The sequence below is a fragment of the Mercurialis annua genome, linkage group LG3 (genome assembly GCF_937616625.2).
Source record: "Mercurialis annua linkage group LG3, ddMerAnnu1.2, whole genome shotgun sequence".
NCBI lineage: Eukaryota > Viridiplantae > Streptophyta > Magnoliopsida > Malpighiales > Euphorbiaceae > Mercurialis > Mercurialis annua.
The window spans coordinates 74081773-74220687 of record NC_065572.1 but is presented as its reverse complement, the minus strand read 5'-3'; the positions used below and the strand labels follow the sequence as shown (position 1 = coordinate 74220687).

At 32.5% G+C, this 138915-nt stretch overlaps 18 protein-coding genes across 25 annotated transcripts in view; 8 read left to right on the top strand and 10 right to left on the bottom strand.

Moving 5' to 3' along the window:
- The window catches only part of LOC126673332 (magnesium-chelatase subunit ChlD, chloroplastic), a 6440-nt gene extending 772 nt beyond the window's left edge, over positions 1-5668 (bottom strand). The window contains exons 1-13 of the mRNA XM_050367430.2: positions 5340-5668; positions 5083-5261; positions 4801-4885; positions 4052-4368; positions 3835-3958; positions 3104-3196; positions 2338-2433; positions 1932-2069; positions 1609-1818; positions 1320-1475; positions 990-1097; positions 510-644; positions 38-199 (exon numbers count right to left, since the gene is read on the bottom strand). Coding sequence (XP_050223387.1) covers positions 38-199; positions 510-644; positions 990-1097; positions 1320-1475; positions 1609-1818; positions 1932-2069; positions 2338-2433; positions 3104-3196; positions 3835-3958; positions 4052-4368; positions 4801-4885; positions 5083-5261; positions 5340-5606 — 2070 coding nt within the window. The 5' untranslated portion in view covers positions 5607-5668. The remainder of the gene's footprint in view (positions 1-37; positions 200-509; positions 645-989; positions 1098-1319; positions 1476-1608; positions 1819-1931; positions 2070-2337; positions 2434-3103; positions 3197-3834; positions 3959-4051; positions 4369-4800; positions 4886-5082; positions 5262-5339) is intronic.
- A 658-nt stretch (positions 5669-6326) lies between these two features.
- On the bottom strand, positions 6327-15309 carry LOC126675296 (DDT domain-containing protein PTM). Its single transcript, XM_050369910.2, has 9 exons — positions 13300-15309; positions 12596-13210; positions 11072-12041; positions 10266-10554; positions 10031-10155; positions 8928-9388; positions 8303-8331; positions 7509-8147; positions 6327-7385 (listed from the first exon to the last, which is right to left on the bottom strand). Exons 1-9 carry the CDS (start codon positions 15024-15026, stop codon positions 6889-6891), a joined length of 5352 nt encoding a protein of 1783 aa, XP_050225867.1. The 5' UTR covers positions 15027-15309; the 3' UTR covers positions 6327-6888.
- A 5059-nt stretch (positions 15310-20368) lies between these two features.
- Positions 20369-22353, top strand: LOC126672002 (ubiquitin-conjugating enzyme E2 20). Its single transcript, XM_050365874.2, has 6 exons — positions 20369-20702; positions 20790-20817; positions 21399-21626; positions 21724-21787; positions 22002-22061; positions 22144-22353. Exons 1-6 carry the CDS (start codon positions 20581-20583, stop codon positions 22188-22190), a joined length of 549 nt encoding a protein of 182 aa, XP_050221831.1. The 5' UTR covers positions 20369-20580; the 3' UTR covers positions 22191-22353.
- Positions 22354-22843: 490 nt separating this feature from the next.
- On the bottom strand, positions 22844-26147 carry LOC126672001 (uncharacterized). Its single transcript, XM_050365873.2, has 7 exons — positions 25984-26147; positions 25763-25882; positions 24654-25142; positions 24137-24276; positions 23786-23906; positions 23264-23404; positions 22844-23111 (listed from the first exon to the last, which is right to left on the bottom strand). The coding sequence occupies exons 1-7, from the start codon at positions 26044-26046 to the stop codon at positions 23031-23033; spliced, it is 1155 nt and encodes a 384-aa protein (XP_050221830.1). The 5' UTR covers positions 26047-26147; the 3' UTR covers positions 22844-23030.
- Positions 26148-26880: 733 nt separating this feature from the next.
- LOC126672000 (hexokinase-3) lies at positions 26881-31031 on the bottom strand. The gene is made up of 9 exons (XM_050365872.2): positions 30524-31031; positions 29664-29814; positions 29375-29557; positions 29035-29109; positions 28136-28291; positions 27952-28050; positions 27738-27865; positions 27531-27612; positions 26881-27407 (listed from the first exon to the last, which is right to left on the bottom strand). The coding sequence occupies exons 1-9, from the start codon at positions 30793-30795 to the stop codon at positions 27024-27026; spliced, it is 1530 nt and encodes a 509-aa protein (XP_050221829.1). The 5' UTR covers positions 30796-31031; the 3' UTR covers positions 26881-27023.
- Positions 31032-45309: 14278 nt separating this feature from the next.
- Positions 45310-48453, top strand: LOC126675560 (protein ALP1-like). The gene is made up of 4 exons (XM_050370215.2): positions 45310-45656; positions 46937-47463; positions 47549-47774; positions 47864-48453. Exons 2-4 carry the CDS (start codon positions 46939-46941, stop codon positions 48310-48312), a joined length of 1200 nt encoding a protein of 399 aa, XP_050226172.1. The 5' UTR covers positions 45310-45656; positions 46937-46938; the 3' UTR covers positions 48313-48453.
- Positions 48454-51189: 2736 nt separating this feature from the next.
- On the top strand, positions 51190-56536 carry LOC126672050 (disease resistance protein RPV1-like). Its single transcript, XM_050365942.2, has 6 exons — positions 51190-51949; positions 52345-53437; positions 53625-53951; positions 54024-55276; positions 55390-55669; positions 55752-56536. The coding sequence occupies exons 1-6, from the start codon at positions 51468-51470 to the stop codon at positions 56397-56399; spliced, it is 4083 nt and encodes a 1360-aa protein (XP_050221899.1). The 5' UTR covers positions 51190-51467; the 3' UTR covers positions 56400-56536.
- Positions 56537-67474: 10938 nt separating this feature from the next.
- LOC126672052 (uncharacterized) lies at positions 67475-72256 on the top strand. 4 transcript variants are annotated; one of them, XM_050365947.2, is made up of 14 exons: positions 67478-67743; positions 67829-67926; positions 68013-68095; positions 68226-68352; positions 68549-68612; positions 68865-68962; positions 69064-69148; positions 69631-69754; positions 69898-69999; positions 70121-70185; positions 70361-70442; positions 70701-70780; positions 70879-71005; positions 71725-72256. In XM_050365947.2, the coding sequence occupies exons 1-13, from the start codon at positions 67541-67543 to the stop codon at positions 70934-70936; spliced, it is 1269 nt and encodes a 422-aa protein (XP_050221904.1). In that variant the 5' UTR covers positions 67478-67540; the 3' UTR covers positions 70937-71005; positions 71725-72256. The 4 variants fall into 4 exon arrangements, with proteins under 4 accessions (XP_050221905.1, XP_050221904.1, XP_050221902.1 ...); XM_050365945.2 differs by lacking the exon at positions 71725-72256 and adding an exon at positions 71107-71326 and having other exon boundaries at positions 67479-67743; XM_050365946.2 differs by lacking the exon at positions 71725-72256 and adding an exon at positions 71102-71326 and having other exon boundaries at positions 67479-67743.
- On the bottom strand, positions 71541-73400 carry LOC126672051 (cytochrome P450 CYP82D47-like). The gene is made up of 2 exons (XM_050365943.2): positions 72423-73400; positions 71541-72338 (listed from the first exon to the last, which is right to left on the bottom strand). The coding sequence occupies exons 1-2, from the start codon at positions 73374-73376 to the stop codon at positions 71715-71717; spliced, it is 1578 nt and encodes a 525-aa protein (XP_050221900.1). The 5' UTR covers positions 73377-73400; the 3' UTR covers positions 71541-71714.
- Positions 73401-81217: 7817 nt separating this feature from the next.
- On the bottom strand, positions 81218-87979 carry LOC126673179 (uncharacterized). The gene is made up of 11 exons (XM_050367187.2): positions 85767-87979; positions 85347-85586; positions 84755-84884; positions 84397-84549; positions 84046-84284; positions 83884-83953; positions 83068-83274; positions 82709-82944; positions 82412-82490; positions 82196-82333; positions 81218-81867 (listed from the first exon to the last, which is right to left on the bottom strand). The coding sequence occupies exons 1-11, from the start codon at positions 87653-87655 to the stop codon at positions 81703-81705; spliced, it is 3546 nt and encodes a 1181-aa protein (XP_050223144.1). The 5' UTR covers positions 87656-87979; the 3' UTR covers positions 81218-81702.
- Positions 87980-90746: 2767 nt separating this feature from the next.
- On the top strand, positions 90747-92406 carry LOC126674170 (glucan endo-1,3-beta-glucosidase-like). The gene is made up of 3 exons (XM_050368574.2): positions 90747-90868; positions 90968-91083; positions 91325-92406. Exons 1-3 carry the CDS (start codon positions 90747-90749, stop codon positions 92263-92265), a joined length of 1179 nt encoding a protein of 392 aa, XP_050224531.2. The 3' UTR covers positions 92266-92406.
- A 1466-nt stretch (positions 92407-93872) lies between these two features.
- Positions 93873-97523, top strand: LOC126672998 (uncharacterized). Its single transcript, XM_050366950.2, has 4 exons — positions 93873-94377; positions 94467-94601; positions 94856-97188; positions 97350-97523. Exons 2-4 carry the CDS (start codon positions 94493-94495, stop codon positions 97521-97523), a joined length of 2616 nt encoding a protein of 871 aa, XP_050222907.1. The 5' UTR covers positions 93873-94377; positions 94467-94492.
- LOC126674171 (E3 ubiquitin-protein ligase SINA-like 10) lies at positions 97181-98673 on the top strand. Its single transcript, XM_050368575.2, has 2 exons — positions 97181-97749; positions 97845-98673. The coding sequence occupies exons 1-2, from the start codon at positions 97660-97662 to the stop codon at positions 98499-98501; spliced, it is 747 nt and encodes a 248-aa protein (XP_050224532.1). The 5' UTR covers positions 97181-97659; the 3' UTR covers positions 98502-98673.
- Positions 98674-98967: 294 nt separating this feature from the next.
- Positions 98968-100543, bottom strand: LOC126674172 (uncharacterized). The gene is made up of 3 exons (XM_050368576.1): positions 100069-100543; positions 99911-99980; positions 98968-99696 (listed from the first exon to the last, which is right to left on the bottom strand). The coding sequence occupies exons 2-3, from the start codon at positions 99966-99968 to the stop codon at positions 99095-99097; spliced, it is 660 nt and encodes a 219-aa protein (XP_050224533.1). The 5' UTR covers positions 99969-99980; positions 100069-100543; the 3' UTR covers positions 98968-99094.
- A 3295-nt stretch (positions 100544-103838) lies between these two features.
- LOC126674903 (zinc finger CCCH domain-containing protein 55-like) lies at positions 103839-108195 on the bottom strand. 4 transcript variants are annotated; one of them, XR_008790354.1, is made up of 9 exons: positions 106982-108195; positions 106337-106519; positions 105537-105716; positions 105342-105451; positions 104984-105229; positions 104735-104894; positions 104389-104600; positions 104230-104283; positions 103839-104148 (listed from the first exon to the last, which is right to left on the bottom strand). XR_008790354.1 is itself a non-coding variant. In XM_056105165.1 (7 exons), exons 1-7 carry the CDS (start codon positions 107938-107940, stop codon positions 104405-104407), a joined length of 2034 nt encoding a protein of 677 aa, XP_055961140.1. In that variant the 5' UTR covers positions 107941-108195; the 3' UTR covers positions 104387-104404. The 4 variants fall into 4 exon arrangements, 1 of the variants encoding a protein (XP_055961140.1); XR_008790355.1 differs by having other exon boundaries at positions 104230-104287; positions 105342-105448; XR_008790353.1 differs by having other exon boundaries at positions 104230-104287; positions 106982-108194.
- Positions 108196-120959: 12764 nt separating this feature from the next.
- Positions 120960-124914, bottom strand: LOC126674902 (zinc finger CCCH domain-containing protein 53-like). 2 transcript variants are annotated; one of them, XM_050369444.2, is made up of 9 exons: positions 123406-124914; positions 123135-123320; positions 122853-123032; positions 122658-122761; positions 122311-122571; positions 122107-122236; positions 121720-121923; positions 121526-121607; positions 120960-121405 (listed from the first exon to the last, which is right to left on the bottom strand). In XM_050369444.2, exons 1-8 carry the CDS (start codon positions 124410-124412, stop codon positions 121574-121576), a joined length of 2106 nt encoding a protein of 701 aa, XP_050225401.1. In that variant the 5' UTR covers positions 124413-124914; the 3' UTR covers positions 120960-121405; positions 121526-121573. The 2 variants fall into 2 exon arrangements, with proteins under 2 accessions (XP_050225401.1, XP_050225399.1); XM_050369442.2 differs by having other exon boundaries at positions 122847-123032; positions 123406-124913.
- Positions 124915-130687: 5773 nt separating this feature from the next.
- Positions 130688-132946, top strand: LOC126674478 (RNA-binding protein Y14). The gene is made up of 4 exons (XM_050368924.2): positions 130688-131069; positions 131245-131381; positions 132066-132205; positions 132564-132946. The coding sequence occupies exons 1-4, from the start codon at positions 130784-130786 to the stop codon at positions 132607-132609; spliced, it is 609 nt and encodes a 202-aa protein (XP_050224881.1). The 5' UTR covers positions 130688-130783; the 3' UTR covers positions 132610-132946.
- A 433-nt stretch (positions 132947-133379) lies between these two features.
- LOC126674218 (uncharacterized) lies at positions 133380-138048 on the bottom strand. The gene is made up of 10 exons (XM_050368635.2): positions 137207-138048; positions 136978-137099; positions 136819-136881; positions 136611-136700; positions 136346-136511; positions 135935-136121; positions 134920-135749; positions 134202-134816; positions 133910-133975; positions 133380-133815 (listed from the first exon to the last, which is right to left on the bottom strand). The coding sequence occupies exons 1-10, from the start codon at positions 137747-137749 to the stop codon at positions 133708-133710; spliced, it is 2790 nt and encodes a 929-aa protein (XP_050224592.1). The 5' UTR covers positions 137750-138048; the 3' UTR covers positions 133380-133707.
- Between the last annotated feature and the right edge of the window lie 867 nt (positions 138049-138915).

Below are 138915 nucleotides of genomic sequence, written 5' to 3'. Positions count from 1 at the left end.
CCATTGTTTAGTATGCATAAAATGGCTCAAACTTTACCTTCAGTTCTTGCGTGGAAGGCCTCGGGGCATCAGAAGAAGCAGCAGCTTCAGGATCGTTGGACCTTTTCAGAGATATATTGGCTCTCCCATCAGTTATTGCAACAATCATTATACGCCCCACATCACCACTCTTTTCTGCATTTAGTCCAACCCTGACAGCCTGAGAAATTATAACTAGTAATAGTTAGACGTGAAAAATCAGGAATTAGACGGATGGCTACACAAATTAAGCAGCATCATGACAGAAATTAACGAGATACACGGTAGAACTAATTAACAGGCATATCATAAGTTCAGCCTCAGTTATCCTAAAAAAATATGTGGAAAGTTATTAGCAATACGTAACGCAAATGCTTGCTGAACTTTTATGCAAAAACTCAAATTGTGCACGCTCTTATAGGAAATTTAAATATTAGAAAAGTTATTTGGTAAAGATACAAGCAACTAAGCGGCAGGTTATTTCTACTTACAGTTGTGAGACCGTGAGCTAAGGGTGAACCACCACCACATGGAAGTCTTTCAAGACGGTTCCTTGCCATTGCAATTGATCTGGAAGGAGGTAAAAGGACTTCCGCAGCATCTCCACGGAAGGGAATGATAGCTACCTAATTCACATAACCATGAAATTTTGACAAACACAATTCAGACAACTTAATTAAAGTAGACCCTATTGCAATGCTCTATGCTTAAATCTTCAACCCATCTATTTTTTCCACAGGTTAAGAATTTGATGAGAATTGAGCCAAATTGTGATAGAAAATAAGATGAGCAAGTCTTAACAGAGCATATCACTAACTAGCATCCACATCATCACATAAAATTGACAAACTCTATGAAATTACTAGAAGAGCTTAACACATGAATTCTAAACTGTATTTTCTAGTCTGTTAATTAATATAATATCTCCAGAGTAACATGGCATAAATCTCAGAAAGTATTTCAGAAATTACCTGATCCCTGCTTGTATAACTCTCAGCTAGTAACTTAAGTGCAGCACCTTTTGCATTTTGCATTCGATTCAATGCCATACTTCCACTTGCATCAACTAGAAATATTACCTGTCATGAATATACTAAAAGTTAAAACACATGATAGAAGTTTACACAGTGCATTCAGTGGATGTCGTCTCTCCCTCAGACAGGTTTAGTTGAAATCTCTGAGGTTCTAACTTGCTAATTAAATTGAAAACAGAGGTTCTAAAATTATTTGAAAGACACCGGAGGAATACTCATATTGTGTTCAGAATTTCCAAAGAAAGTTAAAAGAGCATCTAGTGTTACCAGTGCTCCCGCTTTTCTTGCCATTCTTTTTGACCTCATGTCAGTTTTCTCAACATACACTTTCCTAGACTTTTGAGTGTCCTTCTCTCTCCGTAGTTTTTGATATGGTGCAGCTGCCCTAAGGGTTGCATCAACTGCTAATCTCTTCACAGGACCCTGATAAAGCATGGTGACAAGCTCAGAAAATATGGTTGCAGCAAAGAAATGAGTAGGAAAACATATAAAGATTAGCATGTAACAGAAAAGTACCACTAAGAAGTACACAGAGAAGAGTAGTATATTGACAAACCTTTGGGAGCATTGGTTTAATATATCGACCTCTGTCCTCTGAAAATATGACATTCTTTGCTCTCCCTGCCTTCCCTCGCCGTTTCTGCGCTTGTTGTGCAAAGAAGAGAAGTTTTTCATCCACCAAACCCCCTTCTGCATCAAATATAAATTCTTCAGGTAATTGTTCCTGCTCTTGTTCATTCTCTTCATCATTCTCTTCATCATCGTCCTAATAACAGGAATGAACATTCTCATCTTAATCAAGCTTACTCATTTTTTGATCAATTACATTTGACAAATCTACAAAATCTGTATTCCATAAAGTGAAAAGGCTTAAAACACCTCTTGATCTTCCTCCTCTTCTTTCTGGTCATCCCCAGAATCCTGATTTTGTGGAGGCGGAGGAGGTGGAGGCGGTTGGTTTTGCTGTTCTGGTGGATTCTCATTGATGATTGAACGGGGAAGAATAACCAGTTCCACCTGCAAAGAATGACATATTAGAACAGGTAGCCTATGCATACTTATTTATAAAACATATGGCAAGGTTTTTCTAAAATGCGAATCAAATTTTTACCCAAATAATATCAATCTTAAAAGCATCTATACGAAACCTTTTATTTTCTTTAGGCTTGGTTTCTTTCATGTTGTTTCCTTCTTGTCCTCTTTTATGGTAATTTATAGTATTATATATCCTTTTTAAGCATACAGTTCCTAAGCATGCACACTATATTCATGAGAAATACTCAACAGCTTTTTTCAGGTCATCTGCGTAAACTTTATCGCGTCCTTCAATAGCAGCCAAGCATTTTGCGACACGGGCAGCATACAGCTCAGCTCTGTGTCCCTGTCAGTTCCAAAAGATGGTTAATATCTACATCATCGAAGTTGTACATGGAAGTTGATCAAAGAAAAAGTACATAAAATCAATTAGACAATGTATGCAACAATATAGGCAAGTATCCTAAAAAAAAAACTCTGCCACCACATTGGCTAGTTATCATGTGCATTTTGTCTCATGGAATACCCCGTTTTTAAACTATGAACAGTTCCTACAAATATAATGACCTAGAAAGTAACTCCCTACTCTAAGCAGGTCTTTCCGCTAATCTAACGCATGAGACCAGTTAAAGGAATACATGCTAGCCATGTGAGTACACTGGCAATTGAATATATTCTGCCACAAACATAAGCTTAAGGAGCAATATCTGTAATACTGTATATGAGAAAATTTGCTTCACGGAATCTCAGGTGCAACTTTATTGGTCAATTTATATTATTTCAATATGTGGCACTAAGTTTTCAGTCTAGAGAAGGGTGGAGCGCCAACCCCCTTATCAGGTTCAGCGTAGAAATATCTGATTGTGCTTCTTTGCAAGTTTAAAGAGGTTGGTATTAGGGGGATGTATGTGAGCTTGCCTTGAAATTCTTGAAGAGTGCATAGGTTTGGAGGGATGAGAATTCAGTAACTAAAAATGGAAGCAAGAATACAATTGAGGAAAAAATTTAACCACAACCTGGCAACCACCTCGAATGGCTTCCAAAACAAGATATTTCAATTGCTCCCTGCCAATGGTGACATCCTTCAAATACTCTCTGGCCAAAATGATCTGCAGGACATGAGAATATCTAGATTCACACAACATGAAATTTCATCTTTTTACATCATAAAGCGCAATAACAATAATAAAAAAAAAAGATTAAATGTACATCAAGATAATAGCAAACCTGTCATTTCAGTAAAACAAAATGAATCACCTATCTTAGGAGTGTAAATGCTGTCTTCATATTTGAGACAACCTTACGGCTTTCTGAATTATAGAATCTTAAATCACTTGTCAACACTTTTGTAATTGTATCAACAGAGGCATTAAAAGAAAAGGTGGCACTAACATGTAACAGCTTAATATTCTGAAGAACAACGGAGAAAAACATGTCTTTAACATCTACAAAATTATAAATATTCAATTTTCTAAGGGTAGGTTCATAACCTGCTACTAAATGGGCTGTGATAATCCCAAACAAGATAGACCATGAGAGGTCTCTTTAATAATTAAAGTACTTTGTAGATAGATACTTGGTCAATCACTAAATATTAAATAATATTTTGAACCAAATGCCCAATAAGACATACACTCAAGCTATTATCCTGGTAGCATAAATTCTAAAGCTTTTATGATTACAAATTTACAAGTATCTATATACTCTTCAAATATATTAACAGAAGCTCTGCACTTTGCACGGTTACCTGGGTCTTAGCTGATTCCGTCTCTTCCTCAACCATTTTAAAGACTTCATTGCTATGTTCCTGAAATTGAGTAGCAATACTAACAGCTGCGACACGATCTTCGAAAGTCATAGGAAGATCTGCGCTGCAGAATGAATGTGTCATTAATGAAATGGGGAAAGAGCATAGCGACAAAGAAGTAAAGCACCAATTAATTTTTTAAAATAAAGGCATGTACCTCAAATTAATAGCAATACGATCTAGCAAGTGTTCCCGAACAGCACCTTCTTCTGGATTGTAAGTAGCAATCAAAAGGGGCTTGCAAGGGTGCTTATAGCTGATTCCCTCTCTTTCAATAATATTAACCCCTTCCGTCAATACATTAAGAAGCAAGTTACTAATACCCTCATCTAAAAGGTTGATTTCATCAACGTATAGAACACCTCTATGAGCTTCAGCTAGAAGGCCAGGCTGAAACACAGTAGTTCCCGTTTTTACAGACTCCTCAACATCAACAGATCCAATGAGTCTGTCCTCTGTGACTCCCAATGGAATCTGACATAAATTAATGAAGAGAGTAATGAATCGAACAATGTAGTGGGAATATTTATTTTAGAGGTATTGGCATATTAACTCCCAAGGTATGATGTTTGTAGCAATCTAATCTCATGGCTTAAAACATAACATATAAATCCTAACCTTTTGCGTATTTGCATTTTGTAGATTAAGCCAGTTTTCTCGCAATTTTGATCATATGAGGCATAGCGGAGTAGCAGGTCATGTACAACGTGGCACAGATGCACGAATGCCATGTATGATCAAAATTGCCGGAAAACGGACTTGGGCTATAAAATGCAAATACACAGAAGATTAGAATTTTATATGTAAGGTTTTAAACCATGAGATCAGATCGCTACAAACATCATAAGTTGGAATTTAAGATGCCAATACCTTTATTTAACTCCTTATAGTAAAAAACACTTGTACCTGAACAAAAGGAGATTTAACAACTTGAGTCTTAATAATACCATCAGAATCATATTCTACCCGCTCTGCTAAAAAATCTTCCCACCTTCAAAAAACATGATAAAATAATTAGATTTTAATTTATTTACTTTTTATGAAAAGGACTCACTCCTCCTAGCCAAAGTCTAGGATCACTGTCAAACTCCAAGATAATTCCCAATTTATAATGGGCAGTCCAACCACTCCATTTATTAAAAAGGGCATAGCCGGAATTGGAATCGGCTATAGTAAAAGCAAGCTTACTCTTCAGGTCGAGAAGGATCAGCATTAGAGATAGAACCAGCGACAACGTCAATCGGAGGCAAAATGGCGTGCAAGCCACGCGCCATGACAGTCTTAGCAGTTCCTCGTTTCCCACTAATAGCAATTCCTCCAACTTCACGATCAATAGCTCCGAGCAACAGCGCAGTTTTGATAGCATCCTAACATTTAACCACAAAAAAAATAAACCATCAATTGTAAATTTGAACTACGTAATTACAAGGATAGATAATGCTGACCTGGCCAATAACAGCAGCTAACGGAAAGTACTGCCGTCCAGAAGAAGAGGAGGAGGATGAGGTGCCTGGTTTTTTCTCAGTGGGAGAAGAAACGGCGCCGTTTGTAGACTGTAGAGTTGAAGAAGAAGCAATGACGCGTAAACGACGAGTGGCATAAGATTGTCGTTTTGGAGAGTTGGCAAAATGTAATTTGAAAGAGGGAATAGTAAGCATTGAGGATTGGAGAAATTTGGGAGTTGGAGTAGAAATAGTGGGAGAGAACGCCATTGCAAAGAGGAGGAGATGAGCTCTGCTCTTATCTATCTTTTAATCTGTTTCTTATTTGGAATTTCTTTAATTTGATTTTCATGACAAGGCCCACGCTTTGTGCTTGCTTTCTTGGGTAAAGGTTCAATTTGCCCCCTCTATTTTCCAAAAAGTTTAAATTAAAGCGAACATAATAACAGGGAGTGATTTTGCACCTTTTAAGAAAATACATATAATTAATGGACATTTTTAATTTAATTATGATTAATTCTTTTAATTTTATTCAGTTCGATTCTGTTTTTAATCTGAAAATTTAAAATCGGACTAACCAAATTATGTAAATGTATGATATTAACCAAATTCAATTATTCAATTAACCAAATAATCGACAAAGCCAAATATATTACTTGATTCAGCTACAATTCAATTTGTATACATTCTGATCATGATTTAGAGAATTTCTTTTTAAAAAAAATTCAGTTTTTATTGGTTTGGTTTGGTTTGATTTCAAATCAAACCGACCAACGCACACCAGTACATCATCCCCCTTCTTTTCTTTGAAGAGCTCAAGAGGAATGCAGGCTATGCAGCCATCCAAGTTTTCCATTTAGACCTAATAGTTAGCATTTTCTCACAATCAGGATTTGCAACAGCAAGTGGCTGAACCAAAATCAGCTTCAAATTTCCGCTCACGAAGTGGAAAGCATTCAAATCTGAACACAAGTGACAGACTATTCAAGATAGTTGAAGAAAACATATTTCCATAATTTGCCGCCTTTTCTATTCATATACAGAATCGCACAAAAATGAAATGGTGCAATACAAGCAATTCAATCAGACTATTGAAGTAACTATACCAATCCATGGTTAAATATCTGACCATTTCAGATGGTACCTAAATTAGAATTTTTGCAGCTATCAATTACTACATCCAAATCGGACATCAATCTGACCTATGGATGTTAAAAACGCCTGAATGCAAACACTAAGACAGTTCACTCGGTTATAAAATAACGCGTTAATTTCACGACCTCGCAATACTCACCTTTAGCAGACCGTGTCATAGGATGATCAAGCCTCTCCAGATTAGCTTTCGGGTGTGAACTTTCTGATATTGCATATCCAGCAATAAGGTCAGGTAATCTTCAGGGAGACAGGAATCAGTAAGAGACAGCAGCTCCAAGTTAACTCTGTATTTCTCGGTTTCAAATGAATCATCTCAGTGTATGTCATGAACTTTAACAGCATTAGAAGATTTACAGGTAATTCTAACCTTACAAATAACTCTAGCCTCTACAATTCTTCATTTCTCTAATTGAGGACTACCCATCAAACTCGGGACTTGATTTCCTCCCTCATCTAATAATTCAGCTGATTCCATAGATAATTGGGGATGCAACTCAATGGACTCAGATTCCATCACATCCACACCAATGCTGCATGAAGTGGGTTCCATCTGATCAATCTCATTGCCTATTTCCAACTTAGATTCAGGCACGAAACTCTTGTCATCCAATCCCTGGGGAGAATTATCAGCATGAAGTGAACCTTGATTGTCCTCATTTACATGGGATTCTTGCAATAAGTTTACCTCAGTTTGATATTTAACACCAGTTCCTTCCGCACAGAACTCATTTGCAACACTATTTTCAACCACGTCCATGCTAGATTCATGGTCTTTTGTTAACGATGCAAATGGGCAGACAGGGGGGGTATTGTTACGGCACATGTGGCACCTAAATCCTATAAGCTTGTTTATGTTCTCTGCATCCAGTCCAAGAGCATCTCCATGAAACCACCCTGCACAAGTCATATAAAAGGCAGAAGCAAACACATGCATTAGCAGCTAAAGACCATCAGTTAATAGATGTTCAGTAACTAAGTTACAGATAACAGAATTGTAATTTTAACATTGTTACCTACCTCCACACATCTCACAAGAAATATAATTCACAGTAGATGTATATCCTGCTTCAGAGCATAGACGGCATGTGGGTTGATCATAAATAACACTCTGAGAAGGGGCAACAAACCTTTTCTTCCTAAAATGCATCACACGTTCATCCTCTGGCTTTCTGGTCAACAGAAGACCATTAAGCCAGTAACTATGATAAGCCTGTGTCCTCTTCTTGCGCCATGAAGTAGCCTTTGTTGGTTGTTGACCTGTTACCTTTTTGGGTCGACCTCTACCCGGTTTACCCTTCTTTCGTCCTCTGGCCTTTTTGTTTTGCAAAGCATTTAATTTAGCTTTCCTAGGTGAACGACGCAAAGGTACTACAATAGTAACTTTCTTGTTTTTCTCTGATCTTAATGACCTTGAGTTCCTCAATGTTTTTTTACTATTTTTAGGATGCACTGAGCTAGTCCCTTCAGAGACCTTTTTCGACTTCTGATACTGATTTTTTGAGCTCCTATTTTTCTTTTTTGCCTTTTTAGCATCATTCTTCGCCGTCTCTGAGTCGACTTTCATGTAATTCCCATCAACGCAACGATGGCATGTATATTTGCATTGAGCAGATACGGAACCCATAGACTTCCTCACGTGCCTTTTATGGAAAGAACCTGAAAGTTGCATTAAATTCACAAAGATTTAATTTGACAAAGCATAGGGGAAAAGCCAGACACCATGTTAAGTTTATAACTTCGAATCCTGTTATAAATAAAAAGGACAAATCTGCAGCATAAATAATGGAATTCATTTGGGGATTGTTGATTACCCTGGCAATACTGACAGCAAACAGCTTCCCTGCATAACCATCATAAATAGAAATTGGATCAATAGTTAAAATAAAAAAATAAATTAAAAGAAATGAAAAGGACTATGAAACTTTCACAGCTAAGTATCTGGAATTCAAGGGAAAATAGCACCAATAAGAATTAAAAATGCAAGAGCGTTTAGAGCACATCATTTATGGAACTTCAAGTTAATGAAGTTTAAATGAAGCAAGATAAACAGCACTCTTGAATATGTTCAATAAGTAGGGCAAGTTTATAGTTGATTGCAAATATGATGTCTGACCCAAACTTATGCTAGTAATGTGATGCCTGGCACAAGTTATGCTAGTAATATGATGTCTAAACCAAGTTATGCTTGTAACATGATGTCCGACCTAAGAAAGCTTATTCCCATTTACAGCTATCATGAACTCTAATTCATTTTATACAATGCAGCAAAAATGCCAAAACCAAAAAACAATATAAATAATCCTACACAACACATTATAAATAAGTACACTGAAGTATTCAATTAATCAAATAAATTGTCTCCAAGATAAAGAAAGTGCTGAATATATCAGATACCTGATTGCCGAAGAGATAAAATAAAATGAATCTACAAGATACCTGATTGGAACATCTTTGTTGCAGTGCCTGCACTGATGGTACTCGGGTCTTTCTGCTTTTGCAAGAAGATACGAAAAACCTCTTTCCTTCAAGGGCTTCTTTGTTAATAGATCTGCATCAGAGAGTTTCCCAGAACTCATCTTACTAGATCTGCGGGCAATTCTTTTCTCTTCAAAACTTTTGAGAAGATGCAAGGGGACATAAGATTCATTCAACCAATATTTCTTTCTTTCACTGGCAGACTCTTCTACTGCAGATCCCTTTTTTATAACAATTTCAGGAATACATCTCCTCTTGCCAAAATCAAGAAGATACTTGGTTACTTCTGCTTCAACGGCCTTTCTGCGAATAATTGCTTTCTTGAACAACCTGATTGATTTCCTACAGTCCTTGTCCGCCATTGGAAGTGAAATAGTATTCAAAATTTCATCCCACTTGATGTTTGAATCAAACTCTCTAACCTGGAAGAATCACCATACAAGTATGATATAAAGATTCAACCAAGGAAGAGAAGCTGAAAATAGGCGAGTATGGCACAACTGGTTAGGTCCCATTTCTCACATGTATTTCATGGCAAGATAAAAGTATCTACTCGCCAGATTCAGCATCTTCATTTAAGTTTTCCTCATGTAATCACTGTAATTAAAGATAGCCTTGATTCTTTCGCTACTGATTATTCAGATTCAAATATATAGATATTTAAAAAAGAAAGATGCAGCTAGTCCATACAGAGAGTAGCACTATAGCGTATATACAGCAGCAGCACACAAAGCTAAATTTAACCAGCACAAAGCCTGACATCAATCCTAATGCAAGCTTGTATTTCAAATCAAAAACTTTTTAAAAATGAAGAATCATTTTATTGACTTAGCAATAATGCCTTCCCAGCCATGACATTGACATGGCAACAGTTCACTTACATCTCCATCTAGGAAGCCACATTAACAAATTTCACTTAGTTAATCTCTTAAATTGATATGACCAATAGATCTAGAAACTACATAACCTACCGAGAATCGTTTTCATCTTTCTTGGAATTTTCAAATACAGAAACATTTATTGCAAAAGTTAAACTAGAAAGCCTAAGAAACAAGAAATAATACCTGTAAGGCAAGTTGTTCTACAGTTGTTGATAACTCCACAGCAGCTCGCCAAGCAATGTATTTGCTCCTCTTTGCAAAATCTGAATTTTCAGGGTACACCACGCCTAATATCTTCTTACTTCCAGCTGCATAATTTCAAACTTCGAACAAATTCAGAATAATTACTCAGTTGGCTAAATGCAAGTATTACCAACTAAAAGATCTAAATAGAAGCAAGAGATGGATGAATGCAGACCTTGTCTGGCAGCCTTGGATACCAAAGAGCAGGGTACAGCCTTCCAACTGAATAAACGGCGTGAAACCCTACCACCCCTCCACCAAAGCATACTCAACCCACTGGAAGAATTGGAAGAAGGATTAGAATCACTTTCCGGGTACCTGGCCTTTTTCTTACCAATTCCGTTCTTTGAAGATGCTCGTGATGAAGCGATGATAATATGAGAAGCTGAACCAACTGTGGTGGAAACATCCACATGTTTCAACCACTCTGCAGAAAGTGCAAGACGGCTAATATTTGACTCCAACTGCACAGCTCCCAAAGTAAAATTAGTTAATACAAATGTACTAGACTAAAGTTTGTAGAGACATAACAAAGATAAGTACAATTTGGGAGTAACTTAAGGTATTCCAAATTGAGAGCAAGACAATCAGCCAAATTGCTGATAACCACACCAATGGATAAATAGATAAAATATAAGAAAGAAGAGCAGGGAGAATTCAACTTCGAGAAAAAATTACTTTTCCAAATAGAGATATAGAAGGCAAGTACTGTCCAAGATGCTTTAGATCTATTACTGTAGAAACTTTGATAAACTAACTGGACTAAATGGTTCGAGCCACCAAATATCTAGTGTTTACCAACAAAATGCATTACTAATCATCAGTTGAAAACCATTTAAACCTACATTGGTAAAGTAAAGTAGGATAAAACTTGAACAACAAGTTTTGTGTAGATCCTTGAGAAGATCTTTACAAGTTTGTAGGGTTAGAGTTCAAATGCTTAAGTTAAGGACGACCAACAACCAAAAGAAAGATTCTTACAGTGAGAAGTAAATGTTTTACGGACACAATATCAGATGCCTTGAGAATACTTTTACGCCAAAGCTTGCTATAATGTGGATTCAGCCAGGGACCTAATAGAAGCCCCTGCAACCTGTCTTCTATCACGAGAATGTGACCAACTATATCTATAAGATGGCCTATCTTGTTCCTTTTTGATTGAAGGCCAACCACCTCAGCTAGAGATCCTTTCCCAACAGGGGCCAAACTCATATTAAACAAGCAACCTGAGTCATCAGAAGAAGCCCTGCAAGAGAAGCACCACCCACAATTTTCTTTCTGGATATTAACACTTAAGCTAGGAATATTTGGCCAATGAAACTTGGCACAACTTTTTGACATAATCTTCATCTGCGCAGAAATTATCTCCTCAGCTGACATTATAATCACTTCAGTTTTTTTGTCTGATGGCTTGCGCATAAAATCTTCCGCAACTAATGAAGCTGTATGACCAAAACTGTAATAGTTCAAATAGCCAGTCCCCACCTTCCCTTGGGATGCATCCGCATTTGTTCCATTTAATGCAGTCAATGTACAGCCATCAGTTGATGATCCTATAACAATTTCTTTTTTTGGTGTCAAACAATCATCTCCCAATGGTTCAGTGGATTTATTAGAACAACTAGGCAGTTCTGTCTTAGAATTATGATTCTCTAGACTTGTTTGTATGGTTTCAGCTGATCCTTCAGAACTTAAACATGTTTGGCCCACAATGTGAATATCACCTGGAGCCTCTGAAGATGCCACCACAGATGGAAGCACACACATGTCATGATTCAGAGTATCCAGATTGCTTGCTCCATTTATATTGACAGGGATGTCCCAATGCTTAAGGAGTACCTCCAATATGCTTCCATATATCACCTCCGACGACCTCAGCACTTGAATAACGCCATTAAAATCATCTTTGTGGTAAAAACTAAATGAGGATTCAGGTTCGCATGAATCTGACCTGCAGGATCAACAATAAATGAGAAGTAAGAAACATCTGAAGCTAGTTAACATGTTGATACAGCAATTCAATAACAAGATGCCCATACAAATAAGCTGCAATCATACTATAGAAGTATAAATATGATAACCTTAAATCAAATGCTTACAATATGCAAGATCATGCTGACACAATACGGATACATAAATCAAAAGGATGTACATCGCAAAGGTTGGATATAAAGTATCAATCTAATCACACCGGCCCAAGAAAAAGGATAGGACAGATGTGCAATTCAGCCACAAAACTTCAGTTTGAACATGACTTCCATCTAAATCCAACCAACTTAACCAAAGAAAGGTAGTGCTGAAGTCCATTCAATGATGGTAGGTAGTCTATCTATAGGTGAAGTAAACTTAACACGATAATTAATTGGCTCTTAATTTTCTAGTAAGATACATTTTGACTGCATCCAACATAATGACTATGCAGTAATGCCAATAACAGTAACAATAGTACTGACAATGTAACAGACTAATAACTAACAATTATACAGATAAGCGGGACAAACTTACACCAATAAATAACCACAACTGCTAAAATATAGTCGCCCGCAAGGATCAGCCCCTAGTAGCTCTGCCCCTCGAAGTGATTTCCGAGTTTTCATCCAAGGCTTTTGCCGCTCTATGGCACACTCTGGGCAAAACCAGTCTCCCTCTGGCAAAGAGTCATTAACGACCCCGACACACTTCGAATGATAGGCAGCAGGACAGCCATCACAGCATATTAAGCTCCCATCCATCTTACAAAGACAACATTCATCACTGTTCCAATCACTGCTGTCATCAACTGCATCCTCAGTTAGAGCCGAGACAATTGATGCATCCATCCCGGACCTTCTTTTCCTCAAAGCCCCAGAATTTATATTTCTATCGAAGTCTACATCAGCATCAGCACCAGAAGATCTTCTAGCAAGCTCTGACCTAAAGGCATCTGCCTCAATTATAGTATCACACAAATATCTCAAAATTTCAATTTTCAGAGATACTGGCTGTTTATAGTAGTCAATTTTTAAAAACATCAAGAGGCTAGGATCGATCCCAGTTCCAAAATCTGAACCAAGAAATAGGAGGTACTCAGCCAAGAAGACAGGCCACGTAATCACATCCAAGAAACCCCAGTTAAGACTCCTACATCAATATTCAATTTAGATAACATTAATTACTTAACATGAATCCCAGAGACAGAAATGGCTGGCAGAAAGAAGCATAAAGTATACCTCAAGCAATTAGAAGCAGATTCAGAACCTTCATTAGAAAGATAGTCCATATGCTTTTTTAGAGCTTGCAAAATGCAAACATGAATGGAATCAAATAATGAACTAGAAGAGCTGCACCTAAGAGCTGCCACAAATTCCTCCAACTCAAAGGGACTTAAGAACAATAATGTACTAAATGATCTTAGACAAGCATAAACCGAGAAAAAGTCGACTACTGGGATACCAGCCAAATCCAATTTCCGAGAAGAAGGTGGCAATTGCACCTTTGCAGGAAAAGCCAGAGGCTCTTTGTCCCACTCATGGCGTAACTTCAAAGGTATCTCCTCCGTTAATGCACTAACTGCTGGAGACACTGAGAATTCATTTGCCACACTAAACGGTACAGGCAAGACATCATTATTTGCTAAACCTCGACGAGCACTCCTCCTTAACACTGTTCTCTCTGGTGTAGCATTCACATGATCTGAAAGTCTTCTATTCTTTCCACCAATCACTGTATATACACTTTCTATATCTCCTTGCTTCTCATCAGTTACAACATTGCAATCTTCTTTTATAAAATGAGTCTCTGCATTGATTGCTGTATCTGTTGTAGAATTCAAGGTACGGGGAGGCCTTCCCCTCCTGCGCTTACTTAGATTACCACTTCCTTCTTTGTCTAAACTTCTTACATCTTCCTGGTTCCCATTTATTATTTTAGCCTCTCTAACTACTACTGTTTCTGGAGTAGAATTCAAGTTATCTACATGAGTTAATGTCTTCCTCCTCCTCCCCCTCCTCTTCGGACCATCACCACTCTGGTCTTGATGAACACTTCCCACATCAGATTGTTTCTCATTGATTACTTCAGGAGAATCCTCCTTAAAAGTGTTAGCATCCTGCACATTCACACTGTCAACACCCCCAGAACCTTCAATAGAAACAGTACCCTTCTTCAAAATCCCTTTAGCAAGCTGTACAGACAAATCATCAGTGACATGAACTTCCTGAAGCATCCCATTAGCAATGAAACAAGCTCCATTAGCAATACCCTCCAACACTTCACTTGAACTAATCTCCTTAGCTAGCCGGCCACGTTCACCATTTGCCTCCTCCTCATCAATTTGCAAATTCAAATCAAACCCAATTTCCCTCTCCTTCAAATTAGCCCCTAAATCCTTACTCAAACTCTCATCAATATCACCATTCACTTCCAAATTCAAGTCAATACACTCTCTATTCTTCATCTTCATATCTCCACTAACATCACTACCATTTACACAACGAACACCTTCATCATTCAAATCAAATCCCTCATTCAAATTCAAATTAAACCCAGCATTCAAATCAAGCACCTCCTTCACTCCATTATCCACATCATTTCTCAAATTACCACTATAACCCTCAACTAATCCATCATTCAAATCAAAATTCCCATTACCTAGGGTTTCACCACCTAACAAAGAACCACAATTAGAATCAAAACCACCTTTACTCACCTTACTTAGGTCAACACGTCGCCGTTTCTTAGGCCTACCACGCCGACGCTCATGATCAGCCGGTTCTTCCGATTGTCGTAACAAAGAAGCAACTCCGGAGAAATCAAGCCGCTCAGAATCACCGTCCTCGTAAAGGATCTCGAAATAACCAGACGACACGTCGTACGATTGAACAATTCCCGAGACAACACCAACACCGCGCTCTTTAAACTCTTTCTTCACTAATTTGCCAATAAACTCCGTCTCCATCGCTGATCGGAGCTTAATTTAAAAAAATTGTTATAATAACAAATACATAAGTAAATAGGTCAGAAATGCAAATTGTATCAGATTTATGTTTTTTTTTAATTTAAATCTCTCTCTCCAATTTGCGGGGTTTTTTTTCAGGAACGGAGAGAAAGGTTTGGTTAGGTTGGTTGGGGTCGGGTCGGGTTGGGTCGGGTCCTTTTTCACAAGAAATGGTTTTAAACGTGCAGCAACAAGATGAATGAGAGAAGAGAAGCGCGACTTTTTTTTTATTTTGGAATTTGGAATTTTAATTTCTTGATTCGTGGAAAATGGGACTAAATTGGTCAATACTTTGAACTTTCTAAAATATCTTTGAAAGTTTGAAATTTCTCTTTAATAGTACAATTTAATTGAAATGGATTTTTATGTAAAAAAATTAATTATAATGAGATGATTCTCATGGAGAATATATGAAAATGATTTTTTATTATTTTATTTAATAATTTAAACAAAAGATTGTAAAATTATCTTCACGTATACAATGTTATTCTTTGAGGGTACAAATATTACGATGAAAATGTGGTTTACGAATTTAATTACGCAGCTTTTATTTAGAGACCATCTATGGAAAATAATAATTTCAACTTATTTGAGTTTTAAGTTAAATTAATAGTGAAACCAATATGAAGTTGATTTATTTTAATATTGGGATGAAAACATTTTAAATATAAAACTCTCAAATGATACTTCGAATCAAACAGAAATATAAATTAAATAAGTTGCAATGAGGTTAATTCTATAATAACAAAAAAAGTATGTTTATTTATATAGTTGGCTTCAGAATTTGAGTGAAAATTATGACATTGACAAAAAATTGATTAAACACAAATTAACCAAAGAAAATTACTATATTAGATAAGTTGCATTGAGATACTTAGACTCCCAAAATTCAGTGAAAATATAGGATCGACAAAAAAATCGACATAATTAACCAAATAATTTGTTTAAAGTTTTTCTTTAATTTTAATTTTTGGTCAATTAGTTTTAGCTAATAATAGTTTTTTTTATTTGATCCTAAAAATTACTCACTCAGTTTCTTTTTTTTCCTTTTCTGCATTTTAAATCTTAAATATTTATAATTTCATTTATTTTAATTGAATCAATGGCTATTTCAATTGAGAATTTGAGCTTTTATAACTTATTTATATTGGGCTGGATTTTAACTTCGTTGCCTATTCTGAACTCATTTTGGGTTTGAAGGAGGGCCATAACTACTAGAGACCCAATATAAAGTTATACTTGTGATCTTTTTTCTGAACCGTTTGGGCTTAAAAGGGGTCCTATAAATCGGGATATCTGGGCCCAAAACTCCTTGGTCTAAAATCTACAGCACCACCATTGCTGGAGAAGCCCCAATATTTTCTAAAAAATATATATTTTCACTCATATAAAACGTTTGAAAATTAAAAAACAAGAGAAAATTACAAAAGTGAGCTAAACACGCTCAATTATTACAAAAGTGCTAACCATTTTAATTATTTACATCAATGCTAATTTTAACTTTACAACTAATGTGTCAGTTTTCATATTTATTTCATCTAATGCTAACTCTCTCTCAAACTAACATGTGTCCTTCTCTATTCAAACTTTAAAATTAACTTTACCATTTTTTTTTTTTATTCCTTCTCTATTTTAAATCCAACGTGGCAATGCATATACACTTTATGAGACTTCATTCTATACTCACCATTTCATTTATTTCCTTATAAATTAATCTCTTAAAATAACAAATTTATATTAAAAAAATATTTAAAACTCCATTATATTCCGTTTTTTTATAAATAAAATTTCATTAATTTAATAGACTTCAAACTAGATACAGTCGACCCTCTAATAATTAATATACATGGTGGACCAAAAATTTATTAATTATTAAAATTATTAATTTATTAATTATTAAAATTATTAATTTATTAATTATTAATTTATTAATTTATTAATTATTAAAATTATTAAATTATTAATTATTAAAATTATTAATTTATTAATTATTAAAATTATTAATTTATTAACTATTAAAATTATTAATTTATTAATTATTAAAATTATTAAATTATTAAATTATTAAATTTGTATCTAACAAATTAAAAAAAAAATCTGTCATTTAATTTGCAAACCTAATATTTATATTATATTACAAAAACATCAACTAATAGAGTGTTTATCCCACGCAATGGTTGTGCCATGTCATATGTACAACAAGCCAATTAGCATTTGCGATAGAAAATCTTTTAATTATTATTTCAATTTTTAATCATTAAAAATTTTACATGGCTAACGCATAATTGATTTGTTGCATGAATAACATGGCATAACGGTTGTATTGGATGATTTTCCAACTAAACACACTTTACAATTTGGCTATTGACAAAAAATTAAGCTCACCTTGACCTTTTTAAAAAGCCAATAATAACTGATTAGCCATTGGTAGTTAGGTTTGTTGATTTAATCTAAATTTTACCGCATACTTAGATGGAGATTCTTACTGCATACTTCGAAACCTTGCCTAAATTATGTTTTGTATTAATTTTTTTAATTAAATAGAGTTTGTGAATGATTACATAATTTGTTTGTAAAGATATCTTAGTTTTTTTCCCTTATTGTGATAAAACTAGCCTTTGAGAGGTTTAGATTTGCAGTACCCTGCTTGAAATGCTTATGGCATCTGCTCTTATTTTTCACAAAACTTCCTTAAGAATAACCAAACATATGAAAAAGTATTTAGATATTAGGTAAAGGATGCATTTTAACTTTTCTTGTAAAAAAAGGATAGAAAAGTGCATTATCTAATTGTAAGTGTTTGTTGAATGGTATTGAGTCCAACTATAATTTTTTAGATTTTTGCTTTTTTTTATCTATGTTATACATATATTATACATAGCAGATACATATGTTATACATATCAGATACATGTTAGAAATAGTTCAAATACATTTATTTTTAAATATATATTAATTCATCAAACGTGTTTGATATGTTTCTTAAATGTATTTATTAGGTAAATTTGTAATATATAATTTATACATGATAAATATATCCTTGATATGCGACTTCTCGTCAATGGTGGTACCTCAATGCCTTCGAGATATATTTTCGGTACATCTCCTATACATTTCCGATACATCTTGGATACGTCATCAATACATATCAGAAACTCAAAGAATATTTAAATATATATTATATAAATATATGTCTTTTAGATGTATTTTTAGATACATCTTTCATATACAATTAAAACATAACAAATATATCCTTAATACGTATCATTGATAAATAATTTACACAATTTACAGAGCATATGACATGTTTTTTATTTTAATATATGTTATAGATAAATTTCAACTACTCGTAAGTTATATATTCAATGCGTTAAATCTATAACTCAAATAAGAATACTATACATATTCGACACATCTTTTATACATATCAGAAATAGTTTAGACCTATAATTTTTATTTTAATATATGTATTATGTGTGTATTTTGAAATGTAGTATTATCGATAGATCTCATTGTATATAATAGGGGTTGTAATTCAAGTGAGGATGTTTATACTGATCAAAGTTGAGTTAAAAAAATCACAACTTATTATTTTTATATTTCAATTAATAGTGAATAATAACATATCAAAATATTATTTATATAATTTGATGCGTAAATTTTATTAAAGCACGTGATATATATATATATATTTTAATTTAAAATATATTATACATGCACCTTAGAGACACATAAATAGTACATATTAATAATATATTTATTTATTTTTACTTTAGAAATATGAAAAAATAATAAACAGATATGTCCTTGATACATAACAGATACATAAGTGATACATGTTTGAATAGTTTGACAAAATGACGCGTGACTAACGCACGCAATCTGACGCGCGTGTCGGACGTAAGTCAGACGCGTTTCTGACGCGTTTTTGACCCATTCTGACGCGTTTTTGACCTTTTTTTTTATTTGTTTTGTGTGTGCCATGTGTTGCATTCTCATTGGGAAGGTATTAAATGTAAAGTTTCAATTTTTTGAGGTGCTCATGTAATATTTCAGCAAATTTAGCATTGTTGTTATTTTCTTCCTTTTTTTGTATAGTTTTGTAATTTTCTCAAAAAACAATGTCATAACAAATTTCGACATTTGAGAAGAAAAATTCATGACAATAAGTGAGTTGAGGTTGCTATTTTATGTCAAGGCTTCTGGTTGCTGTGTCTACATTGAGGCTGTTGTTTATGTTTTGTGTTAAGACCACTTCTATCTATTTTTTTTGGTTAATTTCATATAATATCACTATTTTTATACATTTTTATATTTTAATCACGTATTTTAAAAAATGTCAAACAAAATCATCTCCTTTTATTTTTTTGCAAATTTATTACAAATGAGAAAATCTGGTATCTTTTTTCTTGCAAATAAATATTATAATCTGACTAATACGCTAATTAACACAAAAAATACCTTCATCTTACTCTTTTCTTGCTGATTCTGGCTGTCGAGTCAACAAAGATACACAGAGTTTTCACATTTATGATGAATTTGCAAAAAATGAAAGGTGGTGATTTTATTTGTTACTTTTAAAGGACGTGATTAAATAAAAAAAACGTATAAAAGTAGTGATTTTATATAAAATTAACCATTTTCTTTATAAAATTAGAAATACAGTTTACATTAACTTATTGTCTAATTATATATGGATTTGGGCTCATTTATATAAGATTCTTGTAAAAAGAAAAACGCATACCAAAAGAACGATTTTAAATTGACCAAAAATGTCAGTCAAATATTTTCGAGGTGTTTCTAATGTGTTTTCTAAGTGTCCCCGCTATTTCAGCGGTAAAAAGTGTTGGAACACGTAACTTTCCGTGTCGGGTACGTGCCCTCACCGTATTCCCAATGTGTCATCCTAGATATGATATTCCAAAAAAAATTTAGTGCTTCATAAATAGAGAGTAAAAGAAAAAAATGATTTAATCTGAATTAGATAACCTGAAATTAATATTAGATGCACATTTCAAATTTTAAAGGAATTTATCTAACTTTCTAAAGAGATAAAGTACAAAAATAACTCTAATGTTTAATAAGTTTGAGAGCCGGATTGAACCGAATTAAAATTAAAAAGCACAAATACTCTTATTCCAAAAGTTCAAGGGTTTATTTGTATCTATTGCTAAAATCTTGAGTTCATGACAACTAATGTATATAGTTATTAAAAAATAATAGTCACGCGTATGTTAGCATAAACTAGCCGTTGGAGATCGCCGTCTGAAAAAGAAAATTAAACCATCTGTTCATTCATTATAACGTTCTAAAATCTTTTTGAATCCTAACCAAATTCCTTCTTTTTATAAGCCCAACAGAAACCCTAAAATTTTCAATCACACAAATTCAAGAGAGAAGAGAGAAACGACCAAACCAAAGCAATTCTCAGAGTTTCCTCTTCCTCTTTTAATTGATTTCATTACTTTTTCCCTTTAATTCAAATCAAAGAATTAGATTCGATTTTCAAAGAAACAATGGCGGCAATTAATGAGTACCAAGGCAACACTCCGGTGACCGCTCCTACTCCGGCAGGGAACGCATCGAAACAGTCTGTCCCCGTGGCTAAGTCCGTTGATACTCAATCCGTGCTTAAACGGTAAATTCTACACTTATGTCTGATTTCATTCTGTTGATTATTTTTGAATATTTGACTGACTTTTTGTATAAAATGTCTGAATAACAGGTTACAGTCTGAATTAATGGCATTGATGGTAAGTGTAATTATTCCCCCTTTTTAATTACTCCCCCTTTTGTAAAATTGAATTAATTTTGGTTGGTGAAGAACTAGGAGTAGTGGTCGGTTTGGTTCGGTTGGGAACCGAGCAAAACCGACCAACCAAAGTTTGAAAATATTTTGAACCGAACAGTGCTGAACCATAAAGTTCAATTTCATACGGTTCGGTTAAAACCAAATTGTTTTAATATTAAATATTAGTGTCTAATATAACTTCCATATATGTTTTTTAATATATTTATATGTTGTATAAAATTTATTAATTTATATATCAACAATTATAGAAAATAAAGACCAAAAAAATATATATAAATATATTAATATTTGTACTTTATGTTTTAGTTCGGTGTAATCGGTTTTTCACGGTATTTGTTGGTTTTAAAAATGCCCAAACTAGACGCAAGCCAAATACAAAACTTTACCTAACCTAGAAACTCTACCAAAGAGTTTTCACCGAATAACTGAACCACACAACAAATTTTGGTTCGGTTTCTACTGACCCCTAGTGAAAAGCTTGTTCTAGGTTTTAGTGATGTTAATTTGAATTAAAATGCACAGATGAGTGGGGAATCTGGAATTTCTGCGTTTCCGGAGGAAGACAACATATTCTGCTGGAAAGGAACAATTACAGGAAGCAAAGAGACAGTTTTTGAAGGGACTGAATACAGATTATCTCTGTCGTTCCCAAATGATTACCCTTTCAAATCTCCAAAGGTTAAATTTGAAACCAGTTGCTTCCATCCTAATGTTGATGTTTATGGCAACATTTGCTTAGACATTCTTCAGGTAATTCATCAAGTTAGTAGCACTGTAAAATACCCTTTATTTGTCCATGCTGTTGCCTATAATTTTGTGTAATCATTGAGTTGATTTAAATTTGTAGGATAAATGGTCATCAGCTTATGATGTCAGAACAATACTCTTATCCATCCAGAGTCTACTTGGAGGTAACAACTGACAACTTTTTCCCCACAAACATGAGTTCGAAAATACCGAATCGAACTGGTTTGGTTTGGTTTGGTTTGATATTATAAAAAAATGTACGGCTCGTTTTTGAATTAGTTAAGTTTTGATTTAGATGAACCGAAAACTCAACTCCTTGTAAGTTCGATTTGGTTCAAACGGAATGGGAATATGATTCTTGTTTTGTGTTATGTGCAGAACCAAATATAAGCTCACCTCTAAACACTCAAGCAGCTCAATTATGGTGTGATCAAGAAGGTACAAGTTTACTTTCACTATAAAACTCTTGTTTTAGTATTTTGCAATGATCTAAATATTGTTTTGTTTATTAATGTTGCAGAATATAGAAAAGTGGTGGAGAAGTTATATAAGCCTCCAAGTGCATGATTCTGAGAAGGGAATTGTAGTTTTTATTTCTTGTTCTTTTTTTACTGCTCCAGTGGATGTATTTTCTATTTTTTTAATGCTACAAATGGTCCTTCTCTTAAGAATTAAATTGATATCATTGTACTGATTCTTTTATAAAAGTTCATCTCTTTGCAATTTTAAAGTGCCGACTTCCGAGTATGAATAAGCTCTGGTCTACTTTCAATTTACAAACTAGTTGGCAACTTAGCATCAATTTACATAAGCTATTTTTTTAAATAATTTTGATTCGTCACAAAGCACAAACCCTTCAAAAATACTAATAATGATGGTAATAAATATTTAGATTTTTTAATTAGTATAGATAAAATCCTTCCAATCATAATAAAAACCTTCAAAACATGCTATAAGTAAAAAAAATTAATTAGTATGGATAAAGTACATAAACTTTTAGATTTTTCAATCATTAAACCTAATTATAATAGTAATAAACAGAGTCAAAAGATATCAAACAAATTAATTAGTATTGATTTAAGCGCATAAACATTTAGATTTTTCAGATCATTAAAAATAAGCAATAAATAAGAGTAAAAAGATATCAAAAAATAATTAAGAATTTCCATTAATTTTTAGCCAAATATGATTTTTCAAATTACTTCAATGGAAAAATAATATGCATCATGAACCACATTAAATAAAATTTAAAACCCACTAGAATATTTAAGCATCAAAGTAGAGGTGTGGATCCTATATCAAAGTAAAGAAAAAAATTAAATAGACAATGTGCTAACAAATCAACCATCTCATGGATGTTTGTAAAAACAGTGAAAATTCTACATATAATGCCTGAAGCATGGACAACTATTTTGGTAATGTAAGCTGCCTCAGGTTATACTTCCCCAACTCTTTGTACTTCTCAACCACGCCAATCAAGCATACAGTCTGACAATTCACAAACAAGACATTTTAGTGAAATTTCTGTACAATATTTAAGCTTCATCAAAAAGTGAGACAGATATGCAAAAAAAAAAAAGTTGAAGATTTTAGTGTCACAAATGAGTATAGTCTGAGGAACAATTAAGCTTGTTTATTACCTTAACAATTTCAACAATGATAGACTTGCCAGGATTGGTAAGATCGACTTTATGAGGTAAAGGAATGGATTTCGCAACCGCATTTATAATTTTCATCTTGTCAATGCCCGTGTTTGCGCGAGCTCCATAGAGTACCGCAAACTGCAAAGAATAAATTTAAATTGGCAAGGTGGGCAAAACTAGCAGCAGCTAAATAAATATTCATAAATGGCATATGCACGAAGTGAAGCCATCAATTACTCTAAAAATATAAAATGAAAGTTAAGAAAGGGCAGCGGTTGCTACGTTTTAGAAGGCATTCCTGCCATACCTTGTCCTTTTACCGACCTTTGAATTCCAACTAACAACTGTTAATCTCTATAATACACTATCTATTAATAGGCAGGTTAACAGGTCAATTAGTCCTATATTATTTTGGTCTACGAGACTTGGACAAGAACTCTGATAAAAGAGTTGGTGCTTTGTAATTTATTTATCATGAAAGCTAAAGAACAAAGGCATAGATTGTGTTTGATGAAGTACCTTTTGTGGGTTTTGTGTGTCAGCTGGAAAATGTTTTTCCACAATGGCTCCCATTGCTTTTGAGATTTCCTCTTCTGAAGGATAGCATGAAACTTCAACAGGTAAAACTCTTAATAGGAACCTATATTTGGAAAGAAGAAAGAGTTTTAGCACCCTGAAATAGTGCAGCACTATTCTCATAAAGACATAAACGTCAAGCGAGATATTTGATGCCAATATGGCAAATCACATGACTATTGAGTATTGAATCCCATAAATGTGAGCTAGTACAGAGAAAGCATAAAGATCCAGCCAGTACTGGTTCAAAACCATGCATTCATAAGCTACACGGAAAATCAGCAATTAACAAACCTTGACATGTGTTTCTTTGTTGATGCAGTTGATGTCATCATATGATGTACAATTTCTGTAGGAGAAGGGTCGTTTTCACTTTTGCGCATTTGGACAAAGACAACACCATTACAACCCGAATCAAGGCTCACAAAGCGCCTCTGCTCAAACATGACAAAATTAAAAAGTCGTATCAATTATGATGCAGTTATATACAGTCAAAACAGCAAGGTCGGACGCTATACTTCTCTAATATTCACAAAAACAACAGGAACTGCACATGAAGTCTAAAAAAAATACATAAGCTAAGTCCAAAAGGTCCTTAGAGTGATTCACCCTTAAGCAGATATCAGCTTTAAGTTAGTTGCGAGCTATAGGCTTGTTTGGGGTGAAGTACTAGTACTGCCAGATGCCTACAAAGTGGTCATCAGAATAACGCTTTGCAAACGATTTTGAAGAGCCAGAGCATGACATACAACTAAATGAACATTTCATAAAATACATGAAAGTCAATGGTGAAAGGAGGCAGTATACACACCTTACTTTTATCTCCAAGTTCTTTAAGTTCCTCTTCGATAAGCCTATCAATTGATTTCTTCTCCACCTTTTCATGGACAACATTTTTTGAAACAGACAATTCTACACATTGCTTCTTTGCTGAAGGCTCTTCGGCTTCATTAATTCGATGTTCACCGTCTTTAGCACCTACTTCAACGTCATTAGTGCTTTCTTCTGTTTGACTTTTATGGCAAGTCTTCTCCAAAATAGGAGAATCCGACTTTTCATCTGTTGGCTTATCATTCTCAGCATCATTGGCCGGATGAGCCTCTGAACTATTCTTTTCTACCTTGTCCTCCTTTTCATCTTCCTTTTCCTTTTCCTCCGGTTTTCCTTCCACGCAATTATCATCGTCTTCTTCTTCATCATCCGAATAAACAAAATTTATCTTTTTATTTAAGGGCTTATTAGGCAACTCGTTGAGTTTCACACTTGTGGAATCTTTTGAATAGACTAGCTCTTCATAAAACTGCAACAGAAACCGAAACTTCACCTCATTTGTAAGAGGAAGAGATAGTTTACTACTTTGAAAGTGCTTTCATGCTAAAATTTAGTACAGTATGAAAAGGGCATAAAATTTGCGAATGCCCAAGCCGAACGGTTTTTCGGTTGCAAGACAAGAACAAAACCGAGATGATTCATATACCAAAAAAAATGAAAGCACATGGGTAAAATGAGATTATTTATGAAAATTCCCTAAAATCACAGTGCAAATATGGCCTGTCAGTAAAGGCATGAAATCCAAATCAAAGCAATATTCACATTGTAGTCAAAATTACCAAAGATTTCCAATTCATCATTTTATAGTCAAAATTACCAAGTCTTTATAAAAATTTCAGCCAGAGATATACTCGGTCCGTCGGCCGAGTTTCACTAGAATTTTTTTACACATATAATTCAACCACAAAGAGTTTCTCTTAACAATTCCTTTCAAAACCTAGCTGAATCAAAATTCAAACAGGACAAAAGGATACACAGGTTACAAAGCTTAATTACAAAAACAAATAATGAGGCAAAGAAAAAAAAACCATTTTTCCAAAATATTAATAGTAAGGGATAAAAACAAAATTGGAAGAAAAAAAAACTTACAGAATCAATAACATTAATAGCTTCATGAGAAGCTTGACGTTCTCTACCACCGTCACAAGTAATGAAGAAGCCCTGAACTCCTGGGTGCAGTGGATACGACCCCTTCTTCTTCACTGGCTTCTGCAACACGCATAAAAACCTAATTTAAAACGGCTGCGTTTAATAAGCAATAGCTAACGGCAATAATGGACGAATTAAATGATAGAGTGATTGAAAGATACATTATGGGGAAGAAATTGCTTCCTTTTCTTGCTGTCGGGCTTCGGCTTGTTCTCAGTTGCCATTGTTAGTGTTGAGTGTGAGCAGGAAGAACGAATTTTGCTGCGTGGTTACGCAGAGTTCGGCGGGCACGATCGAATCGATGTTTGGGTTGGGCTAGGGTCTGATTCATAGTGAGTTTTAAAGGGTAAAATGTCAACTCGGTCCTCAACTTAAGACTCGGAGTCAAATAACACAATATTTCAGCCATTTTAATCGATTAAGAACAATACTCTCTTTAGAACAAAAATTGTAAAGTATAAACAAGTTTAGAGACCGGAATGATCCATTATTATCCTTAATTGACATAAAAAAAATCATCTTTACTTTACCTGATTTAGAGATTAATCTTTAAGTGATCAATATGACTGAGAGTTGGTCATTTGTCCTTAGTTGCAAATTCAAAGATCGAGTTGGAATGGCAGCCTCGACCCGAGCAGAAGTGCAATGCGTCTAAAATTTCGGAATCAGAAATGGATTAGAGTGTCATTCTGATCGCCTCTTTCATGATCTTTTCTATAGGTAAAAGTATTATGACTAGTCTAATTGAATTTTAATTTAGAAATCGGATTAACCTTTGCTCAAGCTTTAAACGTATTGGCCTATTAGGGGTAAGCTACCATGAAAATCAATATTTACATGGCAATTGACCCTTGGGTTTATTTTGTTTGAAAAGATCCAATTTTTGTCACTATCTGTCAAATTTGGGACCTGAAGCGTTTCAGACATCAAGCTCATTGTTCTTGAAAAAAATGTAATGAAAATTAGACTTCTTGAACAAAAACATAACTTAAGTACTCAATTCTTGATCAAGGAAGAAAATTTTCATTGCAACCTTAATATACAAGAGAATACGAAAGTGGAAAAAATAAAGAATGGGGACCAATATGGAAACATGATATTTTTAGAAACAACCCTTTTAATATATTGAAAAACAAAAGAAAATCTACATTTACAGGGGGCTATATGTATATATATTTATAAAAAATATATAATTTATATTTTACGGCTGATGTACCCTATCCACAGTGTAGGAAGAATATGAAGCGGCAAGAAGAGCTGCTCCGATGCCTGATCCATCTTCTGTGGCCTTCAGAATCACATGTTGGGCGACTTCTTCCCCAAGTAATTCATTGAAGGCTTCATGCAAGTACTCTCTGAACATTGTATAGCTTGTGTACAAACCACCTTCGATCGCCACCACCGTTCTTCTCATTTTTATGTCACTTCTTCCTCCTCGTCCGCTGGTGATGCCTCCTGTACCATCGCGCCCGATCTTCTTTAAGATTCCCACAATGCCAGCGGCTGCCAGACGGGCAGCCCTCCTCGTCACCACATCACATATTCTGACAACAAGCTTTCTGACCTTCAAAGGAGCTTCTGAGATCTAATACAAAGTAAGCAATTCCAATATGCATTCAAATCGTATTCAAATCATGGCAGTCATCTAACTTTTAACATATAATACAGCAAAACTGAATAAGCTATGCCTGTGATGCACTGAACCTACCCCGAAAGTTTCTTTCAAGATGTCAGCTACTTCCTTCAGATCAGGAGAGTCATCGTCGTGCATTTTAGCCATTAGAGGCGTTCTTCAGAGATAAAAAAAAAATTGACGAAGAATATCAGTCTATGCCATAATAGAAACAAAATTGGTAACAGGACTATGTAAAAGCAAGCGCGGGCAAGAGGGGGGGGGGGGGGGGTTCAAACATACTTCAAAATAAAGGGTGTCGACAATCTGGAAGACGGAGGTCCAAATATATCCGACTCTTGTGCCATTCTAAGAATCACTCTCCTAACAATGTCACCGAGATACATTCCTGATATCATTTTCTCAAAACCCTGCAGTGAAATCCATACAACATTGAGATGTTTCTTCATCAAAATTCATATGAAAAAGAAGGAAAAAAAAAACTAATTCTACGCACCTGATCATATGGATTAGGGCTTTCAGCGTCCAAATCAATATCATATGTTGTTCTTGGCAAATGGGATGACCAAAAATTTCCCCATTCCATGTTGACAGCCTAATTAAAAGATATGGAACAACGTGAGTAGACGAACATATCATTTTACAGATGAAATGTAGGAACAAGACATACGAAAGGATACCATGACTCCAGAAGCTGTAACCAGACCTTGACACTTAATAATAGCATCCGCTCGTTCTAGATAGCAAGCATTAGTACCAGTCCCAATTATTACTGCAGCAACAGTGTCAGCATCATGATAATGACCAAGAGCTAATGTTCCCACAGTATCATTTACCTGCTCAAAACAAAAATAAACTTGTATTTCTTCTCCCTTCTAGTTTGTTTCTTCTATTTGATACAGTAATTAATGTCAACAATATATCAAAGATGATATTTACCGACTCATATGACATCCTACATCTATTGTTCTGACCAAGACCACCACTACAAATATCTACAACTGACAGCCCTCTTCCTCTCCCTCCACTTACACAAGTCCCTCATAAATGGTCTCTCCTTACGTCTTTCTCTATTCACAAACTTGCCAGTTTTCTCGTATATATGCTTTTTACAAGAAATTTGTAATGTTATATTATTAATAAGATCATGGTGTGAATTTTTCAAAACATAAAATTAAAATGTAAATGTAAATGTAAATATGTAATATTCAATTATAAAAATAGATGTTAATATGATAATACATATACGCATTCAACCAAATTGATGATTTTTAACTTGAAGAAAAGCATAAATCCACTAAATTTGTTTTTGTTTAGATAAAATTAACAGCCAGCTCTGCCCCCCACAAGACTTTAATCCTGAGTCTATCCCTGAACCAAGTATATGATATATTTATCGTATAAGCCAGGTTCCGCAAGAGCAAACTAAAGCATACTAGGTGACTGAAAAAAAGAATCATAACTGAAACTACAAAGACATGCCACTTTTCATTTACCCTAACACTCGAAAGAAATAATAACTATGATAGTTGTTCAGTATTTTCGACGAATAGTGTTCCAAGAAAAACATAATGCTTACCAATACTGCAACCTGCATATCTAAACCGTTCCTGGTCAGTCCTGCTTGTAAACGTTCAACTACCTCTCTTCCAACCTAAATCATGCATGCAATACACTAGTAAGAATTTGCACCTTTGCTTATTAAGCAATAAAGAGAGAAAAATATGCCAAATAACAAGTTTACTGTGATCTGTTACAGCATGAAAAGAAGTGTACTAAATGCTATATAGAAAGCCATCGTTGGCTTTTCCCCTTCTCGTTAGTAAACCAGAAATTACCATTCATTTACAAACCAAAATTCTGTCCTAATATAAAGCACCTAAGCAATGATATTAATATCAGAATTTTATCCGACTAACCATGTCTTCAACATGATATCCTTTTGTCCACTTGATAAGGATCCCTGAACGGATGGACATTTGTTTCACCGGGAAAGAAAATGTAAATCCAAGTTCTCTTCTTCTAAGGGCAGAAAACTCGGAAACATTTTCTTCTTTTTCAGTGAACTGCTTTAACGTTGACGCAATATAGTCAAAGAGGTCCTGCAGGACAAAGAAGATATAAATTTAATCACTATAAACAAATATTTTAAATATTCTAGCCTTTATCCAACAAAGAAAAGCCGAAAAAGAGTACAGACTCAGTCACCTCGCTAGGGCTTGTCATCAAGTGCTGAGGAACAGGTTGACTTTCCACATCTTTTGACAATATCAATGACCTTTCACCTCCTAGCTGAAGCCGTAAGACCCTAAAATTAGTACCCCCAAGATCTAGTGCATAATATGTTCCTATCTCACTCCTGACAACAACATGAAAACTCAATTTTAGAAATATACTATGCAATTTTAGATAAATAAACATATAAAAAAAGACCGGACCGGATATCAAATGAAAAAGACTTAATCTAGAGATATGTGATCTCTATGCTGCATAGAAATGTTTGCTTTAATAACAAAACTTTCAGCTAATCACATCCTTTCCTTGCAAGAGAAGGGGTCCCAAACGCGATCAATTAGTATATACAGTATACGCTCGACATAAGCTTGTTAATGAAACGATATTTGGTAAACTTTAAGCTATAAGAACATAGTGCAGATTCTCTTCAAGGATTCTCAAGTCATCCACATAAAAAACAGTACCTAAAACATAAAATATTCCTTAAGCAGTTCTAACGCCATTAAATAGGAACAGAAAAGGAATATAAATAGAACCTACAAATTTCCATAAATCTTATGTTAAAGCTGAGCATGTATAGTAAAATTTCAATTAAACCCAATTTCAAAGAACAAGTCTTTGTCTCATCTAACACACTGGAATTTGGATTTGAAATGTGCACAAATGTAAACCAAAGACAAAACTCAACACAAACTTAAAATGTGCTGACACAAACACAACAGATACACAAAAATTCATCAAACAACATCAAAATCCACATTATCATCCAAAAACAAAACCAACCACAAATTCATCACCAACCAATAAACCAAAACAGGAATAAAAAAAACTACCCAGTAGGCAAATGGTCAACAAAAGTCAGCAACATTTTAAGCTTAGACCCTCCTTCAGAAGCCAAACCAGCATGCATCTCAACAGCCATAGCATCAACCACTTGCCTCAACCTCCCAATTGTTGTCTCACATGACTCTTCTAACTCACTCAGCACTCCCACAACTCTCCTCCACTTCCTCCTACTCCTCACTCTCCTCCCCACCACCACCCCCGCCACCGCACACGCCGCCACCGCCACCCCCACCGCCACTCCCACCACCACCTTTCCCATCACACAAACCTGTACACTCTCCTCATCTTTAAGGCTTCCACCTGACCTTTTGTAATACCCAGAAATCAAATGAGTGTTTTATAAGTACCCAATCAGCGGCGGTTGTAACTGACGTTTAGTCGCCGGAAAAAGATTCTGTCTTGCAGATGAAAGGTTTTTAAAGTTTGTGTTTTTTTTTTTGAGTTAAAGTAGAGAGAGAAAGTTAGTTAGAGAGAGAAAATAGAGTAAGTGTTGAAAATGTTAAGTAAAATGGTTACTTATATGTGAAGACTAAATGACAGATCTGCCCTTGTCAATGTTAGAAAATGACAGATTTGTTAGAGGATCTTTCATGATTTTTTACCGTTTATGAAAAGATTTTGAGGTTAATTAGAATTTTGACTCGTGCTTTTCTTTTATGAGGTCGGTCTATTAAATTGCCATTAAAATATGTTAAATATTACAATTTGTTTTAATTTAATTATGATGGTGTAAATGCAAGTGAATACAAAAAAATTAAAGTTGGTTAGTTTTGCTTTTGAAAGATAGTCTTTTTGATTGTTTTGACTCATTGACTAAGACATTTTCCAAATGAGGATTACTATTTATTTATTTGTGCTCCTTTTAATTTGTTTACTTATGGGACCAAACTTTATGTTAATTTAGAATGTGATTGTGACTTATAATCTATAACTACTCTATTTATAATAGTGGCTAGGGCATGTTTATTTTTTGTTCACACATATTATTATGCTATAGAATATATTGTGGTGATATTACCATCATATTAGTGGTGACCTATTTATTATCATTTATTTAGAGTGAATCTTTTTAGAGTAAGAATTAATAAAAATACAGTAAAAAGTTGCTTTTTAATTTAAATGATAATAAAATTGCTTTTTATCAAAAAGGAAAAATAAATCAAGATTAAATAAGAGTGATTTTATCAATGTAATTTTTTACTGTGTTTGTTAATTCTTGTTTTAAAAATAGCATAACCCTTTATTAATAGGTAGTCTGATTTATTTAGCTATAGAAGCAGCATGTAAAAAACTGACATGACCTAATTTATTTATAGTGTGTCTCAACGTGATCCATTTATTATGCTATTTTACACGTAAGTGATAATGCATTAATTTATAGACCAAGTTTGGAATTTGATAAATTTTATTAAAATAATCCAAATAGCAAATAGTAAATGCCAAACTTTAAAATAAAATACCATAAATAAAAATTATGATAATTATTACCTTACCTAACCAAAAAGGAAAAGAAGCAAAGAAGGGTAGAAAAGGAAAATGGAAAATAAGAGGGTTTTAGTAGAGAGGCGTAAATTGTAGGGGTTACCATAATTTCAAAGACAGCTTGCTTTGTACAGAGCCAAAAACAAAAACACTCCCAAAAGTAAAAATAAATAAAAAAAAGGCGATAAAACGGCGACGGTAGCTGCGTATCTGCCTGCCTTCCGTACAAGCCAGCTGTGTCCCCGCAAAAGCCAGCTGTGCTCACAAATAAAGCTACCACCACCACCACCCTCTCTGCCATCTCAATTCTATTTTTTCTATTAAACAATTTATTGGTAACTACAATTTGTTTCACACTACAATTCAAAAATGGCTTAATGGGATAATTTGGTACAATTTCTATTAGAAAAATTCACTTACTTGTTATATACTAGTACTAGTATAAAATAATTATTTAGTTACAATGGATATATATGTTTCATTTTTTATTTCAATAATTTAAACGTGTAAATTTTTCATTTAATGATGTTGCTAATAAAACATTACATGAGACCCGCTTTATAAGAATTAAATTGGACTAGTCGGTTTAACTAGTTCTACTCCAAATTAAAAATCAATTGAGTTTAGTTTTGCTTTAAATATCAAACCCCGGTTCACCTTATTTGAATAAAGAAAATCATAAAAAAATTATTTTATTAAATTGATTAAACTGCACTAACAGTTTGATCTTTTAACCAGCTAAAATGTACTTATTTGATATTTTTTTAATTATTTATAATAGTTAAATGTTTATCTAATATTTTAATTTTACATCTATAAATTTTATTTTATATAAAATATAAATAAATAAATATATTTATTTTTTATTTAACTCCTAAACTAGTTGAATCATAAATTAAGTCAGTCAGTTTAACCATTAATTCAATAATTTAAATTAACAGATTTTAAATTATTTATTTAAAATCAATTCTAAAATTAGAGCTATATGACGGAAAACAAACTTATTCAATATTTAGTTAAACAATGTTATATAAAAAAAATTAAACAAAATTCAAATTCTCACAAACTATAAAAATAATTATTAACTTTTTTATGAAGTAATTAATTTTACCCATTTCACTTATGAAAAATCACTTCATACTATTAGTAAATTTGTCGTTAAAATCAAATAAATCTCTTGACATATTAGATTCTATAACAAATTATAAAATCGTTCGTCAAACAAAAGAAAAAATGAAGGAAGCATATTGTGATTGGTGACTAATCCTGACCGTATAATATTCAGAAGTCGGTCCAGTAAATGATCTGAACCGTACAGTTTGATGAGCTGCTGGTAAAAAGAGTTGACTCACTCACTGGGCTTTGCTAATAGTAGGGTTGGCCACTGGTGTTTTGTCTTTGATTTTGACCACGTGCCTATATAGCTGTAATTTTTTGAGGCTCGGGTCCAGTATCTGCTGTGCGGGGGCCCACCAAATCATTTTTTTAACAAAAACATAAAAAGCCCACATAGATTGACGGTGGATATTTATTTTTTAAAATATAATCATAGGATATTTAATGACCATAAATGCACCAACTAATTTTGAAAAACTATTTGAATATATTTTTAATATCAATTTTAGTTTTTATAATCATATAGCTACATTTATCCCTAATTTATCAATACTTGACCATGTAGAGGTATATTAAATCAAAAAAATAATATTTTTTTAAAAAAACTAGTACTTCCTTTATCTTATAAAAAAATTACACTTTTACAATAATCATAAAAATAATTAATTATAGAAAATATTAAAAAATTCTTAAAATAATTTTTTATTCTTTTAAATAATTAACTATGAAATAATAATTAAAAGGGTAAAATCTCTATATATAATGTTTATGGTAAAATTGTAAAATATTTTTAATATTTGTATCAATAGTTAATATTAAAAATACTTACTTTTCTATTTTTATGGTATTATCCAAAATAATAATTTTTTTACTTTTACATATACAAAATAAAATAGTTAATGTATGTATTTATATAATTTATAAAAAATAAAAGTTAGCTGTGGATGTTGGATTTGGATATATATAAAATTAAATTGATCTAAACTGATCGTACAAAGATTATAAATCGAACCTTAAGAGTGCACTAATTATCTTATAAATTTAGATCTTTATCATTATTATAATATTTAGTAATATAAATTATTTTTGTAAAATTATAAAAAAAAAATACAGTTTTTTTGCATATTATTGGAAAAAATATATATCTGTCCCAGTGCAGGTGATTGGTCGGTGCTACTAAAGTGAAGTATCTTCAAAAAGAGGGACAAATTACATACACATACCTATTTGAATCCTCGAATATCTTCAAATAGCCAATTATGCTAAATCTAGAATAAGTTTGAGCAGGTTGGTCCTTCGTGGTTGAACCAACCAGAAGGCTTTTTGCATTGTATTGTTGCTTACTACCAATTAAGCTCAACGACAAGTCGACACCAATTTATTTATTTTGCATGTGTTGGAATATTCATCTTCGACAAGTCTGACTAGTTTCTTTTTAAAAAATTAAGGGTCTAATTTGGACCATTATATCTTTCTGGGTACCTTATTTTATTTAATTTCACATCGCATATTTTTTTAATGAACTTTTAAACGTTTATTCAAAAAAATCTCTGCTAATGTAGTGTTTAACGTGCCCAATTTTTTAAAGGTTTAATTGTTTACAATCATGAATTTTAATATGTTTTATAATTTTAAAATAAACTTTCAATCTTTACAATTTAAAGCATGAATTATCTTTTTTTTTTCTTTTTTTGCAATTTAAAACATGGAGCAATTTTTTGTTAAAAAATGTTGATAATGGCTACCGGAATATACATTGTTTTGGCGTCTATGTCAGCAACTTTCAACAGAAAATTGATCGTTGTTTCAAATTATGAAAATTTAAAAATTTGTGTCAGACACTACCAAAATTAAAAATTTGTATTAAAATTGCAAAACATGCTGAAGTTCGTGACTTATAAAGCAATTAGACCTTTTTTAACTGTAAAAGTTTAATTTGGAAACAAATAATTTTTTAGATAAATTCGGTCCATCACGTCATCCGTAAATTGAGTCAATCACATTATAACACATCATTAAATTAATGATGACACTATTATAATATCACCAATAAAAGCTACACGTATTTACTATGCTATTACCATTATTTTAATGACATGATATAATGTGATTGGTTTAGTTAATAGTTGACGCGATGGACCGAATTCATCTAAAAAATAATTTTATGCTAAACAATAGAATTGTACAGTTTTGCAAGTTAACTAAATCATTGAGGGTATTTGAAGTTTCTTTTCTTTTAGTACAATAATTTTATTTGATCAACAGTAACTTGTTGTTAATAAAACAATTTTTTATGAAAAAGAAGTTTGACATGTTAGTCACATGTATATATATTTGTATATTTAGATGAAAAAAGTTTTTAATTAGCACAATAATTCATTAATTACAATAACAATTTAAAGTTATCTGTGATTAGGATGACTGTTGCACCTGTTGCTATATCATTTAAGGAAGGGGACAAATTTAGAAGTCGTTAGATAGGATAGAGAATTGGCAAATTACATACTTATAAAGATAAAATTAAGATTGTGACAAATTAGTCTGTTTTATATGTTAACTTCTAGGGTTTTGATTCAACTATCAGCCATCTAAATACAGTTGAGCTAATGGAATATTCCGTGTGTTGATTCTCCTACTGGCCCTTTTAAAATCATATTAACATAATAATATTTTAAGAACTAACATGAGCAAACGATTTAGAATGAAAAGATGGAGCTTGAGCTTGCATAAAAAATAATAAAATTCGACGAGCTAGGCTTATGGACAGGTCTAGCTGATGTGTTGCAAAGCTAACGTGTTATTATGGTGCACGGCTAATGCAACGATGTATTTACCGACATGTTTATAGAAATAACACATATTGCTCTTTTACTAGAACCATACAAATGAAAAATTAAAAAAAAATGAGTAAAAAGAATTTAGTATGTATGTGTATTTAAAAAATATTGAACATATTTAACTTACTATTTTTTTTTTGATTTGTTATAAGAAGATTTTTAATGATGAGTATCTTCGACATTTAGACTTGACAATAGATAAAATAATAATTTTATATTAAAATAATTATTAATTTTACTTATGTCAGCTTATAGACATATCAACTTATTTGTTAAATCAATTAAAAAAAATTATATTAATTCAAGATGCTACATGGAAGATTTATGACCTATCTAATGATATGATAATAAAAAAATGCATATACTATGATCATAAACAACTTAATTACGGATATGAATTAAATAATTGCTCTGAAATTCACACAAATGTTTAGTTTTTAAAATAACTAGAATTAAAATATTTAAATTATCATAAAAATTGTCGAACAAACAAAAATTATAACAAATAAACTTGAATTATCATAGAAAATTTCAACAAATCAATAAAGTTGTGTGACATTGGATTCATTAAAAATCGAAACAAATGGCCCTACCGCAACAATAATAAAATTTGGTCAAACTCTAAAAAAATACCAAATCTTTGCGATATTTGTCAGTTATGACCAAATCTTTTAAAATTTGCAAATATAACCCATTTTGGCAAAAATATATTCTTTTTATAGCTAAGTTCGAATCAAACCAATTTTTTGCAACCATTACAAGAAATACTAAAATTAGCAGCAAAATAGTGCTAAAATCGTTACTGTTAACATATAGTAACAAAAAACGATTGTGGCATGTTACTGCTAATAAAACGTTGCCTTAAATAATTGGTAACAAAATTAGGAGAAATTCTTATGTAGACTCGGTCTACCACGTCATCCGTAGATTAACCTATCACATTATGACACGTCATTACAATGATGATAATCTTGTAAATTCGTTTTTTACTTATTTACACTTTTGAATAGTAATATTACAAAATTGCCATCATTTTAATGATGTGTCATAATGTGATAGGTTTGGTCTACGGATGACGTGGTAGACCGAGTCTACCTAAGAATTTCTCCAAAATTAGCTGTAAAATGCTGTTATAACTTAACTAATGGCAGCAACATTTAAGATTAATGCTGTAAAAAGTTTTTTAGCAGCCAAAAAAAAATTAGCTGCAAAAGAATTTGTTGTCAAATACAGAATTTCTTGTAGTGAACATGACAACCATGTATATAAGATTAAAATAGATTTAATCACACTGAAATATCAAACTTTTACATGTTGTATTATAATAAAAGGTTTAGTCATAACAAAAAATCAAACTGATTCAGAAATGACTGTAAAAGAATTATAATTTGTTAAAACTGATTATATTTGTAAATTTTAAAAGATTTGATCATAATTGACAAACGTAAATGTATGATATTTTTTAGGGTTTAGCCATAAAACTTTGATCAAATTCTAAAAGACATCAAAAGACAAACCAGTATAGTGATCTTTTGATTAAAAACCAAAAATTGCAGCTGCACCTATACTAAACAGTTGTGGCTGAGAATCATCGACCCTGAAGCTAGGGACAAATTTTTCGAGTTGGGTTTTAAGGAGTGGGTGCTGCGTAATCTACTGGGAAAGGATAATTTCAAAACAGGGGCAGATTGGAGATGTATTTTTGGAGTTTCGCTTTGGCGCATTTGGCTCTGGAGGAATAATTTCGTTCTTGGTAATAGAAGGGAAGCCATTAGTGTGGTGGTTACTGATATTTTTCAGAGAGTCAGCTATATTAAGCAGGCACAAGCAAATAGTCAATTCCTTTTAGGTATTCCTCGTGGAAGACAGGATATTCAAGTAGGATGGATTTCCCCTCCGTCTTCATGGTCCAAGGTTAACACTGATGGGGCTTATAACTCGATAACAGGAATAGCTAAAGCTGGTGGGATTATCAGAAATGACCTGGGGGGTTGGATAGCTAGTTTCTCTGCGACCTTGGGAGAAGGATCAGTTATGGAAGCGGAGCTGCGTGGTGTTTTTATTGGGTTGCAGCTTGCTTGGAGGTTGGGGCTTCAGAAAATTGAGCTAGAAGTTGACAGTAAGTCTGCTGTGGACATGATTGTGAAGCATGAAGGGGTCAATCAGTTTTCCAATATTGTTGGCGCTATCTGCGAGTTGCTGAACAGGAATTGGGACGTAAAAGTGAAGCATATTTATCGTGAAGCGAATTTCGCAGCGGACCACTTGGCATCAATGAGTGATGACTATATCATTGGCTGTTCTTTCCACGAGGACCCGCCCTCGAGCCTTCTGCCTTGGCTTAGGCACGATCGTTACGGCACTACGTATGATAGAAATATTAGTCTCTAGTTTTGTTTAGGCTTTGCCTCTTTCCCTTGTACAAAAAAAAACCAAAAATTGCCGTCACCTGATTGGCGGATTCGAATTTGTTTGTTTAATTTAATTTGTATAATACACATTATTTCTGACCACTTTTACAGCATGCCTGTACATGTATAGTCTTTCTTTATGTGTACAAACCCTTTTGTGGATTAAATAAGTAAAAATATATTCATTTTTTATTATTCTTTCCATCCAAATCCAATGATAATACTAAATTTTATCATGTGAAAAAAAGAAAAACGAGATTAAAGCAAAAACCTAATAATTTCCTTATAAAAGTACATAATGTCGTGTCCTTCTGTGAGTGGTTACTGGATTAAAAAAGTGCTTATGGATTATGAATAAATTAATGCCGACAATCGCATTTTAAACCAATAAAATTCCTAAATTAGGTCAAAGGCTAGCTGTGGCTGCTTCTTTTGTTACAATATTTTACAAATTGTACTTTACAAATATAGAAACAAAAATGATATGATCAAGCTTAGGTCATAGAGTTGTATAATCATGACTCGACAATAATTAAAAAAAGTATGAATTCGGGGATTCAAACCTTACTTATATCCATAATTGTTTAAAATTTGAGGTTATAATTTGTCTTTCATAAACAAAATATAAGATTCGAGTGAAAATTAATTTAAATATAAAAAATTTAAATTATTATCTCGTACTTGAAATCCGTTCAAAAAACTTCATATACCTTAAAAAAACAAATTATTAAAAAAATAAGACATGTCATGCCATTTTCATGTAAGCTATTTTAACCTTTTGACATTCATTAATCGTCAACTAGAAATTTCAATTCATTCATAAATAAAACCAACAAAAATGTAATTAGTTATTAAAAAATACCAACACAAGAATATACTTAATTAGAATTTCATTCATATTATAATGTATTATAATTTTATTTTTTTGTCCATAAATATAGTGATTAATATAATTTAAATAAGTATTTATCTCAAAATATATACCATAGTAACTAAATGTGGGGACATGTGGGGTGTTAGGAATCTTAGGATGTTTTTTTTGTCTTTAATTAACTTAATTTTAAAAATTAGTAACTAAGTAGAGACAAATGTTTAACAAACAATAATTAACAGTAATAACATTATACTTCTAAAAAAAGAATAATAACATTATTATTAATTACTTAGAGCATCTCCAAAGGACTCTCTAAAATTGTCAAAATCTTTATTTTAGAGAGTTTCATAACAAATTGGAAGTCCAATGGACTCTCTACTCTATAAATTTAGAGTAGAGAGTGAAAATGGCTCTCCACATGTAGAGAGCCATTTTCACTCTCTACTCTATTTTTTTAACGATAAGATTTTAAATTTCAAAAAGTTAGTTAGTTATTTTTATTTTAAAATATGATATTTGTAATTTATATTATTAATAAAAATGAAAACAAATTATATTATTAATAAAAACAATTTATATTATTAATAAAAATAAAAATAAAAATAAAAATAATTTATAGTATTAATATTTTATTATTATTTTAAAAAATAAAATAAGAAGTGAATTTAAAGAGTATTAAATTAATATTTAATATTTTTATTTTTATGTATAAAAATAAACTAAACAATCATTATTAGAGAGTCTATTAGAGTAGAATTAAAAATGTCACTCTCTATCTTTAAGATGCTCTTTATTTTATAGAAGATGCTCTTTAAAATAAAGAGCACCATTGGAGATGCTCTTACACATGACAATAGCTAATCCAATAAAAACCTTTTTTAAAATCATTTCGCTTATCCAATTTAAAATACTATATGTTTATGGTTTTGAATAAAAAAATACAATGTGTCAATTTTGTGTTATTTTAGCGTTTTTTTATTAATTATAAAAGGTGTAAAACAATTTGAAATTTATAAATTTTGATTGTTTATATCCAAAATCAATTGTTTTAATTCTTTTTGACTATTATTCCATATATTTTTTTGATAATTGCTATTCCAATTTTTTATTAACTGTTTTTCATTCATTTACCTTTTGCAACCAAATAAAACATTAAGTATGTAGAATAAAAATTGAAAAGTTAGAGATGCGTTGAATTGAAACTTGTCTACGCACTAAATTTGCCTTTTAGGTCAACCTTTTTCTTTTCTTTTTTTATCTTTTTGTAAAGAATCGAAACCTGCCACTCAATTATTCATTTGAAATGCCTCTTAGCAAATAGAATAGCAAGATTATTACGTTGTCAATCACTATAGGGGTTTGAACAGACTCCAGCTCCAGTTTTATCTCGAATGAGCATATTATTACATTTTTAAATTTGAGTTTGAGCTCGATCAATTTTTGAGCCATTTAAATTTAATTTTTATTTGAATTTTATAAAAGTAAAAAAAAATATTCCTAAATTTAAAGTTATAAAAAGTTGTACTATAATATTTTATAAAAAAGTTAATATAATAAAAAAATAATTTTCAAGAATATAAGAGACCAATTTAAGCTTGCGAGTATTTGTAACTAATATTCGAGCTCAGCTCGAGAAAGTCGAATTCGAGCTTGATTCTAATTTCTTAAGCTGATCTTGATTTTTTTTTTAATATTAACATTGACTTCACAAAGATGCATGAATTATTAGTAGTATACACTAATTGAAAATGACAGAAACACAAAATTTATTAAATGCGGACCAAAAGTGTATATTCGATTGCTGACATGTCTGTGGAGATATTAATGTCCAGTAGCATTTTCAAAATTCCAGTTGTTTCCAACATTTTGGCATTCATCATCTTTCCACATTATATATCGGCTTAATACATAGTTTGACCCCTGAACTTGTACCTTTTTACCCATCTAACCTCTAAATTTAACGTCTCACCTATCAAACCTCTGAACTTCTTAAATAATCCGATTTGACCCCTGAACTTGATAAATATGTAAATATTGAACCCTTCGTGCCCACTTGTCACTTGAAACATTCTAGAAGAAATTGTGTACGGAGGGGTTCAATATTTATGTATTTATCAAGTTCGGGGGTCAAATCGGATTATTTAACAAGTTCAGGGGTTCGATAGGTGAGACGTTAAGTTTGAGGGTTAGATGGGTAAAAGAGTACAAGTTCAGAGGTCAAACTATGTATTAAGTCTTATATATCCCTCTCATATGTATGCTGCATTTGTATTCACATTAAATAATTTTAAAAGAAATCAATGAGCTAATGCTACAGTGGCATATGTCATTATACAAATTCTGTTAAAGTTATGAGATCAATAATTTTTATGAGCGTTAAAAATAGCAAACAAAAGAAAAAAAGATAAAATTAAGAAAAATAAAAAATAATCGGAGACTATCCACGACGGAACAGCTAAAATGAGCGGTTGGAAATGGATTTATTAATTTAAGCGTAACTCAGGCCATCTATGTCTAAAGCAAAAAAAATAAAATGCATCTAAATTATAAAGCAAACGAAAAAAAAAAGAATCTCAACAAATAACTTGCATATATTTCGATTGTGACCATTCTTGAATCATGCATTTACATTTTGCACTATCACATCCTTTATTTTGCACCATCACATTCTTTAAATGAACTGTTTTAGCCAATTTATTTTAGTTAAATTCGATTTATAATTTTGATTAGTTTAATTAATTAATAATTAAAATAATTCTGATTTATTTTTAGTTAATTTTGATTAATGAAATCATTCTAGTTAGAAATAAGAGTTTTAAAAATTCAGTTATATTTAGGTATTTTTAAATTACAACGAGGTTAATTTGGATATAAATTGACTAATGAATAATGATATCGAGAGATTTTTAAGTAGACTCAGTCTATCACGTCATTCATGAACTAGCCTATCACATTTTGACACGTCATTAAAATAGTGACACTATCATAATTTTGTTTATTATGTTTTTTACACCTTCGAATAGTAATATTACGATAGTGCCACTATTTTAATGACGTGTCATAATGTGGCAGGTTTAATCTACGAATGACGTAGTAGACTGAGTTTATATAAGAATTTCTCTAATGAACAAGGTGTTGAGGTGACACTCATTTATTGATTAAAATGACTTCCACCTCAGCAAATTACACCAATGGGCATCTCAACACCGTGCATAAAATTAATGTATTTTTATAACATTAATTCTCTATATATATATATATGTGTGTGTGTAACATAATTTTTATTTTTTTAGGTGTTAGAAAAAATGGAATAGTTTTAATAATGTGACCATAATTTAAGAGTATTATTCAACCATGGTTTTTGTTTCTACAGCGTGTTTATGGTACGTACTAGCGCGTACAATTGGAGCCTAAAGTCACTGTCAACGCACGTTGATTACAATCACCGTCGTGTCGGTACAAGGTTGCCAGCTAGACGAGATCATTTTGGGCTGTGAGCATGACACGTGTCTACCACCTCATATAAACAACGTTCATCTAAACGATAGCCTTTTTTTCTTCCTTCCCCATATTGCCCTCCTAGTAACTGTACAATAGTTCATTCGGCATTGCCACATCGGATTAGACATCATGCGGTCACGTGATAATTAATACACGTCATCAATCGCGTAAATGTTCGTATATAACCCGCTTATACAACAATTTTCGTGTGAGTGTATTCAAAAGTTTGTGATACATGTTACTAGATTTTTGGTTATAGAATGTGCACGTAGCGGCAGAACAAGGACTCCAACTAAGAAGTGTCGAAATTTTTACGTTGTACTATTTAAAAATATCAAACGGCTGTAAAAACGATATAGTTGTATTAATTTGCAGTTATATGGGCAATTACAAAGAAAAACCGCTCTTAACACATTTATGGGCGGTTTTTAAGGACGGTTATAATCGCCCTTAAAAAATACCTAAAAATCTGTTTTTTTATTATTTCCCGAACAAGCCGACCCTCCTCAACCCTCCCTAGTTCCACCCCGCATGCACGTGCCACGTGGAATGACAATGATGACCAAAAGAATGCATCAGTAATGAATTTTTTTAAGAGTATTGTTTGATGTTCAATTCAGCTAGCAATAGTCTTTAGATTAAATTTAAATTTGGATACAGAATTATAATTTTAATGACATTAGAAGGTTTTCCAAGTGATTTTCAATTAAATTAATTATATGTTGAAAAATTGATTTTTTTTTATCATTTACACTAAATTATATCTTACATTTTAGAGGAAATTACATCATACACTTAAAAAAATAAAAATAATTACACTTATATTTAGCTGACTTTTTATTTGGGACAACGTGTACTTGTTTAGTCAAAAGCAATAAACATATTATTTTTTTGAGCAAATTATTCAGAGACCTCTGAAATATACTATAATTAACAGTCTGATACCCCTTATTTTAAAAGTCTATTTAATGGTCACTCGGTTTTAATTTCGTCAACTGAGAGATCCTTTTGTCAATTTGAGAGACCAAATCGTTTAACGTATTGAAACTCGGGTACTAAATCGTTTAAAAATGAGGGAGCAAATCGTTTAATAAAATTTAAAGTGAGGGACGAAATAGTGGGGTACCAAGTCGTTTGAAAATGAGTGTCGAAATTAACGGAGGGACTTAATAGTTAACAGAATTAAAACTGAGGGACTATTAAGTAGACTTTTGAAACAAGTGGTATCAAACTGTTAATTATGATATATTTCAGGGATCTTAGCGTAATTTGCTCCTTTTTTTTTCAAAGAAGTGTTTAAAACATTTAGGTGAACAAAATATTTACTTAGGTTAAGGTCGTTTATATTTTTGAATTTATTGTTTAATTTTTAGGGTGTAATGTTTAGATCGGTGATGGCCAGTTGGTTTAGAATCGATTTATGGATAATATCTTAACAAGTATTTTCATTTTTTAAGTATTTTGCAATTTTATTGGTCAAATGAGTTTTTTTAGAAAAAGTCAATTGTATTTTTGAAACTTATGTTTATTATTTCAAATATTTATCAGAAACATCTATATTTTATGTACACACACGAATTAAAATTGACTTGATATTTTTTTTAATGATAAGTTTCTACTGAAAAAAATTACAATTCAGACATTAAAATAAAATAAAAAAAATCAAAATATAATGATTAAAATAAAATAAAATAAATAAAAATAATTTAAACTAATGAATTATACGGGGAACAAAACATTAAACAAAAAAAAAATTAAAACAGACAAAAAATAGTTAAATTATTACAAAAATTTAAAGGAATGCATTATAATGCAAAAGGAAAAAAGGGGGAAAAACATAAAATGGTGAATCACATGGGATGTACTTGGTCCAATTTGAATTTGGATTATATAAAAAAAATGTTGGGTTTAAATATCAAATGAGTCAAAAAGTATAGAAGCAGGAGGAAGAATATGCCAAGTCGGGGCACATGCATTACATAAAAAAAGATGGAGAAGAAGATAAAATATGCTCAATTTCTATATCCTTTCTTTTGCTGTATTTTTATTTGAGCTCAGCAGACGCATTTCGGGGGAAATTATAAGAAATGGCCCCGGCCCATATTATGGTAAAAATGGACTCCACAAAAATGGATTTTAGGGTCCAGCCCATATCTCCCGTTTTCATAAAATGGAATATTATTAGTATTTAGCCTTAGATCTTTCATAGGCCGAACTTGGATAGGGCTTGGTGGGCTTTGCTATTTATCTGATTCAATTCGATTATTCGACAGTATAAAATTAACGAAAAAATTAAATAGAAATTTGAATTTGATGAAATTTTTCCTTTTAAAATTCAAAATTCAAATGATACTCTACTAAACTAAAACAAATTGATCTTTTAAAATAAGAGTGAGTTTAACAGGAGATTCAAATCTATAAGTAGATCTATAAAAGAAGTGTGAATGCGACCAATTAAATATGAAAATTAAAATAATTTAAATGTTTTAATATATAATTAGGCCGAATCTACCAAAGGCCCTGTTTGGTTCATGGAATGGAATGGAATAGACTAGGAATAGAATATGTATTCCCTATTCTTTGCTTTGGTTCAAAAGTTAAATGAGGAATAGATATTCTGTGGAATACCAATTCCATGGTTTATGTGGAATATTCATTCCCCCCAAAAATCAAAGAATTGCTATTCTTTAGACCTAAAAATATGTCATTTACAATTTTACCCTCAAAATATAGACAGAAAAAAACTTGAAATCCCGATAAGAAAAAAGAGGATCTGTTTCTATTCGTTTTTTTTGTCATCGTTCTCTGTTATTCATGTTAATTTCTCTGGTCTCTGGTTCATCTTCTTCGTTCATACAAAGAAACTGAAGCTTTTATCAAGTTGTAGATCTGAGTTAAGGTAAAAATAATTTAGTCTTATTTTTTCAAATTTTTTTGATCTAAGTTGAGGCTGTTTACAATGATTTAGTTTGTTAATTATTTTTCCGATTAGTGGGTTCTACTCAATTTGTTTGGTGTACGTTAGCAATAATCATGTTGAAAATTGAGTTTTACATTGTTAATTTATGTATATAATTATTTGAATAAGTTTTTATGGATTTACTGGATATGCATGTTAAGTGTTTGATGATATGTCTAAGAGAAGTAAATTTTAATAAAATTCAGTAGTATGATATGATTTTGGTATTGCTCTGTTATGATATGAAATCGGTAGCTTAGTTTAATGACTTATATTTTAGTTTTCAGTTGTTCTGTCATTGATTTTGTTGCTCTGTTATGTTCAAGGTATTTGTTCATAAGAAAGTTTGGGCGAATTGAAGTATCAATGGTCACCAATGCTTGGTTTTATGAAACTTTTTCTTACTAGTATATCTCTTTGTAGAAAATTACATGTGTGTGTTCATTAGGCTTAATCTACCTCGCATTAATTTGCCGCAAGTTACAGTTAAGTATTGCCTTTTGTTTTATCAAAGCTTAATGACCATTCTTGGGATTTGTTGGTATTGCAATTGGTTTTTAATCTGTCTAATAAATTGCTATAAATTGGTTAGATCAATTCAATAGTTTGCAGGAACTAATTAAGAGAAATTATTTTAAAATGTTTATTCTTATGTTTAAGACTGGCAAGTCTGAGATTTGCATTACCTCTTTGCAGTGTAATTAGTTAAAACTATCAATTTAGAATAACACTTGTATAGAACAATTAAATTTGTCTATTGAAATTTAGGAACTCTCTGCTTACGGTTTGATTCCCTTCTCTTACTTATTGTACAAAAAAATAGAAACACTTGTTTATTACTTCGTACCTGCTTAAATGAGGTGGGTGCATATATTGTTTAGTTTAGTGCAATTCATTATTAGTTCACATCATTTTCTATTCCTTGTTATATAAGTTGGTATTAGCTAATGTAGTTTGATTATGAGAATTTTTTGAATTTGAAATGTATCTCACATTTATGCTGAACGTATGTATGCATGTATGAAGAATAATTAAAAAATATTACATGCTTCTGCTACTGTACTTCATTGCATTCTGTATTATTCATATTATCTTATGTTTTTGCTACTACTAAAGTTTAATATGACTTTTAGTAAATGTGAATTGACGAACTCTTTGTTATCAAAGAGAAGGCATGTGTAGTGATGAATAATTTTCTAATTTACTGCTCTTTTTTGCAGTAATGTCTCGATTGAGTTTGCTTCGTAATAAAGAAAAGAGAAAGAAAACTGTTGCTATTTTAACTGTATGGCTGCAAATGAATGTAATTGCAAATTGGTTTTTAACCATGGCAGGTGTAGCTTTGTCTAGTCATAGGATCAAACCTAAAGTTACTTATGAAGTAAGTTCGTATCTAAAACGAGAATATATTAGAAGACTTGTTCATAATAAGGACACTACTTGCACTAGTGAATTAAGGATGAATAGAAGAGCATTTTATAAATTATGTGAGATGTTAGAAAATATTGGAGGCTTGAAACCAACAAGATTTATGCTTGTGGATGAGCAAGTAGGGCTGTTTTTGCACATCCTTTCACATCATCAAAAAAATAGAACTATCCTCACTAACTTTCAAAGGTCAGGAGAGACTGTAAGTCGATGTTTTCACAAGGTGTTGGATGCCACTATGCGTTTGCAAGGTCATTTATTTAAAAAACCCAAGCCTGTTCTTGAAAATTGTGACGATGAACGATGGAAGTGGTTTAAGGTAGATACTACTATTCATTTTATATATTCTTATGTGTTTAGAGATTTATATAAATTTTAATGTAGATAATTTTTTTTATTTTAAGAATTGTCTTGGAGCCTTGGATGGGACATATATAAAAATTAAAGTGCTAGCGGTGGATAGAAATAGATATCGATCGCGTAAAGGAGATATTGCCACAAATGTTTTAGGAGCATGTACATCAGACATGCAATTTACTTATGTCCTTCCTGGTTGGGAAGGATCAGCGGCTGATGGCAGAGTACTTCGAGATGCTATAAGTAGGAGAAATGGACTTAAAGTACCACATGGTAAGATTTTGATAAAATTGAATATAATAATTATATATATTACATAGCATGCAAGTATTTTTGGATTGATATAAAATATTTGGTTTTAGGTTGCTACTACTTAGTTGATGCCGGATATGCAAATAGTGAGGGATTTCTTGCACCATTTAGGGGACAAAGATATCATTTAAGTGAGTGGCGTGAAGGTCGTTATGCAAGAAGTGCGGAAGAATTCTACAATATGAAACACTCGGCTGCTCGTAATGTTATTGAGCGTTGTTTTGGAGTACTTAAACTGCGGTGGGGTATTCTTAGATGCGCATCTCACTATCCAGCAAGAACTCATAATCGGATCATCATTGCTTGTTGCTTGCTTCATAATTTCATTAGGATGGAGCATGAATTTGATCCATTTGAGGCTGAAATTAATGAGACAAGTGATAATAATGTCATAGAAGATGATCCAATTATTGCAATTGAACCATCCGAGGCTTGGACAACAATGAGAATGGAGTTGGCTAATGAAATGTTTAATACATGGAAAGCTTCAAGGAATTAAGATTGTTGCTTGCTTCTTTAGTTTGTTAATTCTTTGTAGTTAGAAAGAATAGGTTGGAACTAATGTTACACAAAAACTTCTGGATACTTTACTTATTTATAATCTGTTATTATATAAAATATGGTTTCTGTTTCATCTCTACTTTATGTTCATATTTTCTGTTCATTTTTTTTTCAGCTCTACTTTAGTTTGCAGGTCCTACTTATGTTGGAATGAAGAACTATTTTATATGTATTGAATTAAACTTGTAGTGATTATATTGAAATGCTTTTCTTGGAATTTGATTGTGTGGAAAAACGCTGCAGTAAATTAGAATTAATTTAGGTAGTTTTTTTACATTTTTGCATTGCTATTGCATTGTTTGCCTGCCTTAACTGTATACAAGTGTGAAAAACTGTAATTTTTCTTGTTTTTCATAGATCACGTGCTGCTACTCTTATATTACTTGAGGACTTTGCTTAGTGGAAGATACCCCAAACACATAATCCTCTTGTTAATTATGGCTTAGGGGCTTAGATTTTCCACAATTTGCATATATCATTTTGTAATATAGGATAAAATGAGTTGAGTTTGGGCTGTATGTATTGGTTTTATTCATTTTATTCATTTTGTAATATCAATTTGCGTTTTATTGGTTTTTTGTTTAATGCCTTTCCATTTTAAAGAGAACGCTAGAAAACAACTCAAAAATTTAATTGATTTTGTAGAAGATATATAATATATATATAGCTACTGATTATAATCTGATGAATTTTTTTTTATTACAGAGTCATCCGAAAGCTGCACCTTTTATGACAAGGAGTCTATGGTATTTTGAGGAGTTCTCAATGATTTATGGAAAGGATCGTGCAACGGGAAAAAATGCTCAAGGAGTTGAAGACATACTTGAAGAGATTCAAGCTATAGGAGAGACCGGTGGAGGTGATAATGAAGTTGGAAGTGAGGCACATGGCACTAGTGAAGCTTCTGTTATAGGAACGAATGAAGGTAATGGTAGGAGTGACAATGCTTCATCAAAGAAACAAAAATTGAAAGGTAGTTCTGCAGAATCATTCACCGCCGAATCAATCATGAATGCAGCCATCTTGTTGAGTAAAGAAATGAAAGAGATTGGAAAGGAGATTAGCAAAAGCCTAGGAGTCGAGTTAACTATTCAAGAAAAAGCCGAACAATTGTTTGGGGTATTGAATGATATTGAAGGATTAACGCTAAGTGAGAAATTTGCTGCTTTAAGAAAAATTCCGAGGGATCCTACCCAAATGTTGGTGTTTTTCAGTATTCCAGTTGAGCACAAACTTCTATGGGTGAAAGAATTTCTTGCGGATGCTTCCTTTTAATTGAATTTCTTGCTGATCAACCCTTCTTATTGGAAATATGTAAGTTTCTCTCGGAATAATTGTTTGGTTATTGCAATTTTTTTAAATGTTCTATTTCTATATGATCTGATTTTGTTTTTAATAGGGGATATGTGCAATCCAACAGTGCAAGCGTAACAATGGAAGGTTTCCGATGCTTGCCATTATTTTAGTTACATTGAACCTATACTTTGAGGAAACATTATATAGAGAGTTTTTTTTTGTTTGTGAGTCAGTATGTGATTGTTCCGGCAAAAATTGATGAAGTTATCGGTGGAGCATTTCCGATATTTTTAATGTTTTGATTGTGAGGTTGCTCTATTTTCAATATTTTTATCGTATGGTTAGTGTTGCAAAACGAGAAATGTTAATTGCAAGTTGTATGATTTTGTTTCAAAACTACCTAATGCTGCGGTGATAAGATATTAGAAGTCCCATGAATTTGATTTTTAAATTGTGTTATTATCTCACAAATAGTTTTGATTTTAACCAGTATATAAAAATTTAGGGGTTGTTTAGTTATTAAAAATAATTTACATTTTCAATTTTTTATTTTCAATTTTATCTCCATTTTCTAATCTTTTGTTTTATAATCTAAAAATAAAAAGGTAAAAAGTACAAGTATCATGTTGAAATTAATATAATTGAAAGATATTATTTGCGAATTAATGTTAAAAGTTCATTATATTATTTAATCAAATAATTTTAGAAAAAAAATAGCTGACACTTACTAATTTTATTTTAATTGGTTCTTGAAAAAATGGAAAATCTCTTTAACTAAACATGGTGTTAATGATTATATTAGTTTTGGATATTATCGTCATTTACAAATAGACATACTTATTCCACATGTTATTTTTGATGAACCAAATCATGGAATAGGAATAAGAATAGTTATTCTACATCATGAACCAAATCAAGGAATTGAATTAGCATTCTATTTCAAGGTATTCTATTCCAAAGGAATAATCATTCTATTCTTAAGGTATTCTATTCCATGAACCAAACATGGCCAAAGATGTAAGTAAACTTAAAACATTTTAATCTATTTTTCTCTAATTTTATATTTTTGAACATTTAATATTAAATTTATGAATATTTCATGTACATGGGTAACAATGCCCCAGAACACAAAGATGGCAGTTTTCCATGATTTGACTTTTTGTCAATAATACTCGACAAGTCTCCTTCAGAATCGTCCACTAGCCATCCAAGCACTTAAAAAAATCTGCTTCTCTGATTTGATTTTTTCTTGCTGTGTGATGGATTATAGTGCATAAAATTCTATCTTTTTATTATATTCCAAATTGCACATAAAAAACAGCATTGCTGTCTCGAGATGAATTTACCAGCTCATATATATTAGTTTAAAAAAATATGAAAAAACTAGGTCCATTGCTTCAAGTGGGATGTAATCAAGTCGAGTTGAGTTGAAACAGAATAAGTTCGAAATCTATTCGACTTTAAATTCTAAAAACCAATACTCTATTCGAACTCAGTCGAGTTTTAATTTAGGATTTCAACTTTAAAGCGGGTAAAAAGAGTAAATTAACTAAAGCTATTTGGTTTGTAAACGTATCGAGTCAAATATTTTAATGCTCAAACTCAACTCGATATATAATTATAACTCGAGTAGCTCTAACTCGATATTAATCGAATCATTTTCAAGTCAATTCTGAAAAGTTCGCGAGTTCGCTCGACTCAGTCGCTCAGCTACACCCTTAGTTTCAACGTTTTCTTGCTATTAATCAAATCCTTTTCTCACTGATCAAATCCCCATTTTTTTTCTTGCGCCTGCACATGGCTTCTACAGTTGAAAATTCATTTCCTTCTTCTCCAGTTCATTACCATGTTTTCTTGAGCTTCACGAAAGAAGAAACCCGTAAATCTTTCGCAACACGTCTCTTCAAAGATCTGGAACGCAAAGGACTCATCTGCTTCAAAGATAATCGAAAATCTGACATAGCGAAATCAATTCCATCCGAGTTTTTGACAGCCATTGAATGTTCAACATTTGCAGTTGTTATCATATCAGAGAATTACGTTTCTTCAAGCTGGTGTTTGGATGAGCTTGTGAAGATCATCGAATGTAAGGAATTAAAGGGTCAATCTGTTTTTCCAATTTTCTTTAATGTGGATCCATTACAGGTCAAAGATCAAACTGGTTTCATTGCAGAAGCATTTGCTGAGTATGAAAATGATTGTTCCGTGTTGGACAAGGTACCGAAATGGAGAGAAGCACTCACTAGATTGGCCTTTGAGGGCTGGAATTCTAGAGACTGGTAATTCATTTGTGCTAGTAATTCTAATTCTAAAAGATATGCTTGGAAATGATAATTCAATAAAGGTTTATTTCGCCCAAAACGTAAAAGATCAAAAGAGTTTAAATTCACGGTTTGGATAAAATACACACAACTTGTTAATTTTGAGTAAGATTAAGTTTTTTTATCTAAAATTGCGAACTTAGACTCTTTTGATATGTTGTGTTAAGTTGGATTGGTAAAATAAACCTTTCTTGCCTCTTAATTTGTAGAGTTTGGAGTTATAGAAGTCTTTCTAGAAAAGGAAACGAAATGCTAAAACATAAGACTCGAAAATTTTCCTTATAAACAAGTTAATTTGTTTTCAGACTTTTCTATCATTTCAAGTACTTAATAATCTGCATCATATTTTCTAGGCCTGATGATCACAAGCTAACTGAGGATGTCTCTAACGCCATTTTGAAGAAATGGAATCAAAAATCCTCAATTAATTCTAATGGACTAGTCGGAATTGATTATCGCGTTCATCAAATTCAATCGTTACTAGATTTGAAGTCCACCAATGTTCTGTTTTTAGGAATTTGGGGTATGGGTGGTATTGGTAAGACTACCACTGCCAGATTTTTGTTTAATCAAATCTCAAATGACTTTGATGCTGCTTATTTTGTTGCAAATGTCAGAGAACAATCAGAGAAACGTACTGTTGTTCGCTTACGAAATGAAATTATTTCAAACATTTTAGAAGATGAGAATTTACAATTAGGAATGCATAGTGTACTGCCAAGATTCATTTTGAATCGACTGCGACGAAAAAGAGTTCTCATTGTTCTTGATGATGTTAGTAGTGAAGAACAACTGCCAATTTTATCTGAGAATCATAATTGGTTTGGTTCAGGGAGTAGAGTAATTATAACAAGCAGAGATAAACAAGTTCTTGTCAATACAGCCGACGAAATTTACGAAGTTCAAGGACTAAATTACTATGAAGCTCTTCAGCTTTTTAGCCTCAAAGTTTTCAGAAAAAATCATCCTACTGAAGATTATATAGAGTTGTCAAAAAGAGTTGTGAATTCTACTAAAGGTGTTCCTTTAGCTCTCAATGTTTTGGGTTCTTTCTTGTCTAACAAGCAATCAGAAGAATGGACAAGAACATTAGAGAAACTAGAAGAATCTTCTAATTTGGAAATTCAGCAAGTTTTGAGAATAAGTTATGATGAACTGGATTGGGTTGATAAGGATATATTTCTTGACATAGCTTGTTTCTTTAAAGGATCTGATGTGGATTCTGTTACAAGTATTCTTAATGCTTGTGATTTTTTTCCAAGCACAGGAATAAGTCGGCTTGTCGATAAGAGTCTGATAGCTATAGTCGATAACAAGTTGGATATGCATGATTTGTTTCAAGAAATGGGTCGTGATATTGTTCGGCAAGAATCTGGTGAAAATCCTGGCAAAAATTCCAGATTGTGGACAGCTGAAAGTATCCATCATGTCTTGACAGAGAATAAGGTAAAAACTATACTTACTGTAAGTCTATCTTGCACGGAAACGGAAACTCTGGAATAGAATAGCTTCAAAATATAAAGTTCCAGAGTTTCAGAAACTTTTTCATTAACGGAAACGAAATGCAGAATCATAGGATTTAATATTCTCTTGATCATGATCATTTAACCTTTTTTATTCTCTCTACTGTTAGGGGACCATTGCTACTGAAGGCATATTCTTGGACATTTCCGAAATTGAAAAAATAAACCTAAGTCCTATAGCCTTTTCAAGAATGTACAATTTGAGGTTGCTCAAATTCTATCATAACAGCTACTTGTCATGGAAAAATCCTACTGGCTTTATATCGCAACCGACTGCAGACTCATGTGATGGTCTTAAATCTCTTCCTAATAAGCTATGTTTTCTCCATTGGCACGGATATCCTTGGAAATCATTGCCATCTAATTTTTTGATGGAGAATCTCGTCGAACTTAACATGCCGTTTAGTCAAGTTAAAGAACTCTGGAATGGACTCAAGGTATGCTCTATTTTCTCCCTGAGAAATTGGAAACATGTTGAATTACTTATGTCTATTTCACTTTTGTCACAGAATCTTCAGAAGTTAAAGCTGCTTGATCTTCACAACTCGGAATACCTGACAAGTCTTCCAGATCTTTCTTCAGCTTTGAACCTGGAAAAGATAATTCTTGATAACTGCACAAGTTTGGTTGAGGTTTCATCTTCGATTCAATGCCTCAACAGGCTTATTTATCTGAGTCTATCTAATTGCAAAATGCTGCAGAGTCTTCCAAGCCTGAGTAATTTAAAATCTCTTAGGACCCTTAATCTTTCAACCTGCTCAAGTCTGAAGAAGTTTCCTGAAGTTTCAGAGGATATAGAAGAACTGCGTTTAGATGGGACAGGATTGGAAGAGTGGCCCACCTCTATTCCATTGCTTGACAAGCTTACATTCTTATCTACTGATCATTGTGAAGATCTTAAGACTCTTCCAAGCATGATTCATTTGAATTCTCTGGATAATCTCGATCTCTCTTGGTGCTCGAATCTCGAATATTTTCCAGACATTGTGGGGAAGAATATCAAGTACTTGAATGTAGGACACACTGCAATAGAAGAATTGCCATCTTCACTAGGGTCACTCAGTTCCCTTGTCAAATTGAACCTGAAAGAAACAAATATAACAAAATTGCCTTCAACAATTGGAAATCTGTCTTCACTTATTGAGTTGAATCTCAAAGAGTGTCCAATAAATGAACTGCCAGCATCAATTGGGCGTCTTTCTTCACTGGTGAAACTGAATTTGGCAGTTTCAGGTATTGAAGAGCTGCCCTCGTCGTTCGGAGAACTCTCTTCTCTTGTTGAACTAAATCTTGAGAAAAGTTCATTAACAGCACTGCCTCCATCAATTGGATGCCTAACTTCGCTTGTTAAGTTGAATCTGGCAGTTACAGAAATAACAGAATTACCTGAATCAATTGGAGGTCTCTCTTCTCTTATTGAATTGAATTTGAGTCAATGTCCTAATCTGAAGAGTCTTCCAAGCAGCATTGGTGAGCTGAAATGCCTCGAAAAGCTTTATGTTTGCGGTATCAGAAAACTTAGGAGTATTCCAAGCAGCATTAGTAATCTGAAACTCCTGCAAGATCTTTATCTTAATCACTGCACAAAACTCAGCAAATTGCCCTCTTTATCTGGTTTTGGCTCGTTAAGAGATCTCGTCCTGAGCTACACAGGAATAGTGAAACTGCCACGAAGCCTAGGCGAGCTATCATATTTGCAGGTTCTACTTCTGAAGGGAAACAATTTCATCAGAATACCTGCAAGTATTAAACATCTTTCATGGTATTCCACGCGAACTTGTCGAGTCCTATGTTTTAGCGTTTCATTTTCATTTCTAGTAAAAAGTATTGTCTCGTTGTTTTGTGTTTTAATATTTCTGTTTCTGTGCAACATAGGTTGGAAGTCATTGATGTCTCCTACTGCAAGAGACTCAAGGCCTTACCGGAGCTTCCTCAACGTATAAGAATTATAGTAGCACTTAATTGTATATCTCTGAAGACAGTTTCGAATCCATTCATTCAATTTCAAGAATCACAAGAACATTCTCCTGATGACAAATATGGATTCACATTTGCTAATTGTGTGAGCTTGGAGAAAAATGCGCGTAACTACATCGTCGAAAATGTACAGCTCAAAATCAACCATTTAGCAACTGCATTACTTGAACTTTTCACTGTAAGCATCTCTTATTATACTCAGAAACACCAACTCTTTATGGATTGAAATTCTAACTCATTAATCTTCTCTGATTTTACAGAGTGATGAAGAAATTCTGGTTTCGCCGGTTGTTTGTTTCCCAGGAATTGAAATTCCTCAATGGTTCTGTTATCAAACGACAGGGGATTCAATAACCACTCTGTTGCCTCCAAATTGGTATGACAACAGAATAGTGGGGTTCACATTTTGTGCTGTAATAGAACTGGAGAATCATCAGTATCAAGATGGTTTCACTTTTCAATGCAATTGTGACATTGAAGATGAATATGGTGGCAAACTTGCATTCACCTCCAAGGAGATAGGAGAATGGGGGAACGAGTTCAAGTTTGAGTCGGATCATGTTTTCATTTGGAACACGAGCTGTATTGATATTTTTGAAGACGAAAGGTACGAGATGCTCAAGAAGAACTCTTGCACTGCCAGATTCGAGTTCAAATCGTACACTCAGGACGAGTATAAGGTATTACTGCCTGGTTCAAACAGCTTCAGAGTGAAAAATTGCGGGTTTAATCCAGTCTATGCAAAAGATAAGAAGAAGCAACTGGATCAAATAGATCAAGCCAGCAGTTCTTATGATCCAATGCAGATTTGTCCAAAAGATCTGGAATTTGGAGAACAAGTAACGGATTTTCATACTAACAAGAAAATGAGGAGTGAAGACTACTGTTATAATCAGATCAAGAATTAGCAGAATGAACAAGTGAAACTTTAAACATTAAAAATCACAAAAAATACTGATGTTTAGATCAAAACCATAGCAATCAAATACTTTTCATTGTACTAAACATAATTCTATGAAAATCTCTAAAGAAAAATCAACAATTACATGATTGAGTATATAAACTACCATATGCATAAAGATCTAAACTTTCTTCTGTTTCTTTCTGGATCGTTCGAGCCGCTCTTCTTCTTGTATCAGACGAAGTTGTTCTTGATCCTCCTTCCTTGCAAGCTTTGTACTTCTTCTATCTTCCTTCTCAATGTCCTTGAAGTTGGATTCCTCGACCGAATCAGAATCATCTCGACCCATAAATCTTTTCGTATTAAACATTTTCCTTATCATGCTCATAGCTTTTTCAGCCTCCTGATCAGGACATACCTCTCTAGAAGCAGCCCTTTCCTTCAATTGCAATGCAGATGAATTTGTCTGCTTCACTCCTAGGGTTTTACTTTTAAGAACAACTTTAACCGGTTTTCGTATGAGTTTAGATTCTTGTACTGCATTTTTCTTCAATTTTGGAATCTGAGTCTTATATTTCTCATCAGGTTTCTTCACAGGCAAGCTTTTCGGCAAGTTTGAAGCCACCAATTTGAAATTTGCTTTAGTAACAGGACCAGTACAAGGAACTTCCGTAGCTTTTTTCGGCACGACCGCAGTGACGACAGGAAAAACAGGTTCGTAATCAGGAAATAGAAAAGCATAATCTCTTGATTCTCTAATCATTTGCTTCTTGTCGCAAACGATTTTCGCCTTGGAATCTTTAGAAGAAGGGTTCGTCTTCGTTCTGATATCTTCTTTGAGAACATTCCTTACTCCCAAATATTGCTTGGGATCATTAGAAGAAGAGTTCCTCTTCTTTCTGAATTGTTCTTTCAGAACGTTCCTTATCTTCAAATATTGCTGCTCTTTCATGGCTACCATGTTGAACTGTTTCTTGCGAGTCAAGAAAGAAAAACAAAGACGAAAGAATTTGATTTGATATCTGTATGAGTGAAAAAAAATTGATTACGTGGTTAATGTATTTATAGCACTTTAATTTGATTTCCTTTTGAGATTGTGATTTAGATACGAATTAATTACTATGAGGAGTCATTAGTCTAAGTTGGTTTGACTGTGTTTCCTTCTTTACTTGGGGATCTTCTAGTTCGGATAAGAAAATAACGGGCCTGAAGAATCCGAATCTGTTACCTTAATTTTTTTATAATAAAAAATTAAAAAAATTCAATAAATTATACTCCCTCCGTCCCAGTTTATTTGTCCACTATTCTATATTTAGATGTCCCAAAATGATTGTCACATTTATATTATATACACATATTTTCCTCTTTTACCCTTAATATAAATGAATATAATTTATAGAATATTGGCATTTAATGTTATTATTATTATTATTGTATTGACTATTCTTCTTTTCTAATATAGTAATTCTAAATTAACTCAAGAATCAAAAAGGGTACAAAAGGAAAAATTGTTAGTAATTAAAGTTCTCTTAATATGTATGAAATTAGAAAGTGGGCAAATAAAATGGGACGGAGGGAGTATAAAACTGCATTACCATAATTTTTTAAGAGATGATAACTAATAATCTCATAAGGTTTCGTCTGAAATATTTCTTTTTTCATAAGTTTTAAGATAAATACCATTTCTCCTCTTACATTTAATTTTTCTTTAAATAAAATTCTCATTTATTAAGAGTTTTAGTTAGCTTAGGGGAAAAACAAATATTTTTTAAAATTAATGGTGAAAGTAATATTGCAGACGAAACATCCCGGAGATAATAGTAATTATTCCAATTTTTAATATTTGTATTATCTAAGTGTTTATTTTTTTATGATAATGTGTTTAATTTTTTTAATTAAAGGCCTAATATCCCAAAAAAACCTCGACTTTTTAGCTCATTTTTTTTATTTCATCCCGATATTGTAAAATTGCCAATTTTATCCAAATTTACACCTTTTTCATTTTATATTTTATCCATAAATATTAAATTGATCTATTTTTCACTAAAAAGTAATATTGAGATGGTAGGAGATGGTCAAAATGTAAAAAAATATTTTTATTATGAAAATTCTGTACAAAGCTAAGGGATGAATTGAGTGTTTTTTCGATGATGCGGCGTGTGAAGTTGGGTGCAAATAAAATTTTTCTCTCACATGGAATATAAATGACCTGGAAAATCATTTTTTTACGATTTATTGAGTAGAGTGACCATTTTATTACGTTTTAAAGTTCAATAACTATTTTATACATCGTTTTTCAAAATAGAGTGACCCCGAAAATTAATAATCCTCAAAACCTAAGAATATTTTAATCTATTTGCTAATTATGTTTACATTTGAAAGAATGTAAGTCATAATTTTCCTCTAAAAAGACAAGTCTACTAGTGCATAAAAACATAATAATTTACAAAATTGATTTACAAAGTTTTCACAATTTGAAGTGGAAGCTATGGGTAATTGGCGATGGAAGCGGCCATGTAAAGAAGCCTGCTTAGGGATGGCAATGGGGCGGGGTGGGGGTGGGAAAGCTATCCCCATCCCCGTCCCCATTTATTTGATGGGGTTTAATTCATCCCCATCCCCATACCCGTGGATTTTCCATCCCCATGGGGATTCCCACATCCCCGTCTAATTCTAATATAAATATTTAAATATTTTTATTATTTTTATGAAACATTTAAGAAAAAAATATGAGCTGTTCAATACTAATAATAATAAAAAATTATAAATTAAATTATCCAAAAATTAATTAATCGTCTAAAATATTCAACAATTTTAAATTTAAAAATAATATAATTAAAATAAAATAAAAAATCGTTAAAAATCATTACTTAATATTCTGATAATTAAATAAAATTATTAAAAATTATGGCTAATATATTAAAAAGTATATAAAACTAAATCGGGTCCCCATGGGGACGGGGATGGGGATCCCTATGGGGTGGGGGCTACACTCCCCGTCCGCTCCCCATCCTCGTGGATGGAGAATAATCTTCACCCATCCCCGTACCCATGGGGACAATTGGTGGGGATTCCCCGCCCCATTAGGGGCGGGTCCCCATGGGGATCAGGGAATCCCCTCCCCATTGCCATCCCTAAGCCTGCTTTCGTTTCGGCTTATTTTCACCCGCAGTCCTTGATTTTTGAGCTTTTTATCGCGAACATCTCTAAAATAATTTATAAATTTTGTTATTTTATGTATAAATTATTTTAATTTAATTACTTTATCGATAAATTATTTTAATTTAATTACTTTATTGATAAATTATTTTAATTTAATATTATTTAAAATTATTTAGGAATAGATATTTATATTATCAATAATGTGTCACACAACAATCCACATACTATAATTGAAAGTCGAAAATGCGAATTAGAGTAAATTTGGCGATTTTACAGTATTGGGGTGCTATTAAAAATATAATTAAAGGTTAATAATTTTTGGGACATTTTGCTTAAATTAAATTACATAATTAATTATTATATAAATTGATCGATTAAATTTTAAATAACTCGACATATACAATAACTTATAAACATTATTAATATATTGAAAATCTTCTAATTTTTATGACCAGTTAATTTTTAAATTTTATTAGTTTAAACTTTAATTTAATAATTTTTTATGAATAATTTCATTGATTTAAAATTAATTAAGTTTTAAAAATATTATTTCATAATTTATAAATATGAATAATATATATTAAAACTCTTAAAATTTCATGACCTATAAGCATCAACAAAAAATCTTCAAATTTCATAACAATACAACTCTTAAATTCTATAAATTTCATTTATTATTACCTAAATAAATATAGAAACTTTCATATTTTATAACATAATTATTAATAAAAGAATAAAAATTTAAATATGATTGTTTTAATTTTCACTTATGTAATATTATCTTAAATATATGTAATGTAAAATTAAGATGCAATTTTAAATCAAATATATCAATTTAATGCAATTAAATTATAGTAAAATCTTTTTAAAAAATCTACCATTTCTATAACATATGTAAAATTAAATTATTCAGTTTCTTCACATATATTAAATTTTATAATTTTTTATAAATTATTATATAATTTAAAATATTAGATCAAATTTTTAAAAAATTCTAATTCATAATTTATATGTATAATAACTGACAGATCAAATTTTAGTTTTCGTCCCTAAATGTAAAAAGAGATCTTGCAAATGTATTTTTTTCTATGTCTGATATCATAAATTTTACATTATCATCCAACATTAAGATTATTTTTTGAAGAACATACAATCATAACACATTATATTTAAAAATTAGAATGCATAAAATGATTGTGCATGCTTAATAAGGAATTTGCAGACCCATCTGTAAGCAATAAGCAAATTTAAAATGCAGTTATTGTAGTAGATCCATATCTTGTAATTATTATTGTCGCCAATAATATAAATTTTTAATGGTAGCACAACTATTAGCTACCATATTTAACGCAAGGAGCATAGAAAAAGGAAAACAGTAAAAGAATCGACTGAATCATCAAACTATAAAGTTAATATTCATAGTCACATATGTAACAATGGAGTAAAAATAAAGAAAAAAATGTACCATTTTTAAGACATTGATGTGCATATGTTCGCTAATATTATGATAAAAAAAATATACACCCTTTCATGATGGTTATCGAAAATGCCCCGTAAATTTTTACCATTTATATATACCTAGTCGTATCTATCCACTTTTATAAACGTACTAAAATTAAAAATACAGTCAAAAATTTGGCTTAAAAAAATAGCTAACTATTGATATTTAGAAATAGAACTATTGATATAAATAAATGATTAGAAAATGAGGAATCTGTCCGTTGAGATATATAAGTAGTACAATGAAATTGAAAAACATATTGAAAAAGAAATGTGGGATTTGTTTGGATCAAAATTATTGAGAGAGACACTTGATTGTTGAAACTAAAAATAATAAACGACGTGATAAGGCCCATCTAGGGATAGCAATGGAGGAGATTCTCCGATCCCCACGGGAATCCGCCCCCTAATAAGCGGAAAATTCCCGTTAATTACTCCCATGAATACGGAAATAAGGGAAGTTTTTTCCTCATTCACGGGAACAGGGAGGGGACAGCGAGCATAGTCCCTACCCTATGGAGATTCCCATCCCCGTCCCCATGAGGACTCAATATACAATACATGTATTTTTATTTTTATTTTCATATATAATTTATATTAATATAATTTTACAGCAAAAATATAATATCATTTATAATTATATAATAAGTATTTAGTTATAACTTTTTAAAATTTAAAGAATTAAAAATTTCTTTTTGTGCTTAAAATGAAAAATAAAAATATTTTCTACAATTAAAAATATAGTTTTTTTTAAGTAATGACTTAGGGTAATTTTTAATGACACCAAATATAAACAATACACTTTAATTTTTAACATAAAAGCCAAAAATAAAATAAAAAAACCCGTCATATTTCAAAAATTAAACGGGATTGGGGATACCTATGAATATGGATTCATCCTTATCAATTAAATTGGGACGGGGATGGAGATTCCCCATTAAAGCGGTGATGGGAATGGCATCTCCGTTCCCATCTCGCCCCATTGTTTCCCTTCCCAGCTTGTGAACGAACGATGGTTAATTAGCATATATTTCAATTTTATACTTAATCAATTTAGTCATACATTTATTGATTAACTATGTTTTAAACCCCAGTTATAAAAAAACTATGTTTTAAATTCTATGCTCTCTCTCCTCTAGGGTTTATATTATTATTATTATTATTATTATTATTATTATTATTGTGATTTATCTTTATATAATGAGATTTTCATTTTCTAATTGAATAAAAATACCATGAAAAAAGGTAACGCGTTGGTCGGTAAATCTAATTGAACAAAGTTCAACTGCTTATAAGCAAAACAAACGAGATCAGAAAGTGGACTTAATATCATTAATAAAACCATCTACTGAAACATTTATAAAACACCTATTATCGTCATTTTAAAAAAATAAAACTAAACTTTGCGGTCTTCCTCGTCACTCGGCATATCACTTCCTAACCACCATCCTAGACCTCCTAAGAAAAACATGATGCAAGGAACTCCGATCCGAACGAGAGGTAGAGCCGATGCTAAATGTAGGGAGGCATAATCAGTCGCCTGGAATAAAAAACTAAACGTGCCCACATCGTCGACAACCTGAGATATCTAGAGGCGTGAAAAAACTAGAACTGTCAACGAGAACCCAACTAAGTAAATGTATGAAAAATCATGAAATATCGCTATATCACAATTCAAGATGAAAATGATAATATCAGCAGCCCCTCGAATATAATCCTTGTGACGTTCTCTAGCCCATCTCCACCGGCGAAGAGAGTCGGCACAAAGTATATGTGATATAAAATCATGACGAGGATACTAATTAAGAAAAACCATACTTGCAATAAAATGTGCCAAAACGACCCCAAAATATGCTGCCTTGTATTCATAGTGATCATCGTATCGTAATATGAAAAGAGAAAGTATAAAGGTAGGGGCAGAGCCACACAGGGGCGACCTGCGGCGGCCGCCCCAATCGGCCAGAGAATAGAAGGGGGGGGGGGGGGGGCATTTCCCCCACCACACCCGCCCCATCGCGGTGGCGGCGCTGTGCTGAAGTAACCTAAATTAAATTTGAATTTCTAAGGAATAATTTAGGTTATAACTTTTTTGTAGTGAGTCAAACAGACGTCGTTTTGGCTCATCTGGCTATGTTTTTTTTTTTATAATAGACAAAGCCAAAACTGTAATACCTTGTAATTTTATGATGAATGAATAAACATTCATGTAAGACCAAATACGCGTGTAGGTGAATATTTGGCAAAGATATGGATCAAAGTAGAAGAAATAAAAATATCAATATGCATCTCTAAACGAAAAAATTAAGAATTTCAGACAAGACTTCGAAATCAAAATGTCGAAATTTGGAATTTCCGACATAATATATAGATTTAAGTGTTAAAAGTGTATTTGTATATATAAACTTAATGGTTAAGTTTTTTTTTTTAGAAAAATTTAATGGTTAAGTTAAGTGGATATAATTATTTAAGGATATATGTCCACTTCGGTCTGGATAATTTAATGGTTAAGTTAAGTGAATAATTCACTACTGGAAATCTGCCATTTAGCGACGGATTTGTCCGTCGCTAAAGTGACTTTAGCGACGGATGGTCGCTAAATCATTTAGCTACGGAAAGAAAAAATTTAGCGACGGATTTAAAAAATTTAGCGACGGATTTATATCCGTCACTAATTTTTTTTTAAAAAAAATTTTAAAAAAATTAATATTTTTAATTAAAGCTAAAAATAAAATATCTATAGCCACACTCACCCGAGATAGGTCACATATCATCATCCTCCCACAATTTTTGCTAATTTCCCAATAAGTCACCCATCCTTCCATTGCTATCAACCAAACCTCTTTAACATTGTAGTTTCTCTGCGCGTAACTCCGTCTTAGCTAACTCAGATTCTTGATATATATCTATATATATTATATTTAAATATAACTAAAAGGAACGAATATTTACTCCCGCAATTAACTGTCGCATTATAAAATAATTATTTTTTCATACTAATTATTTTTTAAATAAATAATTAATAAATTATTTTTTTAATAATCATTTTAAATAAAGATAAAAAATTGTTCTTTTACACTTTACTACCGCATTCTAATATAATCCTTTTTTATTAAATAATAATTTTTTAATAAATAATAATTTTTTATAAATAATAATTTTTCTAATAAATAATAATTCTTTATACATAATTACTTTTTTTATAAATAATTATTTTTTAACAAAATAAAATTTTTATTAAATAAATAATTATTTTTTTAATAGAATTAATACTTTTAGCGACGGATTGTGTAATCCGTCGCTAAAAGTAGGATTTTTAAATCCGTCGTTAAAAGTGAAAAAAAAAATTGGCAACCTATTGCGCCCCGTGTAGACTTTAAACTAGCAGATGCAAAATTATTTTTGTTTTTGAGAGATGAACCCTCCTCTTTCCGTTACTAACAACAATGGCAGCGGAGCTAGTTCGTGCTGCTAGAACTGAAAGCAAGAGGAAGCAAGAGAGGCTTAGGTAAGATACTTTCTCCCTTCTTCCTGTTTTAAATTTAACATAATTTAAACCTGTCAAAATCATTTTAGTGCTTGTGAACTAATTTCGTATTCAGCATCTAAGATATGTAAAACTTTACTGATGCATTTAGAACTTAAAAGAAATCATTGAAGTGAAAAGCCGGCCTTCACTATGGAACAGCCTAAAGCCTGATTGCAAAAGAGTGCCTTGGTAATCTATTGTTTGGTTTCCAGGACATATTCCCAGGCATGCTTGCATTGCTAGGATTGCTTTGATGGGCAGGATGCAAACCAGAGACAAGCTTCTTAAGCGAAAAATCATTAACCTAAAGAAAAAATTGTTATGTCAGATAATATATTTTAAAAGTTTACTCCTGAAGCCTTAAAGTCAATCCTTGAAAATCCGGTAGCTCGTGAAGGTTTAGCTTCTCTATACGACAGGGTTTGATCTGCAATGTGCCCTGCAATAGATTGAGTGCACCACTGTCTAGCTCTTCAGAACCAAGAAAACCATCCAGAAGTTTACTGACCTGGTTCTCAACCTTACATAACATCATATTTAATCAACTAAGTTTATTCTCATGTAAAATGAACTAAATTATCCATTATAGCTTTACTAATATGTAATCGACTAAGTTTTTATTCTGTTTATCTTTTATCATGATGCAAAGAAAATCGACGACGCTTTCGATCTAATCCAGACCTTCGTCCATGTGAAATTGCTAAATTATTGGTCACTATAGGGTTTAGTACTAGTGTACAGTGTTATCTAAGAGGCTGAAATTTTCAAAATCATAAAGCTCAATTGATCAAAATAACTACAAAAACACAAAATTAACAGTAATTAATCAAAATTACTACAAAAACACAAAATTAACAGTAATTAATCAAAATTACTACAAAAACACAAATATTGTTCATTGTACGAACATAATTCTAGGAAACTATCTCTAAACAAAAATTAATAATTACATGATTGAGTATTTAATAAACTACCATATACATAAAGATCTAAACTTTCTTCTGTTTCTTTCTGGATCGTTCGAGCCGCTCTTCTTCTTGTATCAGACGAAGTTGTTCTTGATCCTCCTTCCTTGCAAGCTTTGCACTTCTTTTATTCTCCTTCTCAATGTCCTTGAAGTTGGATTCCATGACCGAATCAGAATCATCACGACCCATAAACCTTTTCGTATTAAACATTTTTCTTATCATGCTCATAGCCTTGTTAGTCTCCTGATCAGGATATTCCTCTCTAGAGACAGCCCTTTCCTTCAATGGCAGTGCAGGCCTTGAATTTGTCTGCTTCACTCCTAGGGTTTTACTTTTAAGAACAACTTTCACCGGTTTTCGTATGAGTTTAGGTTCTTGTACCGTATTTTTCTTCAATCCTGGCATCTGAGTCTTATGTTTCTCATCAGGTTTCTTCACAGGCAAGCTTTTCGGCATGTTTGAAGCCACCGACTTGGAATTTGCTTTATTAACAGGACCAGTACAAGGAACTTCCGTAGCTTTTTTCACAGGAAAAACAGGTTCGAAATCAGGAAATAGAAAAGAATAATCTCTTGATTCTCTAATCGTTTGCTTCTTGTCGCAAACGATTTTCGCCTTGGAATCTTTAGCAGAAGAAGGGTTCGTCTTCTTTCTGATATCTTCTTGGAGATTCCTTATTCCCAAATATTGCTTCGAATCAATTGAAGAAGCGTTCCTCTTCTTTCTGAATTGCTCTTTCAGAACGTTCCTGATTTTCAAATATTGCTTCTCTTTCATGGCTACCATCACGAACTGTTTCTTGCGAGTCAAGAAAGAAAAACAAAGACGAGAGAAATAGATTTGGATATCTGTAGGATTGAAAAAGAATGATTATGTGAGTAATGTATTTATAGCACTTTTTATTTCCTTTTCAGATTGGGATTAAGATATCGATTACAATCAGTATTCTTAGTTTAAGTTGGTTTGACTGTGTTTCTTTTGTTACTTGGAGGATCTTCTATGAGAGAATATTTGGCCAGTGGGCCTGAAGAATTCGGATGTGTTACGGATGCTAAAGTTTTGGGTAATTTTCCGTTATACTTCCTAAACTTTTATCTCTTTCTCACAAAAGTGCTTCCTTTTCAACATATAGCCTTAAAATTCATAATTTTTACATAGTACCACCAAATATGATCCATCATTTTTTTTAATGGAAATACTGACATGAGTTCAAATATTCAGAAAAATGAATATCACAAAATATCAAAAAAGTATACGTCAATAATATTTAATAAAAAATCATTGTAACTTTTCCATTTTTAAATATCAGATGTATTATAGGCATCTAAGTTAGTATTGTTTTCATATAAAAGTTGTGAGTATTTTAGAATTAATTACTTACAGAATCACCATTTTAAAACTAATTAAATTGTAATTTTATCACAACCATTGAAGCTTTTAATTTTATTCATCACTTTTTATTTCTTTTTTTTTATAATTTTATCACCGTTCGCCAATTCGATATTTATAACTAATGTGGCGATTAGAGGATGCTGTGGTACCATTAGGCATTTATCAAAAGTAGTTTTTTTAAATGAATATGTCACAACTCACAAGATACAATTAATATAAAAATTTATAATTTTTAATAAAATAATGTTGGTGATTTTTAAATAATGATATCAAAAGATGATAAATGAAATAGACAATTTTTAAAAATTATGACGGAATTACAATTTAATGTAAATACGGTGATTTTATATGTAACTAAACTTTCTTTTATACCGCCATTTAAAAATTAGAGATTTATGATTATAAATTAAAATAAAAAGTTTTTATTGAGAAGGCACAAAAGTTAGGTACTTTAGTTAAATATTACCCTAAAGCTATGAAAAAAAATACGGTTTCTAAAATTTGCCACGTCATACTTAGCGATAATGTAGTTACAGATAAGGTAAGGAATAATAGTAGAACTGCAGAGTTTGAGAGTAACTCAGTTCAACTCGGAGCAAAATGGCGGGAGCTGCGTTTCAGTTAATGAGCAGAAACGTATTGATTGCATCTGCTAAAGAGACTAACACAGTTCAACTCCCGGAGAAGACGAGAAACTCTAGGGTTTTGGTATTAGGTGGAACGGGTCGGGTTGGTGGATCCACCGCCATTGCTCTTTCCAAGCTCTGTCCCGACCTTCAAATTATCATCGCCGGTCGAAACAAGTAATTAAATCGACCTAATATTTGAATAATTCTGATTTATTTTTATATAGTGAGATTATTATTTCTAATTGAATTGAAATATCAGGGAGAAAGGCGACGCGTTGGTCGCTAAATTAGGGAGTAATTCTGATTTCGCTCGTGTTGATATTGACAATGCCGAATCACTGAAATCTGCTTTAACTGGTAATTTTCTTGTTGTAGTTTCTATAACTTTATTTTAATTATTTTTTACTGTTCAATTTTTTATCTGTTTTAATTTGTTTTTGCAGGTGTGGATGTCGTGGTTCATGCGGCAGGGCCTTTTCAACAGGCTAAGAAATGTAGTGTGCTTGAAGCTGCCATAGAGACCAAGGTGAGCTAAGGTAAATATGTTTTCGCATTTCAACTTTATTAATTTTTATTCGGATTTTTATTAAGATTATGCGGATTTTTTTATTGATGTATCGTCTCAGGATTGTCTAACTTTTTTTGTTTCTTAACAGACAGCGTACGTCGATATATGTGATGATACAAACTATTCCGTGCGTGCTAAATCTTATAAGGATAGAGCTATTGCTGCTAATATTCCTGCTATCATAACCAGTGGAATCTATCCAGGAGTCAGCAATAGTAAGACCTTGGTATTCTTGTTATATTGTCGAAATTAAAGTCGGAATAGGATTTTACATTAACACTATGGCTATCTATTTGAGTTCCTAGTGCGTAAAATTGGCAGCCTATTGCGCTCCATATAGACTTTAAACTAGCAAATGCAAAATCATTTTCGTTTTTGAGAGATGAACCCTCCTTTTTCTGTTACTAACAGTAATGGCAGCGGAGCTAGTTCGTGCTGCTAGAACTGAAAGCAAGGGGAAGCCAGAGAGGCTTAGGTAATCATTCTCCCTTCTTCCTGTCTTAAATTTAACATAGTTTAAACCCGTCAAAACCCCAAAGTTCTCATAATTCCAAGGATTCTTTATAGTTTAGCCTTCAATTGATACTTTTCACAAATGGCAATTATAAGTAATGCTAATCTTGTCTCCTAAATCCTAATTGCTGGATATCTCACACGTTTTTGAATTCTTCTATTTCTGCTTTTTACTTGACTTTATCTGACGTTATTTTGACTTTACTCTTCTCAGGTTCTATTACTACACAGCAGGGACTGGAGGTGCTGGTCCAACTATATTAGCCACTAGTTTCTTGCTTCTTGGAGAGGAGGTTATTGCATATAACAAAGGTCGGTTCCTAGAGCATTTTAGAAATTGACATGTCCCTTTGCGTTTGAATCATTCAATCTTATACACGACAGTGCACCTGCGGAATTTTACATCTAATCAGGAGAAAAGATCAAACTAAAGCCATATAGTGGGATGGTCAACATTGATTTTGGAAAGGGGATTGGAAAGAGAGATGTTTATTTGTTGTAAGTTCTCTTTGAACGAGTTTATCATGTTGTAGTAAAAAAATTCATGATTATGTTTGTAGTCACCGATTCATGTAGAGACAGGTTCACACTAATCACAAACTCGCAATGCTGAACTTACTAGACCATCATATTGCTCGATTATTTTAGTGATTGTTAAATGTTAACTAATTTCATATTTACCATTTAAGAAATACATAACTTATTTAGCCCTCTTTAAGAAGCCAATGAAGAGAAAAGCTGGCCTTCTTTATATTTAAATTTTAGTAGATTTTTTTTTCCTGTGTCCTTATTTGGCGTCATAACAAGTTAGATGAAATGAATGAATTCTGTTCTAAATAAAAAAATATCTGGCCTTTTTTCAACTTTCAAGGTATCATTTGTAGTTTTGTAGCTTTCAATGATTGAAAACTTGCTCTGTGATTTTCTCTGGGTTTTGATTGCTTGCATAAGCGTTCTTATCAATACGTCTTCAATTTCAGAAATTTGCCAGAAGTGAGAAGTGCTTATGAAGTTCTACAAATACCAAGTGTCAGTGCTCGATTTGGCACTGCGCCTTTTTTCTGGAATTGGGGAATGGAAATCATGACTAATCTTTTCCCTCCGGTATGCTGTCATATTGATGAGAGTTTGTCGTGTCTAGCCAAGTTGTGTTTTGTTTGTTTTGTGTCTCTTTTTCTCTGCTAATTATCTATTCGAGTCAATGAAAACAGTAATCAGAAAATTTTGATTAAATCTTGTACATGCAGGAAGTTTTGCAGGACAGAAACAAAGTCCAACAGCTAGTTCAATTGTTTGATCCAGTAGTTCGAGCTGTTGATGGGATAGCTGGAGAGAAAGTATCGATGAGGGTAAAACAATACATTATCCGGGTTATTGCTAATAGTTCATATGCAATTACTTGTTGGCAGCTTTGACAATTTGCCAACTAAATGTCTTACCTCATTGTTAACCTTTCCACACTTTTGGCAGGTTGATTTGGAGTGCTCAGATGGTCGCCATACAATCAGCGTATTTAGTCACAATAAGCTCTCTGTGTAAAACTACATTTTCCATTTCTTCAGTTTACATTCAATAAAACCCTGCCATTAGAATATGCCTGAAAAAACAAATGCTTTGTTGCGCTTAGATGCCAAGTTTGAGAAGTCTTAAATATACATGTATTGACTGCTTGAATCTATAAATGACATATTTAAAGTTCTTCTCTTTCAGATCTGTGGGATATTCAACAGCTGCTTTTGTTCTTGCAGTCCTCGAGGGAAGCACCCAGCCTGGGGTCTGGTTTCCAGAAGAGGTAACTATGAGCTGAACGATTACCACCTATGTTGCACAGAAATTCGTCGACTCTTAAGTTTCTGCATTTCATTTCCATTTTCGGATTTGTTTTTGAGACTCTAAAACTTTATATTTATAATATATTCTTATAAAAATTTCCATTTCACCATTTGCCATTTTAACATTTTCTATTTCAGTATTTCCGTTTCTGTGCAACATATATTACCGCATCTAAGTTTTAAATTTATCCATTAATTTTGTCAAAAACTCTATATAGCCTGAAGGAATTGCGATTGAAGTGAGGGAAGTTCTTCTCCGTCGAGCTGCAGAAGGAACAATCAACTTTGTAATGAATAAGTAAAGATCCTGACCCAAATACTTCTTACTTGTAGTTATCTCAAGCTTTTCATTTATTTATTTTTATTCCATACTTGATCTATACCTTCTGTGAATAGGCCACCATGGATGGTAGAAACAAACCCCAAGGAGATTGGATTCGGCATATACGGGTGAAATTTTGTCAAAAGGCTAGCAAGTTCATTTCAATTTTTCCTCAGCCTCTTGCTGCACTACTTTTTTGAGGTAAAAATATTTACGAACGATATCTCTTAATTCGCATGAGATAGCTTTAAACAGAAACAAAAAAATACAAAATTGCTGACTAATTTTATGCTGTAGCTTAGGTGGTGGAAGTCTGGAACTGAGATTATTGTCTGGATCTAGAGGATTTCATTTAGTAATAGCAGTGTTTAAAAAGAGCTATGTTGTAACTTTTTATGTAACTAAAGCAATTCCACATTCATTCTTATATGCTATGTTTATCAATCGAATTGATGCCAACTAGATGATAAGAAGAGATGTATTCATTTTATACATAAATTAAAAAAAAATTAATTAGTATTATTTTTTCTCAGTTTATCCCTATTAAAATATGGTATTGTAAATTGGATTTAGAAATACAGTCATTAATATTAAAAAGAGAATGATGGGTGAAAGAGGAAAATTAATAGAAATTGGTACAAAAAACTTGATGTGGACATATTAAATAAGACAGAGAAAAATATGATATGTCCTTTTTAAATGAGACATAGAGAGTATAAAATTCTAAAAACATGCTTTGTTACTAACGAACCAAATTTAACATGTCAACACTTATTTTTATAATAAGTGTATTGATCATCACTGAGGTGTATGATTTTGATATGAAACTATCAAAATTAAATAACCAATACAATTTTTTTTTTCTTGAGATGTGCTGCAAATCAAAGCTAACAAGTAAATCACATTTAATTTACTGATAGAGATGAGATCCATGGCGTGGATTGATGAGGATTTCAAGTGGGGTCGCTCTAATATTAGTCATTCCAAGACTTGCCGTCATATCAATCGGCTCACCCGTCGGCGACGAAAAATCAAGACCATGAAGCAACGTAGCTAATGTCAATTGCAAGATCTGAAGTGCAAAAGATATTCCGGGACACATTCTTCTACCACTACCAAATGGTAAAAACTCAAAGTTTTGTCCTCTCACGTCAAAATCTTTATGACTTGTAAGAAATCTTTCTGGCCGATATTCTAAAGGACTCGGCCACATTTTTGGATCGCGGTGAATCTTCCAAAGATTAGTAAACAGTCTTGTGCCTTTTGGAACATCGTAACCAGCTATGGTGCAGTCTTCCATGGATTCATGTGGCAGTGAAAGCGGTGCAGCCGGATATAAACGCAGAGTTTCTTTAACTATTGCTTTGAGATAAACCAAATTGTTAATATCGGATTCACGTACTTGCCTGTCTCTGCCGATATGAATATCAAGCTCATCTTGAGCTTTTCTCATGACATGAGGATTATTAACTAATAACGATAAGCCCCACATCAAAGTAACAGATGATGTGTCTGCTGCTGCCAAAATAAGAGCCTGAAATGAAAACCAATTTTCTTACATTAATTCACATCTTAAGAAATTAGAGAAAGTGTTTACAAGAAAAATAAACTAACTTACCAGGCACGTTGCTTTGTTAATCGTATCAGAATCGCGACCGAGATTTGCTTCTGCTTCCTCATCGATAAGATCAAGCATCAGATCCATGAAATCCTCTTTTCTTGGACCGCAAGCTTTTTTTTCTTTATGCTCCTTGAGCCACTCTTCAGCAATAATATCTAGTTTGTTTGCAGTATCCTTCATAGCCTTTTCATACCCGCCAATATCGAACCACCTCAAAAACGGCAAGGCATCAGCTGCCACAAACCTTCCGGACAAATGAAAAAAATCCCTCAACGCTTGTTTCCATTCTTCGTCGCTCTGTTCATTCGTAGTCACATACCCGACAGATTTCCCGACAATAATGTTAAGAATTACGTTTAACGTTATATCACCAAACCATCTTCTCATCTCCACCAAAACCTTATCATTATTCGAGCGTTTATCCTTGTCCCATGCTTTGTACAGCTCTTTCAAAGCAGTTCTCATCTCGGATTCTCGTACATCTTTCGTCATTTCTATTCGGTGGTTAGACAGGAGCTCAAGTATGGCAATCTTGCGCGTTTGACGCCAGTAATTTCCGTACGGGCTGAACCCTATCATGGCACGATCGTAAGCCAAAACCTCCATAGCAAGAATTTTTGGACGATCCGCGAAGGCTCTATCATTGGTGGTGAAACATTCTTTTGCAGTTTCCCGATTGCTTATAACTAGGGTTTTATGTACGCCCATCTTTATGCTAAAGATCGGACCGTATTTATCAGCCATGTTTGCTAGCACCACGTGCGGTGGTTGCGGACCTCCTAGGAGATGAAGATGGCCGAGTAGCGGCCACGCACCACCAGCTTCTGGAGCTGCTTTTCTTTTCTTAAGGAACATGTTTCGTGAAAGCCAAAGAAATGAAGTAATCAACAAGGCAACAGTAAGGGAAACAGCCGCCATAGTATTTGATGGAAAGGAAATAATGTTTTCCATTGCTTCTCATTAGAGCAATGCGAATAGTAGTATTAAGTTTTGAGAATTTATAGATATAAATTGTGTAATTTTTGCAGTTTCATGTAAAAAATCATGCATCATTGATAATTTCACACTTATTATAAAACTAAGTGGTTACATGTGTATTAATCTTACCTCATAATTTGTTTCAATCATTATATTTATATTCTTATATCTCAATTTGAGATAGATATCAATAAAAAAAATCTCCATTTTTAATTATATACAATCAAATACTTTATAATTAATTCTTATCTATATCTTCATTAATATGACAGCATATATTAAAAAATATAAAATTTTGAAAACATAAAAATTAAAACTTTTTTTTATGAATATTATGTATATTAAAACCATAAAAAGTGGCAAAAATCTAAATTTAAAGCTTTCGTACAAGAAGTGACACGCTTAAGGCGGCACACTATAGGCTACGACTTTAAGAAAAGACAAAAGCATCACGATCCTGAGAAAAAGATACAAGCGGGATTCCTAAATAAATCTAATCCCGTATATATTAATTAGAACTATATTAATTAGAGGTAAGTATAGTAAAATTCTTTTATAAATTAACGTATTGATCTAAAAAAATTATATTTCCCAATATGTATATTTATTTTAAAAATCCTTATCATTTTTTTGACCCTGAAAGTATTAATTTTACCAATATAATATACGTAAGCAATTCTATTGAGCTTTGAAATATTCTCCAATTAATTTACTTGGTACATCTAAATTATTTGATGCACATACTGACATAAGTATATACATGCAAATATTATATTGTTTTATGCATCTAATAAAAATATATATTTTATTTTTATTTGCTAACTTTTATCGTTTTATATAAAACAGTTATATATTTGGTTCCATAGTAACAGATTATATTCTCTGGATTTTCTAGGAAATAATATAAAACCTGTATCAATATATAATTCCTAAATGCATATCCCACGCTCAATTTTTGGCGTATTTTACGTTCAATTTTGTCAGTATTCCAAAAGAAAAATATGTCCACGATCGGATATCAGTATTATATGGCCTATTCTCTCTGTTCCAACAGAATTGTCCACGTTGAAAGAAAAAATTTGTCCTAAAACTCTTGTCCACTTTCAAAAAATAACTAACTTTTACACTCAATTTTCCTTTATTATCCCTATTTAAAATTCATTAATGAGTAAATTAAAAATAAATTGCAAGTGAATCCTATATTAAATAGGGGTATCATAAGAAAAATAAAATAAAAATTATAAAACTAATAAACAATAATTACTTTTCTTAAACTGTGTGATAAAGGTAAAGTGGACAACTCTATTGAAACGGAAAAAGTATATATCATTCCACGTTCAATTTTGTCATCCCACTAACCTTTTAAATTTTAATTTTTTTATTCTCATATAGTTAAATATATTTAGTGCAATTACTAATGATTGAGTGTTCCCATACGACTATTGCGGCACGTCATTTTTACAATAAATTTTACGATAGAATTTTTTTTAATTATTATTTATTTTTATTGCCATTCAATTTTCCACATAGCTAACGCACTATCAATTTATTGCACAAATATAATTGCACAATGATTATATTGTATAATTATCCCTAATGATCACATGCACTCACCAACATCTCCTTGAGTGGCGAAGTCATTAAGAGAAAATGGTGGTCAATTTTAGAAAAAAATTACATGAAAATATCTTACTGATGGTCTATATCATAATTATTTTTACTATATTAACCATTTCATTTTTAAAATTTATATTGATTTATAAAATTTGTCACTTTTTAAAGTAATTTCTAACTTCGTGGACATATTTTTAAAAACCAGAGAAGAGCTACTTAATTAAATCCCACGGTTTCCTCTAGAGGACCCTTTACTTGTAAATTGCATTCTGTAACTAACTAACTTACCCATTTAAAATCCATATCTAATATAACCATTTTTACCAATCAAAAATGCACAATCATTTGAAAATTTTAATTGAATTATATAGAAATTAAATAAAAAATATCTCAATTATGGTCCTTTTTAGTGGATTTGGAGGAGTTTCATAAGAACAGAGTTACTCTTTGATGCAATTGGTTATTTTTATTTGAGTAAATAACAAAACTATTCAAAAAACATAAGAAAATAACAAAAATGCTAACTTTGCTGAAATATTACATGAGCACCTCAAAAAACTAAAACTTTACCTTTAATACCCACCCAATGAAAATGCAACACATGGCACACACAAAACAAATAAAAAAAGGTCAAAACGCGTCAGAATAGGTCAAAAACGCGTCAGAAACGCGTCTGACATGCGTCTGACACGCGCGTCAGAATTGTGGGTCAGTCAAGCGTCAGTTTTCCAAAACTATTCAAACATGTATCATTTATGTATCTGCTATGTATCGGATATGTATCAAGGATATATCTGATTATTATTTTTTCTATTTCTAAAACAAAAATAAATAAATAAATAAATTATTAATATGTATTATTTATGTGTCTTTAAGATGTATGTATAATATATTTTAAATTAAAAGATATATATATCACGTGCTTTAATTAAAATTCACGCATCAAATAATATCAATAACATTTTGATATGTTACTATTCACTATAAATTGAAGCATGAAAATAATAAGTTATGATTTTTTTTAACTCGACTTTTATCAATATAAACATCTTTATATACATGTGATATACAAAAAAAAGAACTAATAACAATATTTATTCCTTCATCAAATTCATCGCCATTGATAAAAATACTATATATATTATTAATACGTATTATTTATGTGTCTCAAAACTATATTATTAATATGCATTATTTATGTATCTCAAAAACTATTTAAACGGACACAATTTACTTCATGACTCTTTTCATTTGCCAACTCTAATACATTACAACCACTACTATCCACGATATATCAGAGATCTATCGATAATTTATCATAGATCTTTCGAATATGTACAAAAGATGTGTCAAATATGTATAGTATTTGTATTTGAGTTACATATTTAACACATTGAATATATAACTTACGAGTAGTTGAAATTTATCTATAACATATATTAAAATAAAAAATATGTCACATGATCTATAAATAGTATAAATTATTTATCAATGATACGTGTTAGGGATATATTTATCATGTTTTAATTATATATGAAAGATGCATCTAAAAATGCATCTTAAAACATATATATTTATGTAATATATATTTAAATATTCTTTGAACTGTTTCTGATATGTATTGATGATGTATTTGAGATGTATCGAAAATGTATAGGAGATGTACCGAAAATGTATCTTGCAGGCATTGAGGTACCACCATTAACGAGAAGACGCATATTAAGGATATATTTATCATGTATAAATTCTACATTAACAATTTATCTAATAAATACATCTAAAAACATGTCAAACACGTTTGATGAATTAATATATATTTAAAAATAAATGTATTTGAGTTGTTTCTGACATGTATTTGATATGTATAACATATGTATCTGATATGTATAGCATATATATCTGAAATGTATTGAAGATGTATCTCGAAGACAGTCACATACTATTAATAAAACTTATTGAAAAAGTATATCTCAAATACATCTATGAAACACATTTGATACAAAATCTTTTTCTTTTTTTGAATCTTATAATTATTTAAAATAGCAATATAAAAAACAATTTATTCACATCTTAAATACATAAATAATACATCTCAAATACATAAATAATACATATAAAATATAATTTTAATAATACATCTATTTATTATGCATCAAATTAGGATGAGTTTTTCTAGTAACAAGAAATTAGCATAAGTGAATAGATTCCAACTCTTAAAATCTATATAGCACTGATACATATATTGTCCACGTCGTGCTTTGTATTTTTCAGTTGCTTCTCCTCAATAATTCCTAATTGCTTTTACTCTGTTCACATCATAACATCAAAAAACGTGTTCTCCAAATCACCAAACATTACAATAATTGATAAGAGATAAAAAAAAAGCACAAATCTAAGAAATAAGAGCTGAACTCAGTACTATTCAACAAACACTTACAATTATCAAATCAAATGTAATCAACATTTGAACAATAGATTTCTACTTAGTTTACAGCAATACATGTGTTTGTTGAGTAAAATGATATTTAATTCATTTATCATAGCAAATTAATGGAGCAATCTCCTGTGAAAAAATAACAAAGTTACAATATCCCTTTGTCATTCATGATTGTCATCTATGGCAATCCATTAACTTCTCGCTAAAGATATTGTTGAAATCATAAACTGCAAATAAAAATAAACACGTGAGAGAAGTTAATAAACAATAATATACTAATAGATATCACACAATGCATAAAAAATAAACATCTTTTAAATAATATAAAGATATTTATAGTAATTTGAGAAGTAGTTGCCCATCATCATCACTTAATTAAGAAAAAGCTGATAAAAAATTAAAGATGTACAACTAAATCTAAATGATTATTTAAATAAGATGCACAATTTTTATTGATGGCAAAACTGAAAAAACCTTTGCACTAAAATGATATAAAACTATAATCTTAAGGGCATTTTCATAACTTTTTCCAACTCCTCAAATAACTCAGTATTCACACTCACCATTACCATCTTCATCATTAATCTCACCAGCTCTTCCTCTGTAACTCAACACAACCCAGAAATATTTTATCTCTAGACCTTTAAAAAACTAACAATGATGGAAAAATAGTAAATTTTAATACCCAAAAACCCAACCTGTACTTTGCTAATGATTTTGATAGTAATTGTTACTCCTTATTTTTCTACATGGTCTACCCATTTTATAAAAAATAATTTAAACGTTAAGCAAAAAAAAAAATATTGTTCGAAGTTAAAAATTAAGGATAAAAAGAAAAAGAAGTTGATCTAAATAAATTTGAAATTACAAATGTGCATGTCAATGAAAGTAAGAAAAAAAATTGAAATTTGAAGGTTAAAATAATTATATTTAATAAAAGAGAGAAAGAAAATAAAAGAATTAATGAAAATTGGAATGGAGAAGAAGACAACAAATTATACATGTGTTGTTTTTTTATTTATTTTTTCAATTAAGTTGCCCACATGTAAGGAAAGGAAGAAGTATGTATGTAGTGTAAATAATCACCGTTGTTAGTTCAGTGATGTAAACAAAAATTTAGCATTAATGAAAATAAATAGGTTGCTTAGCATATTTGTAATAAAAGCCCGCATATAGCCCACATATGTAATTTTCTCTTTTTATTTTGTTTTAATCAAATTATGTTACACATAAGCAGTTAACAATCCTTTTTAACATAGTTTAACGAAAGAGTTTATTTATATCATTTTAAAAATTTAGAAGGATTACTCGTCCCATTTTAAAAGTTAAAGAGCTTAATTGTACCTAAATATAATTAAAGGGCTAATCTATATTTTTTTGAAAAATTACAGAGATTTTTTATACCTTATGCCTATTATACATTTACAAATGTTTGATCCTTCAATGACGTATTATAGAGAACAAGAAAGACAAATAATGAAAACTCCTCGTCAGAGTTATCGAATTAACACACTAATTAGCAGCTTGTGCATTGTATCCGGATAACAACCGACCTAGACATATAATTTTAAAAAATCCATTTATAACTAAATTATTTTTAATTTATTAATAAAATAAAATCTAAACAATGATCTAAAAGCAGTAATATGACACTGAATAGATATTATAAAAAATAGAATATTTTTCATATATTAATCTTAAATAATTCAAATATGTTGTAATGTATGCCTTAAAAAAGCGTCAGCGCGTGTCGGTGTGTCAAAAATATTTTAAAATGTATCTTTTATATATCATAAATGTATTAAGGACATATTTATTATCAGTTTGTCATATTTTTTAAAACAGATTCGAAAAGAGGTTCAAAATGGATACTGTAGGTTTTGTTTTATTATGATTTAGTTAGTGAAAAGAGTTAATTTGATTGTTAATAAATAGATTTTGATAATATTTTGAATTATGAATGCTTGTTCTCTAGTTATTGAGGAATTCTTGAAATTTGTCGTTAATTGAATTTTTTTTTTTTTTGAAAACGTCGTTAATTAAAATTTTATTATTGGAAACCATTGCTAATTGAAACTTGGGTTAATTACATATAAAATTATGATATTTACATCAATTTTTAAAAATAACATGACCTTTAGAACGTGTCAATCAAATACACCACCTTTCATTTCTTTTCAAAAATAACATCCGCAATTTTTAGTGGCAATTTTGCTGATGTTGTATGACACGTGTGGCAGACTCATCGAATGTCCAAGTCAGTAAAATTTCACCGAAAAATATGCTCATGATGAAATTAAAACGAAATGAAAGGTGGTGATTGTGATTGACACGTTTTAAAAGTTACGTTACTTTTGAAACTTAGAACAAATGTCATGATTTTATATGTAATTAACTCTTAAAATATTATTAAATATTTTTCTTCTCTATATCTATGATGTATTGGTAGTGTATTTATGATATATCGGCGATGTACTTATGATGTATCGGTGATGTATTTATAATGTATAGTTCATTTTGAAAGTTATTTTATTAGAAATAATCATTCTGAATTAAAGACTGATTCTAAAAATTATAATCAATAGTGTGTCATTCCATTAAAATTACCCTAAATTCATAAATTCTATTGGGCGGAGGGTAATTGATTTTGATCATCACTAAACTTTTCAGTTTTTTCATTTCAGCCACTAAACTATTTTTTTTCTTTTTGATCATTGAACTTTCATTTTTTTTCATTTTAATATTTCCGACAAAAATGCTTAGCTGGCAGCCGGAAATTGACATGTGACAACTAGAAAAATTTATCACATATACATAATTTCACTTTGAAAATGAGTTAGGTCAAACTATGCATATATGGCAAGTTTTCAAGTAAAAAAATTAATTTCGGCTTCCACCTAAGTATTTTTGGCCGGAAAAAACCAAAATGAAAAAAATTGAAAGTCCAGTGATTAAAAAGAAAAATAATAATTTAGTGACTGAAATAAAAAAAATTAAAAATTTAATGACCTTCAAAATCAATTACCATTGGGCTGATATGTTAGTAAAGAAGAAAAAGAATCAGAGTGGGGTTTAACATTATAATTTCCTCAAATTCATTTAAACTTGAAGGAGTCAAGTTTGCGATTTACAACATTCATTATAAAATGAACGACGTAGATTAATTTTGTTAAAATTGTAATTTTTTGATTTACAGCATTTATTTGATAATGATTGGTGTAGATTTATTGAAATCGACCCTTTAAATTTCAGTCAGTGACTTAACAGGTAAGGTTAAAATGTAAAATAATTTATAAAAGTGGATCATCAAAATTAAAACAGAAAAAGATAAAAAATGTAAAGATTTTATCATCATGGCATTAAAGAAAACAAGTACCGCATTTGTAATTTTTGTGAAATTTCTCAAATTTTAATAATGTTAATGCACAATTATAAAACATAATGAGATAAATGTATGTTCTTGTATAAGTGCAAGCAACTCGTTCCACATCTACTCAGCATCAATGATTCGATAATGTTCTCTTATGTCTCACAAGTATAGCTCTCTTCCATCGGAATTAATATATGCTTGTTTTACCCTAAAAGAAAGTAGAAAGGGAAAAAATAAAATATAAACCATTTTTTTTTAATAATTTAGTTCAATAATTTCAATTGTTTTAAAAGATAAAAATTTAATTGACTAAAAACAAAATTTTAAGAATTTTAAAATATATAAATATATATTTTTGTAAGTACGCGCTGATAATAATTACTCTAACAGACATGATTGAAATACATTATAATTTTGAAACAATAAATAATTAACTCTTAATTGCAATGTTGATTTCTTTTTCTTTTTTATATGTACATATTGCCGGTAAATTTACACACCTCAAAACAGTCGGCAACAACTTTTGTTTCTCCTATTCTCGTGAAAAATACAAACTTTTTCCTAAAACAAAAAACTCTCAAATTCACAAATTTTATCCAAACTTACAAATCATCTGTCGAAGCAACTTCTTTTTCTCCACATTTTGACTGAGAAAACCGAGCTGAACTGAACCAGTACCTCTATCTGCATTCGGGTAATGCCACGACTTTTAACAGTAGCTGCCAAGCTCTATACACATGCAGCTCCAAATGTATTGCTGCACTGATCGTCCATTACTTTCACCGAAAATTCTCATCACAAATTGTTGATTATTTATCTGAAATCTGGAGATTGTTATTGATATCTGTATTTAATCAACTGAGCCTTGAATCAGCGTATTATCTACCATGCGAACTCCAAACCTCTCTCCATTGCCTTCTAGTGCCACTTCTTTCAAACTGATGGCTCTGGCTCTGCACATCAGCATATGTTCTTACTGAGCTGCTTGCGTTGTGTTTCTTTGAAGCATTCCTCATCTCTTCTTCCAGATCATACTGTTGACGCTGCAAAGAGATAGCAATTCACCAAAAACAATAAAACATTAACTCAAAGTACCAAACAAGTCAATTCAGTTAGATTTTTAGGTTCTGTTTGGTTTGTACTGAAAGTGAATTAGACAAATCCAACCAAGCATAATGTTTTTGCACACTTCTACCCGATAGTCATGGCTTCATCTCCATCTAAATGTTCAGTTAAACAGGCTGCTGCTAACTCCTAATGATTAAAACTTGTATTTTGAAACCACGGGCCATCACAACCATGTCCATAAAAGCAAATACAAAATAAGAATAAAAACCATAGTAGAATTTATTAAAGTAGGATGTTAGAGACCTTAGTCGGGTCCGAAAGTACTGCATATGCCTCCCCGATTATTTTGAAAAGTCGGTCAGCATGCTTGTGGACTTCCTCTCCAATCTCCTTCCAGAGCCAATCATCTCCATTCTCAATTTTTGCCAGGGACTGACCAGCCTATTTCGACAGCCAAGTATCAGTTAGACTAACCACACTAAGACATTGATAAAAAATAAAATTTTAAAATTGAGAGACCTTGTCAGGATGATGCCTAAGTGCAGCTTTCCGATATGCCTTCTTAACTTCTGATGCTGAAGCAGAAGGTTCAACTCCCCTGCCAACATCAAGTGAATTTTTATATATTTTCAGCCACAAGTTGTAATTGGTCGTACCCACTAACAGCTATTTAGCAACCATTGCAGCCATATAAAATAACATTTTCAAATAAAATATAGCACCACACATCGCGTGAATAGACCCCTCACATGCAAATGCACAATTCTAAGTCATATTCGATAAACGAAATTCCCAAATAATAAAGAAACGACTTACAAAATAAGGTACATATCCAGAGTAATCTCCTTTCTTGCCATTTCTTCAATTGTTGAAAGACGCTCGCGAGCTTGTCTTAGATCATTTACCAGGTTCCCCATTCTATCAGAAGATACATGATGATTGGTCTTCTCCTCTACTTGCTTAGTAAGAACATCTACAAGTCGCTGAAGATCACCAGCAGCTTGCCCATAATCCCTAATCATCTCATACAAACCAGCTCTTCTGGAAATTGCCTATTAAATATAAACATTAAAAATGTAATCTTCAATATAATACTTATTTAAATAGATAGTTAAAAAGAGAAAAAGGTTGCTGGACCATCAAAGCAGACATGAAGACATCAGTTCAGAAAAAACCTTCATATAATTTCCATCAAGAGCTATTGCCAGGCTGCAGTCGGCAATAGCATCAGTAATTTGGCCCAATGCTTTGTATGCAGCAGCTCGATTGCAATAACAAACAGCTGCAAAAGGCCGTGACTCGACATTGCATGACAAGGCAGCAGTATAGTGTTCGATAGCTTCTGAATGCTTTCCAGCTTGGAATGCCCCATTTCCTGCAGCCTGCAAGTGAGAGTAACAAATGCATTCATATAAAAACTTCCAATAACACCATAAAAATTTCTCATGCTTCTGCTAAAGCAGTTTATGGATATTTGGAATGACCAATCTCTGCTCTGGATAAGCAAGTGTGAACATAAAGAGACCAGCATATATATATATGCATTTCTTTTCAATTAATTAATACCCTATGTTTCTTAATAAACCAATAAAATCCATTATAAGTTCGGATCCCTTAAATTGCAGAAGTTAAGCCGCAAGATGAGAATAAGCTTTATCATCATTGAAACAGTGCAGCTTAAACATAATATTAATCTACCAAATAAATTATGTGATGAAGATTTACAAGCAATAAATTTTTCTTAAGGTCTCAGTTTCCATTATACAGGCACTTCAAACTTGATATGGTCAACTGCATTTCAAATACATAATCATGGATCAACAAATATGATGTACAAAATAGAAAAAGCTAAATGTCTGATAGTTATTTGAACTCTATGATGGAGATTATGTTCCAATTCCTTCAAAAATAAATCCCATAATATTCATCCATGCTTATTCAAAATACAATTACTCTGCATATGTATTTCCACTTGGAAAAGTAGTGTTTACCTTATGGCGCAAAAGTTCTCGTACAGTGGCAGCTAAGGGTATTAATGATTCTATCTTCTTGTTACCCTTCCTGGACAAACCAACAAAGAATAACAAAAGAAAAAAATCATATCAGAGCACAAAATTAAAGAAAGTTTCATATGGACAAGAAGTGCAGTTTACCTCTTTGCGATCAGTTTCTCTTGCTTTTCTAGTGAGCCAATAGCCTCCTCCAGCTTTCCAAGATAGAAGTAGGATTTCAAAATCAGGTGGCACCGCCAAAGATAAAAGGAGGAGTCTTTCATAAGTTCAGTACTATCCAAATCTGCTGAGTCATAAATGGCGTCTAGTAGAGGAGAATTTTTTTCAGCAGAATCAAAAGTATGATCACACAGCTGAATTACCTCCTCATATTTCCGCAGCTGAAAGGAAATAGCAAACTAACACAGTTCATACTATATTTTAATACTCAGTTAGATTCTTAGATAGTCAACAGACTCCATGCAAAGAAATTCTCTTAGGACAAACACAAACCAGGAAAAGGGATGTTGCTTTCATTTCAAGTAATTTTTCTGCATATGGGCTTATAATCAACCCGTCTGCAATTAATTCCAAAGCACTTCCTGCATTAGTAGGCGTTTTCCTTTGCAAAAGTTCTGCAGAATGTTGCAAGCATTCAGATACTTTCTGCCAGTCAAGAAAAAATCTGATCAGCTACAAACCAAATGGAAAATCACAAAAACTTCTATGAATTTGAAGTTAAAAAATGTAAACCATTTATCATTCTGGCCAGTTTAAGATTTAGGTGGATTCTCTTTTTGCCTGTTAATGCATTACAAAGGACCATTTACGATGTCATACTTCCGTAGGACAGGAGAAAAAGGAAGACTACCTGTGCCTTCTGAAGTCCATCTGAGGCTTCTCCGGCAACTTTTCTGTCCATACATATATCGCCTCCTGATTGCAAACACTTCTTGAAATACTCTGATGCATCTTCGACTTCCCCCAGAGCCAGGTAACAACTGATCATAAGAAACGATAATGAGCCACTATAGAACACGACCTAGATGGAACTAGCACAATACTTCAACTCAACCAATTCAATGTTAACAAAATGAAAAGGACAGAAAAAAATCGAGCACGAGAACAGAGAGAGGTATAGCTTAGCATTAATGAACAACATGTCAATAAGGCAACTCAATAGAGCTAACATAATTAAATTAGATGAGAAAAAGACACATAATACAACACTGTATATCAAGAAAAAAAAGGTGACTAAAAAAGAGTGACAGTGCCGCATTAAGAGTCCAAATCTGGTAAACCTGTGTTGATTGATTTTGCTTCACATATAAATTTATTTTCATTCAATAAGTTAAAACTCCGTTACTAAAAGAACTTGTCTGTAAAGGAGTGTAGTAAAAGTAAACAAGCAATTTATCAAAGCAAAAACATACATAGATCAGAAAGATAATTTAGAATCTTACTTGGCAGCCCTAATTTGCACCTTGAGAAAGTTGGGATCAATCTCAGCAGCCATCTTACAATCTTGTAGTGCATCTCTGATTTTTCCAAGAGACATACGTGTAGCGGAACGGTTGCTATAGCATAACATCAGCGCCCTGAGAGAGCTTTTAGATGTCTCACTTTTAGAAACACAATTTATCCCTTTTGTGTAACAATCCTCGGCTTTAGACAAATCCCCCTGTGTATATGCTTGGTTTCCCCTAACACAGCAGGCTCAAAGAAATAAGGAATCCAAAGTTCACAGAACAATAAGCACACTGGAAATTACGTAATCAAACAAGCAGCAAAGTCCAAATGTAAGGAGGCAAGATAATAAGAAAAAGTTGATTCAAATCATACATTTATACAAACAAATAAGAAGCTAATTTCATTATTATTACCTTAATCGCCACTTCTCACATGCTTCTTGAGCTGCAACAGATGTCGCAGAATTTGTAGCAGACTCTTGCTTATGTCCTCTAAGCTCCTCAGCATTTTCTCCAGCCAAGCGAATTGGATCGGATGGGCCCAATTTCTTACCCAATGGTGTCAACAGAGGCAAAGAAGCTCCAACAGATGATGTAAACTGAGAAAAAGAAGATGCAGATGGAACTTTTGCATTTAGGGGAAAATGATGGGGATCATGACCAATTTTAGTCCAACTCTTCTTTTGGTGCTGGTGATTTGATGATGCTTGAGAAGAAGCAGCAGCAAAGGTGAAACCTGAACCACCCGTATCTTCTAAATTTCCATGAGAACTAGACTGAGAGATGAAATCAATATCTTGCCTCTCTGAGTGAGTACTCGAACAGGCATCAGTTTCTGCTGAAGTAACCACATTATCATTGATAAAGTCTATTTCCTCATTCGCAGATTTAAAGCTTTCTGTGTCAGCCCCGGATATGGAATCTTCTGGAGGATTTTCAGCACCTATGCATTTATCAAAATCGTCTGCTTTTCCATCTCTAGAACTTGATTCCTCCTCATTTATATCCATTTGTTGTGTGGCAGCAATTAACTCTTCATCTATGGCATTATTGGAATCAGTTGCTGGATTTTGGTTATCAAGACCAAAAGACTCCTCTGAAGCCACTGAAGTTTCTCTAGAAAATTGAGTATCAGATAAAATCTCCTGATATGGGGAAATATCCATTGGCGAATAAGATTCAGAAGGCTCTGGATTTTCTCGAGATACGCTTTCCCTTGAAACAAAATCTGGTCCAGGCCATAGATGGACTGTGGTAGGTTGTTTTAACTTCCCCATTTTTTTCTTCAATTTCGTGTCTTTAAACTTCGCAGTGATTTCCACTTTCTGATTTACTCCAGAGAACAAATTTCCCTTTGGATTTGGTGTCTTGAACTCAACAGAGGGCGATCCAACACCATCTTGTTTGCCTGTAAAAACAAATTCATCTCTATTCTCCACTCTACCTGTCGACGGGAATCCAAAAACACATCCAGCAGATGATGCTCCTGCAACTGCACTCGGTTGTGCATCACCTTTTGATTGATTTAAATTAACTTGACTCGTAAACTCCGTGGGAATTGCATTAGCAAAATCATTGAACTTTGCTGTATCATCACTCCTATATCCAGTTTCGGCATCCTTTTTAAATACTCTAGAAGATGAAAACCCAACGTTTGTTTGACCAGAAGATTCATCCATTGCATTTCCAATGTTCAACTTCCGTTCCATCTCACTCGAGATTGCATTTTCCAATCTCTCACTAAATTCATCTCTAACCTTTACACCACTAACCGTCTCTTTGATATTCAATTTCCTATTCAGCTCATCCAGTAGCTTAGATTCCAAATTCAATTTATTTTCATCAATATTCAAATTCTTCATGTTATCATCAATACTAGAAATCTTTCCATTACCATGATGACTACCAAACACAAAATCACGCTTATCACTCGCATTCAAATTACGATTCGTGAAAACCCGACCGCCTCTGCTTCCAATGCTCACGTTTTTCATCTGTTCAATAACCTCGTTTTCCACTGGATTACCAACATTACTTCCTCCAAAAACAAATGCCTCACCTCCACTATTACCACCAACACCATCATGTAGCTCATCAGACCCTAAAACGGGTTGAAACGGGTTAAACCCGGAGCTAGCCCACTTATCAAATGTGGATTGCAAATTCTGAGAATTCGAATTCGATTGTTTTCTAACTTTAACAAATCTAGGTTTAGACAGAGGCTTAGGGATTGAACGGGAATTAAAATTCAAGTTTTGAGCATTCAAATTTGAATTTGAATCACCAAAATTTGAAGGGTTCATTGAGATTTAGAAATGAAACTATTGATATAAATAAATGAGAGAAGTTGAGGAATCTGACCGTTGAGATAAATATTATTACTAGGGGTTTGAATCGGAGATCCTCCTCCGGTGTCTAGCAACGCCGGCGGCGACATGTTAAGGTGGGAACAGTCATTAAATCAGACGGTGGAGAAAAAGTAAGGCGTGATCAAGAATCAGACGGTAGTTACTGAGGGAAATGATTGGGCATTGAATTTGAATGGATGAAATGCATAATTAATTAAATTAAAATTAAAAAATAAGTGTAGGGTTTGTTTTGGATCAAAATTATTGAGAGAGACACTTAATTATTGAAACTAAGATTTAAGGCAATTTCATCCTTCAGTTTATAAGTGATTCCCAATTAGGACATATTTTAATTTTATGATAAATGTAGTCATAAATTGTGTGTGTGTTTTTTATCAAATTTCCCATTTTAGTATACTAATTAAACGTAGGTGAGCTCCACGCAGTATCAAAATAAGATAAATTAATAAAAACGATACAAATTTAAGATCAAATTGACTGTAAAATTAAAATCAGTGCTAATTAATCTTACCTTACAAGTTGAGGAAAATTATCTTAGGTCAATAATAAATGACTTTAGTATCAATTTTCCCTTTCGACTTGTAAGTAACGAGCATTTAGTTTATTAATTAATTCTTTTAACAAATTAATCTTAAAATTGGTGGTGGTTATGGTCAATTTACTCCATTTTTATAAATTAGCTTATAAATTAAAAAGATAAATTGTTAATTTAGCGGACAATTAACTCATAAGTTGAGAGGAAAAATTATAAAAATGGGATTAATCGACTATAACTATTTAAAATTAACTTGTTTATAAAATTAATTTATATATTAATTATTTATTATTATAAATTTAGGGGGAAAACTATACTTAAGTTGATAATAAATAGAAAATAAAGATTAATGTGTTGCTTTATTTAGAAGGAAGTAGTGAAAGAGAAAGATAAGGGATAAAATTATAGAAATGCGTCACTGTTTCACGAGCTACTTTCAGTGACGGTTCTCTTTTTCCCTTTCTCAAGTGTTCAATTTTCTTTTGTTCTTTTTCAAATTTTCTTTTATTTTTTTAGTTTTAAAATTTTATTTTCCTTATAACTTTTAGCCGTTACAATTATTTTGGACCATCCAACGTAACTTTTTTCACCTTTTCTAATGACAAACTTCGAAAAAAAAACATCTGAAATTTCTTTTAGTATAAAAAAACAAATATGGAAAACTTAATGTTTGTTACTATCTGCTTTTTAAAAATTTATTTTTAGAACATTATCTATTTTAAATCTATAAATGATTTAACAAAAAAATCCAAACTTCTGTAAATAAAGTGGAGTTAACTAGGATACTAAATATATGCACAACTTAGAATAATTAATGGATTTTTTTTATTAATTAGATAATTATTAGATTGTCATTTAAAATGAAAAGAAATGTTAAATTATTTTTAATAGATATAGTATGTATTTGCTATCAATTTAATATAAATGAAAATAAAATAATTATTGCATATATATGATTATATCATATAATATATATTATATTAAAAAAATTCATGTATGTGCTATTAGAATTTAGAACTCGTAAATAATACAAGTTTAACAGATAAACATCTTTTACTACGTATCGAGGTTTCGAATTTGACGTGGACCACTGCAACCATTGAATTTCAGCTAAATTTTAAAAATAGTTACAATGAATCAAATGTAAAGTTATTTACAATATTTATGAGTTTGTAATTTTCTTAAAAAGAAAAATAAATTTGGGTCTCAAATTTAATTTTAGTTATCACAATTATTTTTTAATTAAATTAACTGATAGAATTAATATTCATCAAAAAAACTGATAGAATTAACTGATAAAGAAAATAACAGATTTGATCACTGTCTAGGAATAACAAAAAATTTAATACTAATAGTTAAGAAAGTGGATTAATTTGATATAATTCTAGTATGAAACTAATAGCAGTTATTTCCCAAAAAAAACACTAGACTTATTGGGCTAGTTTAAACTTAGTTACAAACTCCAAATATTTTCAGATTGAAGTTGAATTTCTCGTATGAAGCCCAGCCCATTGAAATTTCCACTTTCTTGGAGGGCTGAACAAACATCATACTAAACCATTAATCTGAACTAAATTAAATTTAAATTATTTTGATTTTAAAATAGCTATGTTCAAAACAAATTTGGTTAAAATAGTTAAAAATAATTATTTGATTGTGAATAATTATAAAGTGTAATTTATAAATTTGGTCTGTTTTTTTTATCATTATTTACCCTAAACAACCGGAGAATCAAACTTAAATTAGTACTTTTTAATCAATATATATGATATGTGTGCTTGTATAATTAATTTAGTAATATTAAAAATTTATATGTAAATATAAATTTTTATATTTATATATAGATATGCCGATAATACATATAAATGTATACATGTATAAATTAAATTATATTAATTTAATTACCAAATAAGTTTTATATATATATATATATATCTATACTATATATATATATATATTAAACACACTAAACCGAATCAAATTAATACAATAATAAATTTCAATTAACCAAATTGACATTTTACATAAATATTTAGTATTATGTTATTTTTGAAAATATAGTTCCGTTTTAAATTTTATCAAACTAAACCGAACTAAACTGAACCATCCCTAACTGAAAGAAAGTCCTATTATTTTCTTGACACATCACAGTTTAAAGTCAGTTTTTTAACCTCTTGACTTGTTGACAAAGAGTCGTAGCAGTCTTGCCAGCTGAATCTAAGTCAATCTTACCAATTATTCTAACCCACATTGCACGAAATAGGTTTAGATTAACTGTTGTAATTCTTAAATTCTTGGACTCTTACATTAGATGTTTACTAGTTCACCATGTAGAATTGTGAACCATCCATTTATCGTGTGACACGTGGCGTAATTAATATGAACAACCAATCATTTAATAGTCTTATGTTTTAAATAAAAAAACCTCTAATTAATAGGCCATTAAATGATTGGTTGTTCATATTAATTACGCCACGTGTCATACGATAAATGGATGGTTCACAATCCTACGTGGTGAACTTGGTTCACACAAGTATTTCTCGTTTACAAGCCATGAACTTGAGAATTTTCAAGATAGAAAATATGAAAATAGAGCCAAAACTTGTAGAAAAGTATTACACCAATTGATGAATATCTACTGATTTAATTCATTAATTTCTGCGTATTGACTGGGCACAGATCAACAGTCAGTTCCATGAATGCTAATTCAGTTTCATTTCTTCTATATATGGAGACTCAGCAATTCAGAAAATTTCATATCAAACACTTTCAATGGCTCCTCTCTTTCTATTTCTTGGACTTCTCATTCATCTGCTTGGAGCAATAGGTAACTTTATCATATGCTGAGTCGGTTCATGTTCGTATAATTATATTAAAACTCGGAAATAATTTTCCGAATCCTATGTTTTTCGTGTTTCTTTTATTGATTCGGAAACGCTTTTATACTCTTGAACCTTGTATTTATGAGTTATCTTGTACAACAAGTTATTTCGCTGTGTTTTTATGTTTTCTGTTTCAGCATTTCTGTTTCCGTACTTCATTAGTTTATTGGATCATTTTTGTTGCAGATGCGCAATCTATAGGCGCATGTTACGGAAAAAACGGCAACAACTTACCTTCTGAGACAGAAGTTATATCTCTTGTTCAAGCAAACAACATAAAAAGAATAAGAATTTATGATCCAGATCAACCAACTCTCCAAGCTCTTAGAGGATCAAACATTGAACTCATCCTCGGAGTCCCAAACGACCAGCTTCAATCCCTCGCGGACGCCTCCGCAGCAAACACTTGGGTTCAAAGCAACGTCGTTGCGTTTTCACCCGATGTCAGAATCCGCTACATTGCTGTCGGAAACGAAGTACCTCCCGGAGATTCAAACGCTCCATTCGTTCTGCCAGCAATGCAGAACATTCAGAACGCAATCGTATCAGCAAATTTACAAGGCCAAATCAAAGTCTCTACATCAATCGACTTAACTTTGATAGAAAATTCGTCTCCTCCATCGAACACAATTTTCACCGCAAACGCGAATTCATACATAAAACCGATCGTTGATTTCCTGACAGCAAACGGATCACCACTTCTTGTAAACGTGTACACTTATTTCAGCTTGACAGATCCGAACGTCAGTCTTGAATTTGCGCTTTTTACTTCGCCAGGAGTTGTCGTGACAGACAATCAATATCAGTATCAGAATCTGTTTGATGCATTGGTGGATTCCGTTTACGCTGCTCTTGAGAAAGTCGGCGGTGGGGGTTTGCGGATTGTGGTGTCGGAAAGCGGGTGGCCTTCGGAAGGTGGAAATGCCGCGACAGCGGATAATGCTGGAGTTTATTACAGGAATTTGGTTAATCATGTAACGAAAGGGACCCCGAGGAAGTCAGGAGAGGCTATAGAGACGTATTTGTTCGCGATGTTTGATGAAAACCTGAAGGATGCTGGAATTGAGCAACATTTTGGTTTGTTTCTTCCAAGTCAACAGCCTAAATATCAGATTAGTTTTGGTTGATTGAAGAACTAATAATTACTAGTAGTTTGAATGTATTATTATTTTGCCTAAGGTTCAAACGTTAATAAGCATGTACTCATATGTACTATCTATTTTTAAAATAAAAGGATTGTATAAATTCCATAGGAAATGAATTCGAAACTTTTGTCCTTCTATAATCAACTTTAAATTTAGATATAATTATTTATTAATCTTAAAATTGTCCTGATTCAACAATTTTAATTTTAGATACTACACAAAACTTTGATTAGAATTCCTTGGATTTTTCAGCTAACAAAGCATAGTAATCATCTCTCAAATTGTTGTAATTCACAGTTAACTTCTTAAATTGTTCCTTTTTCTCCTCAGAGATTTGCTTGCTCTCACTCTTCTCCAAATGAACCTTCGCACATTCTATTTGCCTCTTTAGTTCTTCAATCTTTTTCTCCTTCTCATCAACCTGTTTCTGTAGCATTTCCAATTCCGACATTTTCCTGCCTACATTTTCGAATCTTCATTAAATTCTCAAATTATTAAAAAGACGCGGCAAATTGTACTGTAATTCATCTAGGTAGCACGGACACGGGAAATTTTGGACAAACAGTGTTATTTTAAGATTTTTTATGTAAAATGTGAGTTTCGTGTCCAAAACGACAAGTGCCCGAAACGGTTAAGTGTCTGAAACGCTTTCAAAACGGGACACGTTAATTGAATGAAGTGTCTATGCTACCTACTAATTCACCATCATTGAAACTAAATTATATGTGTAACATTAATTTTTTTTTATTTAAAAAAAATAGTACCTGAAGATTTGTTAGAAGAGCCAGTGTTAGTTTCCATTGCAGTGGGCACACACAGCTAGCTTCAGCTTCCTAAGAAGGTAATAATTGTAGAGTTTATTTGATTAAATAAAAGAAGTATATTATAAAATTAAATTTTTATAGAAGATCTGATATTGATGAGCATGTAGGGTATGTAACTATGTATATAACGTGCTGAAAGGGGACTCTCTGCAGGACACAATACCCTACAGAGTCCTCCATTTGGAATAATAGAAGCAACAAATGTAACAGAAGCACAAGGCAGACACAGTTGTAAATAAAGAAGAAAAAGAAAATACATGCATGCCATACTTTTACAAAAAGAACGATTCAAGTAACTCATCAACTAGGTAGCACGAACACTTTATTTTCCCGTTTCAAAAACGTGTCGAAAACTTAACATTCAGACAAGAAATTTTATTTTTAACATAAGAATTCTTAAAATAACACAGTTCCACCGTGTCTGTGTTCGTGCTACCCAGCTCATCAAAAATTAAAAGAAACTAACCTTTGACGATCTGTGGTTTCTTCTTGTTTCTGCTTCAGTTTTTGTAAAAAAAAAATGAGATATCAATGAGAGCATAAAGAAAAAGAATTGAAGAACCAGCATTATATATGCAAAAATCATGCATGAAGGTGCCAAAAATGCAAGAATCGTGACGAACAGACAGTGGCGGAACTACCCTTTGGCTTGGGTAGGCTTCAGCCAGGGCTGAAATATATAAATTATTGTAAAAGCAACTAATGAATAGCTATATTAGCCCAGTGGTTAGCTTAATTTGCCTTTTATCTGCCTTTAAGGGCTAATAATCATGGACGGTCCTCGACCTTTGCACTAAGCTTCCCTAAACCCCCTCACCTTTCAAAAACTTCACTAAACCCCCTGACCTTTATGGCGGCGCCATTCACGGCCCTTCTGAAAAAAAAAAACACAAAATCGCGGCGCCGCCAACGATTTAATCGTTTGCATGCGTTTTCCTCGCCACCTGTCGACCCACGTGACCTGTCCTCTGTCAGTTGCAACAGTCCCTCTCTCTGACATGCCGGTTGACTTTTCAAATTTTAAAATCAAAAAAAAAATTAACCGCTCGGTAACTTTTATCTCTCTTTCATCTTCTTTCTGACATACTCTTTCATCCTTCTCTTCTCTTCCCTTTTTTCTTCTGAAACTCATTCTCTTCCCTTTTTTCTTCTGAAACTCTCATTTTCACACCGCCATTGTCTCGTCGATTGCCTGTTCATCTTCCGTGCTTTCTGTGTTTTTGCATTGTGAAGAAGAAAAAATAACGAAGGAACAAAACATAAATTTAGAGTGAGAAAGATTGATTTTTACTCTTGTTATCTGGTTCATGTGGTTTAGGGTTTGATTAACGTGGTGTATTTACGCTCTCTGTGTGACAGGTTTTTATAGTGAAAGAATTACAAAAATGAGAAAGAAAGGAAAAGGAAAATCAAAGGAAAGAGAACGAACGGGACCACCTGGAACTGCTGGATGGGGTTTAATGGATGAGAGCGATAGTGACGAAGTGGTGGAAGGTATGTAGGACCACATAGTACTTTGGTTTCTGTAAATGTTTGTTATTCTATGCTTTGATTTATTAGCCGCTTTTGGACATAGGACTACAAGTTGCTTTATGTTTGTTTACTGCTGTAGGACCACTAGTTGGTTTGATTTGTTTAATCTTTGTACGAGTTGTTTATTGTTTTCACGTTTCTGTTGGTTGGCATTTACTATTATTTTTGTGTTGCTTGATGGTTGTTGGTGTGTTTAAATATTTGTCTGTTTGCAGTGTCACCAGGTTTTGAATTTTTTCAAATCAACCTTCACATTAATGGGTCATTGGGGGAATGGGGTTACCATGATGGGGAAGTGTCCACCGGCGTTTATTCTGTGTCTGGTATGACTATGAAGAAATTAGATAGATGGATGAAAAGAGAAAAAGTTGAGGGCTTAGTTGATTATTACTGGAAAGAAAAAGACAAGGAATTTCATGATTGGATTAGACCGATAAATCACGACGATGATGCTATGGAAATGGCAAGTGCTGGGAAGAGGGACGGAGAAGTGGATGTCTATGTTAGGAAACTGACCGTTAAAGACATTGAGGCTTTAGTCCCTCCGCCCCCCTCGCCCCCACATGTTGTAATTGAGGAGATACCAAATCCCAAAGATTTAGCTTATGTGTATCCCACTCCCGTGAAAAAAGTAAGGGGTAAACCATTGGCTACCAAGGCTGGTGGGAGTAAACCACTGGGTACCAAGGCTGTTGGTGAAGGTCCTTCAGAAAGTGGGGGGTCATGGATGAGTCCATATGTAAGTGAATATGTAAGTGAAGGGGCTTCTATGGTCCAGGGAAATACGCAGGCTCAGGGGAATGAAGGGGCAGATTTTTTGGGACAAACTGACACTGGGAATGATGAGGTTGCTGGTGAGCGGGCAAATGAAGAGGCAAGCGTTCAGATGACTGATGAAGATTGCCATGATAAGGGGGATGGGGCTGCTGAAGATTGCCAACTTATTGGAGCTGAGGCTGGGGCTGTGGATGGGGCTGAAGCTGATGCTGGGGCTATGGATGGGGCTGAGGCTGAGGCTATGGATGGGGCTGAGGCTGAGGATATGGATGTGGCTATGGATTTGGCTGAGGCTGAGGCTGGGGCTGCTGAAGATTGGCAAGTGAATGGGGTTGAGGCTGGGGCTAGTGAACAGCATGGGCCACAAGAGGAAGAAGTTCCAATTCAGGGGCCACATGAGGAAGCTCAGGATTTGGGGGCTGACGATGGGCCGCACATGGATGAGGTTGAGGGGCTGCATGATAAGGGTCCTACTCAACAAACTCAAGATGTGGACTTCGACAATTTCTTCCAGACCCAACATCAGCCCCCTTTTGAGGGTTTATTTGAGGACCAGAACAGGGAAATACCGCAAAGGCAAAGTGAAGACCAGCCACCGATGCCCACTGAAGAAGAGCTTCATCATTCACATGAATGGGTTGAAGTTGAAGATTGGGATGATGATCTAGATGAGTACATTGTGGATCCTGATTATGACATCTTGGATGGTGATGAAGATTTGACTACCGAGTTGAGGTCAAACGGTCAGTTGCCTGAAGAGAATGAAGAGAATGAACAGGATGAAGAGAACGAAGAGAATATTGGTGCTTCGCAGAACAGGGCTGGTGGGAGACCCAAAGGTAAAGCCCAATTTGAGTCTGGTGGTGTTGACAGAACAATTCACCAGGACACTGTGGGTGGTGATTCAGAGTACGTAGAGTCTGATGGAAATAGATCTATTTCAGATTCAGAAGAAGAGGGGGGGGAGGATTTTAATGTGTTTGATGAAGACCACGACCATGAGGGTCCAACTTTCTCTATTGGAATGTTGTTCACTGACAGGGAGCAGTTTAAGAAGGCCTGCCGTGAGTGGGGGATACACCACAGGTACCAACTGCACTTCCCTGTAAATGAGATAACAAGGGTGAGGGCAAAGTGCTACTCAAAGAGCAAATGTAAGTTCTACGTGTTTGCCTCAAAGCTGCACCTCAAAGATCCCAATGACAACACATTCCGAGTGAAGACCCTTGATCTGCGCCATACATGTCCTAAAGTGAGCAAAAACTTCCACCTGACTAGTGCAGTCCTCGCCGACAAGTACTTAGAAGAATTTAGAAACGATCCTGAATATAAGTCTGAAGTGTTTGTGAAGAAGATTCAGACGGACCTAAAACAATCAATAAGCATTCAGCAGGCAAGAAGAGCAAGAAGGGCAGCATTGGACAAATTGGAGGGTGATGAAGACCGGCAATATGAGAAGCTGTATGACTATAAGAGGGAGGTTTTGAGAACCAACCCAGGCAGCACGGTGGAGTTTAAAGAAGCAAGGGGGAAGTTCCAGGGAATGTATGTATGTTTTGATGGGTTGAAGCAGGCCTTCGTGAATGGGATGAGACAGATTGTCTGTCTGGATGGGTGCTGGTTGAAGGGTAAATACGGTGGTCAACTTCTTTCTGCAACAGGGATTGATCCAAACGACTGTATGTACCCCTTAGCATATGCCTGGGTTAAAACGGAGAACACGGAGACCTGGATGTGGTTTATTGACAATGGCTTGTGTTTGTGCAGTGTTGTTAGTAAACTGCGTTCCAATAATTTTTTGTATTATCTTAAACTCATTTAATTTGCTTGTTGGGAAAACTTTGTGTGATTCAAAAATTTAAATTACAGTACTGTCGTTGATTACATAATTTAAGTGCAGGTGCTGTCTTTCATAATTAAATATAAGTTCAGGTGCTGTCTTTCATAATTGGTCGAAATGTCAAGGGCTATATTAGACTTCACAGAGAAATAAACCGCCAAAAAAATGAAAACTTAATGGCAAAGATTAGCAATGGGTTTTCCAAGAAACCCTTTCATTACACCCGTTCCATCAGTTGTATTGTTCCAATGCAGCCTCTTCGTTAACCACAACCACTAACACAAAGGGCATGTAAAGAAATTGAAGAGTCATGATGGTAACTTATTTAAATAGGCAACCACAGCAACTGATTCAACCATTTCAGATTACACAAATTGTTCTTATTCTCAGAAAAACCAGAAGATGTCCGATAATATTGTTGTGTCTTCACTTAATATGGAACTCATGGATTGCCCAATATGCTGTGAACCCTTAACAACTCCAATTATTCAGGTTTTTACCCATTTATTTATCTTTACCGTTTACTGTTATTTATTTCTGTAATTGTATTGTTTAATAATTGTATTTTTTTCTGTAACTAAATTTAGTGTGAAAATGGGCATGCAACATGCAACTCATGCTCGGAGAAGACTCAGAAGTGCCATTCTTGCACCCTGCCTATCAGAAGAATGAGGAACCGGATTCTTGAAGATGTTGCTGACTCTTTGAGAGTTTGTTGCTCGTTCAAGAATTATGGATGCCCAGCAACTGTGAGGTACCCCGAAAAGAGCAACCACGAAAAGTTCTGTTCTTTCATAGAGTGCTCATGCCCCATTGAAGTTTGCAATGTTAAGGGAACCTCTGAAATGATTTATGCTCACTGTAAAGTGATGCATAAAGATTTTGTGAAGCCGTTTGTTTTTGGTCGTAAATTCCCTGTTTCTGTTCGGCTGAATGATAATTTCTTTATTCTCCAAGAGGAAAACACAGACATTGTGTTTGTTCTGAACAACACAACGTGTTCTTATGGGAATATTCTTACAATCTGTTGTCTTGCACCGTCACAAGCTGGATGCTGCCCCTATGAAATTGAAGTGAATGCCAACTCAAGTCACAAGTTTCACAGTACTACCCAGAACATTCAAGGCACCGGCAATTACTATCGTTCTTTTTCAGGGTTCCTTCTTGATAGTGACCACGAATTTTTTGCTGACGGTATGATCAAGATGGAGTTTTGTGTTTATCGCGCACCGGAGCTTGCTTAAGAGGATGACCTGTTTATGTAGTCTTGTTTATGTATTTTTTGGTTAATTTTGGTGAAGATGGATATTTTTGTTCTTGTTTTTGTTCTTGTTCAGGGTTAATTTTGGTGAAGATGGATGTTAATGTAATTTTTTTCTAAACGTTCTGAAATGTTTGAATATTTAATGAAGTCAATTATTAATCTTACTTTTATGCTTGTTTATATGTCTTTACGAATTATATTTTACATGTTCTGTAAGTAGTGTAAGTAATGTATGTTCTATATGTTTTATGTATATTTTTTTGTCCAGCGTAACAAATATCAGGGTCCACTACTCAATCCATTTTAAAAAGTCAGGGACCTTATGTGAACAAAAGTATAAGAATGAAAGACAGTGGTCATGCATGAACCATACGTATTTCATTTCTCTAAAAATAAATTTATAAAATTTCCAACATATAAGTGTCTTTGAATAAGATAACAACATATCAGGAAATAATAAACAATGCTAAATTATGAAATAGCACATATAAAAAACATATAAGTGTTTTAAAATAAAATAACAACAATATCCGGAAATACAAAACAACGCTACATTTATTTGTTCTTTCGTTTTTATTTGTTCTTCTGTTTTTTGCTGCACCCTTCTTCTGGACCTTCAGCCACATCAGATGGGCCTTCAGCAGCAGCAATCTCCACTTCCAAGGCTTCTACTTGGCCCTCATCTTCAGTGCCGTACCACTCTAGCAACAATAATTCATCACCTGGACCTTCTTCAACTCCCGCGGCATCTTCAACTGCCTCCACTGGACCATCTTCAACTGGCTCAAATGGACCATCTTCTTCAATTTCTTTCAATTCTAACTTGGGTCCACTCTCAGGCACCAAATTATGCACATCATCAGAGGTTAAATATCGAACGTAGACATCAACCACACCTTCTTTTAGTGCAGCCCTTGCCATCTCCTCAACATCTCTATCATGTTCAAGAGGTTTTATCCCTCGATGATAGTCCAACTCTGGCTGCCTCCAATAATACATAACCAGCCCCTTCACTCCAATTTTTTTGGCCCACAAATCAAGCCTATTCAGTGACAGTTGGGAAATGTCAAAACATCTTGCACACACGTCGCCCCACAAATAACCACCTTCTCCAAATTCTCCATCATAGTGCAGAACAATTTCCAGGATCTGAGAATCCACTTCCACAGTACGGGCTGTTCAAACAAACAATATGGAGACATTCATTCACAGACATTATGCAAAACAAATCAACAAATTTTACAACCAACTTGAGAATAACTCCCCCCAAAAAACATACCCATAAACCTAAAAATTTACAATAAACCTAAAATCACAATTTCAAGTACCCAAAAACACATACCCAAAAACCAACAAAATTACCCTAAACACTAAAATTAAAATTCGAACCTGGCCGTTTCTTCCCTTTCGTCTCATCACTGCCGAAGAAGATCTTTTCTTTTCCCATTATCTTCTTAGCCTGTTTTACCATATAAAGATATCAATACCAAAAAAGTGTGCACATGACACTAACTTTACAAAAATTGATCAACCATTTTTTTTCATACCCGGATTTGTTCTTCCTCGAAATGCAACGCAGGCGAACTACAGAACGAGAGAAAATGAAGAGCAACCAAACGACGATGACAAACGTCTAGGTCAGAGGAGATGGGAAATAGAAAAAGACTGATTTCAAAAACAAATATAATGAAGAAGAAAGAGTATGTCAGAAAGAAGATGAAAGAGAGAGAAAATTTACCGAGCGGTTAATTTTTTTTTTGATTTTAAAATTTGAAAAGTCAACCGACATGTCAGAGGGAGGGACTGTTGCAACTGACAGTGGACAAGTCACGTGGGTCGACAGGTGGCGAGGAAAACGCATGCAAACGATTAAATCGTTGGCGGCGCCGCGATTTTGTGTTTTTTTTTTTCAGAAGGGCCGTGAATGGCGCCGCCATAAAGGTCAGGGGGTTTAGTGAAGTTTTTGAAAGGTGAGGGGGTTTAGGGAAGCTTAGTGCAAAGGTCGAGGACCGTCCATGATTATTAGCCGCCTTTAAGCCTCACAAGTTCGACTCCTTGTGTTTGCTTTTCCCTGATTTTTTACTATATTAGTTTTAAATGCTTTATTCAAAATAATGATTATTCACTCTTTAATTATAAAAAAAATTAATAAGAATCTATTTCACGTTTTTACTTTAATATCAAAAATTAAACTAGTTTATTTTTATAACTTTACACACAAAAATCTATTGAAGTGTGAAATAATCCAAATTTAATAAAATTATAAATACTTTAATTTTAAACTACAAATTTTCTTTTATTTTAATAAAAAAATTAAATGCTTTATTCCAAGTAATAATTTTTCATACTTTGTAGTTATAAAAAAAATTAATAAGAATTTATTTCATCTTTCTAATTTAGTATCAAAGATTACACTAGTTTACATTTATATTTTTACACAAAAAATTATTAATGTGTAAAATAATTCAAACTTAATAAATTATAAATATTTTAATTTAAAACTACAAACTTAAATTTTTAATGTTTTAATTTTAAATTGGAGTGGTGAAATAATTTTTTATTGAAACATGTGTATATTTAAAAACGAAGGGCGTTATAATGAATTTACAAAATTTAAAAGATGAGTTAGTATATTTCACTGAACCACAAAGAATTTTCAGCAATTTTCTTAGATTATTTAGCCCGGGCTGGAAAATATTTCTGGTTCCGCCACTGCGAACAGAGGAACTTTCTTTTGATGGAAACAAAATCCCATCCGTAGATTGTGTTGCAGAGATTTGCTGGACCATTGATGTGAAACTCTACTCTACTGTGAAGGGCTCAAGAATCAGAATATTTTTGCCTCTATTTCACAACAACAAATTGGCATTCACAGACGTACCTTTATCTGCTTTGACCATATCAGGAAAGTTAAATTGCTATGTCTGATCATGGAACGTGTCACCACATTTGAACAATAAACAAACTAGATGTGAACTATACAAGCACTCAAAATTCTCATGTTGCATATATATTTTGTTGATTTTTGTAAGGATGATGCGACGCAACAGTTGCGCTATTACATCTTATTATGTTTCACGTTCCGGGATTTGATAGTGATATTAGGCTTCGGCTCAGGGGAGTGAGTCCTCGTCATATAAAAAAAAAGGAATTACATCTTATTTTTTAATAAAAAAATGAATGAAATAGAAATCATTGGATTAGTGTGATAGATTAAGTTGGGCTTGCAAATACAGAGCAGCGTTTTGGATCTCTGGCTGGGTTCATCATTTCATTCCTTTTATCAATCCATGTCTAACTTGGACTTGGCCCTTAAAATTTGTGAATTATTACCAATTCAATTGATAAGTAGTGAGCACAACTGTGTGACACCCCTTCCCACATCGGAAAAAAAATTTAGAATTTTATTAATTTATAAAAAAAATCGTACATGAAACTGTTAAAATCAATTGTTGATTTTTGAGTCTCGCTGATGAGTTGGGCAAAAAGTAAAAGTGTTTTGATTTCACCGGACTTTACAGAATAAATTCAACAGTTGAGTCATGAGTGGTCTTTTTACAAGTCAATGATTATTTATAATATTTGAATGAACATTCAATTATTTTTTATTTATTTTTATCACTAAATAGCCTCACACTAATATTTCATTGGTTTGTTGGACGAATAATACAAACATAAACGTTGCAATGAATAATTATCTAGCCTTACAATCTCCCATTCAAATCAATTCAAACAAGAACATGGTTCTAAATTATTATTTTGTAGGACCCCAAAAATTAATCAAGACAGCGAGCCATGTTCATTGATGAAGCTTTTCGTATAGCCTTGGAGGAATTTGGGAAGAATATTATTTTCGCGTTATTTTAATCAATTCGAGTAATTAAATTGAGTCAAAATATCCATAATAATCATTTTAGATGTTTTAGGAAATTACAATCACGAGTTCACTAAGGTCCCTATCATACTTAATCACATTTAGAATCCAACAAAATAAGATAAATTAGACAGAACAATTAGCATGCAAGTACAAAAAAAGAGCAATAGGATTGTACCAAAGTGGCCTTTAATATAAGAAACAAGTAAATGCAAGCAATCTTAAATTATCTGCATAAAACATCCAAATCAACCTGTCTAAGTTTCAAACATAGTGGTCCCGAAATTAATATTACAAAAAAAATCCAAAAACTATCCTCGAAAACGACTGAAAATTAGCAAACATAAATATACAATCATGAAAACTTAATTAGGTTTGATATTTTTTGTAGCAAGGAAGTCATCACTGATGGCATCCCCAACAAAACTCCATTTTAGAGCAAGTGTTGCACCAAAATGATATAAATACACCAAAACACAAAACATCATGGAGTTGCTTCAGTGTATCACTATATATATATAGACAGTGAACGGAGCAACGATTTCTATATTAGAAGGGCCAAATCGCAATACGCACTACATATAGGGAGATAAAAGCGACGTCGTATTGGAAATATAGGGACAAAAAACATCGTACTTCCTGTTGGAGGAGATTGCCTAACTAGAAAAGCTCTAAATGCAGCATCATAATAGAACTTAGGGATAATTCCCATGAGTTTAAGTCGGAAATACTATTTCCTCCACAATTTTGAAAATCACTAAACATCACAATTTGCCCCCTTCACTTTAATGTTGTATATAACCAAAACCCTTACAAAGGGTATTTTTAGTTAAAGACAACTAAAATTGTTAAAAGAAAAATAGTAATTTTTTAAATTTGATGGGGAAACAGTAATTCTGACCAACACTAAAGGGGTTAATAGTAATAAACAAGAACAAAAATAGTAATTTTTAAATCTTTTGAAGTGTATGCAATCCAAGTAACAAATGGTGCACATGCACAAGTAGCAGAAAAACAAAACAAAACAGAAAAAGAGAAACAGAGCATCAACATAATTAAAAAAATATAGGAAAGATTTGAATAATATAAGGGGTGAAAGGGAAAGGAGTGTTGGTACACATCTTTATATAATGTCAGCACCCCATGTGACACCAATGCATGTGGACCTCAACCATATAATATGAGACAAAAGAGTCCTCTAAAAGTATATATTATATGCCTTTGATCATATCAACCATATTATTATTATTTTTACTTTTTCACTTTGCCTGTTTGATTGATGATCATCATTCCAAAGTAAGTGGGGTCATCATCATCAATCAAACATTTTCACAACCCACCTCACTGCACCAACAAATTAACTTCATTAAGCAAAACTATCTTTGAAAGTAACAATAATAATCATAATTTTTCATCACCTCATTTTTCTTATAAGAGAAAGGATGGTAAAATATTGCAAAGATGTATACTTCACATTGTAATAAGAGTCATTTTCTTTAGTTCTAATTCAGTTTGTGGTCCAGCACACACCCCTACAAAAGAGCAAAAGGTAAAAACAGTAAAAAAGGAGAGAATCCCTACTCAAATTAGTTCATCTGTCTACTATGTATGTAATGTGCTTTTGCTGTTACTAGTATCGTATTGATGACGGCGGTGGCAATCTTGTTCACATATTTTCTACACATCTACCCTTTGGTGCATGTATATTTTCGCTATACATCTACAGAAGCTTCCTCGTATGTGCTCTACTTTTCTGCATGCAGAAACAAAATAATTGTATTTGCTTGTTGCAGGTCCGTATTGAAAACAATTAAGAAAAGCGATAATCTCTTACCCTAGCAACTTCGATCTGCTTAGCCAAACTAACTTTTTTATTACCTACATAAGACTAGCTTCACATCCAACAAAAAGAAAAGAAAAATGTTAACCATCTACTTTGAAAATACTGGCGGAAAGAATCATAGAGAAATAATAAACAAAAGAAGATAAGCACCTGCACATTTTAAACACTATTTAGGAGGCGGCGAGTCATCAGACGAAGTTGTATGCACTGATGCAGTGATTTCAGAAGATGAAGCGTTAGTGACGTCGGTACCTTTTTTAGCTTCAACCAAACATGGATGGAAGCTGCCTAGATTTCCTAATGATTTTGTAGGAGAAGCAAAAGGGCTTTCAGGAAGAGCATGCTCTGCGATGCCTCCAGCGCTAAAAAAATAAGGACACCAAAAAATATTAAAAGAGAAGTAAAAAAGGAAAAAATTCATTAGCAATGAAATAACATTCACTTTATGCATGTGGGGCGGTACAAATCCTTTTCAGAAATTATTAGAATTCCATACCGTTCATTGGCCTCACATCCTTCTGGACTGCTGGCCTCCAACTTGCCATTGACTGTATCTTTACACTGAATAGAATATCCTTCACGCTGATGGTTCCATTGAGCAACAGCGATACTAGACACCATGTTGGTGGAAGGGCTGTCTTCCTTGTCAGTGGCAACTGGCAAAAGAATGAAAAAAAAAACAGGTCTTACATTGACATGCTTAAAAGATCAACTTACATAAAATAAATACCACAGATTTACCAACCTTCTAAAACATCCTGATTATTGACATCGGAAGAGAGACTCATATTGAGATCAGCAGCAGCACGAGCCAGCATTGGTGCACCAGCAGATAAACTACGCTGGTGATGGTGAACAAAGTCTCCTCTCAAGTCTGGCAGCTGCAAATTAATCAACCTTCTCCCTTGGAGTTCAATTGCTTGCTGCAGCTCAGCCTGCTGCTCAAACTTTCTCCTAACCATCTCCTGTGAATTGTAGAGCATTCTAGCTCCTGCAGCCAGAGGAGGGTAAATAAATAATGGCAATACAAACAAAGATGAACAGTTCCATGCAAGTGAAACAAATATAAACGGGCAAATGAATGCTCATTTGCTTTTACTTACCAAAGTTCAGATCATATAGCTCTCTAGGATCAATGCCAGAAGGGCTAGAACAGGGTGAAAAATTACCCCTATCCATCAGCTGGTGCTGCAGATGTTGTTGCCTCCTACTGCTGATCCATGAACAAGCACAAAACAATGCCATGAGGGACAAGAAGGAAGAACATAACAGTAAAGAGAAGATTTCATATCTCATACTTGTTTGCGACTTTTCCTTTTTCCTTGTATGGCTTAACAAGCACACGAGAATCACATATAAAATGAGGATTGCCTCTTGACAAAATATGCTTCACAGTATCTGAGTGAACAAACGTCACAAACCCAAACATCCGCTTCTGCTGGTATGGAATTCTGACATCTTGAACTGGTCCAAAAGTACTTCAAAAAAAAGTGAAGAAACTATCTCAATAAGTGCCTCTAATGAAACTGCAAGCAACACTTTTAGATGCGCCGTCAAGTAATAAGTAGCTTATACCATAGTGATTTCACACAAAATGATGAAACTCTGATTCTTACTCTAATCAAACTATATCGCCAAACTTTAGAAAGTCAGCTATATAATGCTCATCTCAGAAGTAAAATAATTTAAAGAACTAAGAAAATGAAAGAAAAAAAATAAAGATCCCAATGCCTAAATGACACATTCTTGAGATTCAAGTACAGCATACACCAAAAAAGAGGGTGTGTGCTGCTTCCTCTCACGAAGTACCAATAAAATCTAAACAGAGAATGCAGGTTGCAGCCTCCCATCCTAAGATGCCCCCATAAGAACAATTAGCAGAATTACCACGACACTACAGATAAGAGTTTTTGAGTTCCACGATCTAATTAATATGGGGGAAAAATGAAACTCTAATTTACAATGGCATCCAGCAGTATTTCATCAACAGCCAAGGGAATGCACTGAAGCGTTAAGGGACTGGAGAATCAAATTTTAGCCTAGACATGGCTTTTCATTTTGCAAAGAGATCAACCAGCACCTTAAAGCAGTTAATTACCTAAAATAATTTGACACGTCTTCGTCTTTGAAAGTGCTGTCAGCTGGGAATGTCAAGTAGATCTGCCGAGAAGCTGAGGTTGCCTTGTCTTCCATTGCCATCGCCAAAAAATCATTCCTTTCAGGACGGAACTGGCCAAACTTGTGAAATTCATCACCCATCATTGCTGAGGCTGCCCCAATTCTGAAATACATTGAAGTCCCAGATTCTCCCATCAGCAATAGAAAAGAAAAATTCATATCCAAAGCCAGAACCCAAAGAGAGGGCCATACGTAATAACATCATTACGCACATATCATAATAAACTAAATCTACATACAATCTAAGATCATGCAATGAAAAAGGCACCGACAGCTAACCAAAACAAGCAACTACTAAGAGTGATATTAAACGATAGAAAAGAATATCCATATGTTCCAAAACAAGTAAGAAGGTAATATACATGAAAACATAAAGCTAAATGACTCAAACAAGAAAATTGCAGACCAAAATATACATATATCCACAAGTTGAAACCAACAAATGCATGTCAAAACCGAAATGCAAGATGTATAATAGCACATTAGAGCCTTGACCGAGATGGTGATTTTCATCAAACTTCAAAGACAACAAATCTAAACACAAACTAGGTAATCTCCAGTATACCTCTGAGGGTCACTATCATGTTGCAAAAGAAAGTTCATATACTTGCCGCAAGCCAATCTACGCTGCTGTTGTACAGCCTTCATCCTCATTAAATCCTCCTGTTGCCGCATATAAATCCCCTCCATTTCCCTAGGAGAACCCACAAGAACACCACCACTCCCATTAATCTCACCAAATCCATCACCACCGCCACCAAACCCCCCATGTTCAAACTTACAATTCTCACCATTTTTACAAAACCCTCTAGCATAATACAAACAAGGCCTATGCCCAAGTTCAAAACCGCCATCTTCCCCACTAAAATAAGCATCACTCTCCGAAAATCTCCTCCTATGAAGATGAGCATCCACATTACTCCCCCCAAAACCACCCAATTGAGCCCTAGGATCACCAAAGTCCTCACCTTTCGAAGGCAAGTCGTCAAGAAAAGAAAAATACTCATCCAACTGATACTCATTAAGCAAATCACCACGGTTTCGACTAACATCAACACTCCCATTATCATTCGCAGAGTTAGATACTAAAGCAGACCCAGACCTTATATTATCATAAGACAAAAAAGGACTAGACTTTGGACTAATTGAACTAACTGAACTAATTGAACTAACCCCATTACTACCCAAACCAGGACCAGGCCATGAATGTACAAAAGGAGAGCCCCCAACTCGAGGGGATGGCACAGAAGACTGAGTTGAAAACGGGTTGTGAGAAAGCCCGGGTCTTGAGATGGGATTTAAAGGAGAAGGCGGTGCAGATAAGGTGTTCGATGAAAGTCCTAAGTGAGCTTTGGCTTTAATAATCACGCTATGTAAAAGGGCTTCTGAACCAAAAGCTAGAGAACATAAATCATTCTCGTTTAGGTCTTGTATGAGAATGTAACCCATGATTTTTGAGACGTTTTCTGGGTCTATGGTCTTGATCTTGGACATAAGTATGTTGGTTGCTTCATAAGTATCCATGGTTTTTTTTTTCTTGTTCCTCTATGTTTTGGTTTCTCAAGAAACAAACAGAAACATAGACAAGAAGAGAGTGAGAGTGAGTGAGACACTGTTTAACACAAACACAAACTAAAACAAACACAGACAAAAACAAACACAAACACAACACTGTAATAAACTTGAAGAAAAAAAGATTAGGGTTAAGAGAGGGAAATTAGGAGAGTGATTAGAGTCTCCCGTGTCCTTGTTTCTGGGTACTCTTTTTTTTTTTTTTAAGTCCTTTCTATTCATCACTAATGGTGGTTGCTGGTCCACAGTCCCACTCCATTTTATTTATTTTTTCAAAAATTGAAATATTTTTGACTTTGTATTAAAAGGAAAAAAAATGGATTAAGAAAAAACACACGCACACCTGAAAATTAAATTCTCTTTTTCTAATAACTTTCTTTTTTCTACAAGAAAGTTAAAGCGCCTCTTGTGAAATTTTCTTGCCAGCTATGGTTTCTTTTTCTATTGATTGTCTATATATGTGAACAAAATAAATAATATTGTAATATATTAATTGAAATGATATTTTTTAATTACTTGGATTTTATTAATTTTAATAATATAGTACTGTTAAGGCAAAATTCATTCGAGGGCTCTGTACTTTTTCATTTTTTTTCATAAATTTTTTTAAAAGATCTCTAGTCAATTTATTTAATTATTATTTTTATGCTCTTGAATGGGATTGGAAAAAAAATTGTAAATGAAAAGTCCCGAAAGAAAATAAATAAAAATATGAAAGCTAAAAAATAGATATATAGATAGATTAGAATAAAATATTTTTATAATGAACCCTTCTGAATTTAAATAATAAAATTCAGGGACTTAGGTATGAATTTTGTATATTATTAATTTATTATAAATAATGACGTGTCGGAACAAAATTATAGAAAAAATTGATTTTATTATGCAAGAACACACTATATGTGGCTACTATATGAAAAATATGAAATTTAATTTGTTGGAGTTAAATAATTTTGGATTGTTATGAATTTGTCTTGTTTCATTAATATGGAAATGATTTGGAAGAAAATCCAAGTCAAATACTCTCCCCATATAATTAAAAAAATATTGTTGAAAATGACATTGGTAATGACAAATTGATAATGTTGGAAGAATAACAGCATAAGATGAAATCTAATAAGCTTTTCTATACTAATTTAGGTAGGATTAATTTCTCAAATGTTACTATTGTAATTCCCTTTTACGTGCAATCTTTATTGAGTTTATAGAAATGTTAAATTTATATACTGCTCGATTGAATATAAAATAATTTTAGAATATTTTCTTCGTTCATATTTATGGTTAATTTCTATTTTATAGAATGGTTAAATTTTGAAATGTATACTACTATCTATTTATCTATTAAACTATTAATTTTATAAAATCTATAAATTTTGTAATAAAATATTTTAATTTTGTTTCTTCTAGTTTTCAATTATGGAAAAATGGTTGATTAAAGGTTGTAAATGTTGGGAAGCAGCAGAGGTTCTTGAGTTGGAAGAAAAGGTAAAAAAAAGACGTAATGAAAGGTCAAGTCTATGAAATATGACATTTCCTATGCCATTTTTGCAACGCACAGTAAAGTCAATTCAAAGAAAATGAAAGTAGACCAACAGCAAACAATTAAAACAGGACGACATGCTCAATACCCCATTAATAAGACAATTTTTTAAGCTGGTTTTTTTGGCCTAAAAATATGTATCGGAAAATATCTTATTAAGAAGATGGGGAATATGGTAAATTTAATGATTAGTTTAAACGAAATTATGTGTTAATATTTAAAGAGCTGACCCGGTAATATACTGAGTTTGATTTTGAAATGGATATCAGAATAATCAATCAATTACAAAATGTAATTAATATTATAAAATTATGGGGGACAAGCAAATAGTTGAATGATTATTGGTTAAAGATGATTATGAATTAAGGTTCTTTAGCAAAAAATAAAAAAGCAAAAAACACAATTTAAAGTGGGTCGAAGTAAACACAATTTAGAATAAGTCGGAATAAACTCACTTCTATGAAAACGGCTCCCCTCAAATCCAAAATCATTTCATTTCCCTCAAATATATCCAGATGGATGACACATAGGTAAATTTTAGTTTAATGTAGTAATATTTTTATCATTTTACTTATGTGTCATCCATCTCAATGGACTTGAGGAAAACAAAAAAAAATTTGGACTTGAAAAGAGTCAATCCCGACTTCTACATTCTCTTTGATCCAAAAATTTTGAAAATGAATTTTTTAATATTTCGTGTTAAGTTGAATGGGTGAATTAATCATTTATTTATATATTTAGTTTATATAGTGGCGGAGGTCCCTGCGGTTGTATCTTTTTTTTTAACAGAGATATACAAAGAAACATACTACACTACTACACTATTACAATATAAACTATACATATATTACCATTTACAATTATATGCAAATCCGTCATACACGTCATCCACACCGTGTTACGTTGAATGCATCGCCTTAACGAGCTCGCCAACTTGATGAAATGATGCCGCATCCGCTGCTTCTGACGCTGCTCCAATACCTTCAATAATTCTTCAAATGTGTGCTCCCTCTTGTTCACATGAGGGATGAAACCCAAGATCTCTTGATTTTAAGCCTCACTTCTTAGCTAATTGTGCTAGAAGGTCATTGGCCTGCGGTTATCACTAGTATTTTCTCTGTTTTTTAGTATTATATTGTCTAGTACATTTTTTTTGAACAAAAGATCACTTTACCCCCTCAACTTGGCACAAAGTATGAAAAACGTCCAAAGTAGGAAAACCGGATCACTTTTACCCTGAACTTGGCAAAACCAGTACAAAAACACCCCTATGCTGACGTGGCACCTTAAATGGAGAGTGGAGTTCTAATTAATCATTATTTATTCTAATTAATTATAATTAAATATTAACTAATCATAATTCAACCCTAATTAACATAGGGGCTTTTTTTAAACTTTTTCCAAAAAAAGTTCAAATTTTTTTTACAGCTAGGAGCTGATGCTCCTCTTTTCCGAGGAGGAGCAGCAGCTCCGCTCCTTGCCTGAGGAGCGATTCGCTCCTCAGGCGAGGAGCATATCTGCTCCTCGCCAAAACGAGCAGCGGATCCGCTCCTCGTTTTGACGAGGAAGACGATGAACAGACCCATCTGGGTCTGTTCATCCTCTTCATTTGAAGAAAATGAACAGACCCAGATGGGTATATTCATCGTTTTAATGAACAATTAATTTGTTCATCAAATGATGAACAGATCCATCGTGGGTCTGTTCATCTTTTGATGAGCATTTTTGTTCATCAATTGATGAACAGACCCACGATCGGTTTGTTCATCAATTTGATGAACAAAAATTATTCATCAAATCTTTGATGAACAAAAATTGTTCATCAAATCTTTGATGAACAGACCCATGGGTCGTTCATCAAGACCCATGAGTCTTTTAGAATTTAATTTTTTTAAAAAAAAATTTAAAGTTTTAATATTTTTGTTAAAAATTTCATTTGGAAGTTAATTTGTTAGATATATAAAATTTGGGGGTTAATTTGTCATATAAAATTTTAAATTAAAGGGATTAAATTGTTTTTTTTAAAATTATTAGGTATTAATTTAAAATGTTTAAAAAGAATTAGGACTATTTTAAACTTTTTTCTATCAAAGACCACCTTAAAAAACCGAAACCACTTTGAAAACCGGAGAGTGTATCTCACTCTCTTAAATGAGAGTGGGGAGGGGGGGTTTTGTACCAAATTTGACAAGTTCAGGATAAAAGTGACCCCATTTTGCTAATTTTGGCGTTTTTGATATTTTGCGCCAAGTTCAAGGGGTAAAGTGATCTTTTGTTCATATTTTTTTTGTTTTTAATTGTATCTACAGCTAGTAAATCTATATAGGCAAGATTGTTTTCTTGCAGTACGTAATTGAAATTATTTGATAAATGTACTAAATACTTAAAAGTTATGCAAGTGATGACGAGGAAAGTGATGACCCACACAAACAAAAGAAAGAAACAATAAGTTAGCAAATTATATAGACATTGACTATGTTGTTTCAAATATATAATTATGTTATGTTGGTATCCAATAAATTGATACTGTTTAATACACATTGTGATTATTTATTCATTTTCCAGAGTTTTAAAGATGTAAAAAAAATTTGGTATCTGAATCGATATTGTCATCAATCTATAATTTAACCAATTCAATTATATAAGCACATTTAAAAGAATTATTTAAAATTTAACCTCATAAGTAAAATTATAATTAATAAATATAGAGTGTACTCGTTAGTCGAATATATATAATATTAAATCGGAGACCGATAGGCTCACCGGTTCGAATTTTAAAACACTCTTCAGCTTGAGAGTGCACCATTTGGTGTACTATGAAGCTGACTATTTTCCTCCATGGACAGACTACTGAAATGTACTACTAATAAATATCACAAATCACCATTTTCCTAATAATAGGGTGAGGGAAAAAAATTATTATTTTTTTTTTTTTTGGTGTGATTAAATGTCTGCCGTTGGATGTGTAATTGAGGGTGTGATAATAAAGATTAAAGCATTCAATTTAGAGGTCAAAGTCTATCACATCAGCAGCAGCAGCTTGTGTCTGTGCATGTCCTTTCCTTTGAAGATTTTCTTAGAGGGCAGCACTGCCAGATAGGGCTTTTTACGTCATTTCAACTCTTATCTTATGGAATATTTTCCCATTTTTAAGTTATAGGTAAACCTCTACAGCCCACCCAGGCCCGCCCAGTTTGAGCCAATCCATCCCATATTAGGGAGCGCATTCGGTTCAAAACCCAATAAAACTTTTATTTTTCAAAAGTTGAACTCAATTTATAAAAATATACTATTTTTTTATAAAAAGATTGTTTGGTTTCATTTTTTCATTTTGATCTATAACAAAATCAAATTAATTCTATAATATTATCAAACAGAATTAAATTGAATTCGATCTTTTTATTTGGTTCGAGATTTGTGAAACTTCTTATTATATCATAAATGTGTTTGATTTTAATTTTTTTACTAAAATGTGAAATAAAGCAATATGATTGAAATTCAATTTATGTGTTTAAATTGGATAGTCAAACCATATTCAAATTATTATTTAGATTTTTTTATAAAAGACTACACTTAGCCAAATTTGTCAGAATTTTCTATTTTATTAATCATTACAATATTATAATTTTGATAAATTTGAAATAGTTTAAATTTAATTAAAAAAAATAATGTTTTTATACAATATTTTGATAGTTTTTATTAGTATTTAGGACAATAAAATCAATCATACTATATACTGAATTATTGGAACCGAATCTTCATATTGAATCATATGAAAATATATATTAAAAAAATGAATCAAATTGATAAGATCATATCGTATTTCTTTTTGAGTATTATAATTGTAATTTTATTTTTTAAGTACGATTTTAAGAAAATTGTCAATGTGTGCTCTTTCGGACCGTGAACAACCCTAGGCAGCCATATTAGATAACGAAACCGGACTTATATGAATATGGAATGAAATGAATAAGTAAATTAAAACTATTTTTTGTTATAGAAACTCTTAATTTCAGATTTGGAGTCAATGATTAGCAATTACGAACTGCAGTTCAAAAGATTCCATACTGAAAAGGAAAAGAATAAGAGTGGCATAAAGCAGCATTATTTGTTCAACTTCAATTCACAAATCTAACAAAAACAACAAAATCATTACCCACATGATTCCCCATAATCATTGCAGCCACAGCAGAATTTCCCCAGCCAGCAAAAACACATGCTCGCATCACTTTTCAATTCTATCACAATCCTCTCTATTATATATATATTCCTTTAATTTTTGTCTAGCTAATAGCAAGGATCAATGAAAATTAGTATTATGAAAGTTTTGAGTTAGAATTTTCATGGTCGTTTATTTAGATGCGAAGGTCTATTCATCTAACTGCACTTTAAAGGTCGCAGATTAAACTCTAATTTTATATTCTATTACTTCGACTGGTTTAAAATCTTACAATGCATGCTCAATAACCGCTCAATATTGAACACTCTTCGTAGGGAAGTGCTCAAAACACATTGAGCGGTTGGACTTTATCAACCGCTCAATGTGAACCATCTTTCCATTTATAAATAAATTTGAATATATAAACTGATTGTGGTAGATGAGTGCAATAATAATATAACCGTTTAATTACAGTTGCACTCGTTTTTTTATTTCTTTTATAAATACCAAATGTGGCTATTTTTATTTAGTTAATTTCTATTTATATCTAACTTTTTGAATGCTATTCCCTCAAGAAATCCATTATTTTCATACATGTATATCTAAAAAATAATAATTCTTTATATATCTGTGTAGTTGTTTTATTCGTAAATTAATGATTTATATATTTTCTTTTCAATAATATGTTATTTATTACTATTTATCGATTACTCCATTTATTATTATAATATGATATTATTTAAAAATATAAACTATATTATTTTTAATAATTTATAATATATCATTGGAAAATTAATTTCTACTAAATGTGTAATATACACATATAATACATGAATATAATAGTATATATTTTTTACAAAAATAGTATGCAGTTTGGTGTGCGTCTCTATCATTTTTACTTTTTAAAATCTAACCAATATAAGAGATTGTATAATAAAGATGAGTTAATATAACTGATGTTACATAATGATCGTATTTTAAAATAATTAAACGGTTGTAATTGCTCTAATATCTAATGACTTATTCTATGTTTGCAAAACAAACTATTATCTGTATAATTATTAAAGTTATTATATAATATTTGACAATTGATAACAAGTCTTTTAATAAATTTATATTCAAGAAAATATTTTGATCATCGGATACTATATACTTTGAAATTCGCTCTTTTAAGGGTGAAACGTTAAACACTAAACCAGACAATAAATTGCAGTTTAGATAGTGCGTTGGTGGATAGATTTTAGTTAGAATCGTGAAATCGATTCCTTTATAAAGTTTAAAATTTATTCATATCCAATGATCTAAACAACTAGATTCAAGCAATGTTTTTTTTATAAAGTTTAATCTCTTATTAATATTTTTAGTTCTAGTCATTCACTGTTGATGCTTAGTATATATAGAAAAATTATTCTATATAAAATACAACTGTTGTTTCATGTCATTATTCATGTAACAAACCAAATAATACATTAGACATGTGAAATATTTAATGATAAAAAATAAAAAATAATTAAAATTATTCTTTATCGCAAACGTTCATTGGCTTGTTGTAAATATGACATGTCGCAACTGTTATATAGGGTAAACGATCATATATATCCATTCTATTGTTTACATAAAATTTTCAAATTATTATTATCATCAATGAATATTTTTATAGATATGGACTATATATTATGAATAAAAATGCCAATAATATAAATAGCACATTATTAAATAATATTAATAATATAGTTTAATTATTCATTTTTAATTATTTAGTGATATATAATTATTTTATTGATTTTATATATGAATGATGTAATATATAGGGTCTAGGTGTAAAATTTTATTAATAATGAAATTATCGGAAAGCATGACTAGTGAATGGGACTTATATCTACTTATAATCATATAATGTGTTTTTTTCTAATAAGAAAAAAGTTAGTTTTATATTTTGTCTAGACCAAAAATCAAATAAAAACATTTACTAGTATAAGACCATACAATTCTATGGCCTGGCCTTTGGAACTTAATATAAAACATTCTAAAATGATTGAAAGAGGTCCCTATCATATAAAGAAAGAACAATGGCTTAATTTAATCCTTGTGTCATTATTATTGTTGTTGATCAAGCCAAAGTGTTCTCTTTTCCACACAAAAATTCAATAAGTTTTATTTGTTAATGCCATTTTAGTGTTCAACAACTAGCATCAACATGATTCTTTTTTTTTGAAATATAATTGTAGCTTTATTTTTATGACTCATCTCAAAAATGGCTTCCATCATTGATGGGTGATGTTTTTCCATTCTCTCTTTTTCCTTATTATTTTTACAAAAATAGAAATATTATATTAGATATTATTTTAAGGTATTAAAAATTACACATATAGTCAAAAATAGGCGCCAGATATTAAATGTGTTATTCGATCAACCATATGAACTATATCATTTGTTGATTAAAATTTGATATCCTTTAAACTTTAAAAGTCTCGATCAACCAAGAATATGCAACATACAAATTTAAAAAGAACTTTTAACTTTTTTAATTGAACCAAATTACATATATATATATATATATATATATATATATATATATATATATATATATATATATATATGTACCAAATGAGTCAAAAAATACTTTTAAAATCAAACCGAAATATAAATTTTTCATAAGGCGGATAATGAGGTGGTTTGACACTGGCAAAAAATATATCTCTAAATAATAAAAAAAATAAGTTTATCGGAGGATTTTTAAAAAGAAGAAAGATAATTCTACATAGAGGTTGTTTTTTTTCCTTCCAAAATGCTATTATTATTGGATTTAATTATAGGAATAATCACATGATCAATAACTTTTTAAAATTTAACGTTGTGGTATATGTACTTATTTTTTATACATTTAAATATTTTAATTTGTTTGTTTATATCAAATGAGCGTTTGTAACATGTGATAGTTGGTTTTCACGTTAAAGTGAGAAATCTAGTTAAAAATCCTTTTAAAATTGTTTCAAAAAAATTACAATTGATTTATTATATATATTGATTCACTATTTTTTATAATTATTTATAAAATTTAAATTAAAGATAATTATGCTTTTCTATATTAAATTAAAATAAATATAAATTGTTGTAAATTTATAAGCTGATAAATAAAAATAATTCATACCCAATAAGGTAATCACTGCTAACCAATGTAAGGTGATCCGCCGAATCAGTGGCTTCATGGTAAATGTGATAAAGTTTAATTCATACTATGTAATATAGTTTTTTGACATTTTTTTTGTCGGAGATGCTTTTTTCTCCTCATTTGTTGGCCAAATATGCTTCATTTTTTTCTCATATATTATAACCTGTTGTTAGCTAAACACGATATTCCATCATTTTCTTCACTTCGATGGGAGTCAATTCCAAAAATTTGCTGGGATTCAGGGTTTTGATTGAGGTTGATAATAGTCTTGTGGTTGACAAGATTAACTCAGGATCTTGTGAGGCGCCTGCGGAGTATTCGAATCTGCCGGGAGCTATTCAGGGATTATTGAAAAGAAGCTGAGAGGTTAGGGTCTCCCATGTGTACAGATAAGCAAACGCTGCTGCTCACCATTTAGCCTCTTCGATGACAACAATTTTGAAGGTTTAGAGTGACATAACACTCCTCCGCCCAGCCTCATCCACTGGTTCAAGCATGATGCTCAAGGGGTTGCGTATAATCGTAACGTTGTTGTTTGATGTGTTTTTTAGACGTTTTGCCTCTTTTCTTGTACAAAAAAAATATTCTTTAATTTCTGATTTTTAATTTTTAAAAATAAATCGTCAGTAATTAAAATTATTATTTTATTAGAACTAAATGCCAATCTTTTGTTATGAAACAATTTGAATCTGAAATGACATGACTCAATTTTCATTAGTATTATTACAATTTTGGTTCATGCTAAAGCTGTTGAATGGCTCTTGTAGCCATCCACAGAATGCACACCAAATAAGGATTTTCCTTGGAAATCAAACTATATATTTCATTATTATAAGCCACAAATATTTTAATCTCGGTTAAATGACAACTACCAACAAATAAATATGACACATTTCTTGGAAACTATAGATGATGTATAAACAAAGTAATTCTGATTAAAGGATATCAAGATTTATCCAACATATAATCACAAAAATAATTTAAAATCACTAATATTTTATATGATTTTATTCATTTGCATGTGCATGAGATATGAAAATGTACTTAGTTTTACTATATGATAATCATGGAAGCGTTGGCGTTTAGATGATAAAATTGCTTATACCCTGTCCACTAGTAATGTGCACATAAAAAAAAGGCAAAATATATTGATTAACCCTTGCAATTTTGGGCTAAGAATATTTAAGGATTAATCCATTTAAAATCCCTAAACTTTATGAGTTTTGTTTATCTAGTTCCTAAACTTTTATTTGGACTTATCTAATTCTTTAATTTTACATTTTTTTGTTTATCTATTCCCTAGATTTTCATTCTGGTCCCTTAACTTTATATTTTTTCTTTATATGGTCCCTTAACTTTATATTTTTTTATATCCGGTCCCTTAACTTTGTATTTTTTTCTTTATCTGATCCCTTAACTTTATGTTTTTTATTTACCCGATCCTTTAATTTTACATTTTTGAGGATCCGAGAAAGCGAAAAATTAAAATTCCGAGACAACTAAATGGAAGTCTAAGGATCAGATAAATAAAAAATATAAAGTTAAAGGACCAAATAACACCAAATGAAAGTTTAGAGACCAGATAAATAAAATTCATTAAATTAAGGGACTTTAAAATGAGTTACTCAAAATTTAAATCCCTATAATTTTGGATCTAGTCTGTATAGTTTATAATCCAACCGCAAGATCAAACGGTTCAACTGTCACTTTAAACGGTTCAACCACAAATTCAAATGGTTTAACTGCAGTTCAAACAATTCAACCATCAATTTAAATGGTTCAACTGCAAATTCAAACGGTTCAACTTTTAATTAAATTAGTTTAATTGTCAAATCAGACTGGCTCTTTTAACCAAATTCAATTGTACTAAATTTTTAATTTTTTATGCTAGTTGAACTGAACAACCGAATGGTTCTCGATTCAACGAGTTGAACTGGCCCATCTAGTCATGTTTTTTAATCACTGCAGTAAACAAATAGAACACAAGGGTTTACATGAGTTTCCATTGACTATAGAGGCTTAAACATTCCTAACTCCTAACTCTAGGGGCTTAACATCACCTTTTTACCCTACAAATAAAGGATGAAACAGCAACAAAACTGCCTGGTATTAGGGATAAACTTTAAATGCCATTAATGGATAAAAATTCCATGATACTACTAAACCAAATTTAGATTGTCCATTATTTGCAAACAATTTGCTTTGATTTGGACGTCTCACTTGACATAATAATCAGAATTAGGGACCAAATTAGAGACAAAAAAACCTCTAATTTTTTTTTTTTTTTTTGCATTTAGCCCTCCAGCTGTTTAGCATGAGGATGCAAAGATTTTGACATCTTAACCTCTAAAAAAACTAACAAAATTACATAAAAAAACCAGCAGAAATTCATAAAATTAAGAACACAATAGAAACTACCATAGTGGTCCTGCTGTGAACTCTCAGCTGTTGGGCAAAACATAGGCAACAAAAATGTACCAAAAATAGAAAAAGCACCTAACAAGACGGACGAAGGGTACAATTATTATACAAATTTGTATGGTAACAAATTATGATTTTTGTGATCCTTTCATTAATCCCCATAACAACCAACAATTCATACCGAACCATCATATTAATTTAACACTCATTTTGTTTTTTAAATCCAAATCTAACCTACATAGTCAAGTTGCTAGATTAATAGAATATACATAATAAATGAATTAATAGTTAATCATCAAGTCTACAATATGATACCAAATTATTATTTGATCACAATACAATTACAATAAACTCCAATATATAAATTTATGTTAAACAATGAGTAAAGGGTGATTTTGGTCCTTGCATTTATAAGTCAGGCTCATGTAAATTAAGCTTGGCATATTCTGACAATTCAGTTTAAAATTTTCTAAAATAAAATCAGTCGCATCCATTCATAAGCTTGGAGTATTAATTTTCATATATTTGTAACTTTTAGATATCTTATGTTAATCTAGCATGTTTGTATTTTTGTTGTGATTGCTTTTCGCCCTAAAAATACAAAAGTCAAGTGCAGTAGACTTTTTCTTGAAGAGTTATGGACTAAATTGACAAATTAAATAAAATTTAATTTACATAAAATTAATTTTAGAAGTTCAAGGATTATATTGGTCCTTTACATCTACATTTATTCAACAAAGATCCATTTTGTCCCTTTAATTTGGTATAAATATCAAAATGAGATCAAACTCGTGACTTTAGATAAAAATGATCAAAATGAATGTTTTGACTCGTTATACTCCTCGACTTCAATTTACACACAATGTTCCAATTATTCTTGTCACCTTAATTTCCATTTGTACATCATACTCCTACATTGTTCTTTTGTCACCTTAGTTGTTAAGGTAAAACAAACTAACAAACCTATGTTAATGATGTTTTTATTTAAAGTTAGAAATTTAATTTAATTTGATCTTTTGTTACAAATTCAAGGATAAAATGAGCCTTTGTTCAAATTTTATTAATTCAACTTCTCTTGAGTCTTAGTAACTTGGCAACTTACCAAATTAAGGTGCAAACATATTAAGATACCATATATGTGGAAGAAGTAAAAAAATGCAAGAACATAAAGGCACACACACCCTAAAAAATATTAAAAATTTTAAAAAGAAGAAGTTAAAGAGATGAAAAGGAAAGGAGTGTGTGGTAGTAAGTAGGCAGATACCATTCATATATATATTGTCAGAAACCATGTGACACACTGGCCCTCACCCATTCATGTCCACCTAAATCTTAATGAGACAAAAATGTCCCTTAAAGTTCCCTTTAATCACATGAAAAAGAACAATCTTTACTTTTTCCAATTTTTTTTAAATTTAATAAAAATTTAAACATCTTTTCCCTTCTGCTGCATAATCTAATGGATGACAGATAACAGTGACCAAAAAAGTGACAGTCAGAGTGAGAGTGACACACCTTTTTTTTTACCCTCACCTCCACTTCAGTTTTTTACCCTTTTGGGTTAAATATCCATTTAGTAGTTATACTTCTGCTACACTTTCTTTAAACTCCTTCACCTCTATTTCTGTACACATTATGACATATTTTAACTATTCTCTTCTCCATACAGAAGACCAACATAAAACCTGAAATTTTTCTATATAACCTTTTTTTTCTTTTTCATCTCACAACAACAGGATGGTAAAAAAAGGAAAAAAATTAAAATTACATATGATATAGAGATTTAAAGAGAGTTACTATTTTACTATACTACCCTTCTTGTTCTTGCTTCTGCTATGGCTGTGGTCCTTGAGTACAAACACTAAATGTTACACTAAAACTAATACAATTACCTAGAGAGAGAAAGTAGAGAGAGAGAGGACCCCACTCTCACATTATCAGTTGATCTGTCCTTTTATGTATGCATTATGTATTGATTGTAAGTAGTATGTATTGATGATGATGGTGATCTTCCTCAGATCTTGTCTACTGATCTTTTTTCTTTGTTGATGAGTATGGTTTTTTTGGCTATACAAAGCTTGAGGATTGATTTTCTTTTTACTTTTTCTTAATTTTCCCAATAATTCTGCAAACATGAACAATTTAAGCCCAACATCATTAAGTTTGAGTATAAAATTGTATAAATTGTATGCATGTGCCTAAAATATCCAATCTTTTTTGATATTTTGATCATATTTTTTCTTACCTTAGCCAAGTCAATTTCCCCATTTGCTAGCCATGGTCATTTTGCCAACTACATGCCAATGGTTCCATGCCCAGATGAAAACCTGAAGAAAAGAGATAATTTTTATTCACTAAGATGAACACGTTCAAACGGTATAAACGCTAAGCAGAAAACTTCTAGGTCGTGAGTTCAGTTCTTCCCACAAATGCTCTCACCTGGGCATTTGGAGAAAACAGGATTTAATGGAAGTCATATTGAGAGTGGAAGTTGTAGGCAATATGAGGTTACTGTTAGAAGATGAAGTTATGGTGGCATTGACATGATCATCAACCTCCAAACCATTTGTGGAGAAGACTGTGTGGTCACCAGCTGATTTCTTTGGTGAAGTGAATAAATTATCAGGAAGAATGTGCTCAAAACTGTGGATTACATGGAAAAAGTTAGAAAATTTTCAGAATTTGTAGCTAAAGATTTAAAGCATATACTTAATTGAACTATATTAAATCAGAAAATAGACAGATTTATCAGAGAATCTAGAGCATAAATGTAATACTTTCTCTTGTTAGTAACTTTTCTCTATATGAAAAATTTAGTTTACTTACTTTTCAGGGAGATCATTCTCTTCAGAGCTGCTCTTTTCCTCTGTACTACTGCTATTGCCATTGCTGACCGGTTTCACTTCCGGTTCACTGTCTGAAACCCCGTTTCGGGCATCCGGATTACCACCGTTCTCTGCAGCAATATACAATCTCAATTGCTTGAAAAGTAGAACCAAGTCAAGAAAAATGAGGATTTTATTATTGTACCTTCAGCATTTTCTTGATCAATGCCATCAGCTTGGAAAATGAGGGTGTGACCATTAGGGGTTCGAGCCATAGTTGGCGAGGGGACGGGCGAACCAGAGGACAAACCGTGAACAAACTGATGATGGTTATGATTCTTGAAATCAAGAAGCTGCAGATTCATTAATCTTCTCCCTTGGAGCTCAATAGCTTGCTGCAACTCAGCTTGCTCCTCTAGTTTCCTTCTCAATAGCATCTCTTGAGTGTTTTGAAACATTCGAGCTCCTACATTGACACATAATGCGATTTCACTTGAAAGAGAACAGTGTGCTTCACCGAGAAATTTACAATCTTAGCTAGTTGGTACTTACCAAGATGAAGATCAAACGAATCTCTGGAATCAAACCCGGAAGGGCTCAAACAATTTGGTGAGTAGTCTCCCCTTTCGATCTGTTGCTGCTGATGCGGATGCTTTCTGCAGCAAGAAAACAATAAATCAGATAACGGGGCAAAGCCACAATCAAATAAGAAGATGATAAAACAACTAAGGATCAATAGACCTATACTTGTCTGGAACTTTTCCTTTCTCCTTGTAAGGCTTAACAAGAACACGCGAATCGCAAACGAAATGAGGATTCCCTTTAGCTAATATAAGCTTCACTGTTTCTGAATACACAAATGTTACAAATCCAAACATTCTTTTCTGCTGGTATGGAATTCTCACATCTTGTACCGGTCCATAAATGCTTCAAAAACCATACAAAAAGATAAAAGTTAATCTTCAAGTATACACCTTACTCAATTTATGGCCACATTGAAAGAAAAACTGAACCATTAAATGTACATACCTGAAGTAATTAGATACATCTTCTTCTCTAAATGTGCTATCAGCAGGAAATGTTAGATAGATCTGTCTAGAACCAGGGTTCATTGCCCCTCCCAGTCCCATAGGTGAAAAATCATTTCTCTCAGGACGGCATCTACCAAACTTATGAAGCTCATCTCCCATTATCAATGCAGCAGCAGCAGCCGATCTAAAACAGCACAAGCCAAGTACACCTTTAGTCAACTAAACTAAAAAAATTAGCTACTGTTTAAGACAATGCAGATAAGATATACCTTTGTGTCTCATTTTGCTGCTGAAGAAGTAAATTCATGCACTTATTGTAAGGAAAAGAAGCTCCAGCTATGAACTGTGAAGCTGCAGCCAACTTTTGTTGCTGAGCAGCAATAGACTTTGACCTAAGAAGCTCATGACACTGTTCAAACTCACCGAGTTTACTCGGTGAACCAACTAGACCAGTGCCACCACCATCACCTGACTCACCTCCGTGTAAAAACCTACAGCTAGTCCCATTCTTACAAAACCCTCTAGCAAAATACAAGCAAGGCTTCCATCCAAGCCCTGAATTCGCATCCTCAGCTCCAAAACACAACCCGGGAACTGAAAAACTTCTCCTATGCAAGTGAGTATCACCATAACCAGTTGGACTCATAGCCAAATCTAACCGAGGGTCGAATAAATCGTCGGTCTTGGAATCATTGAGAAATGAAAAGTTTTCTTGAAGTTGATACTCATCAATGAGATCATTACTACCATTATTGTTAGTATTATTACTGCTGTAATAATTGAAACCATTCGATAATGAGACAGTAGATGACAGAGATGAAGAGCCAGTCGTGTTACTACTGTTGTTATTATTATGAGAACTTCCATTAACAATACTAGCGTAAGACAGTGAAGAAGTGGTCGAGTTAGGGCTCAACAAAGGCCAAGAATTCGAGCTCGGTGAAGCCGGGTTTGTGATGTCAAACCCGTTACTAGTGATCATTCTGGACGAGGAAATGGAGAGAGAGCTCGGTCTCGAACAGTTGGTCGGATTATTAAACGGAGACGGTGAAGAAGGAGTCGAAGGTGTAGATGGGGAGTTGGAGGAGAATCCCAACTGAGTTTTGGCTTGAAGTATGAGATTATGCAAGAGAGTCTCTGGTCCGAAGGCTAAGCGTATCATCTCCTTGTCTCCATGGTCTTGTAGTAGAAGAAAACCCATGATTTTTGACGCATTTTCTGGGTCTAAACCTTGGATCCTTGAGAACACCATCTTGGTTGCTTCATAAGAATCCATTCAGTAGAGAGAGAGAGGTTTAGAGAGAGAAAGTGTTGGAGAGAGAGAGGAAGGTTTGAGGAGTAAAAGTGTGGACTTTGTTGAAAAGGGTAAAATAATAATGGAATGGGAATTGTTATTTTAGCATGTAATAATGATTTTGAAGCTAAACTAAAACTAAAGATGAGAGCTTTTCTCTTAATTCAGCTCCTTTTCTACTAAAAATACAAGCTTTTATTTTGATGTTTTCAAGATTTCAGCGTTTTCCGTTTCGGAAACGTATCGGACATTTGGCGTTTTAAATACGAAATTTTAATATTAACGAAAAAACTTTCAAATAAAACTGTTTCGCCGTGTGTATTCAAGTTTTCCGTTTCTCCGTATCAGTGCTAACGAGAATCCGATAGAACTAAGAGCCACACCACCACAACTTTTAATGGTGCAAGCCTGCAGAACAGCAGCAGCCTTGAGAGAGTAAACTCACTCTCACTTGCTTTCTCTCTCTAACTCTGTGTCTTTCTCTCTCTAACTCTCTGTCTGCTTTAATTTTTTTAAGAAATTTGTCTTTACAGAACTGGACAAAAACAAGGCTTAGTGGGAGAGTAGATTCAGATCTGCTTCTAATCTTGGAATGGAAAATTTTGTTAAACTTCACTCGCCACTTTTTATTTTTCTGCTCACTTAAAAAACTCTTTTTTTAGCAATATTTAAGTTTTTTCAAGAATGTTTATAATCTATGGTTTTCTAAATCTTTTCTACCTTTTAATCTATTTTGAGAAAATGAAATAATGTTTCGGCTTGTTTGTTGTCCTATATAAAAGAAATTTGTTTTTTTAATGATTAGTCTTGTTTTGGGTGACTATTAACTGTTTGCATTATTTATATAATTTTATTATAAAAAATTCATTCAAAGAATATTTTGACATTTTTTATGCATAAGACATAATTTAAGACTAACCACTTAAATAATTCAAATATGTACCTCCTTTATCAATACTATTTTGTAATTTATAATTTCCTTCATGTGTGAGCCATTGGAAGAACATTTATTGAATGAAATTCATCAAATTAAAAAATAATGAGTACAAAAAGACAAGAGGGGAAGCTATACATATTCTAAAAAATGGCAACACACGGTATAAATAAAAACTGAATTTATATAACAATTAAATATGTAAAAGAGTTAGAAAAAACACTTTCACCATTGAGTAGTTTGGTTCTTGAAAAAGACGATCATTCAATGACTCTCGTATGAGTAAAATTAAACTCAAGTTATATAACTGTACAATTATATTTATAATTAATAAAATAAAAAATAATTATAATTTTTTATCTAAGATATAGTTAGTAGAGTTATATTTTCAGTATTAGTTTTTAAAATTCATTCTAAATCAGCTTACTGACTCCAGAGGCCTGCATCGAATCCAGAATCTCTGAGAGTTGCGCATAGAAACTTAACCAAACGAGCTAAAGTTTGCTGAAAAAAAAAACAATTATAATTGATAAAAATGATAAATATTTACATTATTTATGTTATCAAGCATATAGTTTGACAGTAATATATTATTTAAATACTAAAAAATTCATAATTATAATTTTTATTTATTTTAGCAAAAAATAAATTGACATGAACTTAATTTTTTTAACAATATGCAAATCTAATTAGCTTATCATTTAATGAAAAAGGAGAAACATCCTTAGCATGACTAATGAGTATAATAGGTATTGACTAAGTTGAGAGTAATCAATCATAGGAGCAATTGGGGGTTAAGTACACGCGCCAAATGTATGGCGCGTTTCAAAAAGTTACCGTAGTGTTTGAAATAGTGCACGTTCACTAGCCAACGTTCTGACAAAAGTACTGCAAATGATATAAATTTTTAAATTAGATTCAATACTCAGAAATGACTATTTATTTTCAATTTAAAAATGGCAATATTTCTCTACATCCACATCTACACATGCTTCTTAACCAAACTCTATTAGATTTAGGCTAAACCCATTTAAAAATTTTTATATTTTCATCATTTTATTTAATTCTTGCAAAGTTTTATCTCTTTTTTTTTTTCAATTTGTTAAAGAACTATTTCATTATGTAATTTTTATTTTATCAATTGAAGTTTTAGCCTTTCAAAACAAAAAAAAAATATTTTTCTTTAATATCTGTATTTGATTTATTTTTAATTTTTAAATTATTTTTGCGATAAAAAAGTAACATGCACTACACTCGTCGTAAAATGTATGTAAAACCGAATTTAAAAAGAATCATGATTAATAAAAATTTAAAAATTTAAAATTTAAAAATTTAAAAATACATTAATTTATCGAATAAGAACGTTAATCCATTGGTCCACATCCATTTTATTATTTTTCACGCGGTAATAGTTAAGACAACTGAACATATATGTACTAATCCCGTTTATGAAAAGACATATTCATTTAAATCTGTGAAATATAAAAAGTTTATAAATACAAATATTTCAAAATGAAAAACTAAATAAATAGAATGATAAAAATACTACATAAGATTGATTTAGTCTTAGAAATATTAGATTCTCTGAAACTCCAAAACAAAAATCAATCACATGTTTGTAAATGTTTGTGTAATAAAATAAAAGTAATTTTTTCTATTTTGCACATTACTGCATCATCTCAATCCTTACATCATTAAAAGGACTGCATTATGAAAGTTTATTCAATTTTGGGTCAGACCACTGTCCCTCTCCAATCACTCTCTATCTTTTTCTTTTTCTCTCCTGGTTCTTGCCTTTTCCTTGGGGCTCATCATTACTCCATTGTTGTTTTTAGGGGCATTTTCGTAACTTTTCCACATGCTCATTTTCAAAAGTTGAGGGTAACAAATAATTCAATTTGGATTGTCTTTTTCAAGTGGGTCCTTTGCCTTTTATGTATTTCCAAATTAGGGTCAGAATTTCAGAACTTAAAGAAGAGATTGTAATTGTAAAAGGATAAAACCCATAAGCCCAAGTCCATGATTCAGTTTTCAGGATGTGGGTTGGGTATGGGTTCTTCAGGTATTGGGCTACTTTTAAAATTAATTGAAAAATATTTTTTTTGTTTATTTTCATTGGAGTGAAGCATTTTTCATGGTAGGAGTGATAATTAAATGTCTGTTCTGAAAACAAAGGCAAAGGATTATTGTCATTGGAACTTGGTAGAGTTTGTTTTTCTCTACCTCTTCTCTAATAACTTCATGTAAAAACAAATGCTATTGCATTTTAATTGATTTTATATGTGATAAAATATACTCCCTTCCTCTTAAAATAACAGTCTTAATTTCAAAACACTCATGTTAAGAAATAGTGCAATATATAATTATAATAGTGTAGTTTTCCTATTGTTTAATTAATCATTATTAAGTGATATCTTATAAAAATAAATTAAAATTATTAAATGATGATTGAGAAATACAAAATTGTGTTAATAATTCTCAAAAGCAATAACCGGTAGTCATCTTCATGGTTAAAGAATACAAGAATAAAAAATATATAAAAATGACAAATTAGACTATTATTTTTAGATGAAGGGACTATACGAATACATAAAAATATATCTTCATCATAGTATGGACAAGTGTGTTTACAATTAGTGTTGTGCAAAATCCAACCAAACAAGTCAAATTTGGTATATTCGATGTTTTTAGTTGTTTGATTCGGTTTGATTTGTTTTTAAATTTTCTGGCTAGTTTGATCCAATTACTAAAAATAAAAATCTAAAAAAAATCAAACCGATTCGACATATCATTTTATTATAGTTTAATTTTATTCGTTAATTAATTTAATGTATACTTTTAATTTTTTAAGAAAATTTATTTATTTTTATTTAATTTAAAATTACCCCAAAGTGAATTACATAGATACACTTCAATTTTAGTTTTCCAACTAAAATGACCCAAACATATCTTCAATGACCAAAATTGCCTAGAAGACCCAAAACTATGAACACCCACCACCTTCCAAGATTTTTTTAAAAAAAGGGACTATATAATGGCGCAAAATATCAACATGTTCTGTTTTGTTGCCTCCGACAAGGGTTTGATATATTTCTCACTACTTTTGTTGTTTTCCTTTTCCAACATTTCTTGTCTTTATTTACAATTTGTAGCCATGTGCATTACATGCATTGTCCAAAACCTAGCCTGCCCTTTTCTATCTCCCATTAGCCCAAAATTTTAATCACCAATAGGGCATCAGCAGCCTCGTGTTTTATCTGAGTTTGCATCATAATCTGTGATTAGCACCAGTTGGCTCTGAAGATCATTCAATGGCCAGTTTCAAATAAGTTTCCTTACATCAATTAATCTTGCTAAAACCAAGTTTTTCATGAAACTATATGTCAGTCCTATAAGTTCAAGAGCTGCTCAAACTTTGGTTAAAAGAAGTCGAATCAATTGTTTCTAAACACCGAAGCAAACTAGTCGATTTGATCCATTTTTTCAATTCGGTTCAGTAAGAACTAAAACTTAACTAAACTCTTTTTGTTCAAAACCAAATTGAACAGAATTTGTCGGTTTGCTTATTTAGTTTGGTTCAGTTTTTGCACACTTCTTACTTGAAACCGACTTCTCCCTAACAATATCCCCTAGATTTCAAAGCAGAAAAGAATGCACATTGCACATAGATGACAATTAACAATTAACCAAACCTTAATGGAATTATGGTAATATGAAAAACAGAAGCCCACTTTTTATAAAGCTATCATAGGATAACCTAATTTCACGCTTTAGCAGCCATAATATTTGCTTTGATAGTTAATGATTAGTAAGAAATGAGACTGCATACAGCCGCAATTCTCCGCTTCCGTCACACGTCACAGTCACGATCGATGACTATTTGATTAGAGCTTAGAGTTTCAATAACACACATGGATGCCAGGACATGGATGATGAACAATTAGTTATTAGTGGAGTTAACTCATGAACATGATAAAGGCTTTTTTAGCTCTTGACAAAGCAAATAACAATAATGACTACCTATCTATCATAGTACCATGCGCATAAATGCCGAATACAAGAAAAATTTGCTTGGCGAAAAGATGAAAAGACAAAGCGAAAAGCAAACATATCAAACAAAAGGAAAAGCAATATTTATTTGAAAATTTGAAAAAGGAGGATATTGTATAATGACTTTATGGACAGACATAATATCATCACATAGACTAAATAAAATGATATTGACATTTTTAGATTGCAATCCACAATTATCGGTAGTTTTACATTGCGATATGCTGCAATCTAGCAATAATTATCGAGTAGTTAGCCTCTCTTTCAGGTAATGTTCAAGCAAAATGAACACCGAATCATAAAACTAGAACTTAAAAAGCAAAAAAATAAAATCATCAACATTAATTTTAAAATGCTTTTCGCATTCAATGTCTAACATACAGACTCATGGTGAGAAGTTTGTTGTCTCCTGATAGAACATTCAATTACAATGTCTATTATGTCAATTTAAAGCTGCACTTTACCTATCACACATGAATCGAAGAATTCAGAAAATGTGCGATAAAGAGTCGCTTTTTTGAGAACATCCAATCAGGAAACATTAGTGTAATATATAAAATCAAAAAACGAATAAATTCATGATTCATAAATCATCACAGCTTCATAAATCTTGTCCTCTCCTGTATCTTGAATTTGTTTAACTCTTGTTGATTATGCATGCTTAAAGAGCTTCATACTAAGCCAATGAAAGTATACAGCAACAACAAGTATGGGTAGTGTCAATGGCACCAAAAAACAGTAATACCTGCCACAAAGAAATATAGTATCACGGATACGGATACATGGAAACGCGACACTTGGACATGAACACGGCTAAACATGGTTTTTTTTATGTTAAAAGTAAAGTTTTATATCCGAAACGCCAAATTTTTAACACGTTTCCAAAATGCGAAGCATTGATGGAATAAATTGTCCGTGCTATTGAACGACATAAGATTCAGAAACATACCTGTCGTTTTGAATGGCTGAGATGATGGGATTGTTAGATAAAGGAAGAAATTTTGATAGAATTGCCGCAAATACAAATCCCACAAACGAAATTGACCCGATTCCAATCATTAATAACCCCCAAATTGACGACGATTTTCGGAAATCCGATCCAGAAGTAGATGTTCTTCGCATTTCTCACAGCGAGCGGAAAACGGCACCGTTTTCCTATCTGACTCGTTTTGGTGGATGTAGTTTGCAGGATGGGTCAAAATGTTGACAGCCCGAGTCCACTCTATTACTACAAAAAACCGACCCGGGAAATAAAACCCGTATTTAGTCAAGAACAAAAAAAATAAAAAACACTGATAATTTCTCTCCTAAATCGAAGCCCTAAAAAATTTCACTAAATTCTCTGTAATTTACTGAAATTTGCAAGAGGATGGCTACAGCAGACGCGGAAGCGGTTGACTTCGAGCCGGAGGAGGATGATCTGATGGACGAAGACGGCGGCGTAGACGCCGATACTTCTCCTAGGGCTCCACTTCCCAAACTGAAGTCCGCCATCACCGGAGGTGCCGGAGCTTCTTCTTCTTCGCTTGCGGCTGCTCGGAAGACTAAGGGCCGTGGCTTCAGAGAGGAGACTGATGCTGACCGTCAAACCCGAATTTCCTCTCGTGGTGACTTTGACTCCCTCGGAAACGACGGTGGGCCGGGCCCCCAGCGATGTAAGTCTTCTTCCTGGTTCTTATTTCGCAATCTAAAGATTAGGTTAGAGCTGTAATGTGTGTGCTGTAAAATTAGGGTTTTGACTAGGGTTTGAAAGAATTAGGGTTTTGACTGTGGTATTCTATCTTCTTACTGAAAAACTGGCTGTTTTTTTTTTGGGAATAAAATGGGCAGCTATTGAAGGATGGATTATTTTGGTGACTGGACTACATGAAGAGGCGCAGGAGGATCATATACAAAATGAATTTCGTGCATTTGGCGAGATTAAAAATTTGCATTTAAATCTTGATCGTCGGACTGGGTTTGTCAAGGTAAAGAACCAGTTAATTCCTTTCTTTATCATGTGCTCGCATTTTAAATGACAGAGTGGTTTTGTTTTCTCGACATTAGTTTCTATTCAGATTGGTTCAATACGTAAAAAGTGCACAATTGATGAAGATGTTTTAGAATTGGATCGGTGTTAATTTTTAGGAAAAATGTAACTGTTTTTTTTCCTTACATACAAAATTACCTAAGTTTTGCCTGTCCATGCCAAGTGTAACTTGAATGCTTGATTGTTTCAAGACTAGCAACTTTTTATTTTTGCTTGCGGAACAAAGTTATCAACTTCACATGGTTAAGATGGTAATGAATTTACTAATCATTTGTTTTGAATCATTTTGAAACAAGTTATTGAGTGATTAGGGCTTCAAAAGCCTGAATTTATGTTAATCTCATAGGGTGTGGCAATTTGCCAACTAAATGTTGAATGAATTAAGGATCTGGCAGACCGCCAAGTACAGCTTGGTTGCTTAAGTCTTGGGTTAGGTTTGTTAAACAAAATAAAATTGAAGTGGCTACTGCCATAGGAATCATACGTTTATGTTATTGATTCCATTGTTCCTTGTAGCAATTTTTGTCCTGTTTGCTTAACAATGCAATTTGCTGATTAATTCTTCATAAAATGTTTGAATTTTTTTTTTCTATAATACTAACCTGAGCTGTTTCTAAGCAAGGGTTATGCACTCATTGAATTTGAGAAATTTGAGGAAGCAAAAACAGCAATAGCATCTTTGAATGGAACTGAACTTTTGACCCGGATCATCACTGTTGACTGGGCGTTCTGCAGTGGACCCATTAAAAGAAAGAATATGAGGTTTGTCTCTGTAGATAACCTTTCTCGAATTTATGTTCCATGAACTATAGTTAAGACGGGAAAATGTTTGAAAAATTTGCGCAAAAAGAAAAGGTTTTCGACATTGTACTGGGGATTCATAGGCCTAATTTTTGGTAAATCTTATGCTTTAAGGTTCTTTATGCGGAAATTGTTGGTTACTTGAGAATTGGTTTATCTTCAGTGCCAGATAGATGGGCTACTAGTTTCTTTCCATCTTGATTTTTGGATATGAGCTATGAGTAGTTACTTATATAACTTGAGCTGGATTAGATTCTGTCATGGTCATTTACTACTTACTTTATGTTAGGCTGACCTGGTGGTGCTGTAATCTATGCAGGTCAGGACGAGCTCACCGATCAAGGAGTCCAAGAAGAAGATTTTAATCGGGTTTTTCGTTGAGGGGATTTGTGGCCTTTTTCAAGGGTTTTGACATTAATATTTGTCGTGGAAGATCAAAATTTATGAATGTTCACAATGGGTTTATGGATTGGTGATGTATTTGCTATGAAATCCTTCAGTTCTCTCTACCTTCGAGGCTTGATCATATTTGTTTAATGTTTTGAGGAATTGTTTTTCTCTCTCCCAATTTAGTGGTAATTACTCATGGCATTGAACTCTTGTAAGATCAATGCTTGTTTGTTAAATTTAAAATGTACTACTAGTTGACTTAATGTGAACTCTCATTTGATGGTAGTTTTATGGGATTTCTAAGTGGATAAATGCTGTGTATCCATTCCTCTTGTAGTGATGAAAAGCTTGAGTATACAATCTTCTTGTTTTACAATTACCATGAGTAGCGGAACCTTACAAAAGTGCTAGCTTTTTAGATCGTATTAGGCGCACTTTTGCTTTCATGATTCCTACTTAGTTAAGCTCAACGTTGAATCTGATCCTCGTAGCAATTCAAAAAGTCATAATCCAAAAAAATTCATTGAAGTTAATCCAAAAAAATTCATTGAAGTTAAAGTGAATGCATTCTGCTTCAGCTTCAGCATCTGAAGATGTTTTTAAAACAAAACTTGGTCTGCATATTAACTGGTTAATGCTATTCCTGAGAAGAATAACTTCATTAGCTGTTGCCTGTTGGGGCATGCAGTGATAAAAAACCTGCTTTCACAAACAATTATTCCAATCCAACACCGTAGAGTATAGATGACCAAAAACTTTCCAATCAGTTTTTAATTTTACAGAATATTTACACTGTTTCGAAAATCTCTCTGTGTGCTCAGTTTGAAAATGTTATTGCTTTTTAGCAAAGAGTACATTCTGTTTGTAATTTCAGTATACAAGCTATTTAGCTGTCAGCAGCTTTTTATTCTTGAATGTTTCAGTCCTCAATCATCCCTGTCGCGGCAAGGCTACAAAAGAAAGAGGTATGAACTTGCTATCCCTCGTTTGTTGCTGTACAATATTTGTAGTTTCTAGTTTGTCATCTGTCTATTGCTAACAAGTCCTTGTATAATGTAGTGCTGGTGTTTCTTTCATGATGCCACTGCAGTCCAGTAATTAGTTATGCATGAGCTTGTTGGAGTTCCAATAATCCGTGCCCATGTCCAGTGTGAGTCCTCAACTCGTCGCATTTCTGCCAACTGCCATCAAGAAGTAAGGTTAGTAGCATTTTCGCCGTCTTTTCTTAAAGTTTTTACCATGTTCTTGCAGTAATAAAAAAGATTTGTTGCTTACTCTGCCATCTCGTAGCTCAAAGACCACTGAATCCTCAGAAAATGGAGTTGGTCTTGTTGATGCCACCTGTAATATATGAAATATGCTTAGTTTATATCTAAAGTCCTATATTGCACGGGAATGAACTGTAATGGGAATCGACGAAACCATATTTTTTTTCATGAATAAGTTACAAAAATAAAGTTTTCTAGTTTCAAAATCTTTTTGCAAAAACGACAACTCCGAATAAAGGACTCGATAAGTTTATGTGCAACATAGTAGTGTCTACTAATCATCACGTGGCCATGCTCACCTTTGGGTCGCAGTTCCAATTAAGATCCTTGAAGTGTTCTGCATCCTTCTCCCAGCTAGCAGAAATATCTTTATCTATACAAGCTTCTTCATTCTCATCTTCTGCGCTTGCTTGTATTTGATCTTCACCCTTTGTGTTTCTTCCATAAGGGAAGCCACAATTCTTCCATTTCCATGTCTTTTGGTTCATATATCTTAGGTATACTTTTCCGTCTGAACCGATAAAAAAAAGTTGACTATCAAAGCACGGGCTAGGAGAAGTTGTTAAGGTCACGCCTTTATTTGGCGTCCCATGTTCAATCCAATTCCAGCCTTCACCTGTATTCCAATTATATTCCACCAGTCCACCATCTTCTGACAGCATAAATAGGGAGCCTGTAAGTGATAGAGATGATGATGATCTCATTGCAGTTCCTGGCATTCGTGATAGAATCAAATGTTGCGATTGATAATGCTCATGCCACAGTTCTGTCACTTTATTGTATTGAAATAGTCGGCCGTTCCTTCCAATAATAAATACTATGTTTTCTCTGAACAGCTCCTGGTCTACTATGCTTGCTACTTTTGTATTTGGAGGGTATCGGCAGTCTTTCCATTTAAACTTCCGCAAGGCAACCTAATAGTCATTCAGGTCGTTATTCAGCATTAATACTAAAAGAATGTTTTACAAGTAATTTATTGGGCATATATAATTGTTTTGATTGTTTGTTACTACTTACTGTAAACTGGAGCAATCTTCCGGTTTTGCTCACGAAGAAGAGTGCATCTTCTGCTGTAACTCTCGTAGTTCTACCTGGAATTCCTTCCCATGGAGATCCACCAGTCACTTGCTTTCCTTTCTTCATAGCTGTGCAATTCAACCAGGCCAGGTCATTTCCATTTCTCTCCCTTATTAGCAGACTACCATAAATGTCAACTAAAAATAAACTTCCATTGTAGTTTCCTACCGCCCCTTTGATTGGGGTTGGGTGATCATGCCTCAACCAAAGCCATAAATTTTCAGTATTAAGATACTCGAATGCCAAACCACCGTCTGTTATGAGGAAAAACGATCTGCTTTCATGCATCACTCTTAGACGAAAGTTAGTGTTGATCCAATTGTCTGGAAAACTGTATTCTTCTGAAAGTTGTATCGATCCACCAACACTGGAAACTAAGTAATTATGCTGTGGCTGACTTCCTTTTCGCCTTCTTGTTGCTGACCTAGTAATTCCTGAATCATTAGGCTCATCTCTTATGCCTATAATGCAATTTGTGGGTCCTCGTTCTTCTTTACAATACTCTGCATTCCATCCTTCTGTCTCTGGTGCATCTATTATAGACCATAAGTACTTGACTGATGCTTTTCTCCGGACATTAATTTGATAATTTGGACCTATATTTTCTCCTCCAACTCCCGGTAGATGCAACTCAGCGAGTCTTCCATCATCCAGTGCGAATAATGTTCTGCCAGCTTGAAGTTGTAGGCCAGCAACTCCTTTAGCAACTTTTGCATGTGGGGGATTACTATGACTCGACCATGATCCAGAAATTTGGCTGTCTCCAATACCTGTCTTTGCATGAAAAATTTGATCTTCATGACATATACCTAGTTTCATGTAGCAGAGAGATAAATTTGCCTAATTTAATGCATTGGCTTCTCCATCTATAATTAACATTCTATAACCTCCTTTTATGATATTCAACTGCCAAAACGATTTGAATAAGTTTGTAAGATTACATACTTTAACTCACCTGAAATTTTCAGAATTCGATACTCAAAAATAGATCCAGTGGCTGTAGTGAGAAATAATGAAAAAAATTCCTTTGATTCGTCTTGTAGAACTGGGGTCATGGAAGTCAGTAGATGATTCTTCGGACTTCCATGGATAATCCATTTCCACTTCCTTTTCTGTAATCTTCTCTCTACCAATTTCCCACTCTGTGGTATGTACAAAAGGTTACGAGAAATGATATATAATTATAATCGGATACTTCATTGTGATGTGTATATCCGGCTTTCTGCTTTTCTTTTTATTTCACACTTAGCAAATTTTACATATAGCAATTTTAGTATCTGTCCATTATGTACAATACAGTAATCTATAAAAAGTGTGCCTATGATTGTGAAGGTACGCAAACTTGTTATGAGTAAAAATGTTTTACCTTAGTCAAAAGAAACAGGGAAATCGAGTAATCGCCATTCAAGCCATTAGCAGTGCACCCTATTAACGGTATCAGCAATGCATCTTCTCCTGTTGCTTCTGTCCATATATGCTTCTTCCATGATGGCTTTGAGCTCTTGTCATATTCATAAAGCTCGCCTGCTGAGCTGCATTTATTGTATCATCCTTATAGTACGTAGCTGTGTATTTGTCTAAAAAGGATTCAGCTTATTGTGCATGCAGATTGCAGGAGAGGATTGGGTTACCTTATTGTATGCAGTACATCTTGTCTAATACTGCCGGCATCAGCAATTGCTACGACATTTCCACCTGGTGGTCTCCCATGATGTACCCATCTGTTCTATTAATTAATAGCACAAACGTCCATCAAAATCTACACTGTAAATAGAGACTGAAACTCAAAACAAAGGCGTAGTTCAGTACCCTTATAATCATATGAATGTGAAGTTTTACCTTGGAGGCTCAACGTCAGTTAGTTCTAACAATATGCCCTTCTTTGTGCAGAAGTAAACCTTCCTGTTAAGCAGTGGAGCAAAATGTCAACGAAATATCGTCAGTTATCTGAGTACGTTTTTGGTATAAATTGTTTACTAATTTGAATTGTGCACTCACAAACCATCATGTGAAACAACACCAGATTTTATAAGGATCGTTGAACTTTGTTCTGCTTCTTTTGAATTAGGAGTTGGTGTGAATTCCATCCATGCTGGCTGTGAGCTCTCACTGAGTTGCATCTGGTGTGAATTCATTTCATTAGGATAGAATTTGCAAAAGTACAAACATGAGTACTAGTGTAAATTTATAATCAATATAGCAAACTTTATAATCTGATGTGTTTTACCTGATATAGAATTCCTGCTTCTGATAGAGCAAGAATTGTCTGATTGACAATAAAGATACAAACTGCATGACCTGCCACTATTGGTAGATCATGGGGTGCTATCACCCACTGTACACCATTCCAGAACCTCTCGTAGATCGAACCGCTTTCGCCGGTAACCCAAACTGATGTCTCAGACATTTTAGTCAAAGAAATTCTCTTTCTCTGAGGTAAAACATCATCATCTTTGTTCCCCAAGTTCTCAGTTTGCGTAGAAACTTGAGGTTCTGTTTCTAACTTTTCTTCTTTGTTATCTGTTACTGGATCAATTGAACCAACTTTAGTACAGTGATCATCAACACAAGAGACTAGATCATAGGGAAGTTTCAGCTCAACCCAAGTATTGGATTGCTCTTGAAACTCCCAAAAGTGATCAGTTTTCTGGTGGAACTGTCTATTGTTTTTGACATAGTTATGTGGGCAAAAAGTAGCAGAACCAAGAATTACAAAACTGGTCCTTGATATGAGGACCCAGAAGAAGAATACAAAATGGAAAAAAGACATAGCCACATAACACAATCTAATGAGAGGACCAGAAATAACAGAAACAATTCAAAACTAAGATTTGCAGATGGTGTCATGTATTAGTTTAGTTGGTTTTTTTTGTGGTGACCCATATAGAACCATATTAGAAAAGGTTATGAAACTGCTATGAAACTAGACAGTTTGGAAAAAATAGTGACATTCTTAGGGCCATAAGATTGAGAGATAGAGAGAGTTGTTGTGGGGACAATTTGGGTAGTTAGTGCAGATTAAGGTTTCCTTAGATTTTAACTACCTACTATTTGTCAACTCTTTGAGATAATATTTTAGCAAGGAAGCTAAATCTTGGGTAGTTGCTGATATATATATCTAACATAAATTATGAATATAGCGTTTTAAATTTCAGAAATATTTTTAAAACGCTGAAATATAAGAGACTTGAAAGGTTTCGGAGGAAGTGGTATCAAGTAAAAGAATCAATAGAAGTTTATTTCGCCCCTCTAACTAGGGATGAAAGACCGATTGTCAATTTGCGAGTATTTTTATCTAAAAAATTCCGAATTTAAACTCTTTTGATCTTTTGTTTCAAATCGGAATGGCAAAATGAACCTTTGTTGGTAAAGGAGTTAAGTTTCTGAACAAATTTTATGGGTGTTTTAATAAACAAGTTAATGTTTTTGAAATTTAGTGCTTGCTTTTATTTTTCTAAAGTTGATGTAAACATTGCAGGGAATAGATTCAGTGCATTATGTGTTATGTTGAGAGGAATTCATTCTGCCTCCTGAAAAGGAAGATCAAATGATTCTCATATCATAGCCGTTCAATCAACCATGATGGATCCAATTGGATATGAAGTGTTTATTACACATAACATAACGGTTTATTACACGTAATGCTTTTGCCATGTTATTTTTACAGTAAGTCGATGAATGTTTACAAATTTTTTTAATTGTTAGATTTTCCGGAATTACAAACGTTTTATTGATTTGTTATACGAATAATGTGGTATAACCGTTGCGTTCTATAATTATTGGTGTGCTAATTCTAGTTTCGTGGCTGAATTATTAATGTTGAAATTATAGGAGATGATGTAAGATCCACTGAATTTTTAATTTTCGTATGAAAAGGACATAACCCAAGTTGAGTGTTATTATGGTTTTCTCTCTTTTCCAAAAATATAATTTTAA

What these genes read in the sequence shown, in the direction of transcription:
- LOC126675296 (XM_050369910.2), bottom strand. Translation starts at nt 15,026, where the DNA reads ATGGAGACGGAGTTTATTGGCAAATTAGTGAAGAAAGAGTTTAAAGAG. An exon ending in TCTGCTTCTAATTGCTTGAG is followed by an intron (nt 13,211 to 13,299) that starts GTATACTTTATG and finishes ATATTGATGTAG; the next exon opens with GAGTCTTAACTGGGGTTTCT. An exon ending in TAAAACATTTACTTCTCACT is followed by an intron (nt 10,555 to 11,071) that starts GTAAGAATCTTT and finishes GGAGCTGTGCAG; the next exon opens with TTGGAGTCAAATATTAGCCG.
- LOC126672002 (XM_050365874.2), top strand. Translation starts at nt 20,581, where the DNA reads ATGGCGGCAATTAATGAGTACCAAGGCAACACTCCGGTGACCGCTCCT. An exon ending in ACTCAATCCGTGCTTAAACG is followed by an intron (nt 20,703 to 20,789) that starts GTAAATTCTACA and finishes TCTGAATAACAG; the next exon opens with GTTACAGTCTGAATTAATGG. An exon ending in ATTATGGTGTGATCAAGAAG is followed by an intron (nt 22,062 to 22,143) that starts GTACAAGTTTAC and finishes TTAATGTTGCAG; the next exon opens with AATATAGAAAAGTGGTGGAG.
- LOC126672001 (XM_050365873.2), bottom strand. Translation starts at nt 26,046, where the DNA reads ATGGCAACTGAGAACAAGCCGAAGCCCGACAGCAAGAAAAGGAAGCAA. An exon ending in AGCAATTTCTTCCCCATAAT is followed by an intron (nt 25,883 to 25,983) that starts GTATCTTTCAAT and finishes TGCGTGTTGCAG; the next exon opens with AAGCCAGTGAAGAAGAAGGG. An exon ending in TCATTGTTGAAATTGTTAAG is followed by an intron (nt 23,112 to 23,263) that starts GTAATAAACAAG and finishes GTGAATTGTCAG; the next exon opens with ACTGTATGCTTGATTGGCGT.
- LOC126672000 (XM_050365872.2), bottom strand. Translation starts at nt 30,795, where the DNA reads ATGGGAAAGGTGGTGGTGGGAGTGGCGGTGGGGGTGGCGGTGGCGGCG. An exon ending in GTTGACCATTTGCCTACTGG is followed by an intron (nt 29,815 to 30,523) that starts GTAGTTTTTTTT and finishes TGTTGTTGTCAG; the next exon opens with GAGTGAGATAGGAACATATT. An exon ending in TGATGACAAGCCCTAGCGAG is followed by an intron (nt 29,558 to 29,663) that starts GTGACTGAGTCT and finishes TTTGTCCTGCAG; the next exon opens with GACCTCTTTGACTATATTGC.
- LOC126675560 (XM_050370215.2), top strand. Translation starts at nt 46,939, where the DNA reads ATGTCTCGATTGAGTTTGCTTCGTAATAAAGAAAAGAGAAAGAAAACT. An exon ending in AACGATGGAAGTGGTTTAAG is followed by an intron (nt 47,464 to 47,548) that starts GTAGATACTACT and finishes TTTTATTTTAAG; the next exon opens with AATTGTCTTGGAGCCTTGGA. An exon ending in TGGACTTAAAGTACCACATG is followed by an intron (nt 47,775 to 47,863) that starts GTAAGATTTTGA and finishes ATTTGGTTTTAG; the next exon opens with GTTGCTACTACTTAGTTGAT.
- LOC126672050 (XM_050365942.2), top strand. Translation starts at nt 51,468, where the DNA reads ATGGCTTCTACAGTTGAAAATTCATTTCCTTCTTCTCCAGTTCATTAC. An exon ending in ATGTCTTGACAGAGAATAAG is followed by an intron (nt 53,438 to 53,624) that starts GTAAAAACTATA and finishes CTCTACTGTTAG; the next exon opens with GGGACCATTGCTACTGAAGG. An exon ending in AGTATTAAACATCTTTCATG is followed by an intron (nt 55,277 to 55,389) that starts GTATTCCACGCG and finishes TGTGCAACATAG; the next exon opens with GTTGGAAGTCATTGATGTCT.
- LOC126672052 (XM_050365947.2), top strand. Translation starts at nt 67,541, where the DNA reads ATGGCGGGAGCTGCGTTTCAGTTAATGAGCAGAAACGTATTGATTGCA. An exon ending in ATCATCGCCGGTCGAAACAA is followed by an intron (nt 67,744 to 67,828) that starts GTAATTAAATCG and finishes TTGAAATATCAG; the next exon opens with GGAGAAAGGCGACGCGTTGG. An exon ending in TGACTAATCTTTTCCCTCCG is followed by an intron (nt 69,755 to 69,897) that starts GTATGCTGTCAT and finishes TTGTACATGCAG; the next exon opens with GAAGTTTTGCAGGACAGAAA.
- LOC126672051 (XM_050365943.2), bottom strand. Translation starts at nt 73,376, where the DNA reads ATGGAAAACATTATTTCCTTTCCATCAAATACTATGGCGGCTGTTTCC. An exon ending in TTAACAAAGCAACGTGCCTG is followed by an intron (nt 72,339 to 72,422) that starts GTAAGTTAGTTT and finishes TTTTCATTTCAG; the next exon opens with GCTCTTATTTTGGCAGCAGC.
- LOC126673179 (XM_050367187.2), bottom strand. Translation starts at nt 87,655, where the DNA reads ATGAACCCTTCAAATTTTGGTGATTCAAATTCAAATTTGAATGCTCAA. An exon ending in TTAGGCATCATCCTGACAAG is followed by an intron (nt 82,334 to 82,411) that starts GTCTCTCAATTT and finishes CTGTCGAAATAG; the next exon opens with GCTGGTCAGTCCCTGGCAAA. An exon ending in TACTTTCGGACCCGACTAAG is followed by an intron (nt 81,868 to 82,195) that starts GTCTCTAACATC and finishes ATCTCTTTGCAG; the next exon opens with CGTCAACAGTATGATCTGGA.
- LOC126674170 (XM_050368574.2), top strand. Translation starts at nt 90,747, where the DNA reads ATGGATGGTTCACAATCCTACGTGGTGAACTTGGTTCACACAAGTATT. An exon ending in GAGCCAAAACTTGTAGAAAA is followed by an intron (nt 90,869 to 90,967) that starts GTATTACACCAA and finishes ATGCTAATTCAG; the next exon opens with TTTCATTTCTTCTATATATG. An exon ending in TCATCTGCTTGGAGCAATAG is followed by an intron (nt 91,084 to 91,324) that starts GTAACTTTATCA and finishes TTTTTGTTGCAG; the next exon opens with ATGCGCAATCTATAGGCGCA.
- LOC126672998 (XM_050366950.2), top strand. Translation starts at nt 94,493, where the DNA reads ATGAGAAAGAAAGGAAAAGGAAAATCAAAGGAAAGAGAACGAACGGGA. An exon ending in TAGTGACGAAGTGGTGGAAG is followed by an intron (nt 94,602 to 94,855) that starts GTATGTAGGACC and finishes GTCTGTTTGCAG; the next exon opens with TGTCACCAGGTTTTGAATTT. An exon ending in GCTTGTGTTTGTGCAGTGTT is followed by an intron (nt 97,189 to 97,349) that starts GTTAGTAAACTG and finishes ATATAAGTTCAG; the next exon opens with GTGCTGTCTTTCATAATTGG.
- LOC126674171 (XM_050368575.2), top strand. Translation starts at nt 97,660, where the DNA reads ATGTCCGATAATATTGTTGTGTCTTCACTTAATATGGAACTCATGGAT. An exon ending in TAACAACTCCAATTATTCAG is followed by an intron (nt 97,750 to 97,844) that starts GTTTTTACCCAT and finishes AACTAAATTTAG; the next exon opens with TGTGAAAATGGGCATGCAAC.
- LOC126674172 (XM_050368576.1), bottom strand. Translation starts at nt 99,968, where the DNA reads ATGGGAAAAGAAAAGATCTTCTTCGGCAGTGATGAGACGAAAGGGAAG. An exon ending in GAAAGGGAAGAAACGGCCAG is followed by an intron (nt 99,697 to 99,910) that starts GTTCGAATTTTA and finishes TTGTTTGAACAG; the next exon opens with CCCGTACTGTGGAAGTGGAT.
- LOC126674903 (XM_056105165.1), bottom strand. Translation starts at nt 107,940, where the DNA reads ATGGATACTTATGAAGCAACCAACATACTTATGTCCAAGATCAAGACC. An exon ending in CATGATAGTGACCCTCAGAG is followed by an intron (nt 106,520 to 106,981) that starts GTATACTGGAGA and finishes AATGTATTTCAG; the next exon opens with AATTGGGGCAGCCTCAGCAA. An exon ending in GACGTGTCAAATTATTTTAG is followed by an intron (nt 105,717 to 106,336) that starts GTAATTAACTGC and finishes TTTTTTTTGAAG; the next exon opens with TACTTTTGGACCAGTTCAAG.
- LOC126674902 (XM_050369442.2), bottom strand. Translation starts at nt 124,412, where the DNA reads ATGGATTCTTATGAAGCAACCAAGATGGTGTTCTCAAGGATCCAAGGT. An exon ending in GATGTATCTAATTACTTCAG is followed by an intron (nt 123,033 to 123,134) that starts GTATGTACATTT and finishes TGGTTTTTGAAG; the next exon opens with CATTTATGGACCGGTACAAG. An exon ending in TGATCAAGAAAATGCTGAAG is followed by an intron (nt 122,237 to 122,310) that starts GTACAATAATAA and finishes ATATTGCTGCAG; the next exon opens with AGAACGGTGGTAATCCGGAT.
- LOC126674478 (XM_050368924.2), top strand. Translation starts at nt 130,784, where the DNA reads ATGGCTACAGCAGACGCGGAAGCGGTTGACTTCGAGCCGGAGGAGGAT. An exon ending in TGGGCCGGGCCCCCAGCGAT is followed by an intron (nt 131,070 to 131,244) that starts GTAAGTCTTCTT and finishes TAAAATGGGCAG; the next exon opens with CTATTGAAGGATGGATTATT. An exon ending in ATTAAAAGAAAGAATATGAG is followed by an intron (nt 132,206 to 132,563) that starts GTTTGTCTCTGT and finishes TAATCTATGCAG; the next exon opens with GTCAGGACGAGCTCACCGAT.
- LOC126674218 (XM_050368635.2), bottom strand. Translation starts at nt 137,749, where the DNA reads ATGTCTTTTTTCCATTTTGTATTCTTCTTCTGGGTCCTCATATCAAGG. An exon ending in AAGCAGGAATTCTATATCAG is followed by an intron (nt 137,100 to 137,206) that starts GTAAAACACATC and finishes AATTCACACCAG; the next exon opens with ATGCAACTCAGTGAGAGCTC. An exon ending in GTTGTTTCACATGATGGTTT is followed by an intron (nt 136,882 to 136,977) that starts GTGAGTGCACAA and finishes ACTGCTTAACAG; the next exon opens with GAAGGTTTACTTCTGCACAA.